The 121,896-nt window shown below is 40.3% G+C and overlaps 4 protein-coding genes and 1 long non-coding RNA gene across 11 annotated transcripts in view; 4 read left to right on the forward strand and 1 right to left on the reverse strand.

The window, feature by feature from the left end:
• Positions 1-54,446, forward strand: part of usp9 (ubiquitin specific peptidase 9) — a 185,580-nt gene extending 131,134 nt beyond the window's left edge. For 4 of the 6 annotated variants that reach the window (XM_078409184.1, XM_078409183.1, XM_078409182.1 and 1 more), the window contains 19 exons: positions 1,796-1,904; positions 2,099-2,245; positions 7,350-7,496; positions 9,786-9,993; positions 11,740-11,960; positions 13,005-13,192; positions 13,550-13,723; positions 18,671-18,812; positions 19,937-20,687; positions 30,376-30,499; positions 32,934-33,159; positions 37,541-37,670; positions 38,764-38,949; positions 46,352-46,572; positions 49,142-49,230; positions 49,355-49,511; positions 52,449-52,661; positions 52,930-53,025; positions 54,055-54,446. In XM_078409184.1, the coding sequence (XP_078265310.1) occupies positions 1,796-1,904; positions 2,099-2,245; positions 7,350-7,496; positions 9,786-9,993; positions 11,740-11,960; positions 13,005-13,192; positions 13,550-13,723; positions 18,671-18,812; positions 19,937-20,687; positions 30,376-30,499; positions 32,934-33,159; positions 37,541-37,670; positions 38,764-38,949; positions 46,352-46,572; positions 49,142-49,230; positions 49,355-49,511; positions 52,449-52,661; positions 52,930-53,025; positions 54,055-54,192 (3,667 nt within the window). In that variant the 3' untranslated portion in view covers positions 54,193-54,446. The remainder of the gene's footprint in view (positions 1-1,795; positions 1,905-2,098; positions 2,246-7,349; positions 7,497-9,785; positions 9,994-11,739; positions 11,961-13,004; positions 13,193-13,549; positions 13,724-18,670; positions 18,813-19,936; positions 20,688-30,375; positions 30,500-32,933; positions 33,160-37,540; positions 37,671-38,763; positions 38,950-46,351; positions 46,573-49,141; positions 49,231-49,354; positions 49,512-52,448; positions 52,662-52,929; positions 53,026-54,054) is intronic. The other 2 variants (XM_078409185.1, XM_078409187.1) reach the window with 1 other exon arrangement.
• Positions 54,447-58,201: 3,755 nt separating this feature from the next.
• On the reverse strand, positions 58,202-68,148 carry rpl8 (ribosomal protein L8). The gene is made up of 6 exons (XM_078409209.1): positions 68,027-68,148; positions 66,821-66,967; positions 66,323-66,464; positions 60,853-61,071; positions 60,489-60,604; positions 58,202-58,414 (listed from the first exon to the last, which is right to left on the reverse strand). Exons 2-6 carry the CDS (start codon positions 66,956-66,958, stop codon positions 58,256-58,258), a joined length of 774 nt encoding a protein of 257 aa, XP_078265335.1. The 5' UTR covers positions 66,959-66,967; positions 68,027-68,148; the 3' UTR covers positions 58,202-58,255.
• A 170-nt stretch (positions 68,149-68,318) lies between these two features.
• LOC144598787 (uncharacterized) lies at positions 68,319-73,359 on the forward strand. Its single transcript, XR_013547900.1, has 3 exons — positions 68,319-68,434; positions 70,559-70,690; positions 72,710-73,359. It is a non-coding gene; the product is annotated as an uncharacterized LOC144598787 (long non-coding RNA).
• An 8,682-nt stretch (positions 73,360-82,041) lies between these two features.
• Positions 82,042-115,937, forward strand: ddx3xa (DEAD-box helicase 3 X-linked a). Of its 2 annotated transcripts, none has more exons than XM_078409204.1 (17): positions 82,042-82,413; positions 87,511-87,541; positions 89,840-89,890; positions 100,427-100,550; positions 100,670-100,858; positions 103,118-103,217; positions 103,470-103,605; positions 103,920-104,011; positions 104,095-104,193; positions 105,413-105,573; positions 106,606-106,750; positions 108,593-108,737; positions 109,199-109,380; positions 109,557-109,674; positions 109,769-109,922; positions 110,293-110,423; positions 111,536-115,937. In XM_078409204.1, exons 1-17 carry the CDS (start codon positions 82,369-82,371, stop codon positions 111,610-111,612), a joined length of 1,980 nt encoding a protein of 659 aa, XP_078265330.1. In that variant the 5' UTR covers positions 82,042-82,368; the 3' UTR covers positions 111,613-115,937. The 2 variants fall into 2 exon arrangements, with proteins under 2 accessions (XP_078265330.1, XP_078265329.1); XM_078409203.1 differs by having other exon boundaries at positions 82,043-82,413; positions 87,511-87,571; positions 111,536-115,935.
• A 278-nt stretch (positions 115,938-116,215) lies between these two features.
• On the forward strand, positions 116,216-121,344 carry nyx (nyctalopin). The gene is made up of 3 exons (XM_078408693.1): positions 116,216-116,223; positions 118,452-118,486; positions 119,886-121,344. The coding sequence occupies exons 1-3, from the start codon at positions 116,216-116,218 to the stop codon at positions 121,265-121,267; spliced, it is 1,425 nt and encodes a 474-aa protein (XP_078264819.1). The 3' UTR covers positions 121,268-121,344.
• Positions 121,345-121,896: the final 552 nt, after the last annotated feature.

The raw sequence follows: 121,896 nt of genomic DNA on the forward strand, positions 1-121,896 counted from the left end.
TCTCATAGGGCTGCCAGGAGGCCTGCCATGACTGCCCTTCACCGTCAGGCCCGTTTGCGCTGGTGTCGGCAACACGTGCACTGGAACCTGAACATGTGGAAGAACGTTATGTTCAGCGATGAGTCCAGATTCTGCCTACGGCAGTTGGATCATAGGGTCAAAGTGTGGAGAAGACGCGGAGAACGCTATGCTGATTGCTGCACCGATAGAGTAACATCTTTTGGTGGAGGCAGTGTGATGATGTGGGGCGGCATCTCCCTCACTGGAAAAACGAGGCTTGTCATCATTGGAGGCAATCTCAATGCAGAGAGATATCGAGATGAGATTCTGCAACCAGTGGCAATCCCATATCTCCACAGTCTGGGACCGAAATCTATCCTCCAAGATGACAATGCTCGCCCCCACAGAGCAGGGTTTCTCAGAGACTACCTCCAGAATTTGGGAGTGGAGAGGATGGAATGGCCTGCCAGCAGTCCTGACCTCAACCCCATTGAACACTTGTGGGATCAGCTTGGGCGTGCTGTTCGTGCCAGAGTGACCAACACAACCGCGTTGGCTGACTTGCGACAAATGCTGGTTGAAGAATGGGATGGCATCCCACAACAGTGTGTGACCAGGCTGGTGACCAGCATGAGGAGGAGGTGCCAGGCTGTTGTGGCTGTGTATGGTTCTTCCACACACTACTGAGGCTCCTGTTTATTGAATGAATAAATTGTTAAATTGCCAATATGTCTTGTTTCTTCAGACTTCAATCATCCAATCCACCAAACAACACCGAATAAGAGTCAATGGCAGAATAAGCTGTTTGGCATTGGCAGAGAAGATTTGGCAGATTTTTCATGGGCGCAACCCACATACTCAGCTGTGCTGCTCATCCCACAAATGCATGTTCCTTGCAAATGTGGCACCATTTAAAAGGGAAATAAGCAGGCTTTCCAACGGTATAAGATTTATTGCCAAGAAGCATTGTTACAACAGAAATAATCTACCAAACGCAAATTTCCTTACTTTTTGTGCTATGTTTAGGTGCTGCTGCTTGCACTCACACAGACTGGAAATTTTCAATATCTTTACAACTAGTTTCCACCCTGCTGTCACACTCGCATGTTCCACTTCTTCCTCTTTCATTCCCTTTCTTGACATCTCTGTTTCAATCTTTGGGAATAGATTAGCAATGAACATCTTATAGGGCCCCAACCTCCATAGCTATCTTGACTATTCTGCTTCTTGAAAAGTCTCCACTTGGTCTTCCTGTTTCTCAAAAACCTTTGTCTCTGCTGTGAGGAAACAATATATATTGAAGTTATTGGCTTCCTTTTCCCTCAACATAAGGTTTCTCTCTATTATAGTTTAAAGGACTATTTCCCACATCTTTTATATTCCGCACATCTTTTCTCAAGCTCTCCTCACCATTTGAAGGAGAATGCGTTCCCCTTGTCCTCTCCTTCACCCCACCAATCTTTTTCATTCATTCATTCTCTGTTACTTACTCCACCTCTAATGAGGTTCCATCACAAGGCACACTCTCCTCCCCTGAGCACTACAATAGAGCATCTGTATCATCAAGCATTTTCCCATGAAATACCTGCCTTCCTCATTTAAAGGTTCCTTGTTTAATTTTCAATGCTGGACGCAGACCAAGGGACTGACCAACTTTCATGTGAACTAGAGTCATTTGCAAGAATAGTTTAAAATGTAAGGAAACTGAAAAAAATGGCAAAGCCTTAAATAATTTGTAAATATTCAAATGCTATAGCAATGCAAACTAAAAGCCAAATTCTTTCAATTTTTACAGAGCAGTTAGGCAGATGGCCCAAGAGCAGTTCTTTCTAATGGCTACCAGATGCTGTATGGGACATCGGCCGCTGCTATTCTTCATTACTCTGCTCTTCACAGTATTAGCAGTAAGCAACGTTTCAAAACTTTATAAAGCACTTTGATAACATTAAGTTTAATTTTGAAGTTTAAATTTAAGATGACAAATATGAATGGGGAATTATCAGTAAACATTGCATTGAAACTTGTCTAAATTTTACATTTTATTCAGCAGTAATGATATTAACAGCATTTAATTTTTTACTTGTTTTCCTGCTGCCAGAGTACTGCAAGAGAGAGAGCAAAACATTCAGCAGATTACTTCACACTTTTAAGGCATCTGCTTAACTACGCGTACAACAGTAACATTAACCTGCCTAACGCAGAAGTTCTGCTCAACAATGAAATTGACTGGCTCAAGAGGATTAGAGTGAGTAAAATTTGCTGTTTAGAAAAGTCAGATTTTAGAGAATGTAAAGTGAGGGTTGATGATATTTAGTCATTGGTCTGCAGGATGTTTAATTTTATAGAAATTTGTCCCCTGTTCTTGGTCATCCCCTATTGAGATGTGACCCATCATAGCCAGAATGTTAATTTCCTTCCTATTGTTAATTTCTGGTACTATTGGATAAATGATCAAATAATTACAATGCCACTGTTGGTCATTTAGGCTATGGTATCTGAACTGGTGACAGAATAAACAAGGCAACCTAATCCCACCTTCTAAACTTTTATTGGTCCTGCAGGTCACGGCTCATAAAAATATACATCCACTTATTAAATTCAATAAAGACTTCTACTTCTATCATAGTTTCAGCCACTGTGTTTTATATTCCCCTTCACTGTGAGTGAGAAACCTTCCCCTAGTATTGAATTCTAATACTTGTTTTTTCAAATCAATACCAATTAATTCTTGACCACTGTAAGAGAAATAGATCCATCCTGTTTGCTCTTTTGGGATATCTCATAATTTTGTACACCTGAATTACATTTTCCTCTGCTGCCTCTTTTGCAAAAAAAAACCCGCTCCAGCCTGTCTAATCTATCCACACAGCTACAATTTTCCAGTCCTTCCTGTATTCTCTTAAATCTACCCTGCGTTATCTTCAATGCAATGAAACCTTTCATCTAATGCGATATCTGCAACTTTGTTCCTCAAAATCTTTCATTGTCTTATTTATTTACATTCTCTTCCCGCATATCACCTCCCCAAATGTAATACCCCAAACTTCTCTGGATTGCCTTTTTCCCCCAACTGACCAAACTATGCCATCAGACTTGAACTTTCCTCCTCACTGTTAACCTTCTTGCCAATTGTCTTCTTGTGCGTAAGGTAACATGCTGCAGTGGTTCAGGAATGAACCGTACTTGGATTTTACTTCTCCATAGAATCCACAAAATTGCTTTGCTTATTGTAATTCAAGTTGGCAGAACAGAAGTGTGAAGTACTTTGCTTCTGGGATCAAAAGTTCAGTTACTCTTTCTATCATGGACATTGTATGTGTGTACTCCAGTGTATTGCATCACGTAATTATAATAACATTCTTTTCTTTATCTTGTTTCGGTGTAGTACAGCAAAGTTATTTTGTGAATCATAGGTAAAAATAGAAAAATACATTGCAAACAGCATAACACGGTCAGCATGCAATGCATCAAACTGTACCATGCTCAGTGAACACATCCATATTAGTCCAGCAGTTGCACGTACAACTGTACGACTCTCAACAACAGAGGTTAATTTCTGCAATTGTCCCACAAAGCAGAACAGTTTGTGGGTAGATACCAAAATCACAGGTGGTGAAATGCCTTATCCCAAAGATAAACACACATTGCTGGAGTAATTCAGTGGGTCAGGCAGCATCTCTGGAGAAAATGGACAGGTGACGTTTTGGGTCGAGACACCAATTCAGATTTTATTACATTTTGACTGCCCTTATCCCAAGACTGTCCTAAAGACTTTATAGTAGATTTATTGTTTAAAGCCTTTCTTAATTTCACCAATGATCTTAAATTTTTGGGAAAAGATGAAATGTAAATAAAATCTATTCAATAAAGATAGAATTAAAAATATGCCAGTTAAAAAAATAAATACAAAAAACACAAATTGAAAAAAATTGAAATAAGACATTTTGATGGTCAACAATTCCCTGGAAAATAAATGTGGTCATGAAAAATACATTAACCAGCTGAAAAGCCAAATATTAAGCATATCTGGTCTATCATCTTCAGTGGATAAACATACCCTACACTCAGTGGCAGAACATGAGGTCAGATGCACAAGCATCTGATATCCCAAGTGTTCCATACTACAATGCTGTAACGTGCATGCATGGAAGTAAACAATGTAGTGATACTAGCGGAATGTCGCTGATAGTTTGCTAATGGAAAAGATAAATAACTATGACATTGTCCATTATTTTCGTGCATAATAAAATATAAATGGAGTGATAGTATGGAGTTTATGGTGCAGACATTCAATACCAACAGAAAATTGTTACATTTGTATTTTTATTTCAATTTTCTGTTGGTCGTGAATGTCTTCAGGATTTTAGTGTTTGTCAGTACCAAGTCTTGAGTTTCACATAAATGTGATTAGCACTAGAGGCAGCATAATGTCAGTCTCTCAAGGCCAAGAGATTGCCAGTTTCACAAAGTATGAAATTCTTCTGGCAGTTTTGTCGTTGCTGATGCAGGCTTGATTCAACCATTTGAGCTGAAACTAACGTGGAAAGTGAGAGAAACTGGAAGCAGACTGTATCAATATTTGTGTTCAAAAAACATAACAGAGCAGATGATGAAAATCTGAAATAAAAACAATAGTGATGAAGAGATTCCACAGGTCAGGCAGAAATTCCTCTGTTCTTGTGTTATTGTGTTGCATGTTGTACTTGGAGAAGGGATTTCCTAAAATACTCTATCGCATGGTCTCATATAAAAAAGACGCTGAAAATGGAGTTAACATTTAAATCTGAGGTAAAATCATCAGCCTGTAGTATTTAATCCTACCAATTTACTCTGCACATGGTGTTTGTTCAGACCAATTTCACTTTGCAGCATCTGCAGTACTTTTGCCCTATTGGTAGTCTGATGTGTTTAGGTTTATTTCTGCCTTTGGTAACCACATTGTGTATCTAAATACTATCTCATGGAAAGGTGCATTGGAAATTATTACATATAACAAAATATGTATTGGTATATTGAAATATTGACTGTTGTGAAGATCAAGTTCTGTCTCCATAATTTCCTAAAAACGTTTATGACAACGTATCAACGTAAGGGCGGCACGGTGGCGCAGCAGTAGAGTTGCTGCCTGACAGCGAATGCAGCGCCGGAAACTCGGGTTCGATCCTGACTACGGGTGCTGTCTGTACGGAGTTTGCACGTTCTCCCCGTGACCTGCGTGGGTTTTCTGCGTGGGTTTTCTTCGGTTTCCTCCAACACTCCAAAGACGTACAGGTTTGTAGGTTAATTGGCTGCGCAAATGTAAAAATTGTCCCTAGTGGGTGGAGGATAGTGTTAATGTGCGGGGATCGCTGGGCGGCGCGGACCCGGTGGGCCGAAGGGCCTGTTTCTGCGCTGTATCTCTAAATCTAAATCTAAAAAATCTTATTCCAGTGACCAAAAGAGGGGGAAAGGGCTTAATTTATGCCTCTAATCCCATTTGAATTAAGTTCATGGTAGCAATCATAGTATTTGAAAACATTGGAACCAGAATGTTATAGATGTGCCTACTAGACAGAGATAGCTGGGGGCTTTTTCTGCCATCACATCTAGTTTTTCTGCAAATAAAAACCCAAATGCTAGGTTAGCTTTATTCTGTAAAATCCGTATGGCCTTTCTTTAACAGGGCCTGACCCAAAACATCACCTGTCCATTTTCCCCAGAGATGTTGCCTGGCCCGCTGATTTACTCCAGCATTTTGTGACTATCTCTGGCCTTTCTTTACTTGCCTTCCTTATCCTCAGACCCCAACTTCTCCTAAATCACTCTTCCTCACCACCAATTGTTTGTCTTGTCCTCTGCTTCTGTTATTGTTGGCTTTTTTCCGTTTGCTCTTTTCCCCGAATGCCATACCTCCCATACTGTTTTCTGTTGGTTTACTCCTTTCGCTACAGCATTGGGCTTTGGGAGTAATCGAATTGGCATCTGGGGAACTGACATGTCAGAGAATTTAATTTGAAATGCAGAGTGGGATTTTGATTCTTTGTCGATGGAGCTAAAAATGTGAGAGTTGCAAGAGAAGCCTGACATATTTCATGGCAAATAAAAAGTAACAACTGTTTTGTCATTGATGGAACAGGGAATGAAATAGAGAGTGAGGTCTGATTTAAGAACAGTCAAATGTTTGTTCCACATTTGAGAGTGTGTCGTGGATCAGTGAAATCTTGCTGAGCCTTCTCACCACAGTCGCCTGACCATTTTTGTCTCACTATTGCACAGGAATGCAGACTTGTTCTCTCACCTGTTCTTCTCCACCCCCAACAGTTTGCATTGCTGCAAATCCTCCGGACCTGTATGTAAAGTTTAAACGAGGTCCTTGGCAGAAACGATATATCAATCATGAACAGGAAAGGATTTTGCATCTATGTAATAGTTTTGGCATCTTCAGCACATGGCTAAGTTCTCTTAACTTCCGAATTACATTTGTGGTGTGGTTATTTGTCATCCATGTGAACATTGCTGAGCCCTATTAAAAATAGTAATTAGAATAATCCTTTTATTTGTCCCACAACGGGGAAATTTGCAGGGTTACAGCAGCAAAGTGGATAGCAAAAATAAATAAATATTCATTAAAAATAAAATAACGGTAATTATCTTTATTTACTGGTCTGCTGGGAGCAGTGCTGATTGTGCAGTCTGACGGCAGCAGGAAGGAAGGACCTTCGATATCTCTCCTTTACACACTTGGGGTGAAGAAGTCTGTCACTGAAGGAGCTGCTCAGTGCAGTGACAGTCACTGAAAAATGGTCAGATAATATATATAATTATTAGATTGTAAAGGAATGTCGAGCAAACATAAGGCAAACAGCACTCTTCAAATTGTGCTGAAAGATGCTTGTTCACTTCAAACAGATGATGTGTTGGGTAGGAAAATAACTGCAGATGCTGGTACAAATTGAAGGTATCACAAAATGTTGGAGTAACTCAGCAGGTCAGGCAGCATCTAGGAGAGAGGGAATGGGTGACGTTTCGGGACGAGACCCTTCTTCAGACGCAAGATGTGTTGAGTTATCGTCTCATGTAAAATGCTCTTGCAAGCAGTTGTCTCTTGGCAGTCTGTTGTTGTGGATCTTGTTGTTCAAAATAATGTTGCCAAAATATCATAGTTGGAAAAGATAAATGAATGTCAGAGCTTATCTATCTGCAGAAATTAAACTTTGCCATGAGACTGAATATAGTGTGCAGTCTTAACTTGGAAAATAATAGGCTTCAAATGCATCTCGTTGCATAGTAACAAGCGCGACTCTTAGAGACTTAATGATGCACATTTTTAATTTAATTTTCAAATATTTATCTTTTTATCTAAATATAAGGATGAGGTAAAGAGAACAAGTGAAACTGGTGTTGAAGAAACAATTCTGGAGGGTCATCTTGGAGTTACAAAGGAGCTATTGGCATTCCAAACACCTGAAAAGAAATTTCATATTGGTTCAGAAAAAGGAGGAGCCAATCTCATTAAGGTAAGTTCCAAACATATGACTTTGAATTTTGCGTATTGTATGATTTTGATTAGATCATTTGGATAGTGTCACAAAATAATGTCTTCTACACTAACTCTAGGTAGCACAGATTAGCTGGTTTAATATTAAGTTTTAATGTAGAGCATTTGTCAATATTGTACAATATATTGAGATCTCGACTTAATTTAATTTACATAAGCAGGAGTAGAGCTCCTTGCAAATGTAAAGAGTTGTTTAATATTTGATTAAGGAATAATATCCCTTAAATTGAGTGTTTGAAGTGTAAAAATTATATTGTTTCATGTACTCGGCTTTTGCACTGACCCTGACACTGCACTTGCGTTGTTAAAATTATTTATTTTAACAAAAATAAAATGTATTGAGGCCTAATCTTACAACTTCAAGGTAAGTCAGTCAAGACTGACCCCAACAAATTAGTGATATGTTTGTGCTCATTGGTAGAATATTGTATGAGCAACCCAACCAAGTAAAGAATAAAGCACTTCTTTTCAAATATACATTAATGTGCAACATTACAAAGAGAGCTTAAAAAAGATTCACACAATTCCCCAGTTTTTTTGGTCTCCATTCTGCCACTTCAGCTGAACTCCAAATTCAGCCCCAAAATGTCTCTGCATCAACTGTGAAGGTTTGATAACAACCAAGTGCGATAAATATATTCTAAATTTCATCTCCGAATGGGAATGATGTTTGGAGTGGAACCAGCAGGGACAGTGCAGAAAAGTGCCACAGGTGGGGAAGAAGGACATGGAGAAGATTTAATTGAGGCATCAGAAAAAGAATAAAGCAGATGACGAGGCTTCTTAAATTACTTACCCACTAGTTACTGGCCAGTTCTGAAGTATCATCGACCTGTGGCATGTACTCAGTTTTACTCCCTGACCTGATGACTATTTTTTAGCATTCTTTCACTTTTGATTTCCAGCAATTGCTTTTTTATTTTTCAAAGTTCCCGCATTCCTTTCCTTTTCTGTTCTTTGTTCATCTCCCTCTATTTACACCACCAGACAGATTATTTACAATTATTAAATTGTCACACTCTAAGCGATATACTGTCTTGTTTTTCGAGCCTCACTTCTAGCTTTCAATGCTATTGTCCATGATTGAACCATGGCCGTAATGAGATATTGTAAGAAAATGCCTACTACGACAAAAGCGTCACTCTTATTTGTCCCATATTCTGCTTTATATGTGCAATCAAATCTCCAAAGAAACTGACACTCCAATTTATTGCTTCTGTGGAAAATGTAGTCCCATACAGAAATGACTTTCACAAATGTTTCGCCATTGTGGAAGATGGTATTGCACAATTTGTAATGTTATGCTGCAGATCAGTATATTTACTACATAATAACTCTCTTCTCTTTTTGCGCCAGTTCAAACCTGCTGAGCTGAAATTTTTCAATTATTTTGCCAGTTGATTGGTTTTATTTAACTACTTTTGTAATAGGAACTTTTCCATGATCTTAGTCATTGCTTAGTGATATATATGATTAAATATTTATTATGGCACTTATGTTTAATTTATGTACCAATAATGTCAATATTTCACATTTGTGTGCAAGCCAAAATACAAACTGCAATTATAAATAAGTCAAACTATATTTAACTTTTTTTAAATTGGGAAATGGTAAAGGTACTATTTTCTGTGGAGTAAAATCCCCAGAGTAAAAGTGGAGTAAAATCAGTCATCTTATTTTTACTATCCATTATTGACAACTGGAAAGATGAAGGCAAACATTATGGACATCCTGCTGAGTGATTTAGTTCCATGTTGCTATCTCCTAACCCAGAATGCTTCTGAAGTTTATCTGTCAATGTAACCAAGGAAAAATTATGTGGGACCTTTGTAATCGTGGAGTGTGTGATGGTGAATGTCATAGCCAGGTAGTAATCCTGAGTATATAATAGTCCTAAAATTGCAAATTTTCCATTTACGAATAGCTGACATTTTCAAACTCTTTCTTCTGTGTAATGATTTAGGGGAGTTAATTGATTATTGTAATTGGACAGTGTAGATTTTACTGCAGCATTTTAAAAATTTGGACAGAAGTTTGCACACTTGTCATTTCAAAGCCTGATAGCATGTTAAAAAAATGTGAAGGACTTTGAAAATTTAACTTTTTTAAGGATTATATTATTCTCAACTTGCATTTAGATATACAGGACTATTTTCTGAAACCTAGTTAAATTAGATTGAATTTGAATCTTTGACAGTTACCTAAATTAACTGCAGTAACAGTCATGTTTTCCCGTTTTATTCTGCAGGAACTGATAGATGACTTCATCTTTCCAGCCTCTAATGTGTACTTACAATACAAGAAGAGTGGAGAGTTGCCATCTGAACAAGCAATTCCTGTCTGCAGTGCACCTGCGGCAATCAATGCTGGCTTTGAGTTGCTAGTAGCATTGGCTGTTGGTTGTGTGCAAAACCTCAAGCAAATAGTGGACACTATAACAGACATGTACTATGCAGGTATTTGAAAATTAATTGCTGGCTAATTCAAGGTGCCATTGGAAGAGCAAATAAACAAAAAAAATCTTAGATTCAACTGAAGATGGTCAAGTAAATTTATTTAGACACTAAACTACAGATACTGGTTTCCAAAAAAAGAAAAAGTGCTGGAGTATCTCAGCGGGTCAAGCAGCATCTCTGGAGGACACGGATAGGTGACGTTCCTTTGTCCGGATCTTTCAGACAGAAATAAATGTATTTCTTGATCTGTCAACTGTAGGTCATTTGCTATCAATTTTACCTCTAATTCAGGCATTGGATTCAAGACCACTCAAGAGATTTGAGCACAAGCATTCTATTGCAGTATTGAAGGAATATCACACTGTGAGACATCCTTTTAAGTTAGTGAGGCCAGGAAGGGGTGCAAAAATGACATAGCACCATGGAGTGATTGTGTTAATTCTATGATCGGGCAAATTTTTATCTCACAGAGTCGTCAATGCTAAAAAGAAGACCATTTGATCATTACCCTTTTCCTGTTTAAAGGGGCGTGGGCATAAGAGGCCTGCTACATTTTTGTTATATTGCAACAGTGGTGACATTTCAGACCTATTTCATTTGCTGACGCTGATATCAGTTCAAGCCAGTTTTGTGATCTTGATAATCCATGTGATAGTACATTTTCATTGAATTTTTTTGTAGTATACTAAGAACCAGCATAATGTTACAATTTGTGGTACTGGGGAAGCAGAGCTTTAACCACTTGCCCTGCAAGTCAAACAACCTGTTATTTCTCTCTGTTCTCAACTGATGAATATCCTTTTGTGTAAATTGGAACTTTAGCAAATATTTAGCCAGATCTGTGTTGCTGTATTGAAAGAGAAATAGCATGATGGTGGAGATGATAGTGGGTGGGGGTTTGGGGATGTGAGTATTGGAATGGACTGTGTTGGTTTATAACAGTGTTGAGAGAGATAAGAGATTAAGTGCTCTGAAGTATTTGGTGTTTGTTGCTATGGTAGAATGAGTCTTTGGGGGGAAAAAGTAAATATAAATATTTTAAATGTCTGAATATATTTCACAGTGGTTGGAACAAAAAATGTAGTTATCACAGCAATGCTATATAAACATTATTTCAATTGTTTTATTAATAGATCCACATGCATTAAATATTTCTTATAATATCAAAGCTGCAGCACATTGATTTGTGTTTCAATATAAATAAATGTAATGAACCACCATGGTTGCATTATCAGACAGAAACTTTGGTTTGGTTTACAATCAAATGGTAACCATTTTGCTTTATTACTGTTAGATTATTTTACTTGGGCTGTATTCACTTGGCAAACACTGGCTAAAAATGTTTTGATGCTTCCAATTCATCATGGAGTACCATTTCGAAATGATGATAATCTCTGCAAATTCGCCACACTGAAGCATGTAGAAGGAAATATTGCAGTACTTTTACTGTCATCAGCCCTTACTCAAGCCACTGATTTTAAAATTCCTTTTAGCATTTTAAAAAGAACTTTCAACAAAATCCACTGCCTTTTGTTTTCAATAAAAAGGACATACAAATTGCATGAAATATACTGCCAGTAAGGTAGAAGCATAAATGTAAGTTACCATCCAGTCTGGGTTATTATGGTCCAATTTTAATATTTTTCCCAAACTTTTAGTATGAAAAATCTATAACTGGACTATTAATGATGATGAGCCTTAGAATTGTTGAAATGCCTCTGACAATAATTACTTTTGTTTGTTTAGGTTGTGAAGCACTGACAGAGTGGGAGTACTTACCGCCAGTAGGACCACGTCCATCAAAAGGATTTGTAGGATTGAAGAATGCTGGTGCTACTTGTTATATGAATTCTGTTATTCAGCAGCTGTATATGATTCCAGCTATCAGAAATGGTATCCTTACTATCGAAGGCACAGGCAGTGATGTTGATGATGATGCATCTGGTGATGAAAAGCAAGACAATGAGGTGAATATTAAACAAAACTGGTTTTATATATAGAAATTAATTGCTTTGACCTATTGTTTGGTAGATTATGCCTCAGTATCCAAGCGATTATTGAATTTGGTATAAGTTATACAAATGCATTCAAATGTTTATTTGATTGTGATGAAATCTTATTAAAATATTGTTAGCCTTTTCAATTAAGTTAAAATTTGTTTCAGAAATCTAGTCTCAATAATACGATATATAGAAATTCAGTCATTCGTAGCCAACCACCATAATTATGCACTTATATCAATAATTGAACAAATGTTAATTAGACCAGATTTTACGGTCAATAATAAAAGCTGCTTCTGCTGAGGCAGCACAGGAATTTCAGGTGAAGGGTAAATGCATGGTTATCCATGTATATTTTGAAGCTGCTGCCCAGGTAGCTTAGCAAAAAAGGATTTTACTCTCTGCTTTACCACTGACAAAAATTGAAAGTTGTAAAGATTCTACATCTGCACAGTAATTAGGAATTAAACACAGGCTATTTGCAACCGGTATTGCATGGAAGAACCTGTAAATTGTTGATGTCTCATATAAGAATTAATTATATTGGTCATACACATCCTACATGTGGATAGTTTTGGGAGATTAAAGGCAAAACTTTAGATGGTTAGTCTCGATTTTTCACACAGTTTCTTTATCCAATCTATCATTACTTGCCTTTATTTCCTTGCATCTGATTTGACATTACATTAACCCATTCATCACACCCATTTTATTCCTTCTGCATGTCGATTTTTAATCATAAAATGACATAGATTCACGATCCTCTTTTTGTTGCCCTGTTTTCTTCATTGTTGAATGGTTGGTTCAATTTTTCAATAATGACCTTGAATTACATTTTGAAAGGAAAGATGCAGATACCATTTGTATGTCCTACTGTAGATATGTTTAATAATTCCAATTTTTTCTAACAAGTTTAACAATTTATATTTCTGTTATGAAGGTGCAACTGATTTACTTTGATAGTTCTGTTCATTTTATTCAAACCTTATTTGACATTGGATATTTTTACAGAGCAATGTTGATCCTCGAGATGATGTTTTCAGTTACCACCACCATTATGACAAACCAGTAATTGGAAAAACTGAAGATCGGAAGGAGTACAATATTGGAGTTCTGAGACATCTGCAAGTTATTTTTGGGCATTTGGCTGCCTCCAGGTTGCAGTACTATGTGCCTAGAGGTTTCTGGAAGCAATTCAGGTTTGTAGCAGAAAGATTTTGTGTGTACTAAAAAGTCAATAATGTGAAACATAATTCCTGAAAGGAAAGGGAGAAAGAGCTTGACAATTATTGACATGGTTAAAAAAAATGCAATTAACTTATTTGCGAAATGCATTAACATTGAACTGACTTGTTTCATCAAAGGAAATAGAATTAAATGTACACATTTTGTACAGAAATTATAAAGCAATTGTAAGTAGATTATGTAACTTGGACTGAGTACAGCGTTGCAACAACAGGAGCATACAATTTGAATCTAAAGCAAAACTTGATGGTGAGGAAATTATTACTGTGTAGTACAAAGCAAAATATAACTTTTTTTTTTTACAACCATAGGCTTTGGGGTGAGCCGGTCAATCTTCGAGAACAGCATGATGCTTTGGAGTTCTTCAATTCATTAGTGGATAGCCTGGATGAAGCTTTAAAAGCTCTGGGACATGCAACTATGCTCAGCAAAGTTCTTGGTGGTTCGTTTGCTGATCAGAAGATATGTCAAGGTTGTCCTCACAGGTAAATTTGATAAATATATGACTGAACATTGCTGTGGAACACTACTGAGTAGTGATGAAGATTGCAGCTGAAATAAATATCGTCTCTGGGACTTTTTATGTTATTGCATTGCTTCGTAATAGGTTTGTTCAAATTATTTGTTTTCTTTTGAGACGTATTAACATAATTAAATCTGAATTTTAATTTTAAATGTGTAATAGCGAGATTTTGGATCATTATGGCAGAGGAGGCTATTTGACCTAAGGAGCTAATTCTCTGCAGAAACAAACCAATCATTTCCACTCTGCCCTGGAGATCATTTTCCCCTTCATACCTAAAATAAGGTACTATCTAAATAAAAAATTATCCCACAAAAGTTCTGGCAGAAGTGAAAGTTCCAAATATGTGAAGCCATTGTTTTATAGGTGCTTAGAATTGTGTTGTCGAATTCCAAACACAAGTCTTCGTAAGAATTTTCTTATGGTTATTAATTTTATTGGTCCTGGGTGTCACCGGAATTATCAGCATTTGCCTATCCCTTAAGGAGACAACAGTAAGTCACATTCTTGAACATCACAAGGTACACCTTTTGTTTTGGGAGCTCCAGGATTTAGACCTAGCAATGAGTAACCAGCAATGTATTTCCAAATGAAGACAATGTGCAACATAGAGAGAATCCTGCAAGTGGCAGTGTACTGCACCTGCTGCCTTTTTCTTGGTGGTAGAGTTGTGAAGGTGTCATCAGAACGAGTACTTGCAGTAAACATTTTGAACTGTTCACAATGCAGCTGGTGGAGGGAATCTGTGTTGTAGGTAGTTAATGAGATGTCAGCAGGCTGCTTAGTCGCAATGATATGGAGTTTTCTGAGAATTATTAGAACTGCACTCATTCAGGCAAGTGGAGAGTTTTACATCAGGCTGTTGACTTGTGCGTTGAAGATGGTGGAATGGCTTACAGGTATCAAGAAGTTTATGTCACATGTCACAGAATACCTAGACTCTGACATACTTCTGTAACCGCAGTACTTGTGATTGGTCCCATTGAGTGTTTGGTCACGGGTGACCCAAGATATTGTAGCTGGAGAACTCTGATGTCAAGGGTTATGTTGCTTGATTGTTTCTTAATGAAAATGGTAATTGTCTGACACATTTGTGGCATGAATGTAACTTCCCATCTCAATCAAGGGATATGGGGAAAGAGCCAGAACAGGGGTACTGATTTTGGATGATCAACCATGTTCATATTGAATGGCGGTGCTGGCTCGACGGCCGACTGGCCTACTCCTGCAACTATTTTCTACGTTTCTAATCCATACCTCAAAATTGTCTTGGTCTTGCTGTATGCAAGCATGAACTGGTTCATTTTGCTGAGGACCTAACAGAATTGAATATTGCACAATAACAGCATGATGAAAGGAATTAATAGTCAATAGACAATAGGTGCAGGTGTAGGCCATTCGGCCCTTCGAGCCAGCACCGCCATTCAATGTGATCATGGCTGATCATTCTCAATCAGTACCCCGTTCCTGCCTTCTCCCCATACCCCCTGACTCCACTATCCTTAAGAGCTCTATCTAGCTCTCTCTTGAATGCATTCAGAGAATTGGCCTTCACTGCCTTCTGAGGCAGAGAATTCCACAGATTCACAACTCTCTGACTGAATTTTTTTTTCCTCATCTCGGTTCTAAATGACCTACCCCTTATTCTTAAACTGTGGCCCCTTGTTCTGGACTCCCCCAACATTGGGAACATGTTTCCTGCCTCTAACGTGTCCAACCCCTTAATAATCTTATACGTTTCGATAAGATCTCCTCTCATCCTTCTAAATTCCAGTGTATACAAGCCTAGTCGCTCCAGTCTTTCAACATATGACAGTCCCGCCATTCCGGGAATTAACCTAGTAAACCTACACAGCACGCCCTCAATAGCAAGAATTTCATTGATTAAGCTGTTCAAGTTGGTTGGCATAAGGATTATGCCTGGCGGAACTTTTAAAGACCATGTCCTGAGACTGGGGTGATTGACCTTTAGCATCCATCACCATTTTTCTGCAACTTATGATTCCAACCATTGGGATACTTTCTGCTTGAAGCCTTTTACTTCAGTTTTACCACATCCAATCAAATGTTACCTTGATGTCAAAATAGTCACTTTCACATGGCATTCAGCTCATTGATCCATATTTATATCAAAGTCCTGAAGAGATCTGGAGCTGAGTTGCACTCAATCTGAACCACTAGATAGCACTGTTAATGACACATTCCATTATGTTACTGATGATTAAGAACACCCTGTTTGATCAGTAATTAGCAATGGGGGATAAATCCTGAATTTTCTGAACAGTACATAATTGGGCAATTGTCCACATTGGTGGCTCGATGCTGATTTTGTCATTTTACTGGAACAGCTTGACTAGAAGCAGAGTTAGTTTTGTCGCTCAGGTCTAAATAAAGGGTCACTACCCAAAACGTCAACTGTCCATTGCCCTCCACAGATGCTGCCTCACTCACAGCAGTTCTTCCAGCTGATCTTTCTTTGCAAGAGGCGTACATGATCTGATCATAGTAAATCTCAAGAAAAATGCAGGTAGTAGCATGAACCCACAGCAGTTTTGATCTTTTAAAATAAAAAATATGTCTGCGCTTCGTCGACTGAGAAGGAACTTTGGAGAATCTTAAAATCTAACTGCCCTCACAAATTCATCTCCACATGAGGTCTCCTACAGGATGGCATGCAACTTATGATTCTAATCAAGGGTCAGCTATGCATCCAATTCTTGGAACAATGAAAGCTATCGTGTTGCTCCAATCTTTCTGAATGAAATATTGCATCTGGCAACGAAACCGGAATGGAATAAGTCAGTCTGAACTCCAAGAGGCAAGAGGAGCAGTTGTATATCCAATGGTGAGGAACTTGTCTCCCTATTTCCCCATTAAAGTTGGTGTGATTGAGAACCTCTCCAACATTTGAAGTTCTACAGCACTTGGAACAAAATGGCCTATTTGTTTGGCAGAGCATCCCCTGTGAGGCTGCCTTTTCCTCGCTGTACGGCTTTGGATGTGTGCCATCTTCCAATTGCTCTGCGGAAACATGCCAAACTACCTTCAAGAGCATCTTAACAAATATGCACTCTTAATTACCTACAAGAACATAGACAGCTTACGAATGGGAACACAACAAACCAGAAGTTCATGTCCAACAATCAGTTTATCAACAATGCTCATTTGTATTCGGGTCAAATCCTTGAAATTAGTCTCATAAACAAAGGGAATGTCACAGTCCTCATGTGGTCTGCAGCAATTCAAGTCCATATTTCCTCACCGCCATAGGGCAAGTTAAAGATAAGCAGCGAATGGTGTCCTTGCAAGTGATACCCAAGTGTTAGATATATATACATGTGCCTGAGGTATGGGTTTCATTTTGTATTTTGTCATAGAAACATAGAAAATAGTTGCAGGAGGAGGCCATTTGGCTCTTCAAGCCAGCACCACCATTCATTGTGATCGTGGCTGATCATCCACAATCAATAACCTGTGCATGCCTTCTCCCCATATCCCTTGGTTCCACCAACCCCTAGAGCTCTATCTAACTCTCTTTTAAATTCATCCGGTGAATTGGCCTCCACTGCCTTGTGTGGCAGAGAATTCCACAAATTCATAACTCTCTGGGTGAAAAGGTTTCTTCTCACCTCAGTTTTAAATGGCCTCCTCTTTATTCTTAGACTGTGGCCCCTGGTTCTGGATTCCCCCAACACTGGGAACATTTTTCCTGCATGTAACTTGTCCAGTCCTTTTATAATTTTATACATCTCGAAAAGATCCCCTCTCATCTTTCTAAACTCGAGTGAATACAAGCTCAGTCTTTCCAATCTTTCCTCATATGACAGTCCCGCCATCCCAGGGATTAACCTCGTGAATCTACGCTGCATTGCCTCAATAGCAAGGATGTCCTTCCTCAAATTAGGAGACCAAAATTGCACACAGTGCTCCATATGTGGTCTCACCAAGGCCCTATACAACTGCAGTAGGACCTCTGCTCCTACTCTCAAATCCTCTCGTTATGAAGGCCAACATGCCATTATCTTTCTTCACTGTCTGCTGTACCTACACACCAACTTTCAGTGACTGGTGTACAAGGACACCCAGGTCTCGTTGCACTTCCCCTTTACCTAATCTAACACCATTGAGATAATAATCTGCCTACTTGTTTTTGCCACCAAAGTAGATAACCTCACATTTATCTACATTATACTGCATCTGCCCACTCACTCAACCTGTCCAAGTCGCCCTGCATCCTCTTCGCAGTTCACACTGCCACCCAGCTTTGTGTCATCTGCAAACTTGCTAGTGTTACTTCTAATTCCATCATCCAAATCATTAATATATATTGTAAATAGTTGCTGCCCCAGCAACGAACCTTGCGGCACTCCACTTGCCACTGCCTGCCATTCTGAAAAGGTTCCCGTTTATTCCTACTCTTTGCTTCCTATCTGCCAACCAATTCTCTATTACCAATTCTCTAAACCAATACCATGTGCCCTAATTTTGCTCACCAATCTCCCGTGTGGGACTTTATCAAAGGCTTTCTGAAAGTCTAGATATACTACATCCACTGGCACTCCTTCATCCATTTTACTTGTCATATCCTCAAAAAATTCCCGAAGATTAGTCAAGCAGGATTTCCCCTTCATAAATCCATGCTGACTTGGACCAATCCTTTTACTGCTATCCAAATGCGCCATTATTACCTCTTTAATAATTGACTCCAGCATCTTCCCCACCACCGATGTCGGGCTAACTGGTCTATAATTCCCCGTTTTCTCTCTCGCTCCTTTCTTGAAAAGGAACATTTCAACATTTGTATCTGGAGTAGAGAAGTGCTTTGAGTGAATTCTTGAATGCTAGTTTTAAACATAGCATTATTTTTCTAATTGGTGGGTTCATCATATTGATTTTTTGTTTGTTTCAGGTATGAATGCGAGGAATCCTTCACAACACTGAACGTCGACATTCGAAATCATCAAAACCTTCTTGACTCACTTGAGCAGTATGTCAAAGGAGACTTACTGGAAGGTGCCAATGCATACCATTGTGAGAAATGTAATAAAAAGGTAATTGCAATTTTGTATCCAGATATTACTGGACTAGATTCTGCAGATTACCTACTGCCCACTGCATTTCTGCACAGCAACTGCGGATTTGAACATTTACCGTTCTAATATTTGGGTTTGACTTTGCACCAAACTTTCTGAATTGTGTTTTTTTTTTCCAAGACTTGAGGTATGAGCACTTAATGATATAACCCCATCTTAACATTTCATTTATTTGTTCACAAGATGTTGATTGGGGAAATTTTGGGGAATTATTGTTTTTTGAATTGCTCGTTGAGCAGAGGAGGCAGTTTAGCTGTATTTAGGTCTTGACCTGGAAATTGGTGAAATGCAAAGGATGGCAATTTTAACTTTCTAAAAGATATTTGTGAAGCAAATTAGTTTCATGATTGCTGTCTCAAAGATGCATTTATTTAGTATTTTTTAAATTCCACTTAGTAACGAGTTTAAATTTCCTCCTAGCCAAGGTGGGATCCTGCCTCAAATTTCTAAATCAGTGGTCCAAGACGAGTATATTTACACCCAAATTGTGAGCTACAAAGTCACGTTTCAACTATTAAATAAAACACTGTATTGGAGGAACTCAGCAGGACTCTAGTCTGAAGAAGGGTCATGACCTGAGGCAGCGTCTGTCCATTCGATCCACAGATGCTGCCTGACTGCGAAATTCCTCCATTGTTTTGTTTGTCAAGATTCCAGCATCTGCAGTTTATCGTGTCTGTCTTTTTAATGTAGTTGTACTCGGTTTCGGAAGTGGGAAGTTTACAAGCATAACTCTGCCCGTTGTTTTTGTTTCGAACAGTTACACTGAAAAATCTGGCTTGCATATTTTTGAAATATAAATCGCTTTGCTTTTACATAATATGCATTTCCAAAATGCCACTACTTGGCAAGCCGTTTGAGATAATGTAGTCTTACAAAATAATGTAAATGAGAGCTAATTTGTAGGACCCTACTAACTGCCATGAAATGCATCACCAGTTAACGGGGTGGTAGTGAGAGGATTAGATGATAATTTATCATAAATTATTTTATTTGGCATTGTCATGGGCATGAGTTCTCTGACATTTATGATTCATAGCAGAACTTAACATCATTATCCTATAATGTTTCCTGTTTTGCAGGTGGACACAGTGAAACGTTTGCTGATAAAGAAGTTGCCACCAGTTTTAGCAATTCAACTCAAGCGATTTGACTACGACTGGGAAAGGGAATGTGCAATAAAATTCAATGACTATTTTGAGTTTCCTCGAGAGTTGGACATGGAGCCCTACACAGTGGCTGGAGTTGCCAAATTGGAAGGGGATGACATCAACCCAGAAAATCAGTTGATTCAAAATGACCAGCCAGATAATGAACAACCTGGTAGCACCAAATATAGACTAGTTGGTGTGCTGGTGCACAGTGGTCAGGCCAGTGGTGGACATTACTATTCATATATTATTCAGCGAAATGGTGGCGATGGTGAAAAAAATAAGTGGTATAAGTTTGATGATGGTGATGTAACTGAGTGCAAAATGGATGACGATGAAGAGATGAAAAACCAATGTTTTGGTGGTGAATACATGGGCGAAGTGTTTGATCATATGATGAAACGTATGTCATACAGGCGACAAAAACGATGGTGGAATGCCTACATCCTTTTTTATGAACGAATGGACACCATAGATAAAGATAATGAATTAATTAAGTACATCTCTGAGCTTGAGATTAGCATTAAACCGCACCAGATAAAAATGCCAATTGTTATTGAACGAAGTGTCCGGAAACAAAACGTGCAATTTATGCACAACAGAATGCAGTATAGTTTGGAGTATTTCCAATTCATTAAGAAACTATTAACATGTAACAGTGTCTACCTGAATCCTCCACCTGGTGAGTATGAACTATCTTTTTTTGATAACAGTGCATTTCTAAAAATATAAAATATAGTTTAAGTGGTGCTACTGCCACAAAAGATATGTCATGTAAATATGAAAATAATGTTTCTGGTCCACTGAACTGTTTGAATTAAAAACTGAATGCTTTTATCAAGGAATTAGGAAAGTCCAATTTCCCTAGCAGCCGGAAAAAGGATTAAATATATAAAAACTGATAGCCTGAAGAATTAGAGGGAAATTTATTTCTTAATGTATGGTTAGGTTGTAGGAATATGCCACATTAAAGGGTTGCAGAAATGTTTACATTGAAAATAAATCATTTACCATAACATATAGGACTGTTGACTGAATGTTATGTTTGGGTTCGGTAACTAATTTGACAAAATGATTGCCCCTAGTTGTATTTTGTTTCTGCTATAGTATTTTAATTCTGTGACCAAGTCCTAGATTGTTCGTCTCTTTTTCGGTAGTAAAAACATTTTTTAAAGGGGAATTGAAACAAACATTTTATATTGGAAAACTCAGCTTTCAACAAGATATTCACTACTTCAGCTATGCAGGCACTTTGCATTTATTGTAATTTAAATAATTAATTTATTGCTCGACAGCTTTGACCCAGCCTTTTGCAACATTTACATTTTCTTTTGTTACCAAGATAATACATTTCAATTATTCCATTGTGTGTAAAGTTACTCTTTGGTAGAGCAGTATAGGTTTCACTATTTTGCTTTTTCAGAAGCTGGACCATGGACAAAACACTTTTACAGAGTAACCATTTGGTATAAATAGTAAACAGTCGTTCATTGAGTACATGAGATATTTTGTCTCTATGTGGATGTTTGAGCAAAGATCAGTCTTTCCATGTTATTAATGGCAGGTGTGGCTGCCATTACCAACATGGCTGCTGCCATAACTCCAGCTTTCCCCTTAGGTAGCGCAGCGGTAGAGTTGCTGCTTTACAGCGAATGCAGCGCCGGAGACTCAGGTTCGATCCTGACTACGGGTGCTGCACTGTAAGGAGTTTGTACGTTCTCCCCGTGACCTGCGTGGGTTTTCTCCGAAATCTTCGGTTTCCTCCCACACTCCAAAGACGTACAGGTATGTAGGTTAATTGGCTGGGTGAAATGTAAAAATTGTCCCTAGTGGGTGTAGGATAGTGTTAATGTGCGGGGACCGCTGGGCGGCACGGACTTGGTGGGCCGAAAAGGCCAGTTTCCGGCTGTATATATATGATATGATATGATATGATAGGTCTCCTGAGGTATTACTTAAGATGGCACTGCCTGAAAAGAAAGAGATGTTGCTCTTCCAGTGGAAAGGTCTCTTTGAAATCTCAAAATTGCCACCTCATCCTACTCCAGTCCATTAACCAAACAGTTTCCCCTTGGGATGCATATAAATGTTTTTGGAGCTCTGGTTAAGAAAACATACAGGACTTGTGTATTGACTGATTCATGGAATACAAAAGCAAGTAGGTTTATGTTGGAAACGTGTAGGATGCTACGTAGGTCACAGGCACTGTACTGTCTAGTTATCAGATTGTAGGAGGGAGGGGGCAGAGGAGAGGCTGTTCCCACAGGTTTGAGTGCTATATTCTGGCCAGGGTTGGGGTGATTTACATGAGAACAAAGGAGACCAGGGGGGAAAGAAAGAAAACTACTGGAGGAATTCAGTAATAGAGCACAAAACCAGGGCTTCAGGCCATCTTGTTCCTGTCAACCAAGATGTCCTGTCTCAACTAATCCCTTTTGATGCATTTGGCCCAGATCCCTTCCTATTTATGTGCCTGTCTAAGTGTCATTTAGATGTATCTAACTCAACGTCTACCTCAACTACTTCCTCTTGCAGCTCGTTCCAAATACACAACAACCTCTTTGTGATAAAGTTGGTACTCCTATAAAAATGTTCCCTTATCACCTTAAATCTATACCCTTTAGTTCATAATTCCCAGAACTGCGAAAAATACAATTTTCACCCTATCGAAACAGCATTGATTTTATACACCTCTTTAAGATTACCCTTCAGTCCCCTATGCTGCAAGGAACAAAATCCTAGCCTGCCCAACCTCTCCCTATAACTCAGGCCCTCAAGTATGAAAACATCCATGTAAATCTGGTCTGCACTCTTTCCAGCTTAATGAAATCTTTCCTATAGCAGAGCGATCAAAATAACACAGTACTCAAAATGTGGCCTCACCACTGTCTTGTACAACTGTAACATAACATCCCCACTTATTTACTCAAAAGCCACCTTCACCACCCTATTTACCTGTGACTGTGTACTTGTATTCCTAGATCCCTCTGCTCACCGCACATCAGGGTCACAGTCATTATAAACAACAATACTCCTCAGGACCCTTCTGTTCATTGTGCTCAATGGATCAAGCTGCATGTGTGAAATGTGAAACAATGTTTTGGGTCGGAACCCTTCTTCAGACTGATGGAGTAGATCGCTAATGCATTTCACTCAGCCTTTTTGATTTTTTACGTGTGTTATGGAATAACTATTTATTTGGGTCTCACTCAACATTCAATAATACTGACAGTTGTCAATGGCTCAATGCAAGCAGGAAGTGCGGGAAATTTACAAACATTTAACAATATTAATTGTGATTTATTGTCTCTGAGAAACACAGGCTTAATTTTGGTAGCAGGCAGAGATTAATCTTATCCAACTTTCCAGGGTTGGTACTGTTGGCACAACAATACCAACTTCTGTAAAGGTATGTTCATGTCTCTGCGAGGCCTGCATTTAAAGCCCATTCCTATTGGCCTGGAAAAAGTTATCTATTTCCTTAAACCATTACAGGTGTTGTGAAGGTATTCCATGTTGCTGTTAGATAAGGACTTCCAAGACGTTGACCAAGTGATCCTCATGTTAGGTTCTTGAGACTTGCAGAACAAAGTGCTGATAGTGGCATTCCCATATACCTACTATTATTATAGGTGTTGGAAGTTGTAGATTTGTATTTTGCTGTTGAAGAAATATTCGATAATTGCTGCAGGGCGAACTTGTAAAATAGTTATTGTTTGTTGAGGGGTGGACAGTGTAAATGTTTGGCAGGGAGATAAAATATTCATCAACATGATCATCTTGTGCACGCTATTCCAAGCAAGCTGAGAGCATTCTATCACATTCCCAGCAAGCCTCAAGGACAGAGAAAATAACACCACTCAGCAGTTTAGGCAGCATTTGTAGAAAGAGAGCATTTAAACTTAAACCTTTATGATGACTGAGAAATAGAGAAAACAGGTTATTTTGAAGTTATAGAGAGAAGGAAGGTTGGGATGCAAAACAATATCCTCGATGGAACGAGGAATAACCTGCTTATAAATTGTTGATGAATCCAACTGATAAACTAATGAAAACAATCAGAAAGGGTGGCACGGTGGCGTAGCGGTAGAGCTACTGCCTTAAAGTGCCAGAGACCCGGTTCGATCCTGACTATGGGTGCGTGTTTGTATGGAGTTTGTACGTTTTCCCCGTGACCTGTGTTGGTTTCCTCTGAGATCTTCGGTTTCCTCCCACAATCCAAAGACATACAGGTTTGTAGGTTAATTGGCTTGGTGTAAATGTAGAAATTGTCCCTAGTGTGTGTAGAGTAGTGTTAATGTGCGGGGATTGCTGGTAGGTGCAGACTCAGTGGGCCAAAGGGCCTGTTTCTCTAAACTAAACTAAACATAGAAACATAGAAAATAGGTGCAGGAGGAGGCCACCGGGCCCTTCGAGCCAGCACTGCCATTTATTGTGATCATGGCCAACAAAGGGAACATTTTTCCTGCATCTAGCTTGTCCAGTCCTTTTATAACTTTATATGTCTCTATAAGATCCCTTCTCATCCTTCTAAACTGCTGTGAATACAAGCCTAGTCTTTTCAATCTTTCCTCATATGACAGTCCCGCCATCCCAGGGATCAATCTCGTGAACCTACGCTGCACTGCCTCAATTACAAGGATGTCCTTCCTCAAAGGAGACCAAAACTGTACACAATACTCCAGATGTGGTTTTACCAGGGCCCTATACAACTGCAGAAGAACCTCTTTACTCCTATACTGAAATTCTCTCATTATGAAGGTCAACATGCCATTAGCTTTCTTCACTGCCTGCTGTACCTGCACGCCAACTTTCAGTGACTGGTGTACAAGGACACCCAGGTCTCGCTGCACTTCCCCCTAACCTGACACCATTGAGATAATAATCTGCCTCCTTGTTTTTGCCGCCAAAGTGGATAACCTCACATTTATATACATTATACTGCATCTGCCCACTCACTAAACCTGTCCAGGTCACCCTGCAACCTCCTAACATCCTCTTCGCAGTTCACACTGCCACCCAGCTTGTGTCATCTGCAAACTTACAATACAATATATCTTTATTGTCATTGTACAGGGGTACAACGAGATTGGGAATGCGCCTCCCATACGATGCAATAAATTAATTAGCTAGTCAGTATTAATTTAAACAACCCAATGAAACAAATTAGAACAGTTTTAAAACAGAATAAAGTGCAAATAGATGTGCCGGTTCACTGTGCGATGTGACCATCCAGCTCAGCAGGACCGGTTCATAGCAGCTATGGCCCTGGGGATGAAGCTGTTCCTGAGTCTGGAGGTGCAGGCGTAGAAGGCCTTCTATCGTCTGCCCGATGGTAGAAGTTCGAACAGATTGTTGCAGGGGTGTGAAGAGTCTTTGTGGATGCTGGTGGCTTTTTTGAGGCATCGTGTGTTGGAGATGCCCTCCAAGGCTGGTAGCTGTGTTCCGTTAGTCCTCTGAGCTCTATGGACTACCCGCTGAAGAGCTTTCCTCTCTGCCTCCGTGCAGTTGAGATACCACACAGGGATGCTATGTGTTAGGATGCTCTCTATGGTGCAGCGGTAGAAGGTCGGCAGCAGCTGTTGGGGTAGACCAGACTTTTTCAGTGTTCTTAGGTAGAACAGTCGTTGCTGTGCCTTCTTGACCAACGCAGCAGTGTTAGTGGACCATGTTAGGTCCTCCGAAATGTGAGTGCCCAGAAACTTGAAGCTGGACACTCTCTCCACACGGTCCCCGTTGATAAAGATCGGGGCGTATTCCCCGTTGTGTGACCTACGGAAGTTGATGATCAGCTCCTTGGTCTTGGTGGTATTTAGGGACAGGTTGTTATCAGAGCACCAGTCCGCCAGGTTCTGCACCGTTTCCGCCTTCCGCAGAGACCGTTTCCTCCACAATCCCTGGTTAACTCATCCCTTCCCACTCAAACCACCCCATCCCCAGGTACCTTCCCCTGCAACCGCAGGAAATGCAACACCTGTCCCTTTACCTCACCCCTCGACTCTGTCCAGGGACCCCAACAGTCTTTTCAGGTTAGGCAGAGTTTCACTTGCACCTCCACCAACCTAATCTACCGTATCCGTTGTTCAAGATGTGGACTCTTGTACATCAGCGAGACCAAATGTAGACTGGGCAATCATTTTGCTGAACACTTTCGTTCACTCTGCTTGAACCTACCTGTTCTCCCGGTTGCTGAACACTCTAATTCTCCTTCCCATTCCCACACAGACCTTTCTATCCTAGGCCTCCTACATTGTCAGAGTGAGGCTAAATGCAAATTGGAGGAACAGCATCTCATATTTCGCTTGGGCAGCTTACAGCCCAGTGGTATGAATTTTGATTTTTCTAACTTCAAGTAACCGCGGCATTCCCCCTCTCCATCCCTTCCCCACCCAAGTCGCACCAGCTTCTCGTTTTCACCCAACAAACAGCTAACAATGGCGTGTTTCCTTTATCATCATTACTTTTTTGCATTTCTTTCATTCATTGTTGTATATTTTTCTACGTCATCTTCTATATCTCTCGTTTCCCTTTCCCGTGACTTTTAGTCTGAAGAAGGGTCTCGACCCGAAACGTCACCCATTCCTTCTCTCCAGGGATGCTGCCTGTCCTGCTGAGTTACTCCAGCTTCTTGTGTCTAACTTCACTTATCATCCGTAGACACAAAATGCTGGAGTAACTCAGCGGGTCAGGCATCTCGGGAGAAAAGGAATGGGTGAAGTTTCGGGTCGAGACCCTTCTTCAGACTGAAAGTCACGGGAAAGGGAAACAAGAGATATAGACTATGATGTAGAGAGATATAGAACAATGAATGAAAGATATGCATAAAAGTAATGATGATAAAGGAAACAAGCCATCGTTAGCTGTTGGTCTGGACCCGAAACGTCACCCATTCCTTCTCTCCCGATATGCTGCCTGAGTTACTCCAGCATTTTGTGTCTACCTTCGATTTAACCCAGCATCTGCAGTTTTTTTCCTTTCCACTTATCATCCTTCTTACTTATCAGATTCTACAATGTGTCGCCCTTTGTCATGTACATGTCACTTCCAGCCTTTGTCTCTACCTCCCCCTCCTTCCCCCAGCTGACTCCATTTGCCCATCATTTCCCTCTTCACCTGGATCCACCTATCACTTGCCAGTTTCGTCCTCACCCCCTTCACCTCCATAGTGGCCATCTCCCATCTACACAGTCCCGATGAAGGTCCGGGCCCTAAACATTGACCTCCCTCTACCTCCATATATTCTGCATTATCTCACTGAGATCCTCCAATAGTTTGCGTTTCTTTGTTCCTGTGTTGAGTATGATGTCGTGCATTTGGGTTTGCAAAAGGCATACTCAGGTGCCAGACATAGGATGGTGTACCAATTGTTGGGTACGATCTGGGAACAGCATAAGACAATAGGGTCATTTTCGTGGGTGGTAATCAACAATTGGTGCTCAGACCAGAGCTGTTTACAACCTGAATTCATGAAAGGACTACATGAAATTGGCTGATGATACAAAGCTAGGTGAAAAATTAAACTCTAAAGAGCACACAGCTGAGAGATATTGCAACTTGAAAAAAACAAGGAGGTAGTGAATGGGCTATAGTGTGGAAAAATGTTAAGTTAGTCATTGCAAAATGAAGAATTTGCCTATAAAATAGTTACATGTTGAAATCCCCAAACTTTTGGGATTTTTAAAAAGCCAGTATTACTAAAATGATGGAAATATCCTGCTGGTTAGTTGCATTTGTGGATTAAGAAAACAATTTGTTACCTGAGTAAAGTTAGATTTTTACTAATGTTTTAAGATATGGAGTAACTGGAGGGAAGCAACAGCAAAAGCAATGTCTCTGATGGGATGAAAGGCTGGAAAGATACAATGACAAATGAAATGATGGAGTGAGGAGAAATGGGTGGTTGTGGGACAAGTGGTGAATCAAAAAGTGGTCTGGAACAGGCACAAACAGCTGCTGTTGAATCATAGCAAAGCTGTTGAACTTGGTGCAGAGTTCTGAAGGATGTAATGTGCTTGATATTTTTGTTAAGCTTCTTTGAGCGATATTGGAACAAGTCTTAGAGGGGCTCATAATACATGCAACAAGAATATTTGGGTCAAACTTAAGAATGGATATGTTCTACAAAGCACTTGGCTTTCTTCGGCAGAGATAAATGTAAGCAGTTAATACAGTATATAAATTGAAATGAGAGTCCACCCTGCTGGATGTTGTTTCGAGGCACAGGTCGACAAAAGTGAGTAAAAGAACAGCTGTTGCATCTCCTGTCATTGCAAGTGTCTGTCATCATGGCAAGAGAAGGACATATTGACAGCAAATCTTGAAAGGAAATATGTAATTTTGTCACAGACTGGAGGTACAGAATTATTGGAATATGTTCCATTGAACTTGAACCTTGGTGGGCTGCCAGATGATGGTAAGCAGATTCTGGGAGGGATTGATGGAAAAGAGTGAATGCATGAAAATTGTATTCAACCATCCTGCCATCTAAAACTGAAAATAATTTTTATTTGAGAGAGGTAGGCATATTGGGATGGAATGGGGTAGCATTGTGAGAAAAGATAGTAATTTAGGCCAAGAAACTGGGAGAAAGGAGAGGAGAATTTGCAAGGAACAGAATGGGAGACTGGTTGGTGAAGGAAATGGACTTTGCCTGTGGCTTCTTGGTAATTACTACAATTGGACTTGACCTTTTCCATGACCATTTTTTCCCATCAGCAGATATTTCACCTGGAGTGAAATAAAATGAATGCATTGTAATGTTTTGTCAATTACTAATTTTCTTTGTCAAATATTTATGGGCGACTTTTTAGACTTGTGTGTACACATTTCTCATGTGTAAATTAATATTTCTGTTATTTTATCGCACAAATGGAGGCCACTCAACTCATTGTGTCCTTGCTGACCAAATATTGATTAAATAATTTTTGTTTCCAAATTACTGGGCTATTCCGCCTTGAGGAACTTTTCTAAAGATTTCTGCCTCCACCACCTTTTTAGACATGTTTCCTGACTACGTTATTCACTGTAAGATGAATAAGGTTTTCCTGGCCCAGTCCCTCAAATATTTGGACCACTTACTTCAACCTGTGCTCTCTGGGCATTTAACTTTCTACTGAGAGAAAAGAGGATTTGTCTTGCCTCGTTGAATAGATTTTTTAAAATTTCCTTGTTCCATTTTGATCCAAAGGAAAAAAAACCCCAGACTAGCTGGTTTCTCATAATCATAATCTTCCAGCCCTAAAAACTAAATTTCCGCTTCACCTCCCTTGTAATTTGATTGTTACTGTAGTCTAGAGAACAGAACTAAATACAGCATGGTGAATATTTAATAGTTTTAGAAGTCCAAATGCTCTTATTTTCTGTGCTGCAGCCAATAAAGGCCAAGTATATGACCTGCAGCCTCAAGCATTTTATAGATTTACCAATATGCGCTTCAAGATCCTCGTGTTCCTTTACATTTTCTGATATGCTTTTATTTATTGTGTATTTGCCAGTTTTCTTGATATAAACAAGAATTTCCATGATATTGTGAACCGAGAATATACTACTTAACAATCAACCACATAGCAAATTTTGGAATCATTGACATCATTATTTGTGGTCCCTACTTTTGAATCTGTATAATTCATAAAAACCAAAAATAATTGATTTGTTAAGCCCAGTTAAAACACATTGCATTTTTTTTCTAGTCGGTGGACGTCCCATCGATGGTTGGATCCTTGCTTTCTCTCTATAAACCCATTCTTAATCCAACTTGCCACTCCCCTTGAATCCAATGAGTTAGTAATTTCTTTGTCCATCTGCTCTGTGAACTATCAAATACCTTGCTGAAATGATTTCTACTACATCAAATGCACATTTAAATGTAGGGCAAGGAGCACTCGTTGCATGAGACCTTTGGAAATACAAGTTTTAAAGTCAATTGTTCCTTCCAAGCATGCACCATCTTTCCTCCTAATATTATTACTGAAAGAAATTTGCATTTTAGTGAATCAATAGAACTGTTTTCTATCTACTCTACAGTCTGTTCCATATCTGTAACTTAATCATGCTCCATGTTTTTCTAAAAGCCACTGAATTTTAAAAACTTGTTGAATTTTGTCGGAACTCATTTTTCAGATCTATTATATTGCTCATCCTTACCTGTGAAAGTGAGATTTTAAATTTGCATACTTTACCTGCATAAATTATGGATGTCAAGGATAGATACAATGATGTGGCGTGATGAAACGCCATAGTGTTCATCTCCTGACTTTGAAATTGTTGCAATAACTTGTGTACATTTTCATTTGTGTTTGCGTTCAAATGAGAAAACCCAGTAATGTTTCTTTCAGTAAGCAATTGACTCTCAAGAAATCTGATTTATGCAGGACAAGATCATCTATTATCAGAAGCTGAAGAATTGGCCATGATAAGCATTCAACTTGCTGCAAGATTCTTGTTTAATACTGGGTTTCACACAAAGAAAATAGTCCGAGGTCCAGCAAGTGAATGGTGAGTGAGTTATTTGTAATGTTTGTTTTTTCCAAGCAATTGTCTACTTTTGTTTAACTTAAATCAAGGACTGAAGACGTGTGTTGACGTCTGCTGCTCATTGAAGAATTTCAAAAGGAAATAAAAATGAGAATTTATAAATTTCCATCATCAGCATTTAGCTTCGAAATCAAAATGTATATCAGCATCCATTACCAATGTAAAACTTAAAACTTGGCTGATTTTGCATTTGTCTAATGGAATGCTTTGGAGGGTTGATACAGGTAGACGTTTGAGATAGTTCCCATGAGATTCGTTATCTATAAATTTATTTTCACATTTTAAACTGCATAAGGTTAAATTTTTAAATCACTGCAATATTAGCAGATTGGATGATCTAATATTACCACTGTTATTAAACTTCATTTTTGTCCTGCATTGGGTGAGGTTAGTTTTTAAACACTGAATCAAAGCATTTGATCTATGAAATACATTTTGATACAACCTGAAATGTAACTCATTGGCTAATAATTAAAGAAAAATAATTGGTGCTTTGTACAAGGTGGTCTTAGCAAGAGGGATTTCTTTACTCAATGTCACATCCCAACCCATTTGAGGATGTGACAAGTAAAATGGATGAAGGGGAGCCAGTGGATGTAGTGTATCTAGACTTTCAGAAAACCTTTGATAAGGTCCCACACGGGAGATTGGTGAGCAAAATTAGAGCACATGGTATTGGGGGTAGGGTGTTGACATGGATAGATAATTGGTTGGCAGACAGGAAGCAAAGAGTAGGAGTAAACGGGTCCTTTTCAGAATGGCAGGCAGTGGCGAGTGGAGTGCCGCAAGGCTCGGTGTTGGGGCCGCAACTGTTTACCATATATATTAATGATTTGGACAAAGGAATTAGAAGTAACACTAGCAAGTTTGCAGATGACACAAAGCTGGGTGGCAGTGTGAACTGTAAAGAGGATGTTAGGAGGTTGCAGGGTGACCTGGACAAGTTGAGTGAGTGGCAGATGAATGGCAGATGCAGTATAATATTGATAAATGTGAGGTTATCCACTTTGGCGGCAAAAACAAGGAGGCAGATTATTATCTCGATGGTGTCAGGTTAGGTAAGAGGGAAGTGCAGCGAGACCTGGGTGTCCTTGTACACCAGTCACTGAAAGTTGGTGTGCAGGTACAGCAGGCAGTGAAGAAAGCTAATGGCATGTTGGCCTTCATAACGAGAGGATTTCAGTATAGGAGTAAAGAGGTTCTTCTGCAGTTGTATAGGGCCCTGGTACAACCACATCTGGAATATTGTGTACAGTATTGGTCTCCTAATTTGAGGAAGGACATCCTTGTAATTGAGGCAGTGCAGCGTAGGTTCACGAGATTGATCCCTGGGATGGCGGGACTGCCATATGAGGAAAGGTTGAAAAGACTAGGCTTGTATTCACTGGAGTTTAGAAGGTTGAGAGGGGATCTTATGGAGACATATAAAATTATAAAAGGACTGAACAAGCTAGATGCATAAAAAATGTTCCCAATGTTGGGGGAGTCCAGAACCAGGGGCCACAGTCTTAGAATAAAGGGGAGGCCATTTAAAACTGAGGTGAGAAAGAACTTTTTCACCCAGAGAGTTGTGAATTTGTGGAATTCTCTGCCACAGAGGGCAGTGGAGGCCAAATCACTGGATGAATTTAAGAGAGAGTTAGATAGAGCTCTGGAGACTAGTGGAATCAAGGGATATGGGGAGAGGTTGGGCACAGGTTACAGATTGTGGATGATCAGCCATGATCACATTGAATGGCGGTGCTGGCTCAAAGGGCCGAATGGCCTCCTCATGCACCTATTTTGTATGTTTCTAACCCATGATCCACCACACACACAACCTGGAAAAATGTGGTTTACCCAGGCTCTTACTTCGCTGCAAAAGGCTTTATACATATCACACAAGGCACAGGAAATCTACAATAAGGCTTTTGGAGATTGTAGAATTGTATTGCTGCAATCATTCTTACATGTTTCTAGACAGAAAATAAAATAACTCAACTCATTTTTTAATTGCTTTTCTCTTACCAGTTCTTAAATTTGATCACGTTTTATTTTACCAATTGTCTGTTAATCATCTGCCTCAGGATAGACTTGCTGACTGTTGCATCAATATTGTAATCTTGTTTCTTGGCTATGTCCATAGATGTTATTTTTATCTCGTACTATTTTTGAGCAGCACGAAGTCCTCTCAAAGCCAAATCTTCTGCACAGATTTGAACGCAGAGAGCAATTCTAATGCCCCAAGTGAATAAATTAATTTGTTATTCAGAATAGGGATTAGATCAGATCACTAAGTGTATAATGCTGAATAATACAGTTATCTACCAAGCAGAATAGTTTTATCATTTTAACTATTTTAAGCTATGGCCATTATTATACACTTGAGAACTGGCCTCTTCTTTTCCCCTCACAGGTATGATGCATTGTGTATCCTGCTCCGTCATAGCAAGAATGTGCGCTGTTGGTTTGCACATAATGTTCTTTTTGCCTATCCAAATCGCTTCTCAGAGTACCTTTTGGAGTGCCCTAGCACTGAAGTAAGAAGTGCGTTTGCTAAGCTCGTAGTATTTCTTGCACATTTTTCATTACAAGATGGACCATGCCCATCACCATTTACATCCCCTGGACCTTCCACTCAGGTAAGATAATTCATCAGCTGGGAAAATATAGTTCAGATTTGTGATGGAACATAATTTTTTCTTCCAGTTGTTTGTTCTGTGAATAATAATTGCTGACTTGTACCCATATAATTCGCCCTTTCTTTCAGGGTTCTGACATTTGCAAATTTTCTTTTTACTTTGTGTAGAAATTTTCTCTTTGCTAAGTTCTTAATTACTAAGGCAGACTGACTTCCTACATTTTTCTGTCAAACTGCACATGTAAATTTATTTTCTACACCAGAGAATGAGGGAAACATGCTTAGGAAGCTCGAATGTTTAACGGAGTAACATTTAGACAATTTAAGTAGATGAGCATCAAAACTGACGTTACTTCAACTTGTTTGTGAAGATGCTAAATGCATTGGTTAACTTTCATGGCCAATTTTTACTGGGTGTAGTCATTGGTTTGAGTGGCGAGGGTTCAACTAGTGTACCACAATTAAGTTCTGGATTTTTGTACTCAAAGCCAGGATGTATTTTGTGGCAGTTCCTCACTACATTTCACTATTGAACTGATAATGATGGATGGTAGATCTGACCCTAAGATTATCCAATGTTCTCTCGACTCTGGATCGGTTCCTGGGGACTGGAGGGTAGCCAATGTAACCCCACTTTTTAAGAAAGGAAGGACAGAGAAAGCGGTGAATTATAGACCAGTTAGCCTTACATTGGTAGTGGGGAAGATGCTTGAGTCGATTGTTAAAGATGTTATAGCAGCATATTTCGAAAGCAGTGACAGGATCGGTTAAAGTCAGCATGGATTTATGAAGGGGAAATCATGCTTGACTAATCTTCTGGAATTTTTTGAGGATCTAACAACTAGAATGGATAAGGAAGAGCCAGGGGATGTGGTGTATCTGGACTTTCAAAAAGCCTTTGACAAGAGATTAGTGTGCAAAATTAGAACACATGGTTATGAGGGTAGGGTATTGACATGCATAAAGAACTGGTTGGCAGACAGGAAGCAAAGAGTAGGAATTAACGGGTTCTTTTCAGAATGGCAGGCAGTGACTAGTGGAGTGCCGCAAGGCTCGGTGCTGGGACCCCAGTTATTTACAATATATATTAACCATTTAGACAAGGGAATTAAATTTGACATCTCCAAGTTTGTGGATGTCACAAAGCTGGGTGGCAGTGTGAGCTGCAATGAGGATTCTATGAGGCTGCAGGGTGACTTGTTTAGGTTGGGTGGGTGGGCAGATGCATGGCAAATGCAGTATAATGTGGATAAATGTGAGGTTATCCACTTTGGTGGCAAGAACAGGAAGGCAGATTATTATGTGAATGGTGTCAGATTAGGAAAAGGGGAGGTGCAATGAGACTTGGGTGTGCATGTACTGCAGATACAGCAGGCATTGAAGAATGCTCATGGCAAGTTGGCCTTCATTGCGAGAGGATTTGAGTTTAGGAGCAAGGAGGTCCTACTGCAGTTGTACAGGGCACTGGTGAGACCACCTGGAGTATTGTGTGCAATTTTGGTCTCCTAATTTGAGGAAGGACATTTTTGCTTTTAGGGGTGTGCTGCTTAGGTTCACCAGGTTAATTCCCGGGATGACGGGACTGACATATGATGAAAGAATGGGTCGACTGGGCTTGTATTCGCTGGAATTTAGAAGGATGAGAGGTGATCTTCTCGAAACATATAAAATTCTTAAAGGATTGGACAGGCTAGATGCAGGAAAAATGTTCCCGATGTTGGGGGGAGTCCAGAACCAGGGATCACAGTTTAAGAATAAGGGGTAGGCTATTTAGGACTGAGATGAGGAAAAAGTTCTTCACCCAGAGAGTTGTGAATCTGTGGAATTCACAGAAGGCAGTGGAGGCCAATTCACTGGATGTTTTCAAAAGAGAGTTAGATTTAGTTCTTAGGGCTAAAGGAATGAAGGGATATGGGGAAAAAGCAGGAACGGGGTACTGATTTTAGATGATCAGCCATGATCATATTGAATGGCGGTGCTGGCTCGAAGGGCCGAATGGCCTACTCTTGCACCTATTTTTCTATGTTTTCTATATTTCTATTCGAATGATTGCATTAGGCATTCCAAGCCTGCATTAGGAAGCATATGGGGAAGCGTTATTTTCAATAAGCTTTAAATAGTTTAATGCTTTTAATTATTTACTGCTTTTACATATTTAGCCATCTTCATTTAAAATATATATATTTATTGACTGCTATGGCAGGAGGCAAAGCTCTGTCCCCAGCCTTGTTATCTGTCTAAGCCCATTGAGACATACTACATTCAGTGGGGGCGGAGGGATTGGTGACCTTAATACCATACCATGTGAGGCCAAGTCAGTACCCGACCCTGCCACCTGACTTGGGAGTACATGCAGAGTGCCAGAAGATCAGCCCTCTCCATCTGGCCTTGGTAAGCATGGGGACCACAAAACAGCGATTCTAAAGGATTGTCTGGGTCCAGCATGATAAAATCCAATAATTCTTGTGTGTACTGTTGCTTGTTTAGATATTAAACCAGGATTTATTCTCTCCAAAGCAAGGGTGTTATCAGTGCAGAAAATGAAAGTGTGGAGTACATTCGACATGATTTTGCATATTAGTTTTGTTTGATTTCCTGTGCTCTAAACAGAAGGCAACATTCCATTTACTTTCCAAAGTTAATTGCTACACCTGCATGCAAACTTCCTGCTTTTCATCTGCAGGGGCACACATTTTGTCTTTTGTTTACATTTCACAAAACTGTTTTTCTATTTCACCAAGTTAATTAATTTCTCCACGTGATAGTTCATGACTTATTTTTAACCCATGACTAACTCCGTCTATAGACTCTCTATTTGTTTCCCTCTCCTTTTTTAATTGTAAACAGGTTTGGCTGCGATGATTTTGTCCTTCCATCCAAATCATTTGCATGGGTTGGAATTGAGCCTTAGGTCAATCCCTGTGAAAATTCATTAGTTTCAGCTGCTTCACTGTGCAAAGGGAGCCAGGACAGACTTGATAGGGCAAGTTGTTTATGACCGAGTGAAAACACTAAAAAAATATAATTATCTATCGGAAAATAAAATTTCATGAATAAAGGCAGTGATGAAACTCTAAAATATTGCTGTGAGGTGCACTTATAATTTAATTATCAACCAAAACTTCCCCGCTTCACACTTCATCGATCCCACTTCCAATCCAAAATTAAAACATGGACTTTCAGTGGTGTTCAAAGATGTTCACACAAGTGGCTTTGGGAAATATTTAATAGAATAATAAACTTTACTCGAATTAGAAGTACCAAAAGAAGCAAAACTAGTTTTTTCATTTAGTTTATTGGCACGTGTACCAAAGTAGAGTGAAAAGCTTTTGTTGCCTGCTAACCAGTCAGCGACTTGGCCTTAATCTCTTTGAGTGCGCTCTGTCATTCACATAAATTCACATTGCCATAAATGCACTTTCCCACCCAAACCCCATATTGTGTCTAAAATATATACAACAACTGAGCATCCCTGGAAAATCTGAGGTAGGAAATTTTGGAGATTCATAACCTGCATTATTACGGTTATTGTTCATCCTAGTTCTGAATTTCCAACCAACAATGAGATTTTGATCCCTAGTTCTACACTGTACAATTAAAAGAAATATCTAGCGATCAAACCCTCCATGAATGTTTTGTTTTAATGATCTATCTTGTTCTTGTCTCCAGAAAGTATAGGGCAACCTTTCTTAATTTCTTCTCACAGAATACTCTCTTTTTCCTCACTGGACACATTTCCAGAAATTCCACCAAATCCCTTTGTAGTCTCAACAAGATGAACTTAGTATTGTTTTTCATCCATCCACACTCCCCAAACCTTGGCAGCATATTAATTTGCTTAATGTTTGATATATATGTATGCATCTCATGAATAAATCCACCACTTTGTATACAAATTATATTTATTAATTGTTTTTCATTAATAAAGTATTGTCCTGGATTTTCTTTTATCAAACTACATCACCTCTCACAACAATTTTCCTTGTGGCTCTTGAGGGGGAAAGTTTTAACAATGTGTTGTGTCAGTGCTTCTCTCTGAAAATGCCCTTGGGAACTTGGAGCTGCCAAACTCAATGTCCTACAGATGGGAGCCACTGTTACTCCTTTCTCTCTGAAAGATTGGAACTATTTCAAGCCATATCCTTCTGTTTGATTTTTAAAATTTCATTAATATGCTCCTTTAATGAAAAGTTTTGCCATGGAGAAAATGAAAGAGTGTATAAATTATTATTTTTTTAAAAGTGTGCTACAAAACTGATCTATTAAATAATTTCCTTCAGTCCATTGAGCCGGATGGAAAAAAGTGTGTATTACCAGGCTGTATTTGTATATTATTGGAATGTATTATTAAATGTCTTAACCATTGTTTAATTATTTAACAGGCTTTTGATAATTTAAGTCTCAGTGATCACCTTCTCAGAGCTGTTCTGAATCTACTGCGACGAGAAGTATCTGAGCATGGGAGGCACTTAACACAGTACTTCAACCTCTTTGTTATGTATGCAAATCTGGGTAAGAGTGTAACAGAAACTGTTATTGTGCTTCATTTTTACTGCCTTATTGCCAATTTGTATAATTTTCCTTTTAAGAAATAATTTGATTTCTGTTCAGATCCTTCGGGGAGGGGGGAGAGAGAGAAATCAAGTATTTTAACTGTTTAATTTTCATGCTTATTGCAAATTAGCTCTATTCACACATGCCATTGTATAAAAATGAACCCAGATTAAAAATTAAAATCAGCTCTTGGTATCACTTTTTTTATTCGTGTATTCCATCTTGACTTTATGATCAAAACCTGTGCTCTTAAAATTGTTTGAACTATTTTGGGTTATTCTATTTTTGATGAGGCATGCTGTTAGTAATTGGCAGATCAGCTTCTGTTCAATGACAAAATACGATGATTTTTTTGTTTATAGTGGAAAGCACAGGAAGCAATTTTGGAGAGGGAAGCAGATTTAGTTGCTAGTCAATGATCTTTCATCAGAATGAATGAAAGTTTTGATACAAGTTTATTCAGATGAGATTGCCTGAAGAACAAAGATGTCTTTTCACTAAATATAAATGCTACAAAAATATTTAAATGGTAGGGAGTAAGGTTCTAAAAAAGACGTATCAGTGGTGCAGAAATAGGAAAGGAAAAGGCCCAAATGAAGCCAACTAAAAATGATATATATTATTATAAAAGTGTGTGATAGGTTGGATGGACTTCAGTAAAAAACATCTGAAAGAAATGTGATATAATCCATTGTAAAGCACCACACATCTTGTAAGGAATTATTTGATTTGGGAATCTGCCTTGGGGAAAGTATCATCAAAAAATATCTATGGTATTAAAAATTTGCATCTGCATTATTTACCTAATCGTTTAGTTTGAATTATTTGTTAAAACACTCTGGTGTGCCTAATTTATGGAACACTCAACTACCCAAACAAAAGATTAACACATTTCCAGTTTTCAGAAGTTTCAAATTGAACGTTAATTATCTTCATTTGATTTTTAGCTAAATAGTTCAAAGGAATCTTTGGAAATATTGTTGCCAGTGACAAGTATCTTCATTGCTAGTTGTAATTCATTCCATTGTTTTGGAAATTTTGTTTTTACCAGGTGTGGCAGAAAAGACACAGTTACTGAAACTAAATGTGCCTGCAACGTTTATGCTGGTAGCTCTGGATGAAGGCCCAGGACCACCTATCAAATACCAGTATGCTGAACTAGGAAAACTTTATGCTGTGGTATCACAGTTAGTCCGTTGCTGTGATGTATCATCACGCATGCAGTCCTCAATTAATGGTAAGAACAATGACCAGAAGTATGTCTTTGGAACCAGAAGTTTATTAGTTAAGGGGAGCAATATTTGTGACTTTTGTTCTGGGAAATTAAATGACAAAATGCCCATCCCATGTCTTGCAGAGTTGATGCTTGCATATGTTTAGTTTGTTTTATACATTAACGATTCCCTTATTGACAAAAAATGTACTGATCTCAGTGTTTGATATTTGAGATGATAGTTTTAAATATTCACAATTCTCTAATCCTCTGAAGGGAAATAAATCTCTGCATGACAAATCTAAATAGCTGATTGCCTGTCCTTAGATGACATGCCTCCCCCACCCCCCCAAGTTCATGTTTTCATATGTTCAACAAAATGTTGCTCAGTTAACTATTTTCCAGATATCAGATGCGTTTCCTTAATATTTTAAGTACTATGCCATATATCTTGAAAATAACATGATGGGCCAGGCTGAAATCTTTCTGATGCAGGAACAGGTGGTGGTTAACCTTGCCTTAATAGACAATATGTGCAGAAGCAGGCCATTCGGCCTTTCAAGCCAGCACCGCCATTCACTGTGATCATGGCTGATTATCCACAATCAGTACCCCGTTCCTGCCTTCTCCCCATATTCCTTGAATATGGAATATCTAACTCTCTCTTGAAAGCATCCAGAGAATCGGCCTCCACTGCCTTCTGAGGCAGGGAATTCCACAGTTCACAACTCTGGGGAAAAGGTTTTTCCTCATCTCCGTTCTAAATGGCCTATCCCTTATTCTTAAACTGTGGCCCCTGGTTCTGCATTCCCCCAACATCGGAAACATGTTTCCTGCCTCAAGCGTGTCCAATCCCTTAATAATCTTATATGTTTCAATAAGATTCCCTCTCATCCTTCTAAATTCCAGTGTATACAAGCCCAGTCGCTCCATTCTTTCAACATATGACAGTCCAGCCATCCCGGGAATTAACTCGTGAACCTACGCTGCACTCCCTCAATAGCAAGAATGTCCTTCCTCAAATTTGGAGACCAAAACTGTACACAATACTCCAGGTGTGGTCTCACCTGGGCCCTGTACAACTGTAGAAGAACCTCGTTGCTCCTACACTCAACTCGTCTTGTTATGAAGGCCAATATGCCATTAGCTTTCTTCACTGCCTGCTGTACCTGCAAGCTTACTTTCAGTGACTGCCTCACAGGCATGTGAATTTTCTGCGTTTCCGCGTTTTTCACTTTGCCAAAATCGCGTTTACCAACGGATAAATCGGATCAGAAAAAAAAGAGAAAATAAACGATGTTTTGACTTGTAATGAACACTAGGGTTCCGCTAGAGATCGCCAGGGGTTCCGCGAGAAATCCCCCGCTCCCTGGAAGTCTCCCCGAAAAAGTGGCACCTAGGCTGAACAGGGCAGCCAATCTCGACCTCATCGGGATTTCCACGGCCGATCGATGGGTTGAATTTGCAACCTGCGACTGGGCCTCTGGAACTCCAGCCCAGCTGGAGCCAGCAAATCAGTCCCCATAGCTGACTTCCTTGGCCGGCTGGATAAACCAGCAAAGCTCTGGAACCAAGAGTGCCAGAAAATCAGTGGTGGAACTGTAATGAGTAAATATTACATTTAAGTGCATGATTATATAACTAAATTAATTAAGAAGGGGTTAAAATATAAAACATAGCAGAAAAGCCAATTACCACCTTTTTGGGCTGATTATCAATTAATGTGCAAATTTACTTAAATGTTATTGGTATACAGTGACATATTCACATTATTTTGTAATGTCTGTTTTTACTTTGCAATACACTAAAAGAGGCTTGAAACTGGTAATTTTGTGTGTAAATTTTCCAAAAATTCCAATGTTTTGACTCCCGCTGTACGCTCGGTTCTTTTCCTCTTTTTTACCTCACTCACATGCCTGCTGATGTACAAGAATACCCAAATCTCGTTGTACTTCCCCTTTTCCTAACTGGACACCATTCAGATAATGCCTTCCTGTTCTTGCCACCACAGTGGATAATCATTTATCTACATTAAACTGCATCTGCCCACTCACCCAAGCTGTCCAAGTCACCCTGTATCCTCATAGCAACCTCCTCACAGTTCACACTGCCACCCAGCTTTGTGTCATCTAAAAATTTGCAAATGTTGCTTTTAATCCCTTCATCTAAATCATTGAAGTATATTGTAAATAGCTGCGTAGGAAAATAACTGCAGATGCTGGTACAAATCGACGGTATCACAAAATGCTGGAGTAACTCAGCAGGTCAGGCAGCATCTAGGAGAGAGGGAATGGGTGACGTTTCGGGTCGAGATCCTTCTTCAGACTGATGGACATAGCTATCCTCCAATCCACAGGAACTGATCCTGAATCTGGAACATTGGAAAATGATCACCAATGCGTCCACGATTTCTAGAGCCACCATCAGGCCCTGGGGACTTATCAGCCCATCAATCCCATCAGTCTATCTAACACCATTTCCTGCTTAATGTGAATTTCCTTCAGTTCCTCCGTCACCCTAGGTCCTCTAGCCACTAGTACGTCTGGGAGCTTGTTTGTGTCTTCCTTAGTGAAGACAGATCCAAAGTACCTGTTCAACTCATCTGCCATTTTCTTGTTCCCCATAATAAATTCACCTGTTTCTGTCTTTAAGGGACCCACATTTGTCTTAAGTTTTCTTCACATACCTAAAGAAGCTTTTACTGGCTTCCTTTATATTCTTGGCTAGTTTACCTTCGTACCTCATCTTTTCGCCCCATATTGCCTTTCTAGTTATCTTCTGTTGCTCTTTAAAAGTTTCCCAATCCTCTGGCTTCCCGCTCATCTTTGCTATGTTATACTTCTCTTTTATTTTTATACTGTCCTAGACTTCCCTTGTCAGCCACGGGTGCCTCTTTAGAATCTTTCTTCCTCTTTGGAATGAACTGATCCTGCACCTTCTGCATTATTCCCAGAAATACCTGTCATTGTTGTTCCACTGTCATCCCTGCTAGGGTCTCTTTCCAGTCAACTTTGGCCAGCTCCTCCCTCATGCCTCCATAGTCCCCTTTGCTCAACTGTAATACTGACACTTCCAATTTTCCCTTCTCCCTCTCAAATTGTAGATTAAAACTTATCATATTATGGTCACTACCTCTTAATGGCTCTTTTACCTTGCGTTCCCTTATCAAATCCGGTTCATTACACAACACTAAATCCAGAATTACCTTCTCCCTGGTAGGCTCCAGTACAAGCTGCTCTAATAATCCATCTCGGAGGCACTCCACAAACTCACTTTCTTGGGGTCCAGTACTGACCTGATTTCCCCAGTTTACCTGCATGTTGAAATCTCCCATAACCACCGTAGCATTACCTTTTTCGACATGCCAATTTTTTATTTTATTTTTATTTAAAAAAATTTAAAGCACATGTACAAATAATAATAAACGACAAACTGGTTATAGAATTCTTACATAGCTTCAATATTTAATTTTTTTAAGAAAAAATAAAGATGAAAAGAGACAGAAAAAAAAGACTATAAACTAATAGAGAGAAAGCAAAGAAAAAAGTGAATTACAAATATAAAGATTATGGGGATAGATCCGGGAGTTAATGAGTATCTTTGTACATCCGACCCTAAACTCAAGTTTTAACTTTAGTTTTAAGTTTTAGTTTTGTGACAAACCCATTTACTTTTTAAAAAATTCAATAAATGGAGACCATATTTTAAAAAATATATCTGGTTTGTCAATTAAGGCAAACCTTATTTTTTCCAAATGCAAGGTCTCGGTCATTTCCGTAATCCACAATTTAATTGTGGGGGTTACTGTTTTTCCCCAAAATTTAAGTATTAATTTTTTCGCAGTTATTAAACTATAGTCAAGAAAGCGTCTCTGACTTAGCGTAAAGTTTGTAATGTGTTCTGATAATCCTAACACCGGTCACAATTTTAACCCTTGATTCAACTTGCACCCGATATCCAGGCTACGGTTTGGGGGCCTGTAGATAACTCCCATTAGGGTCTTTTTACCCTTACAATTCCTCAGTTCTATCCAAACTGACTACATCTCCTGATTCAATGTCACCTCTCGCAAGGGACTGAATTTAATTCCTTACCAACCGAACTACCCCACCCCCTCTGCCCACCTCTGTGTGTCTTTTTGATAGGACGTATACCCCTGAATTTTCAGGTCCTCTTGTAGCCATGTCTCTGTAATTCCCACGACATCAAACTTGCCAATCTCTAACTGAGCCTCAAGCTCATCCACTTTATTTTTTATACTTTGCGCATTCATGTATAACACTTTAACTTCGGTATTCACCTCCCCTCTCACAATTGCCCCTGACCGTACTCTTTTATCCCTTCTCGAACTTTCCTTCCCATTAATTCGTAACTTTTCCTGTACTCACTTCCCCTTTAACTCCATCTTTATACTCCCAATTTGTCAACCCTCCCCCCGCGCTATTTAGTTTAAACCTACACGTGTAGCACTAGCAAACCTGCCTGCCGGAATGTTGGTCCCCCTCCAGTTAAGGTGTAACCCGTCTGTTTTGTACAGGTCACCCCTACCCTAGAAGAGATCCCAGTGGTCTATAAATCTAAACCCCTGCTCCCTGCACCTGCCCCCCAACCACACAGTCAGATCCCCTATCTCCCCGTTCCTGCCCTCACCAGCACGAGGTACAGGAGGCAATCAAGAGATAACCACCCTAGTAGTCCTGCGTTTCAGTCTTCTTCCGAACTCTTTAAACTCACGTTGCAGAATAGACAATAGACAATAGACAATAGGTGCAGGAGTAGGCCATTCAGCCCTTCGAGCCAGCACCGCCATTCAATGCGATCATGGCTGATCACTCTCAATCAGTACCCCGTTCCTGCCTTCTCCCCATACCCCCTCACTCCGCTATCCTTAAGAGCTCTATCCAGCTCTCTCTTGAAAGCATCCAACGAACTGGCCTCCACTGCCTTCTGAGGCAGAGAATTCCACACCTTCACCACTCTCTGACTGAAAAAGTTCTTCCTCATCTCCGTTCTAAATGGCCTACCCCTTATTCTTAAACTGTGGCCCCTTGTTCTGGACTCCCCCAACATTGGGAACATGTTTCCTGCCTCTAATGTGTCCAATCCCCTAATTATCTTATATGTTTCAATAAGATCCCCCCTCATCCTTCTAAATTCCAGTGTATACAAGCCCAATCGCTCCAGCCTTTCAACATACGACAGTCCCGCCATTCCGGGAATTAACCTAGTGAACCTACGCTGCACGCCCTCCATAGCAAGAATATCCTTCCTCAAATTTGGAGACCAAAACTGCACACAGTACTCCAGGTGCGGTCTCACCAGGGCCCGGTACAACTGTAGAAGGACCTCTTTGCTCCTATACTCAACTCCTCTTGTTACGAAGGCCAACATTCCATTGGCTTTCTTCACTGCCTGCTGTACCTGCATGCTTCCTTTCATTGACTGATGCACTAGGACACCCAGATCTCGTTGAACTCCCCCTCCTCCTAACTTGACACCATTCAGATAATAATCTGCCTTTCTATTCTTACTTCCAAAGTGAATAACCTCACACTTATCTACATTAAACTGCATCTGCCATGTATCCGCCCACTCACACAACCTGTCCAAGTCACCCTGCAGCCTTATTGCATCTTCCTCACAATTCACACTACCCCCCAGCTTAGTATCATCTGCAAATTTGCTAATGGTACTTTTAATCCCTTCGTCTAAGTCATTAATGTATATCGTAAATAGCTGGGGTCCCAGCACCGAACCTTGCGGTACCCCACTGGTCACTGCCTGCCATTCGGAAAGGGACCCATTTATCCCCACTCTTTGCTTTCTGTCTGTCAACCAATTTTCTATCCATGTCAGTACCCTACCCCCAATACCATGTGCCCTAATTTTGCCCACTAATCTCCTATGTGGGACCTTGTCGAAGGCTTTCTGAAATTCGAGGTACACCACATCCACTGACTCTCCCCTGTCAATTTTCCTAGTTACATCCTCAAAAAATTCCAGTAGATTTGTCAAGCATGATTTCCCCTTCGTAAATCCATGCTGACTCGGAATGATCCTGTTACCGCTATCCAAATGCTCAGCAATTTCGTCTTTTATAATTGACTCCAGCATCTTCCCCACCACTGATGTCAGACTAACTGGTCTATAATTACCCGTTTTCTCTCTCCCTCCTTTCTTAAAAAGTGGGATAACATTTGCTATCCTCCAATCCACAGGAACTGATCCTGAATCTATAGAACATTGAAAAATGATCTCCAATGCTTCCACTATTTCTAGAGCCACCTCCTTAAGTACCCTGGGATGCAGACCATCAGGCCCTGGGGATTTATCAGCCTTCAGTCCCATCAGTCTTCCCAAAACCATTTCCTGACGTCGTTTGTGCCCACATGCACAACTACATCTGGCTGCTCACCTTCCCTCTCGAGGATGTTCTGAAGTCGGTCCGAGACATCATGAACCCTGGCACCACGGAGGCAACAGACTACCATCTAGCCTGCCGCCACAGAATCTCCTGTCCGCACCTCGGACAATAGAGTCACCCACCACTATGGCTCTCCTGACTTTCGTCTCGCCCGTCGAGTCTCATTGCTAGGATTGGAGCCACCGACCTGTCCACCTCTCGGACTGGAAGTGCCGTCTGCCCCGACAGCTCCCAAGAGGGTGTACCTGTTTTCATTAGGTGCAGCCACCGGAGTCTCCTGCACTCCACGTTTACGCCTCTTTCTCACAGTCACCCACCTTCGCTCCTCCGGTACCCTTGGCGTGACAACCTCACTGAAGGTCTTGTCCAGGAAACTTTTGTTTTCCCGGATGGCCCTGGGGTCATCCAGCTGCTTCTCCAGTTCCCCAACACGTTCATTCAGGAGCTGCATCTGGACACAATTTCTGCATGTATAGTTTCCAGAAACACCAGTGGTGTCCCTGACTTCCTACATCCTGCAGGAAACACACTACCAATTTGCCTGCCATTTCTTCAGTGGACAAATTTCGATCAAGTGTAGACTCCTCACCAAAGACTCTTCACCCAAAGACTCACACTTTACTCACCAAGGCAAGACTCTCGAGCCAAAGACTCACACTTTACTCACCAAGGCACTTGATCCCAACAAGGCTGCTCCCCAACAGGTCGCTCCCCTTAGAACAAGCCCTAATTTTATTTGCTGTTCAAGGTTTTAACTTCTGCAGCCAGTCCCGCGCACTCGCTCCTTCACCTGCCGCTCCTCTGCCGACCTTGAAGGTATCTTTTAATATGTTCGTCTGTCCCAGCACTCGGCTTCAGAGGGAGAGTGGAGTATTTAAAGTGAACTTGAACTGCTTTTGAGGAAGAAAATGTAATACTTCCTAAGATGGAAATTGAACAATTTTTAGCTAAGTTGCACATTTTTGAATTCGGACAAGTAATTAAACTTTTATTTTCTTTTAGGAAATCCACCCCTGTCAAATCCTTATGGTGATCCTAATTTGTCCCAACCTATAATGCCAATCCAGCAGAGTGTGGCAGATATCCTGTTTGTACGAACTAGCTATGTGAAAAAGATTATTGAAGACTGCAGCAATTCTGAAGAGACCATCAAACTGCTTCGCTTTTGTTGCTGGGAGAATCCACAGTTTTCTTCCACTGTATTGAGTGAACTTCTCTGGCAGGTCAGAAAATATCTTTTTGGGGGTTGGGAAGGGTTGATATTGAGGATTACATTAAAAGAAAAATCAGTAACAACATGATTTGCACAATGCTACAGTTGTTGAACATGTGAAATAAAAAACAGAAAATGGTAAAACAATAAATCTTAACACAGGCAGCATCAGTTGCGGGAAAAGCAAATCTCAGTGATTCAGGGCTGGAACTAAATAGGAAATTGTTCATTTTGGACAAGCAGATTTGTTCAGGGCAGAAAATTGCAGAGATTCATCAGCTTTGGATAGAAGTCATTTTTTTTCATTTGAGTCTTAAATATACCACCATAACCTAATCTTGAGATTATTAATTATGGTTCTTGATTTCCCCAATTTAGATGATTCCATTATCCAAGAATCAATTTCATGAACCATCCTGCACTGCTTCCAAGGCAGGAATATCCTTAAATGCAACAAATTTCAGGGGTAGTCCCAAAAAAGCCCATACAGGCTTTACTGTCTCCTTTCTCTATTCATTTATTTATTTACTTATTTATCTATTTATTCATTTCCCTATGTTCTCAAAATCTCTGTAAAGCGTCTTTGAGTATATGAAAAGCGCTATATAAATAAAATGCATTATTATTATTATTATTATTATTACTGTAACCTTTTTGAAGTTCAGGCCAACATTCCGTTTAACTTTGTAAATATATTTTCTGTCATTAATTTTGTTTCTTTTACAATGACTCACAGTCTCCCAAAACATTCTATTTTAAATGCATTCTCTTTTTCCAAAGAGGACAATCTTGTATGTTTTTCAGTTTATACTCTGCCATCTTTTTGTCCACTTGTTTCACCTGCCTTCTAATGTTTCTATTTTCCCTTGCAGTATCACAGCTTACTTTCCCACCTATCAATCAGTTGCAAACTTGCATACATTCTGTCCTTTCAACAGTTATAAATATAGATGAGTAGATGAGGCCCCAACTCAACCATTAAGTATAATTAAGACTGACATTTTTCAAAGTTGAGGGAATCGATAGACTTGGAGACTGGATAGTAATGACAGATTATGCAGCTTCATCTCACTAAATGACGCTTATTGAATGATATTGGCAGTTTGAGGGCAGTATAGTCTCTTCCAATGTGTTCTTCCTATTGAAGACCTCAGGGGTGTGCAAAATGGGGAAACAGTGAGATGGAAAGCCCATGCGGTTTGGAATTCCGAGAAGTTGAGAAAGCATGTATCTCTCAATTATTTTAAACGTGACGAAGGTGTGGAGTTTTTGCAGCTGAAGCATTCAAAAGTATGGCAAACATCAAGAGACAAATGCGTGTTTCGTAATGTTTCTCACTTTGTGAGAAGAGAAATAAAAATATGGCGTAGAACATAATGTATTTATAACTGTTTCTCTCTATTGAAGGACTAAAAGCAGTGTTGGCGATCAGGCCTATTTCATTTGGTGTTTTTCAATCCAGAAAGTTAAATTGGTCATTACACAAAAAGAGGCTCTATTCAGCCAAGGTCATAAGATGTCCTATTTTTTGCTGCATTGTTTGATTTATGCAGTGTCTGATTGCTGAATGCAAGAAACTTGGATTGTTTCTAGAGCAACCACTGTTCAAAATACCTAAGGAAGACTTAAAATTTAGCAATCCATCATATACTGATTCTTGGCAATGACACAGTGACCCACCACCTTTATTTAACAGTAGAGGCCAACATTAGACATGGGATGAATAAGACATGTGCTAAAGGAGCAGCAAATATTGTCAACTTTTATTTTTAATCATTCAATGTGCGTCATAAAGATTTGAATATGATATTACCTTGTTGATTGGGTCAGCGGTAACAGCCGATAGATACCCTCCTTTTATGTCAGGCATTCTCTCTAATGTGCAGGCACATGAGTCAGGAAAGGTTTTGGAAAGTAGGGATGTCAGGGAAAGGGACCGGATTCAGGATTGTGATTGAAGTTGATGTAGAAAGGTGTAGAAAGGGATAATAAGGACAAATGCAGTAATTTAGTGAAGGGGGAGTAAAGGCCGAGGGATTACATTAAGCAGCTGCCCATGGTTACTGAGGGTCCCCGCAAAGCAACCCATCGGAAAATGCCTTCCAGATGAAAGGTGTGCAGCGCTGCACTCGGGCATATGTTCACATGCCCACTGACAGGAGAGAGCGTGGCAAAGTACAGACTTAGCTGTGACTGCCATCCAGTCGAGATGATGCCATTACATCCAATACGTATTGCCCCACAGTATTGAGTAACTAAAAATAAAAATTGACAAAATTTGGTATTTCTTTGGTATTTTGATAATTCTCCCGCCCCCCCCACTACATCACATCTGCAAGATAATTTTTTTCCCTTATATTTAGATAGTGATTTCGTAATTCTGTAAGGGGCAAAGTTTCCGTAGCCTGAAAAGCCATAATACGCTGTCCGCCTATATTCTGAGACCTAGTCTGTAAAGGTTCTTGAGCCATTCTGGCAGGGAACTTGAGTGAATTGTTCCCTTCTCTGAAATTTGTTTTTGATATTGAATAATGTTGCACTTTATTATGAACCATTTGATATTTATTTTTAATTCCTAGGTGGCATATTCTTACACCTATGAACTTAGGCCCTACTTAGATCTTCTTTTACAAATCTTGCTTATAGAAGACTCATGGCAAACCCACAGGTGAGTTTCTCTATAAGTATACACAAACTTATGTGAACCCCACACGATTAGATAACCTCAAATATCTTGAGTCTACTCTCATACAGAAAATTGAATTGTGATTTTTGTTTTGTTTCCCTGGCAGGATTCATAATGCCCTAAAGGGAATTCCTGATGATAGAGATGGACTTTTTGACACCATCCAGCGATCTAAAAACCATTATCAGAAGAGAGCATATCAGTGTATTAAATGCATGGTTGCCCTCTTCAGCTCCTGTCCTGTAGCCTACCAGATTCTCCAGGTATATCTCTTGTCGAAGTTGCAACCATACGAACTATCTTTATAATGTTGCCCAATCTTTCTAAACCAGTTTTGTTCTTACTAACAATGTTTCTTACATTTTATTATATTCTTTGGTCATTGGAAAAATCCTGATAGTAGTACATTATTTCAATGGTACAGATAATGATTAAACCTGATTTTCTAATTCTTAACGCTAATTGCCCCTTTGTAATCTCAAGAGTACCTTCTGGGTTTAATGATGTGCTAACTGTATGCTAACTAAATGGAACACATTTCTTTTGCAGACCAAATGTCTTGTTTTCAGACCACATTACCAGACAATGACCCGTCAGATGCCACAAAGTTCATTATTGAACCCTCACCATAAATAATAATAACTGGCTAGTGTTATTTTCACTTAAATTTGCTGATGATACAAAATTAAGTGGGCGAATAGTTATGAAGTTGATGTAGAGACTGCAAAGGGGTATCAACAGATAATGTGAGTGGGCAATGGGATGAGAGGGGAAATAGACAATAGACAATAGGTGCACGAGTAGGCCATTCGGCACTTCGAGCCACCATTCAATGTGATCATGGCTGATCATTCTCAATCAGTACCCTGTTCCTGCCATCTCCCCATAACCCCTGAGTCTGCTATCCTTAAGAGCTCTATCTAGCTCTCTCTTGAATGCATTCAGAGAATTGGCCTCCACTGCCTTCTGAGGCAGAGAATTCCGCAGATTTACAACTCTCTGACTGAAAAAGTTTTTCCTCATCTCCGTTCTAAATGGCCTCCCCCTTATTCTTAAACTGTGGCCCCTGGTTCTGGACTCCCACAACATTGGGAACATGTTTCCTGCCTCTAACGTGTCCAACTCCTTAATAATCTTATATGTTTCGATAAGATCCCCTCTCATCCTTCTAATTCCAATGTATACAAGCCTAATCGCTCCAGTCTTTCAACATATGACAGTCCCGCCATTCCGGGAATCAACCTAGTAAACCTACGCTGCATGCCCTCAATAGTAAGAATATCTTTCCTCAAATTTGGAGACCAAAACTGCACACAGTACTCCAGGTGCGGTCTCACTAGGGCCCAGTACAACTGCAGAAGGACCTCTTTGCTCCTATACTCAACTCCTCTTGTTATGAAGGCCAACATTCCATTGGCTTTCTTCACTGCCTGCTGTACCTGCATGCTTCCTTTCAGTGACTGATGCACTAGGACACCCAGACCTTTATGTACGTCCCCTTTTCCTAATTTGACACCATTCAGATAATAATCTGCCTTCCTATTCTTACCACCAAAGGGGATAACCTCACACTTATCCACATTAAACTGCATCTGCCATGCATCCGCCCACTCACACAACCTGTCCAAGTCACCTGCAACCTCATAGCATCTTCCGCACAGTTCACACTACCACCCAGCTTTGTATCATCTGCAAATGTGCTAATAGTACTTTTAATCCCTTCATCCAAGTCATTAATGTATATTGTAAATAGCTGCGGTCCAAGCACCGAGCCTTGCGGTACCCCACTAGTCACTGCCTGCCATTCTGAAAGGGACCCATTTATCCCCACTCTTTGCTTTCTGTCTGTCAACCAATTTTCTATCTGTGTCAGTACCCTACCTCCAATACCATGTGCTCTAATTGCGCCCACTAATCTCCTATGTGGGACCTTGTCGAAGGCTTTCTGCAAGTCGAGGTACACCACATCCACCGGCTCTCCCGTCAATTTTCCTTGTTACATCCTCAAAAAATTCCAAAAGATTAGTCAAACATGATTTCCCCTTCGTAAATCCATGCTGACTCGGAACGATCCTGTTACTGCTATCCAAATGCTCCACAATTTCGTCTTTTTATAATTGACTCCAGCATCTTCCCCACCACTGATGTCAGACTAACTGGTCTACAATTTCCCGTTTTCTTAAAAAGTGGGATAACATTAGCTACCCTCCAATCCACAGGAACTGATCCTGAATCTATAGAACATCGGAAAATGATCACCAATGCATCCACAATTTCTAGAGCCACCTCCTTAAGTACCCTGGGATGCAGACCATCAGGCCCTGGGGATTTATCAGCCTTCAGTCCCATCAGTCTACCCAACACCATTTCCTGTCTAATGTGGATTTCCTTCAGTTCCGTCACACTAGGATCTCTGGCCACTAGAACATCTGAGAGATTGTTTGTATCTTCCTTAGTGAAGACAGATCCAAAGTACCGGTTCAACTCGTCTGCCATTTCCTTGTTCCCTGTAATAAATTCCCCTGCTTCTGTCTTCAAGGGACCCACATTTGCCTTGACTATTTTTTTCCTCTTCACATACCTAAAAAAGCTTTTACTATCCTCCTTTATATTATTGGCTAGCTTACCCTCGTACCTCATCTTTTCTCCCCGTATTGCCTTTTTAGTTATCTTCTGTTTGCCTTTTTAGTTATCTTCTAGGGCAAGTTTTCAATCCAATAAGAAAAGATAAGCTAAATGTTTAGAACACAATGGAGTAACTAATCGGATCAGGCAGCATCTCTGGAGGACATGGAAAGGTGACATTTCGGGGTGGGATCCTTCTGGTCCATCCATATCCTCCAGGGAACGCTGCCTGATCCGCTGGGTTGCACCAACACTGTGTTCCACTCCATATTCCAGCATTTTTGGTTCCTTGTGTCACCTGCAAGTTAAATGTATAAATTATAAGAATCTTGTCGGTTATGTGGGATAGAATCATCCATCTTCATGAATGTGGACCAGATTCAAGAGACTGTTTAGTCTACTGTTTCTTACTCGCTGTCAAGGAAGACTCACATATTTCATCACATTCAAAAGTGAAAATTAGAGTTGTGATTTCAATGGAAATCAATGCTTATTAAGTCCTTTGGAAGTGTGGGTAATATTAAAATGAAGGAAAAACAGCTTTTATAGTCCATTTTATTGAAATGCTTCTGCAGAGTAATGGGGACTTGAAACGAAAGTGGACCTGGGCAGTGGAGTGGCTCGGTGATGAGCTGGAGCGGAGGCCGTATGCTGCAAATCCTCAGTATACCTACAACAATTGGTCACCGCCTGTACAAAGTAATGAAACTTCAAATGGTTACTTCCTCGAGAGATCACACAGTGCCAGGATGACTCTTGCAAAAGCATGTGAACTGTGCCCTGAAGAGGTAAGGCTTTAAATGTTTTCTTGGTGCTTTACTTTCAGTATGTAAAAGTAGACCTGCTTTGCAGCTTGCCCGTTATCCATCAGCGTAGAGTTTGTCCATTCTTTTCTTTCATATCCCCGCTAGCTTATTCTTCACCATACCATTTATTGATTCTTTTACAACATGCTAATGTTCTTCTCACCCTCTTCATTTATTTTTGTGCTATGCCTCCTTGTATATTATACCAAGTTTACTTCCTATTTCCAAAGTCAATTTGTTGATGTTGTAGGAACCAGATGATCAAGATGCACCAGATGATCATGATTCATCCCCGCCAGAAGATGCTCCTTTATACCCGCATTCTCCAAACTCCCAGTATCAACAGGTAAATGTTCCACTTTTGGCAGCTTGGATTTATTTTACTGACTGAACTTCTCAAGATAAAATTTACGTTATTGAACTTCTGGTGTTTGCAGTCTGTGAGTATGTTGAATAAAGAAAGACACCGCCTGAATTGCCACATAAGACAATGATGTGTTTATATAGCACCTTCTAAAGTGCTGTAAGATTTTAGTCAGAGAAATACATCTGAGAAAAAGGTCCTTTAGCCATCCACGTTTCTGCTGACTACAGCATGGTCACAGCCTGTACAAAATAATAAAACCTCAGATGGTTACTTAAACGAACACAATGTTTCTATTCTAGTGCTAATCCCCCCATGTTATTCCCACTCCCATCCCCACACATGTCCATCACTACCTACCCCCCACCCCAAGACTGTACCATCTATACATTTCGGACAATTTGAAGTGGTCACTTAACATACCTACCCACACAAGCTAAGGATGTGGGAGGATACCCCATTTCCTTTTGTCACTCCCTGTAGATAACACTGGAGGTCAAGATTGAAGTTGAGTCTCTGGGTATTTGAGGTTCCCTAATGCTAATTATGGAGGCAAAGCATCCAAGTAAAACCATCTTAAAAATGTTGCACTCCTTTGGTAAAGCAAATAGTTTCAGCCCGGGCAGTGTTCCAATCACAAACTCTGGGATCCAAGATCCATTCCTCTCCAAATAGTTCTTTTTATAATTCTATTGATTGTAGAGTTGTTTCCATAGGATAAAGTCGATTGCGTACCTTGCATGCCAAGTATTTATTTATTCCTGTTCCTGAGTGGTTCCTTTGTTTCTTTATTCCTATCTTTCACTTTCTTTTAGTTAAACGATTAAAGAAAACTGCTGTTCTATTTGCCTTTGCAAACTTCAACAAAGACTAAATTTTTCACAGTTCAGTTATATCCTGTAGCATTACTGCACTTTTCTGATATATTCTGTATTTCATAATAGCTTGCGTAGAATTTTGCACCTTCCTTAATATAACTCTGCTTCTAAAACAATTCATTGTTTCCATTAGCAGAATAACCATGTGCATGGTCAGCCATACACGGGTCCAGTGGCACATCATATGAACAACCCTCAGCGAACTGGTCAGCGAGCACAAGAAAATTGGGAAGGCAGTGAAGACATTCCTGCATCACAGACAAAAGATTAAAATAGATAATTCTCCAATGTACCTGATAAAGACACTGGCTCAAGCACATGCCCAGGCCTTACAGATCACTTCTCTGGGTCCGTCTTCACCAGTGAAACAAATACCTTTTTAAAAATATATACTGTCCGACCTGGAGTGGGAAGAGTCTATTCACTGTCTGCCCTGCAGAGCAGTTGCTGTTGACATATAACCTGCCTGCAGTGGAAAAGTGTATAGTGTTTTGTAATAAATGGCCTGATGCTAATGTATAAATGGCAAGTTGTATATAGTATATTAATGTTTGACTGTTAAATCCTCAGCAATGCAGATTTGCTTGAGGAGTGTTGCAGACCTACAAAACACACAAATCTAATCTTTGCTTTATCAGCTGTGGTCAGCTTTGAGGGTAATCTGCCTAATGGCAGTGTGGATCAGATTATTTTCAAAATACATGACCATGTCAACCAGACAGAAAAAAAACATGTTAACTCATGCCACCGGAGTTGCTTTTACTTTGGGTTATTTGATGGTGACTTTTTAACATTTGGTTGATGTGGGACAATGTTGATGTATTGTTGCTCTGGAACTCTTTCATTGCCCTTTTTTTCATTCTGGTCTTAGTTAAATCATTTTAAAGCTCTAGTTATGCTGTAACATTTAGCATGGCTTCACATCAGATTAGTGTAGCCAATGAAAGATGATCCTAATGACAGCAGTTTTTTAATCCCTGAGCAAAAAAAATTGCTCTGCTCAGAGCTTTTTTTCTTTTCTGTTACACCTTGATGGTTCAATTGGAGAAAAATGTGAGTATAAGTGGCTTTCAATTGCACATATATTCAGATCTAATATTTGGCAGTCTATGGGGTGGGATAAAGGTTTATTAGTTTTGAATTATAGGAATTTAAAGGAAAAAAATATATGCAACAGTTGCTATGCCAGGATGCCTGGAGCATAATAGACAGTACATGGTGTGCTTGTTTTATTTCCTTGGTAGAGCTTACTTAGATTAATTTCTAAACTTCCCTCCTGTACTGCAACCCATTGAAGTAGAATTAAATCAAGATGTACGCGACTGCCACTGTGGGGATATCTCACTAATTTGCTGCAGTCACAATTCTACTTGAAAGATGGAAATTGTCTTAGCTCCTTGCCCATCCTGTCAGCCTAATTCAGATATAAGCAGGGTTGTAATTTTAAGAAAAACTGCTGGTTAGTCATGATTCTTGCAGGATTCTCACTCAATTCCAAAAGTAGCCTTTTGTTTATGGATTTTGAGGAAATAATCAGTAAATACTGTATTTAAGAAAAAAAATTGGTAACTTGAATGTGTATTTTTTTGGAATTTGTCTCAAACCAAATACCCCTGCGAAACAGACTCAACCCATCCTATTATATTTAAATATTTTGCAGTTTTATTTTATAGAAATTATTTTGCTGAATTCAAAAAAGAACATGAATTAAAAGGAACATTTTGTCCTGTGTTCTTATTTAAAAAAAAACTAAAAAAATTGACTGTGCAGAGTTCCATGCCAAGTGTGGCTGGCTATGGTTTTGGCCATGACCTGACATTGAATTCTGAAACTAGTCACACTGTGACCTTCCACTTGGTATTTTTTTGTGCACAGAGGTATACTTACAACTAAACTCCCCCTAGCAACAATAAAGAAATTGAATTATTGACACGGTGAACATTTCGTCTGTCATTTCATTTGTTAATAAGTTCTATTTCTCACGTTGCAAACCTGAACAAATGCAGTGAGTTGTGCATGATTTTGCAAGGATGATGCCCACAGCTTTAGAAATATGAGCTATTCAACATTAATAAAATTGTTTCTAAAATTACCAAGCAAACCAAGACAAAATGCAGAGCTTTAGTAGTTGAATACAGCAAAGATGGGTGCAATCTGGTTGCCATATTTTAAAAAAATGAAAGTACCAGTGATGTGTAGGAAGGAGGCCAATTCACTGGATGATTCACTGGATGTTTTCAAGTTAGATTTAGTTCTTAGGGCTAAAGGAATCAAGGGATATGGGGTACTAATTTTAGATGATCAGCCATGATCATATTGAATGGCGGTGCTGGCTCGAAGGGCTGAATGGCCTACTGCACCTATTTTTCTATGTTCAATTTTGCTAACTGCAGATGCTGGGTTATACTGATGAGATACAAAGTGGTGGAGTAACTCAATGAGTCAGGCAACATCTCTAGAGAAAAAGGATGGGTGAGGTTTAGGGTCTGAAGAAGTGTTGACCTGAAACTTCACCTAGCCTTTCCCTCCAGAGATGCAGCCAGACCCACTGAATTACTTCATCACTTTATGTCTGTCGGTGTCTGAGGTATCGGTGACAGTTAATTTACAACAATGATGTCTGATATCGATGGACTTATATTTATGCATGAACAAACTAGGTTTATTTTTCATCAAGGCTTTCAAACTTGTGGAAACACTAAACAGATGAGGAGTTTCCATTTGTGGGGAAGGGCACAAATTAGAGGCTGTCAATATGTAGTCAACAAGAAGTACACGTAGAAATTTTGAAGTAAGCTTTTTACCCAGAGATTGATGAGAAATGTGTAAGTTGCTACCACAGGGAGTGATTGAGTTGATTTGAGGATACATTTAAAATGTATTAAATGGAGACTGCACAAGTATATGAGAAAGCTAAAGAATCTTATACTAATAGATTTATATCAGAAAATGCAGGTGGAGAGTTGAGTGGATCGTAAATACTAACGTCACTGGGCTGAATAATCCATTTCAATGCCCAAGACACTATAATATTGTAGGAGGATCTGTACAATTAATGAAATACCTGAAATGTTTACTTCCCCATCGGAATGCAAGTATTTACAATTCCATTTAATTATGTGAATTTTTTTTCTCTTCTATCTCTTGATATAGTGCTTCCAATAGGTGCCATATTTTCTGTGAGTGTCCTTTGTATAGCTGTTTTTGGTAGCAATATGTCTGAGCCTGGCACTATTTTCATTTCACAATGAATAACTTTAGCATCAAGTGATTCTAATAATAATATTTTGATTTTATCCGATCTCCTTTATTGATATTCCAAAGACTTTGTTATGCAAGCTGACTGAGGCCAAAAATCAAATCAACTTTGCCTTTAAATCTTTGTGGTCCATTGTCAACTATACTCTATGATAATTGCAATCACTGAACACCACTGAATTAACTGAATCAAAGATGGTTATTTTCCCAGAGATTTCTGGGAAGAAAAGCTTTTGTGCAGCTGCAGTGCCCAGTGGTGAACATTCACTTTGGGTACCATCAACAACAGTACTGGAAGGCACAGAATATCTGTAGAATGTGAGTTTAAAGGTAAGGGAACTTGGCAAGTTTACCTTTCTGCTTGTTCAATTTTCATATATAAAGTTCTATAACTTAATTCTTATATTCTTTGTCCTGGTTAATGAAAGAAACCTAATCATTAACCATCTAATCAACTTGTGCTGCCACCTTAAGGCATCCTTGTTCAGTTAGATCCCTGTTTCTCAATACTACCTAGCCCTACTTTTGATTATGTATGTCCTAACCAGTCCTCCCTAAATGTATCCATCTAACATTGCTCTGCCCATTTAACCGATTTATCAGTTACATTCTAGTCTAGTGGAAAACTTGAATATTGATTCAGTTGCCTTTTCAGGCAAATCAAAACCAAACAGATAAGTCTTTAAAAAAAACAATGCCTTGGAAGTTGCTTGTGACCATGGTTTGAAGATTTGAAATAAACCTAAATTAACTATTACACATTGGGTTGCGAAAGGTAATAATCTAAAAGCACCTCAATGTGGAGTGAAATGATCAACTGAATTATTGAAGCATTTTAATGTGTGCAATGGGAGATCCCGTGCTTATTTATCTCTACCGTAATGATGGCACTATCAAATTTTGCACTACCTACTTTTTCCCAATATTGGAACAACTAAAATTTAGTTTGCTGCACTTGATTCCTTTAAATTGGATGTACATATTCTTGTTTGGACATTAACAGGAATTTAACACAAACAAAATGGATTTTAAGAACTTTTTATTGGAACAAACGGGGACATAATTACACCAAGAAATTAATTTTCTTTCTCTTGGACAGTTTTGGTACCCCGCAGTCTACCAGTACGACGAGCTGCAATAAGACCAACTTTACGACCAGCTGGAGCATCTCTCCTGATAGTTGATGGCTTCCCAATGTGCTGGTGGTTACCACCACCGAAGGGATGTTCTACAGGCTGTGAAAGAAATAAAATCAGATTATAAAAATCTCTGCATTATTTCTGTCAATTAATGTGTCTGGTTTAATTATTGCTAGAATGCTATAGCAGAGACACATTCTCAGTTTTGCATTTTTACTTGCTTGGTCACCTAGAATACCGATATTTCATTCATTTCTTATCTAGTATGTTCGACACAATGCAAACTTATCTCTGCTTCTAACCACATGCAGATCAGTGACAACGTTTTCTCCCTGCATTAATTTAAGGTGAACTCTACTACACAGAGCAAAATTGAGTGTGCCTATTAGGCATGAACTACACAGACACTAAGAATTTCAAAACTTCAAATTTTGAATTCTTCCTACTCATTAAATCCAGAAATGAAATTCAAAAATAACAGTCCAAAATAATCGAAAACTAAAGTTTACATTTGTATATAAATAAGCTTTTATTTACATGGGTGTAACCAAGTAAAAGTTTAAACTGCATGTTGTTTGGCCAAGGAGTGAGGTAGTAAAGGCAGGAACTAGAAAGTTCAGTGCATATTTGATAGAATGCATAGCCACCAATGATGGGTCAAAGACATCATGTTGCACGATGAAGGGATTAAATGTAACATTAGCAAATTTGGACACAAAGCTGGGTGGCAGTGTGAACTGCGAAGAGGATGCAGGATGACTTGGACACGTTGTGTGAGTGTGCAAATGCATGGCAGATGCAGTTAAATGTGAGGTTATCCACTTTGGTGGAAAGAACAGGAAGGCGGATTATTATCTGAATGGTGTCAAGTTAGGAAATGTGGAAGTACAAAGAGATCTTGGTGTCTTTGTTCATTAGTCACTTAAAGTTAGTATGCAGGTACAGCAGCCAGTGAAGAAAGCTAATGGCATGTTGGCCATTATGACAAGAGGAGTTGAGTATAGGAACAAAGAGGTCCTTCTGCAGGGCCCTAGTGAGACTACACCTGGAGTACTGTGTGCAGTTTTGGTCTCCAAATTTGAGGAAGGATATTCTTGCTATTGCGGGCGGGCGTGCAGCATAGGTTCACTAGGAAAATTCACGGAATGGCGGGACTGTCGGAAGTTGAAAGACTGGAGCGACTAGGCTTGTATACGCTGGAATTTAGGATGAGAGGGATCTTATTGAAACATAAGATTATTACGGGATTGGACACATTAGAGGCAGGAAACATGTTTCCAATGTTGGGGGAGTCCAGAACTAGGGGCCACAGTTTAAGAATAATGGGTGGGCCATTTAGAACGGAGATGAGGGAAAACATTTTTAGTCAAGAGTTGTAAATCTCTGGAATTCTCTGCCTCAGAAGGCAGTGGAGGCCAATTCCCCGGATGCTTTCAAGAGAGAGCTAGATAGAGCTCTTAAAGATAGCGGAGTCGGGAGAAGGCAGGAAAGGGGTACTGATTGTGAATGATCAGCCATGATCATATTGAATGGCAGTGCTGGCTTGAAGGGCCGAATGGCCTACTCCTATTGTCTATTGCAAAAAGACAGCACTGACTTTTTTTGGACGTTGTGGTAAAGAGTTACACACATGAAAACAGATGTAAATGGTATCACTCAGCAATCAATGAATAAGAAACAGCAGGCAATTAACTATGTAGACTTCAGAAGCAACCATGCAGTGTTGAAACATTCAACGCTGAAGATTCTCTGCCTCTGACTGAAAGAAAATAAAACTTGGCTAGATAATAGAGGAAGAGCAGTTAGATGAATTGGTTGTTGACTTTATCAAAGGTTGCATAACATGTCAGTACTCTACTACTGCAGCCATAATCTGAATCACGTGACATTGTTTAAATCTATTTAATGTCAGGGAAAGAAACCTGGCTGGAGCAACTTCAATATTGAGTTGTATGAGAGCTGGGCATAAATCTGAAAGGGGTATGGAAAATCAGTGTTTGCCAAGACAAGTGTAGCAGTTTTTTAAAAAAGAGTAATGTCAAATGCTGTTAAAGAGGAAAGAATAACTTGGAAAGATGGACGAGACAATAGCTTAATCAGATTGAGACTGGGAGAGAAACAAATGAATTGATAAACATAACAACTGGTTAGTTATGCTATTTAAACCTACATTCATCGCCACACCACGGACACGTGGCCAGCAGTTTCTCTTGGCCTTGTATTTGTGATAAGCCCGACCAGCCTTCAAGATTGGCTTATCAATACGACCACCACCAGCAACAACACCTGCAATGGAAGTTAAAACTTTGTTCAGAAATACCCAGCTTGCGATAATACAAAGGTGTAAGAAATGTTATTACCAAAGGATTAAAAACCTAGTTAAAATTAGTAACTTATGTTACTCATTTTAATTATTACATGGTTTGAATAAGCAAAGATGAATTTATTCAAAGAATATAGAAATTACTGTAAATATTGACTATAAAACCAGATTTCATTTGCATAATTAAAAAAAAAATCTATTTAAATCTTACCAACAATAGCTCTATTAGCAGAAGAAATTGCTTTCTTAGAACCGGATGGCAACTTGACACGACTTTTCTTGGTCTCAGGATTGTGGGAGATGACTGTTGCGTAATTCCCAGAAGCACGGGCAAGTTTACCACGGTCACCTGGCTTCTCCTCCAAACAGCACACAATGGTACCTTCTGGCATGGTTCCCACAGGAAGGACATTGCCAATGTTCAACTGAGCTGCAAGCAAGAGTTTCACCCAAGACTTAATCAACAGAGAAAATTTATGACTTCAAACATAGTTACATAGCTTAGTTACAATTCTAATATGCTAAATTAACATCCAAGCAGCAATTAAAAGTAAGACAACTCCCACTGCCCCACCACCTTGAGCCAAGATTTTTCTTCTCTGATGCAAGGTTCTTATACCATCTCACTTCACTGCTGAACAGAAGCCAGTACAATGAAAAGTATGTATTTTTTGTTAATCAGCCAGATATAGGAAATTACAGGAGTTAATGTTCAAGGTTAACTCAGTAAGTAAGTTTATTTGTCATTCCACTCCTTACAGACCATGCAACGAATGGGCCATAGTGCAATACAAATGCAAAACATAGACGGGATGACAGTGCAGTACAATACAATTAGACAGTGCAATTCCCTATTCACACACGACTGTGTTCCTGAATTCGACACCAACACCATTGTCAAGTTTGCAGACGACACAACGGTGATCGGGCTGATCACCAACGGTGATGAAACAAACTACAGAGCGTGCAGAACCTGGCGGACTGGTGCTCTGATAACAACCTATCCCTAAATACCACCAAGACCAAGGAGCTGATCATCAACTTCCGTAGGTCACACAACGGGGAATAAGCCCCGATCTTTATCAAAGGGGACAGTGTGGAGAGAGTGTCCAGCTTCAAGTTTCTGGGCACTCACATTTCGGAGGACCTAACATAGAAACAGAAAATAGGTGCAGGAGTAGGCCATTCGGCCCTTCGAGCCAGCACCACCATTCAATATGATCATGGCTGATCATCAAGCTCAGTAACCTGTACCTCTCCATACCCCCTGATCCATTTAGCCACAAGGGCCACATCTAACTCCCTCTTAAATATAGCCAATGAACTGGCCTCAACTACCTTCTGTGGCAGAGAATTCCACAGACTCACCACTCTCTGTGAAGAAATGTTTTCTCATCTCGGTCCTAAAAGACTTCCCCCTTATCCTTAAGCTGTGACCCCTGGTTCTGGACTTCCCCAACATTGGGAACAATCTCCCCGCATCTAGCCTCTCCAACCCCTTAAGAATTTTATATGTTTCTATAAGATCCCCCCTCAGTCTTCTAAATTCCAGCGAGTATAAGCCTAGTCTATCCAGTCTTTCTTCATATGAAAGTCCTGCCATCCCAGGGATCAATCTGGTGAACCTTCTCTGTACTCCCTCTAAGGCTAGAATGTCTTTCCTCAGATTAGGAGACCAAAACTGTACATAATACTCCAGGTGCGGTCTCACCAAGGCCCTGTACAACTGCAGCAGAACCTCCCTGCTCCTATACTCAAATCCTCTTGCTATGAATGCCAACATACCATTCGCTTTCTTCACTGCCTGCTGCACCTGCACGCTTGCTTTCAATGACTGGTGCACCATGACACCCAGGTCATGTTGCATCTCCCCTTTTCCTAATTGGCCACCATTCAGGTAATACTCTGCTTTCCTGTTCTTGCTGCCAAAGTGGATAACCTCACATTTATCCACATTATATTGCATCTGCCATTCATTTGCCTAATCTATCCAAAGTCACTCTGCAGCCTCCTAGCATCCTCCTCGCACCTAACACTGCCACCCAGCTTCGTGTCATCCGCAAACTTAGAGACGTTGCATTCAATTCCCTCGTCCAAATCATTAATATATATTGTAAATAACTGGGGTCCCAGCACTGAGCCTTGCGGTACCCCACTAGTCACTGCTTGCCATTCCGAAAAGGACCCGTTTATTCCTACTCTTTGCTTCCTGTCCGCCAACCAATTCTCTATCCACCTCAACACTGAATCCCCAATACCGTGTGCTTTAAGTTTGTACACCAATCCTCTATGTGGGACCTTATCAAAGGCCTTCTGAAAGTCCAGATATAACACATCGACTGGTTCTCCCTTATCCACTCTACTAGTTACATCCTCGAAAAATTCTATAAGATTCGTCAGACATGATTTGCCTTTCATAAATCCATGCTGACTTTGTCCGATGATTTCACCACTTTCCAAATGTGATGCTATCACATCTTTAATAACTGACTCTAGCATTTTCCCCACTACCAATGTTAGGCTAACTGGTCTATAATTCCCCGTTTTCTCTCTCCCTCCCTTTTTAAAAAGTGGGGTTACATTAACTACCCTCCAATCCTCAGGAACTACTCCAGAATCTAAAGAGTTTTGAAAAATTATCACTAACGCATCCACTATTTCTGGGGCTAATTCCTTAAGCACTCTGGGATACAGCCTATCTGGCCCTGGGGATTTATCTGCCTTTAATCCATTTAATTTACCTAACACCACTTCCCAACTAACCTGGATTTCCCTCAGTTCCTCCATCTCATTAGACCCCCGGTCCCTTGCTATTTCCGGCAGATTATTTATGTCTTCCTTAGTGAAAACAGAACCAAAGTAGTTGTTCAATTGGTCTGCCATCTCCTTGTTCCCTATGATCAATTCACCTGTTTCTGACTGCAAGGGACCTACATTTGTCTTAACTAGCCTTTTTCTCTTCACATATCTATAAAAGCTTTTGCAGTCAGTTTTTATGTTCCCTGCCAGTTTTCTCTCATAATCTATTTTCCCTTTCCTAATTAAGCCCATTGTCGTCCTCTGCTGGACTCCTCTGCTGAATTTCTACCAGTCCTCTGATATGCTACTTTTTCTGGCTAATTTATATGCTTCATCTTTTGTTTGAATACTATCCTTGATTTCCCTTGTTAGCCACGGATGCACTACCTTTCCTGGTTTGTTCTTTTGCCAAACTGGGATGAACAATTGTTGTAGTTCATCCATGCGATCTTTAAATGCCTTCCATTGCATGTCCACCGTCAACCCTTTAAGTATCAAATGCCAGTCTATCTTGGATAATTCATACCCTCAGTTACACAATTACACATGGTCCAATAACACTGCTGCGCTGGTCAAGAAGGCACAGCAACGACTGTTCTACCCAAGAACACTGAAAAAGTCAGGTCTACCCCAACAGCTGCTGACGACCTTCTACCGCTGCACCATAGAGAGCATCCTAACACATGGCATCCCTGTGTGGTACCGCAGCTGCACGGAGGCAGAGAGGAAAACTCTTCGGCAGGTAGTCCATAGAGCTCAGAGGACCATCGGAACACAGCTACCAGCCTTGGAGAGCATCTACAACACACGATGCCTCAGAAAAGCCACCAGCATCCACAAAGACTCTTCACACCCCTGCAACAGTCTGTTTGAACTTCTACCATCGGGCAGACAATACAAGGCCTTCTACGCCCGCACCTCCAGACTCAGGAACAGCTTCATCCCCAGGGCCATAGCTGCTATGAACCGGTCCTACTGAGCCGGATGGTCACATCGCAGTGAACTGGCACAGATCTACTTGCACTTTATTCTGTTTTAAAACTGTTCTAATTTGTTTCATTGGGTTGTTTAAATGAATACTGACTAGCTAATTAATTTTGCATCGTATGGGAGGCGCATTCCTAATCTCATTATACCCCTATACAATGACAATAAAGATGTATTGTATTGTAATACAATACATATAGACAGGGGATTAAAGCATGTAAACAGTAAAGCATTTAATCTAGAGTTTAAAGCATGTAAACGGTGAATTTAAAACCATCAATGAGAGCAGGTAAATTATTGATTGCACATTAAATAAGATTATAAAGTGCAGAGTGCTAGGTGAGGTGCTAACCCCCCCCCCCGAGTCTTCCTCAGTCTTCTTCTGGAAGGCAGCGGGTCAAATAGGCTTTGGAAGGGGTGAGAGGAGTCCCTCATGATGTTGCAGGCTTTACTTTTGCACCTTCCTCTGTAAATGTCACTGATGGCAGGGAATCTGGTCCCAGTGATGTGCTGGGCTGCCTTCACAACATGCAGCAGGGCCTTCCTGTCTGCAGCTGAACAAGTCCCATGCCAGACAGTGATGCAGGTCAGAATGGACTCGATGGTGCATCTGTAGAACCTGGAGATAATGGATGTACCCAGACCAACTCTCTTTAGCCTCCTTAGGAAGTACAGGCATTGTTGAGCCTTCTTCTCTAAGGAGAGGTTGTCTATGATGTGCACTCCCAGGAACTTGAAACTGTGCACTGTCTCCACAGTCCTGCCGTCGACCTGCAAGGGGGAGTGGACAATCATCTCCTTCGTCTTGTCCACATTCAGAGAGGTTGTTGTCTCTGCACCAGAGATCAAGCTGCCTCACCTCGTCCCAATAGGCGTCCCTCAGGAAATATATTACAGGATTGGGGAGCAAGAAGTTTAAAGTAGGCAATATTGGCTATGGTTGATGAGCAATGTGAGTCAAATGTGATTTCAGGAATAAGGAGTATAACAGGCCAAACAATGTAATCATTACTTAGGTAAAAAGGAAACCCTGTAGGAACCATGCAGATCTTTGCAACAAAGGGCCAGTAATTACAAAGCAGTCTAAAGAACTTTTGCCAGGGAAGAACTTCAAGGCAGTTACTGGTAGCAGCAAAGAGTGCAAGACGGTTGAGACAGAGCTTCATGACTGGGTTGGAGTTTAACTCAATCCAGAATGGAGATATACAAAGGCTGATCTTGCTGATGACGCACAGCAACATCATTGAGAGTGAAGGTTTCAAAGATGCAGGAACTACATGCCATGTTAATTACAGTTGAGATTATCCAAGACATCATAAAATAGCATTGGTGGAGGATAATTGTGGAAAGTGATGTGTTCAGTTTCCACTACACAATTTTAAAAAGAGATCAAGACCGAAATAATTGGATAAGTTCAAATCTTTCAAAACTTTGTTAATAAAATTATTTTATCCAAAATTTTATTCAATACTGCTTCTCGATTCCAGGCAGTCCCCAGGTTATAGCAAGATTCCCATGCACTGTCCCTAACCGGAACACCGAACAGTTAGCAAGTCAGAAATGCAGCACAAATCGAGTACTGCAGGGTAGAAGATGTATGCAGCCCCGCAGCAATGAGAAATCCATGTCACCAGTCTCCCAAACACTTGTGCACATGTACTGGCTGTACACAAGTCTGATATTCATAAGCTGAGGGGGATCTTTGCATCAATTACAAGGAACTACATGAATTCTACTTTCAGAACTCCAATACAATTCAGACACAATTACTTTAAAATTAAAATGACGTCAAACTAATTAACATACAGTGATGGATAATGTTATAACTGGATTAAAATGATTTAAAATTTTTAAAGCACAACGATGAAGGGACAATTGTTTTTGTTCACACTTACCCTTCTTGCCACAATAGATAAACTGACCAGTATGAATACCTTCAGCGGCAATGAACAGTTCAGTCCTTCTTTTGAATCTGTACGGATCACGAAATACTACCTTTGCTAGAGGAGCACCGCGACCAGGGTCGTGGATTATATCCTTGAAAACAAAATAAAAATCTAAGACATAGGTGCAGAATTAGGGCATTTGGCCTGTCAAGTCTGGCTGGTCTCTTTCCCTCTCAACCCCATTCTCCTGTTTTCTCCCTGAAACCTTTGACACCCTTTCTAATCAAGAACCTATCAATCTCCGCTTTAAAAATACCCAATGACTTGGCCTCCACTGCCATTTGTAGCAATGAATTGCATAGATTCACTTCCCTTATTATGTTTTAATTTAACTTGCCAAGAACTTGTTCATTTAAGGCAAGATACAATTGATACTTGCTCAACTCATTAGACAAGACTTAACCATAAAATAAAAATTCAAATAGAGTTTTCCTTTTCAGTACATACCTTGACGATACCCTTGATGTAACCATGGCGTTCAGCAAAGTCCACTGCTCTCAACTTTGCAGGACCTTTTCTATGTTTCACATGGGCTTTGAAGACGGACCCTGCACCCTTTCTCTGTCCTCTGATTACACGTCCCATTCTGCGTTACTGTAAGTACAAATAATCCATTCAAAACATTTGCGTGATTACACAAGTAAAAATAGGCAGGCATACAAAACATTAGGTACATTGACATTCTACTTCCATTGTAAAACGAAAGTGGCATTTCCCACTTACATATTTTTGCCAAGACTGAAAGGTTGACAAAAGGAACTACAGATGCTGTGATATTGAACCAAACACAAAGTGCCAGAGGAACTCGGGATCCTGCAGCAGCATTTGTGGAGGAAATGATCAGATGTTTCAGTTCCGGACCTTTCTTTGATTAATAGTGGGGAGAAATCAGCAAAAGAGGTGGATGCAGACCAAAGCCAGGCAAGTGATAGATGGATACAGGTGAGAGGGGGGGGGGGTCGTCATTGTACCTGGACCTCACCAGACATGTTCCAAGGACAACTGGCTAAATCAGTCTTTAGAAAGATCCCGACCAGAAACTGCACCCATTCCTTCTCTCCAGAGATGTTGCCTGTTCCGCTGAGCTACTCCAGCATTTTGTGTCTATCTTTGGTTTAAACCAGCATCTACAGTTCCTTCCTACACGTCTGCCCAACCCCTCCACAGATGCTGCTTAACCCGCTGCGTCCCTCCAAGACTGAAACGTCGTTGTTTATATAACATAGGGGGTGCTTTTTTTTTTTTTTTACGAACACAACCAGGACCAACTTAATAGGCACAACTTCACACATCAGCTGTTCAAAGGAAATCAAGGACAGACATAACGTCTCGCATTCCCCCCGCCTGGTCCTGGTCGTCAATACTCAGACGTGCACCTTTTCCCCAGCAGGGGTACATTTAACCTCCGGCTGCTACAAGCGCTGGGAAACGGTGATCAGCGTTGGCCTAGGCCTCCATGTTGGTTACAGCGGAGGCCGGGCGAAGCGCATTTTAAACGGACCTAAGTTCGGGTATTTAATAAACGGAAATCACAGCAGTAACATCTGAATAGCGATGATTTATATTATAAATGAATATTAGCGCGATGGCCGGTGCAGCTGCAGATTAGTAGTGGATTCTCGGACCCCCCCCCCCCCCCCGCCAACAGCCTACCTGCAGCAGCACCCGGAGCAAAAAGGACGCCGTCACCGCCGTGCGGCCACTACTCCCGGAAGCAGTGTTCCTTTACAAATAATACTCTTTTTTCCCCAAAATAATCCCACAACATATGAAAAACAGTTCGTTCATGATTCTCTTTCTCAAAAAAAAAACTAAACGCGTACTTCAAGAAACATTGGAAGTCGGAGACGTCCGCTCCCTGTTGCATGATGGGAGTTGTAGTTCCAATGTGGGTGTCTGTCGATACAAGAAAAAGACACAAGGTGCTGCGGTGTCTAACTCAGCGGGTCAGTTTTCGGTGCTGGCTGCTTCCAGCTGACAATCGACAATACGCTGTCTAATTGGAGACATATAGACGATGGAATCTTGAACAAAACACAAAGTGCTGGAGGAACTCAACGGGTAAGGCAGCAACTGGGGAGGGAATAAACATGTTACGCTTTGGTCTGAAGGGTCTCGACCCGAAACGTCACCCATTCCTTCTCTCCAGAGATGCTGCCTGCCGGCTGAGTTACTCCAACTTTTTGTGTCTATCTTCGGTTTAAACCAGCATCTGCAGCTCCTTGTTACACATTTAAACTGATCTGTTTTTCACGGAATCGCAAGATACCACTAGTCAATATTCAGTGTCTCACCCTGTTCTTGTCCCACATAACTGAATTTTCACACTTTGACCCCTTTTCTCCCTCTGCCCAGTTACAAATGTGATAATGCTGATACTCTCTGCTACTTTGATTGTTTCCAGTATTTCCACCAGGAATGGTTATTCCCTTCTCCATTATACCCCATGCCAAGGCCTGAAAGTCGACATTTTTCTTATACAGAAGCTCATTAAACATTAAACAACTTATTTAATGCCACTCATTTCCTTTCAATCGAAGGTATAACTGGGAAATTGCATTATTTGTTCACTTTGTGCAACAACCCTGGTTTCAATCCTTCACATGTTACACCCTCACCCATATTTTCTAATACACTGTTGACTATTGGCATTGTTTCCTTCTTTCGGGCAAAACTCAAAACGTTCTACAAATGCCTGACCTCTCTGGCCCTGTCTGATTCTTTCCTACCCTTTTCTGACATCTCTATCTCCATTTCAGGGGCTATGTTAGTGATCAATATCCATTACCAATTTTGTAAATTATCACAGCACCTCCTTCCCCCTGCTTGCTTTGAAAACACCATTCCATTTGTTCATCTGTTCTGGTGACAACACCTCTATACTTGTGCTTCCAAGGTGTCTTCCGGAACCTTGGTTAAAGTTCTCAACCGTGTGTGTACCATTTCAACATCTGCACTCACCACTCTCCACCCATCCAGTGCATAGATTGAGTTTCCTCAGTGCTCATCATTCACCAGCCTCTATGTTTAATGGATCATCTATAGTACCTTCAACAGGATGCCTCCACATTTTCCCCTTCCCTTCCAATATTCTGAATGGAAACATTCCTTCCATTACCCCCTAGGGGAGAGGGCTGTCTGACTCAACTGCATTTAATTTAATGCAAGGAGCCTCATGGGTAAATCAGATTGTCTTCAAGAATGGATCAGCACTTAAAATTATGAATTTTGAAACGTAATTAAGGGAAGGGCAGGACTGCAGCTTAACATTCCTCCACATAGAGGTTTCAGACATGACAGAAGGGAATGGCAAAGAGGAAGAGATGCCACAATAATTTAAGGTGAAACTAATGGGAGTACTTAAAGGTATCAAGTCATAGTCACAGAGCAGGAGCACAGAAATAGGCTCCATTGCCCAACTTATCCATGCCGACCGAGTTGTCTAATCGAGCTAGTTCCACATGCCTACACCTGGCCCACATCTAGAAACCTTTCCCAGGGTTGACCATATTAAACATTATGACTTAGTTTTATTTACCACTATTAAAATATAAATGCATTATGTTTGTCAGCAGCCACCACCAATAGTAATACCTTGTATATTTTAAGGAATCTTTCTCAGTAAAGTCTATTTTTCAAATAAAACATGCTTGCCGTGGCAATCCTGAATTAGAAATAAGAAGACCATGACAGGCCATACCTAGGCAGTGAATGGGTTCCATTTTTACATATATCCGTATGTTGATTTTGTCCATAAGTCATAAAAAACACAAAAACTGCTCAATATATTGTAACCATACCTTCACAATACTGTAAAGAATGCATCAAAACCATATAAGACCCATAAGAATGAACCATTACTAAAAATGGTGAGTGAAATCTAGATCTGCCGTTCAAGGAACAAACGTTTTTAAGTATGCAGAACTTTTAAATTTAATATCATGGGAGCTCGCTCACATATATATATATAAATCAGGTATGCGTAACCTGGGGATGGCCTGCACTAAAGATTCTGAGGTGCTATAAAAGAAATGTCAAAGTTCAGGACATAAATCCCTTGTGGCAAGGCTCAGGAAACACATAGATGATTTTCTGCATGTCTTGTGGTTTAAATAACATTACCATGTGTTTGCAGAAATATAAGTGGCAAATGTCAAAGGGTTTTGGTATTCTGATTTTCAACAGTGCAGCTCTGTACACTACAACAGGAACATCTTGCAGCTCCCATTCAGTGGCCTCACTGAAGAGTTTATGGTGGCACGGACAAGAAAAGCCCTACAGTCCAGGGACCAGAAGCTGTCATCGGCTGACATCGAGGTGAGAACAGGGAGGAAATGGAGGGCAGAGAAAGCAGTGGAGGTGGCAGAGTCACGCCTAAGACAAAAGGCATTGGTGGGAGTCATGGCAACTGACAGAGCGGGCTTGGGATACTTCCCTAAGACCCAGGTTGGTAAGGCCCAGGGCAAGAAGAGACACCATCTAATCCAGGAAGAGGTCCGAGCAGGTGTGGAGGAACAGCGTGTGAGGAGGACGGTGGGGCTCAGGCAGCAGGGAGCGTGGACAAGGTGGGAGAGCGTACCGCAGCGCAGGATTACCTGGTCAAACATCATGCAGGCAGACTTTCAGCGCGTCCGGTTCCTTGTCCAAGCTGTCTACGATGCCCTACCAAGCCCAGCAAACCTCCACGTCTGGGGCAAGAGCGTGATACCTTCCTGCCCACTTTGCACTGGAAGGGGATCATTAGAACATCTCCTCAGCAGCTGCCCAAAGTCCCTTGGGGAAGGTCGCTATCGGTGGCGCCATGACCAGGTGCTCAAGGTGGTTGCTGAGAGCATTGCCACTGCCATCAGTAGCAGCAAACAGCACCATGCCCCAAAGAAACCAATCACTTTTGTCAAAGCTGGAGAGAAGCCTCGACCACAACCAAAAACAAGGGCGGGCCTCCTCTACACGGCCACTGACTGGCAGCTGCACGTCGATCTGGACAAACAGCTGAAATTTCTGTAGCACATCACTCTGGCCAGACATGATCATCACCTCCAAAGTGACAAAACAGCTGATCATTCTGGAGCTGACAGTGCCCTGGGAAGAGCATATTCAAGAAGCAAATGAGAGGAAACGTGCAAAGTACCAGGAACTGATGGAGATGTGCCGGGACGGAGGCTGGAAGACATGCTATGAACCCATAGAGGTGGGCTGTAGAGACTTTGCAGGACACTCACTCTGCAATGTCCCCAACCAATTGGGCATTACGGGGCTGACAAAAAAGAGGGCCATTCAATCCGCAAGCGAAGCCGCAGAGAAAGCCACTAGGTGGCTTTGGATTAAGAGGGCTGATCCGTGGGCGGTTGCTGCTGGGACGCAAGTCGGGGGTGATCAACCCCGGCTGGGTCGCCTGGGCGAGGGTGTCTGATGTTGTGAGACCCGAAACACCCGATGACCTCAAGTCACATCACTGAGGATGCATCCCAGTGCATCCAGAAGATGTATCTTGCGCACATGGTATTCTGATTTTAGATCTATCCAATGAGGCAACAGGAGGCAGCACTTAAGGAGGCAGCACAGAGATAAAAAATTAAAAAGCAATTCCAAATGATGATCCAAAATGTCCATTGCATCTTCCATATTTCTGGTCACGTCTCTTTTCCAAAATCAGGTCAAATTTATTTTATGCTCACCTTGTACCCCACTAGCTCCCATACTTTCAAACAGAAGACAGAATGAAAGAACTCAGCAGGTCTAGCAATATTTGTGCAGACAAAATATATATGTCAATGTTTCATGTCAAGACCCTGCATCGGGACTGAGAGGGAAGAGGAAAGATTGCTAGTGTATAATAGAAAGAGGGGTGGGAGAGAAGCAGATAGTTGTAAGGTGGAATCAGATGAGTTGAGTGGGTATAAAATATAAACTGTTACACTAGCGGGTCAAGCAACCACAGTGGACGCAAGGGGTGATTGATGTTTCATGACAAGACCTTGCTTCAGTACTGTCGTGGGAATGATGGGCAATTGGAACCAGCTGGAGGAAGTGAAGTGGTTGAGAAAGGAGAACGAAGGGGGGGAGAAACATAAGTGGACAAATGAATGTGTGAGGGGCAACAACACCAAGGGCATGAGTTATTTTAAATTCTAAAATTTAATGTTCAGCCCATTGAGTTAAGAGCTAACCAATTGGAATATGAGATGTTATTATTCCAGTATGCATTTGGCCTCTCGGCAGCGATAGACAGCCGTTGATGCAGGATGTCAACATGCAATGTCAATGTATATCTTTTGCCTCCACAGATGCTGCTTGTCACGCCAAGTGCTTCCATCGCTTTTTTTTTTGTTCCAGATTCCAGCATCTACAACCTCTTCAGTCTATTGCCTTCTTCTCTCTACAATGGAACTTCCACGGGTCATTATTCTTCCTCTGTAGTTTCTGCTCTTGGATAACATCCTTACCAAGATTATCACAGTCATGTGTGCTCCTCAACACATGCTGCTAATATATTGTCCCAGATGGTTTCCAGTTGCAGTTTCAGGTCTTCTAATTCAGTCCCAGCCAGGATCTCAGGTATGTTCGATACATTCTCCACTTCTTCCAATAGTTTTCCCTATGTTCCACTGCACTGCTATATATTGTTACTGTCTGATCCTTTCCATCTGTCTCCCACAGCTTTGTCTCTTGTTGCTTTCAAATTTGCCATTGTCCGCAGTTCTTTCTTGTCCTCTGCCGATTCCCCTGTGGCAGGCAAAAGTTCTTTGTGCTCCTGTCGGCTACTCAGGATTGTAAACATGCCAATGGCCTTCTCCTTTGCTAGTGATACCAAAGGGAAATCGGAAGAATAACATCCCTTATTCCACTTTGGTAGCTTGCAACCAAATGGTATAAATATTACATTTTCCAATTTCAGGTAATCCACATCTCTGGTGTCCTTCCTTTATGCACATTCACCTGACAACCTAATTTTCTTCTCCTTTAATTTATCTTTTCCTTTTCCTCTTCCCCTCCCTTTCTATCTGCTTCTATCTGCCCAACATTTGCCCACCCTCGCTTATCTGGTTTCAGCTACCATCCTTTGTCCAACCCCTCCATTGTGTTGCTATATACCAATAATCTTTCTTCTTACCTCAGTCCCCAAACGTCAATGTGCACATTTTGTTCCCACAGATGCTCCTTGCTGAGTTCTTCCAGTGTTCCATTTTTCCTTTGAGATTCCAACATCTGTTGTCTCTTTTGTCTCCCTAATTCCCAATACTTCTAGTATACTCCAGAGAACACATCTTCTGTTGCACTTTCACTCCCTTGTAGCATTTCTGCCCTCTGATTAATTCTTCCATCACAATTAGCCACACCTTTTAAAACAATTGCAGAAGATGGAATACATGCTTTGTGTTAACCAGTATTAAGTAACATAGATCTGAACTGTACGATGTAAATTCTATGAACAGTAAATGCTTGGCATATTTTAGTATAGTGCCACATACCAGGGAAACTCCTGCAACTAAATTAGTGATTGTGCCTTCAAAACCAGAGTGGTCAAATTAGAGATTAGCTGTACTGGGGTACAGTAGTCTACCGGAGTACAAGACTGCCACCGTACCATGGGTATAGAACATTGGTTACATTCTATTGTACAGAATGTACAGTGCTGAGGATATAGGTTTGTCATCAACGCTGGGCTATGGTACTATAGAAGTCTGCTCACTGATGCATTATTATTTTGGCAGTTTTATTCTGAACCACTAGTGCCCTCAGGACAATTCAGTGGTGCATAAATGGGAAATGGCCATCTGTAATATCCACTCTTGTCCAATAGACAGCTTGGTTATGGCCCTCAACTTTGCTTAATTGGAGCATTTAAGTATAGAGGGATCTTGGAATGCAAGTCCATCACTCCCTGAAAGCAGCAACACAAGTGAATAGAATGATAAAGAAGGCATACAACATGCTTGCCTCTATTGGTCAGGGCATTATGTATAAAGGTTGGAAGTCATGTTGCACCTGTATAAAACTGGTTATGCCACATTTGTAGTATTGTGTGCAGTTCCTGTTGTCACACTATAAGGAAGGTCTGGAGGATTTGATGAGGGTGCAGAATCACTAGGATGTTATAAGAAACTATATGGAAAGGATGGACAAACTAGGATGGCTTTCATTGTATCATCGGAGACTGATGGGTGATTTGATAAAAGTATATAAAATTATGAGCGATAGTCTTTTTTTTCAGGGTGGAAATGTCAAATAATAGGCCTATGTTTAAGGTGAGGGGAAAATTTGAAGGAGAATTACGAGTTATTTTTTTAAATAGTCAGGTAGGTGCCTGGAACACACAGCCAAGGGAGTGATAGTAGATAAGACAGCAATGTTTAAGATCCATTTCAACAGACAAATGAATAGGCAGGGAATAGAGGGATATGCAGGTAGATGGGATTAGTCAGAATGACATCTGATATGATGGGCTAAAGACCTGTTCAATGTTCTAATATGCGCTTTTACCTCATCCCTTTCCTCTATTTAGGCCCCATGTTGTAGATTTTTAAAAAAAACCTGTACATGATTCAATTTATTGTACCATCTATCCTGCTCAAAATGCAGTTTCATCTTAACTATGGTGTGTTAACTAAGGACACCAATCAGAAATGGCACCATATCTTTGTGAAATGGTTCAGTTCAATCTGCAAGTGAGACTCCAGTCTTTCCTTCAGTTTTAGGAAATCCTGAACAAAAGCAACTCCTGCTTTAGTTGACCTTTGAACTTTTTTTCAGCTTACCACTGTTCCAACAAAGCTTAGCATAAATTTGAGGAACAAATCTGAGAAGGAAGAGAAAAAAACACAGCAAAAATACTTAAAACAAATTTCTAACTTTCAAATGCACAAAATGTCAAACTGGACAAAATACACAAAACAGAAACCAGTTGGTCTTTAAAGTTAAAATTGCCATCTCTGAGGGGCTGTATTTCTTTTTGAGACATACCCATAACCTTCTTTGCCAGAAATTGCCTGATAGTTGGTATAAAGATATCAAATGAGGAGGATGTAAAGTTTTTTAAAGAGAGACTTAAAGGGCTATCAACAATAGTAAATAGCAACAAGAAAGTGCCATTAAGAAAAAGCACGGTTAGACACAAAATGCTGGAGTAACTCAGCAGAACAGGCAGCAACTCTGGAGAGAAGGAATGGGTGCCCATTCCTTCCCACCAGAGATGCTGCCTGTCTTGCTGAATTACTCCAGGATTCTGTGTTTATCTTCGATTTAAACCAACATCTGCAGTTCCTTCCTACACATTAAAAAAAGCACATTGGGGAGTAGGTACAGTTACAAGGTTGTTCTCGAGGATTTTCCACTTCTTGCCAAGAGACCACTATAAAAGCCTTGTAAGCCAAATAGGCCAATGGCTCAATTTAAAAAATTTAAATCCCCATTTATAGCAAGAAACAAAATAAAACCCCCCATGTGAAAGACAAATTGGGTAAGACATTTGTAGATCGGTCACTGAATTCACAATCAGTCCATGTCAGCTTTTAGCATATGCCGTTCCTGCAAGAAGTTATCTTGCACATGCGCGGTATCCGTGGGAATCATCTTGTTCGTGAGCTGCGGCTTGGACTGTAACCTTGCATCCTCATGCTCAATAAACTTAGCTTGAAGTTAATAACTTGTTGTTATTCTTGCAACTTCATACATGGTGTCAGAAGTGGGATACTCTGGGCTGCTGGTAACATGAGTAAAGTCCCACTGTGTAGCAAAGTCTTTAAAGCGTTGGCTTGTGAACTGTCTGCCATTGTCTGATATAAGGGTGTGTGGTGCTCCGTGAACCGAGAAGTGTCTCTTGAGTTTTAAAATGACAGCTGCTGAAGTAGCATCACGAAGCAGGTCGATCTCAAACCAGCTGGACTATGAGTCCACTAGCACCGTGTTGCTGGCCGTGCCATTCGAAAATGTCTGTTGCTACTGTCGACCATGGCAGGTCTGGAACTGGATGCAGCAGAAGTGGTTCTTTCTGCTGGTGTGACTTTGTGCTGTTACACACAGAGCATGACTGTACTTCATTGTTGATGTCATCTGCCATTGTAGGCCAGAAAACTATGGTTCTTGCTCTCATCTTGGAAAGGAAATTAAGGGTGAACAGCATGTGGCAGCATGCGTTGTTTGCAGGGCCGTCCATGGCCGACGATAGTGCTGAGTGTCTGCAGGGCTGTGTCATCTGCCATTGTAGGCCAGAAAACCGTTGTTCGTCCTGAACATCGCATTCCTGTGGCTATGAAGGACAGAGTCAAAGTGGAGCTAGACAGAATGCAGGAGTTGGGTGTCATCACTACGGTGTCTGAGCCAACCGATTGAGTGTCATCCATGGTTGTCACCAACTAGAAGAACAATCGGGGATCAGAATATGCATCAATCCAAGAGACCTGAACATGGCTTTGAAAAGGCCAATCACCCTATGCGCATGGTGGAAGAAGTGGCTGTCAAATGCAACGGTGCTTTCTGTCTTGGATGCCAAGAACTCCTTTTGGCAGATTCCACTTGACCACGCGTTTTCGATGCTAACCACTTTTGGTACTTCTTTTGGTCGCTACAGGTTTTTGAGGATGCCATTCGGGCTCACCTCTGCCAGTGAGGTGTTCCAGCGCTCCATGGAGCAGATTTTCGCTGGATATCCCTGTGCGATCATTGTTGACGACATACTCATTGGAGGCAAGAACGTAGAAGAACACGACGCTAATTGAGAAAAGTACTCAACCGTGCCAGAGAGGTAAACTTGAGGCTCAATCCACTCAAATGCAAGTTCTGGCTGAACCAGGTCAGCTATGTTGGACACGTTTTCACAAGTGAAGGCCTCAAAGCGGATCCTTCCAAAATAACAGCAATCAGCGAAATTCCAGTGCCAACAGATGTCCCCGCTCCGCAAAGGTTTCTGGGGATGGTTAATTACTTTGGGAAATTCTTTCCGAACAAGAGTCAGCTGAGCAGCAAAATGCTTTTGAGGCACCAAAGTGGCATATACCTTGCCCACCTGTTCTGCCATACTATAGTGTCTAGTATTTAGTATGTAGAACCTCCTACCTTGTATGCCTATTTTAGCAGTAACTGCATTTTGTATACGGCTTGATATATTTACCACTTCGCATGATATTTAGTTTAATAGGGAACATGAGCTAAGGAAAGGGGGTGTAGATCAGACACAGAATCCACAATCAGTCCATGTCAGGTTTTGCCGTTCCTGCAAGAAGTTATCTTGCACATGCACGGTATCTGCAGGAGTCATCTTGTTCGTGAGCTGTGGCTTGGATTGTAACCTTGCATCCTCGTGCTCAATAAGCTTACCTGGAAGTTAATAACGTTGTTATGCTTGCATCTTCATACAACATTCAAAGTCTGTTGGCATTGATAATGAATTACTGCAGTTATTTGAAGTTATTACATATGTTTCCCTTCTGATTCATTAATGTCATTAACATTTGATCCAAGCAAATGAAAAATCAGAATATTGATTTAGGAAATAGCAATATTGTTTTTATTTTGCAGATGGCAACTCAAGACAAATTGCACAGGGACTGGATGCAGTGTGGCTTTGTCAGGTTGTTATCTGCGTTCAACTTATGAGGACCAAATGTATAACCTTTGCTTATATTCTCTTGAGAATAAGAGATTTCAAGAGTTAATTAACATGTATAAAATGTTGAAAAGTTTCACAGAGCGCTTGATTTAGATTGATGAGTCACAATTCAGTGGCATCAGGGCCTGTTGCTGCCCGCAGTGTCCAGCTGCTTGAATCACCTGGATCAGATTTGGAGGGCTGAACAAGCTGGCACACCACAGCAAAGAGGCATCCAGCAAGGCATAGGAAGATTTTAGGAGCAAGTAGGCCTCAGAGCTTTAATTAGGTTCAAAGTTGAAGGAAATTTTTTAATGTTCATGATACTCACATTAAAACATAGAAATAATTAAAAGCATTACCGTAAAAGAGGTAATGAATGTCAACTTCTCTATGTCGGCGGGACCAAACGCAGGCTCGGCAATCGTTTCGCTCAACACCTTCGCTCAGTCCGCCTTAACCAACCTGGTCTCCCAGTGGATGAGCACTTCAACTACCCCTCCCACTCCCAGTCTGACCTTTCTGTCATGGGCGTCCTCCAGTGCCATAATGAGGCCCACCGGAAATTGGAGGAACAGCACCTCATATTTCGCTTGGGCAGCTTACAGCCCAGCGGTATGAACATTGACGTCTCCAACTTTAGATAGTTCCTCTCTTCCCCTCCCCCTTCCCAGTTCTCCCATTGTCTTCCTGTCTCCACCTATATCCTTCCTTTGTCCCGCCCCCCTGACCTGACATCAGTCTGAAGAAGGGTCTCGACCCGAAACGTCACCCATTCCCTCGCTCCTAGATGTTGCCTGACCTGCTGAGTTTCTCCAGCATTTTGTGATACCTAATGAATAAATAACCTACCTTGCCCTTTTCCTTCTAATCAAAAGATAAAATTCCCCAAGACTTTGGTCTTGTATTTTGTCTAAAATCACAGAGAAAGATCCTGCTGTGTAATCCAAATGATTCCCAGCCCAATCAGACTTCAGAATCCAACACAGTGTGGAGTGACTTTAAAAAATTTTTTTTGGGGGGGATCAGTGTCACTGCCAATGTGAGGATCCCTGAATGCCTTTATGTTCTCCCTGTGAAGATACACCCTCGTGCAGTTCAGTAGGAAGTTTCAGGACTTAGATCCAATGATCAGAAGAACCGCCAATATATTTTCCACGTTGGAATGGTGTGCAGCTTGGAGGTGGTATTCCCAAGCACCTACTACACTCATTCTTTTATGTGGTAGCCGTTGCTGGTTTGGAAAGTGTTATAGGAGTGGACTGGGTGCATAACTCCAGTGTACACAGATGGTGGAAAGAGTGAATATTTAGATGAATTGATGGTGTGCCAATCACGCAGGCAGTTTTGACCTGGCTGTTGGTAAACTTTGTGTAACATGTTGACACTACGTTCATCCAGGTAAGTGTATCACGCCTTCCAGAAGCAATCATCCTTTCTTTTGTCCTTAAGATGGAAGGAAGTCATTCATGAAGTAGCTGAAGTTAAATTGGGCTGAGGGTACTGCCCTGAGGAACTCCTGGGTCTTGGATTATTGATGTCGAGCAACGACAACCATTTTCTTTTGTGCAAGCCACTGGAGCTTTCCCCTTTGATGCTCATTGATCTCAGTTCTACCAGGATACCTTGACATCACGCTCAGTCCAAAGGCTGCTTTTGTATTAAGGGAAGTCACTCTCACCTCATCTCTCCAATTTAGTTTATTAGTACAATGCTTTGTACCAAATAGCTACATTTGAGAGGTGGTCCTGATTAAACCCATACTGGGCATTGATACATAGGTGTGCAAATGCCACCTGACAGCACCTTGGACACTGTCCTGTGGAACATCTGGACATTGGGTTATTGACAACTTCCATTACTTAGAGTATTGGGAATTGACTGGGTTAGTAATCAACTGGATTTGATGTGTTCTACCCCAGTTCCTGTGCATTGCACATCCATTGGAGGTGTACTTACCGGATGACGGTTCTTTGCAGCAGTGTGGACAGTATGGGCAATTGAATAATTAATTGAACATAAGTGTAGGTCTTTTAGTCCACTGCGGCTGTTCCACCATTTAATATGATCATGGCTAGTCAGATATTGATCTCAGTTCTACATTCCTGTCCATTCTCCATAATGCTTAACTTCTCTGTTAACCAAAATGCTGTCCTTTAGCTTTGAGTATATTCAAATTATTCTGCTCCCACCAAACAGAAAATGAAATTATGTTATGATCCCTTTTCCCCAGAGGATGTTTCCTGTGATATCATTAATTATTCCTGTTATACAGAATGTGACCAGATCTCAAATACCTTGCCCATAGCATATAGTTCCAAGAAATTATTCCAGTCTCCATGAATTCATAGTAAGTGCCACCTTTGTCAATCTAATGTATTCAATTTATCTTGTAAAGGTATCCCTGATAATGCAGAATAGAACTCAATCATGGGCCTGGGATTCCACCAATTATGAGGATGTTATTTTCTCAAGGACATTTTGAGATCATTCTTGAAGCCTTTTCTGTCTTTTTGGAAATCTTTTTGCAAGCATGGGGTTCACAGTAGAGTGTTTGGTTCCAGTCACTGTCAAGAGGTATGTAGATGGTTTGGCTTTCCCATCAGAGCTGGCTGAAATCAATCAGAGCCTGGGAACCTGGGAGTGTTGGGCTGGGAGAAAATTATGAAATTGGTTCGCTTATCCTGCTGCTGCCTTTGGAGGATTTTGCAAATATAGAAATGTTGGTATTTCTGCAGTGCTATGGGGTATCTGGTGCAAGTAGGCCAAGTGTACTAGAGGCAGAGCACCACTACTGATTAGTAGTGCATGGGCTTTGTGTAAGGTTCAGATATCTAGATTATTGAACAGGCTTTTCCTCAGATGGTAAATCTATGCTGGTACACTGAATGTGATCTCTCATATCCTAAGATACAGAAAATTATTCACAATTTCTTGGGTCTTATTGTGAACCATTTGTTGTTGCTCAGTTGGAACATGTTGGTAGATGATCTTTAGCTTGCAAAGGTGTAGGGTCAGTCCTGTTCCCTTTATGCTTCAAGGAATGAGTTGTTAACACCTTGAACTCAGCCTCTCAATGTGCATTTCCGTGAGCATTGTCTGCAAGCTGCCTCTTTATAACCAAGGTTGGAGTGATTTGGTTCTGAAGTGGAGGTAATGGAGATTGAACTTAATTCTCCACCCCACTCCCACATTGATCCCTCTCTTTTTGTGTGAAAAACAAAGTGCTGGAGGAACTCAGCAGGTTAGGCAGCATCTGTATGGAGAGATGAACATACTATGTTTTGGGCCAGACCCTTCTTCAAAAATCAGTCTGAAGAATGGTCCCAACCCGAGACGTCGTATGTCCATTTGCCTGCATATATTCTGCTTGCCCTGCTGATTTCCTCCTATCCTTTGCTTTTTGCTCAAGATTCCAGCATCCGCAGTCTCATGTTTTTGCCTTTGAACATTACCCCGTCAATATATGCTCACTGAACTGTACAATTAATTAAACTATTTCAGATAATAGATCTTTCTAGTTTGTAGTGAAACAATTTTTTTTAGCATAGCATAGATTTTTCCAGCTCAAGTTCTCTCCAATTCGTTTTTTGGGGGGGGGGGGGGGGGAGAATGAGGATTGTGTGTTCTTCAGCATAAGATTCTGCCAAAGAGAGAGGATCCTGCCACAGGTGGGATCCTGTCACAGAAGAGAGATCCTGCCATGGCAGAGGGGATCCTGCCACCGAAAGGGGGATCCTGCCAGAGGGGATCCTCCCACAAAAAGGGGGGGGGTCCTGCCACAGCAGAAGGATCCTGCTGTAGGGAGCGATACTGCCACAGGGAGGGGATATTGTTACAGAGTGAATTATAATCACAGATTACTGAGTTCCTGGGGAAGAAGACTCTCACCGGTCGCAATGCTGAGGTGTTTGAGAGCAGGTACCTCATTGACACTCCACCGTCTCCATGCAGCGTGAGACAGCACTCTCGCGAGACGGCGTCCGTTGCTTGTCTTGGAGCCGCAGCGCGCTCGAGGGAAGCCGCAGCACCCGATAGGCCGAGAGCCGCGTCACGTGGCCGGACCGGCTTCCCGGCGGCCTTTGCGTCGCGTGGTGATAACGAGAGACGAAGGGACGAGAGGCAGAGTGTGGCAGCGACGGCGGGGGCAGCGGACACAGTGAAACGTTCCCGGAACAGCGCGCTCGGCCTTGTATTTTCCTTCGATATTTCGCTCTCGTGTATAAATATACTCTTAATTTCTGCGTCGGTGGAGCACAGAAAACGAGAAGCGAACAGGAAATCCTCAGAGGAATTTTTTTTACCCCAATTACCCTTTTTGTTACCTGTCCCGAAGGGGGAGAGAGGGAAAAATATAAAATAACATCGTTTTTTTTCCTGGTCAGAATTTCCCCACTTTTTTTCCGTTATGAGTCATGTGGCCATCGGAAATGTACTGGATCTAGATCAGCAGGTGAGTCAGCGGCAACTTGACTTGATGCCTCTTTCCGCGGCGGCGTGATGTTGAATGATTTATGTGCGTTTCGTTGAGGGAGGGGGCAGCGAGTGGATTCCTTCCCACTTTTATCTTTTTCTCCCTCCCTCCCCTCCATGGCCGGTTGCGGGAAGTCCGCCGACAATGGAGACTTTTGTGTGTCTCGGAGCCGCCCCGCGACGGGGAGGAGTTCGTTTTTAATGTATTAAAGTGTTAAAAAAAAACAAAATGGGACACTTGTCCCTTTCCGCTTCTTAACTTTGAGGTCCTTTCTGATTTCTCTCTCTCCCTCTTCCCCCCCCCCCCCCCCCCTCTTGGAGTTACGAAATGCGGTGGAAAAATAGTCGGGCCTTTGTCTCCTTCGGCCGCGGAGATGGGGATTGTTTGTTTTTTTTCGGAAACCCGTCACTGCTTTTACTTTTAAATCCAATTGAATTTTAACATCGGTGGAGTATCACTTCAGGGTTTTGACCAAGATTTCGGAAAGCGAAGGGGTAGGAATTGACTGGTTTCCATTGTATACTTTGGGAAATAACATTAACTCCTGTAATGGCGGCCTTTGTGGTGAGCTGCCAACTATTCCCTCCACCGGCGACAGTAGCAGATTAAATATTTCCACGTGAGCACTTGTTTTAAAACCCGTCATTTAAAGCTCGACGCATCCCATTGCATTCCCTGAAAACCACCTCCATTCCCAAATCTACACAAACTTGATATTTTCAAGATGGATAAGGAAAAGGGTGAACTCAGGTTGATCAAACAATTCCATGAAATTACCAATTTCAAAACCAACTTTAACTTACCATCGCTTTCTTTTTTCGAAATATTGAATTGCATTTTTCAGGTTTTACTTCTGTTTTCATTTTTTTCCCCGTTGTGGTTATTTGACACGATTACATAACTTTATCGTATTACTCTCACCAGAAAGCCTGGCCTCCTTTGAATTTTTTTTCTTGAGCTGATCATAGTGGCCTGGTGCTATAACTTGGTTTGATCGTTTCAAATTTAATAAATGCACCGATTAGACCTTTGAATAACCAGTTATATTTACGACTTTAAAAAAAAATCGTTCTATTGTTAAACATTTAAATTCAAAGGAACGGCATATTTCAAACCAATTTTAGATGAATCGATTACTGTTTTCCTGTTTACTGGAAGTCCGTGCGCTAGGAAACTGCGCCATCATTGTGTCTGGCGCAGCATGTTATTAGCTGAAGCATGAGCCCTCAATCCCTGCGGCCGAATCAAGGACCACCTCCCCTCCCCCCAAAGTTCGGTTCCAGATAGGGTTGCAGAGCTATTTTCAATGTTGAGAAGGTAGTGTTTAAAAAAAATACAATAGATGAAATGAATCGCTTGAAAGGAGGTGGAGTCTAAGTAAAACATTAAAATGAAGTAGGGTGTGATTAATTTCTGACGAAATCGTAGTGTATACGTCCCGAAGACTGACGGGCGTGGAAGGACCGTCACAAAGGTTTAAGTTTCCTGTAAACGTAACGAACGTGCGATGCCATTTTTTTCGTGACGCTTTGCGGTAATTTTCATGGAACCAGAGCCCCACGATGTAGGAAACATGGCTTAGCGACCCTTTGCATTGAGTGCATTTGTACGTCATTGATGAAATGTCCTCATCGCCAAATTCTATCCTGCAGGATTCTGCAATTTGTTATGCTGCTGGGTGGTACATTAGTCGTGGGCTGGTTTTGTTGCAGTTGGTCGTCGGCTTTCCAGGCTCTCCTGCAGCTAAACGGAATGAGAGATCAATGCCCTCTTCATGACATCCGAAAGCTTTTTAACAATTTTCAAATTTCAACCATGAACCCAGAAAGTGAGCGTTTTACTTTAAGGTTTTGTATCCCTTTGAAAATGTCCTATTGAATTTCGCAACAAAAAAGACTCCAATTGTCAAAATTATTTCCATTGAGTTTGGATTTGTGATCATGACACCCAAAATTGTCTTAAGGGCACTTGGTTGAAATCCCTCAAATGGAGTTCATTGTTGTACAGGACAAGAAACTTGAATGCTTGGTAATTGGCACAATACCATTTTAAACAGTAAAAAATACATTTAGGACAATAGCATGGAAATCAGAAATCACTACATTGCTTATTCTGGAGCCAATTTAAGCAATTCGTTTTTTGTTCACCTGTGAGGAAAAATCTATTTCCAGAAACTCCTGGTGACTGTTTTGGCAGCTTTTTACATGTCAGTCAAAAGTTGTTTACAAATGAGCTGAGTGAAGGATGCTTTAAAGAAACAAGATATGGGTAAAATTAGAATGCCATGGGAGGACTGGGATCAAAGTAACATGTGGGGGAGTTCCTAGCCAAATTGCTCACTGACTATTAAAGAATTTGGATCAAACAATCTTTAACCCTGGATCTTCATCCTTTGTGAAGAATTTAGATCAAACAATCTTCAACCCTGGAGCTTCATCCTTTGTGAAGAATTTAGATCAAACAATCTTCAACCCTGGATCTTCATCCTTTGTTTCCCCTTTACTCAATCCTGTCAGTTAAGTGTTCAGGGGAATCTCATTTTAAACATCACCATAAGCGAAAAGTATGCTTATTTGTGGCACGGACGTTGAATAAACACTTCACCACAAAGGATGGCTTATTGCACTCAAGAGTTTCATTTGTAAATTGGAAGTGCAAAATCTAGTCCCTCAGCGTAAAAAAAAAAAAACCCCCCTGAGTGGTTGGGGAAATAACCGTGTAGTTATTATGAGGGTGAGCAATGCTCAACTTATACCAGAAGACATGGTTTGTTTCCATACTGTGCTGCTAAACAAATGACCAGTTAAACTATGAATTAAGAAGCTATTGTCCCGAATCTAGAACAATTTAATCTAGAGAACAATCTTTTTATTTGGTTTATGTATTTTGAATTAAAAAAAATATTGTTTGATGCCTGGCATGTTGAAGGGGTAATGCGCCTCTACTTAAGGGGGAAAATCTGAGCATGTGAAAAAGATACTGGTAACTGGATGTGTAGTAAATAACTTGTTAGTTTTTTCCAGTTGTAGATTAAACACTTTATCTAAATCTTCACATTAACCCACACATGCTTAATGGAATTTTAAGTGTGATGACAGGAATGCACATAACTGCTAAACTAAGTAGAGCATAACATTTGAATACACACGCAGTGATCTTGGTTTTATTATTGTCTATTTTGAGTGCAAATTACTTGTGAAGGAATTCCAAATCAATATAGTCGAGCTGGGGAATGGCCATTTATTATGAATATTTATATAATTAATTGAGTCTATTAGTACTCGGTTATACAAGGATGAGGTTTAAAGTTAGACAAACATACTGCATGAAGATAAATTGGATGTGTGCAAGTATGCTTAATCTGAAGACAAATAACAAAGTTGAGGTCTGTGTGAAAAGGAAATGCAGATGCTAGCTTACACTGAAGATAGACACAAAATGCTAGAGTAACTCAGTGGGACAGCCAGTATCTCTGGCGAGAAGGAGTGGGTGACATTTTGCGTTGAAATTATTCTCTGACATCTTCAATGTATTTAGGTATTTCCAGACATCTGGTTAATGCAAAGCAGGATAGTGGGTGTGGTGAGGATATTTTCTCTAGTGGGAGAGTTTAGGGACAGATCATAGCCTCAGAATAAAAGGATGTTCCTTTAGGAAGATGAGGAATTTCTGTAGCTGGTGAATCTGGAATTCATTGCCACAGAAGGCTGTAGAGGCCAAGTGAATGGGTAATTTTAAAGTGGAGATAAATAGATTATTAATTAATATGGGTGTCAGCGGTTATGGGGGGACGGCAGGAGAATGGAGTTGAGGGAAAATAAATCAGCCATGATTGAATGGTGGAGTAGACTTGATAGGCCGAATGACCTAATTCTGCTCTTATCACTTATGATCATGAATTTTGATACAAGTTTTGGATTGGGTGTGGCAGGTGAAGAAATGACTAGGGTGTGCTTGGGAGTTGTGATAGAACAAATCTTCTCAACTAGAGCAGGCTGAAGAGTAGTTGAATATAAATGGCTATGTTACTGAGATGAATAATTGTAGGCCAGAGCAATTGTTAGTCTTTCATTTGCTAGTTTGCCCGAATGAGAATGCTCGTGGCTACATGGATGTAGATGGACAAATGTGAAAAGTAATGTTAGTTTTTCCTGAAGGTCACACAGCAAAGTAAGAGCATGTGGCTTGGATTACAGAAACACTGCAAGAAGTTACTTGAGAGCAATTAAGGAAAAGAGTTGTGAATACTTCATCCTTCCCAAGGAATTGCACCGTGCTTTTTAAATCATGGGAATGAGTGAAACGTTTGTGTTCATTGCCTTGCCTTGAAGTTGGTGTAAATGCTGCTTAAAATGGCAGACAGTGATTTGTTTTATCTATTCAATGATAAATTTGGAAAACAAAAACATCTTGTATTGAGATTTTTAAAGGGGGCCCCCTGGAGGCTCTTTGCAAGCATTGCACTGGTTTACAGATGTTGATTAGAGAATTTCAGTTGAGCATTTTACAATTTTAGTTCTGAGAGAAAACCTGGAAACACTCTTTGACATATCAGGTCTACATGGACCATCGATCACTCATTACCACTAGTTCTGTTTTCCTACACCATTGGGCGCTAATAATTAATGCAGAGCAGCTCTTCCTAACTAAATATAAGAGGAAGCATTTGGCCGATAGAATCTTTGCTGACTTTTGGGGAGAAGCCGTATCAATTCCATGGGTCCCTGCAATTTTTAAATGAAATACTTGCCTTTAATTGCTAAACACTACTGGTGGAACTTTGGCAGAGACCCTTACAGATACTTGGAAATTGTCCAAACTGCATGGATCCAGATTCCTGCGGCAGCTTCACTAAATGGTGTGCCACCATGCTGCCCTTTCAGGAGCTCAGTCTTGTATATCTCGTATAACTATAAATTCCAATTCCTGTAGTCTTGTGCTGTATAATTGATGCGGACTTTAATTTCCCACTCAGCACATTAGCCAGAATATTACAGCAATTTAAATCGTGGATGATAATGTAAGTTGTTGGCATTTCTACTGTAAGCCTTTTAATATGCATTTTATTTATTTCAGCTTGCTGGCCTAGACTTGACATCGTCTTCAGGTGATGCTCAAAGTGCTGGAGGGGCTGGTAGTAAGTAGCAGCTATTTTGCCACAGCAGTGATCTAGAGATCAGGACTGCATTACATTTCTATTATGCCAGTGTGCCAAAATGGTTGCACTTAATTTGTCTTTGGAATTTTCTTGGGTATTTTGGATTCTGAACTGATTTATCCAAAGGCAGAGGGTTGTTGTGGAAGGGTGTTCTGGCTGGATATCAAAGGAATAGAGCTAAAGGAATAGAGCTAATAATAGTGTAATGAAAAGTATATGGTAACTTATTCTGCAATAATATAATGCATTGTGCCTATCGTAACATTAAAGACAGATGGTGGTGATATGGGTTCAGTAAAATGATCCATTAGTTGCAATCTTGTGTAAACCTTTTCATTGGGGAGGGGCACTAAGGGGTTAGTGAACTTCAGGCACATTTTTTTCCCTTCTGCTGGCTTTTCAAAAATGTTTTTAATAGCTGCAAGTATTTTTCACAATAACAGTTAAGGCTCTGTTACCTTGTTCAGTCTTTGCACAAATGTTAGAAGCAAGTGCTGATTAACGTCGTCTATCGTCTAATTACTGAGGCTTTTTTTCCAAGGCTGTTAATTCTTTCAATTTCTAAAATAATGTGGTTCTTTAGTTCCTCATCCAAAAAATATGGTGCATAATCCACAGTGGCTTTAGTATTTTGGATAATGAACTGAATCCAAAGGCAGTGGGTTGTGGTGGAAGGGTGTTCTGGCTGGACATCTGGACCATTGTATTCATCCAGGATCAGTGCTAGGACTTATTGGACAAAAATGTAGAGTTTGGAAGTCTTTGTTAGGCTACTTTTGGGCTATATTCAGTTCTGGGTGCCTAATGCAGGTATAGCAGCATGCTGCGTGGATGAGGGGGTATTGACTATAATGGGAGTTTGGGCACAGTTGGACTGTTTTCTGTGGTGTGTTTAAGGCTCAGGGGAGTCCTGGTAGAAGTTTATAAAATTGAATGGCATAGATAGAACCTTTTTAAGAAGTTGAGTTTGCTATGTGGGCTTAAAGGCCTGTTCCTGTGCTGTTTTATGGATAGTGCAGCTGTCTTTGCACATCAGGATCATAACCATTATTTTTGTAAATTTGGCGCTACATTTGCAAATCCAAGACATGTTCTACTTAGCTTAATTTAATATGACCCACCAGGTTCTGGGTGGAAAGCATGTTTAAAGTTGTTGGGTTCGTCCAAAAATATTCATTATTATTGGGCAAGGAATCGAGGGGCTAGGCTGCAGCAAATTAGATTTCTGATGTAGCCTGCAAACGTTAGTGTCCTTTTTTTCCTTGGTGTCATTGGTGTTCATTTTTAAGCAATCAAAGGTGTGTCTTTGGGTTCTAGCAAGGTATGATAATGGGTTAGTGGTTAACTACAGTAATTAGAAGTAACCTGGAGACATGAACAAAATCCTGACAATGGTGGTTGTGGAATTGTTAAAATGTGGCTTTTAAAAGCTATATGGAGTAATGCTGACCATGGAAGTAGTCATTTTAAAAGACTAGTTGAGGTTCTTCAGGGACATTTGTTTCAATAACCAGTTGGCATCAAACCTATATTTGCATTCAGGCAACTAGAAATCCTATTTAAAATAGGACCCTGCACATGCTTGACATTAACCACTGCCAGCAAACCTCCAACTGCTACCTTGACATTGAAAAGCATTATCACTACAGATTCCCCCAATTGATTGCACGGCCCAGTTTGAATAGTGGAAGGGATGTTCCAGCTAATTTGATTGCACCTGTCGCAGCAGAAGCAAAGTCAGCAGAGCCTATGACCTCATCCACTGTGATTTCTTGCAATGTAGTTGTGGTATACATTGTCAACAAAATGCTCTGTACTTCCCTGGCTATCAGTTGTAATCTCCTTCCCAAAACATGACCCCTGCCATAATGGAGAGGAGCATCAACTTGTCCCAGGTTGCACAGTTCACTGAATAGGGAAAAGCCATTCTCTGGGTTTGAATCCTAAACTTGAGTAAGCATTTACAACATTCTCGTGGATTTCCTTAAACCACTAAAGCATATGCAACATCTAGAATGCATACAGCATGAAACTTTGTTTTAACTTAACTTATGTTTAAATTAACTTTCTCTTGTCTCCAAATCTATCACAGTACTGTTCTGTTAGAGGTAGAATTTTAAACCTCTGGTCAAGAGTATATCTCATGTTGGGAATTGCTTAAATAGATTTTTAAAATAAATTAAGATTAATGACTTTTGTTCATGTTGAATATTTTCAATGTTGTATCTACCTCTTCCCCATCTTTAGAAGGTCGTTACATTCCTCCACATCTAAGAAATAAAGAAGCATCCAAAAATGGTAAGTCATATCATTCATGGAACTGATGAGTGACCCGAGGACATTCTCTATTTTTGGAGATGACCAGGAAACTATGGGGAGGAGAATATTATGCACTGCTGGGAATTGACATGGTACCTAAACTGTCTCAGGTCATTAACATTTTGCATATAACATGTAAAGCTTGTGCGTGTAGATAAATCATTGCTTTACATGTCATCTTTTGTGCTCAATGCTCTGATTCAACTTAAACTCCATTATCTTTATATTCCACTAAATCTGTAAATATTCAGTAATGCTTGTAGCTGTATCTTTGACTAATTCAACATTAAGATGCCTGTTTTGGCAATGTTTTCCATGTGAATTATCCAAAAGCCAACATAAATTTGTGTGGATATAAGCACTCTAGTTTCTCAAATGCTATACAGGCACTCCCCAATGTGTAAACTTGTACTTGGGTAAACAATGCACAATTGCTCGTCCTGTTTTCTGAATGACATGTGTTATTGCAACAGGTGAGTGTTCCCATTTGCTTCAGTTATAAGTGTCACCCAGGCTTGGTTGTGACACTGGGAAATGGAGCAAGGCTGTGGAGAGCAACACCTAGGCAACTCACTGATGTCCTGCACAAAGTGCAGGCCTTTCTTCACCAGCTGCCGCACCGTCCGGTTAATAGCACTTTGTTCATTGGCAAGCTTGGCCATCATAGGTGTTCTCACCAGGTGCCATTTCCCTCTGTGGCCATTGCTTTGTCTACCCTGAAGACTTCAGTGATTCTGGAGGGGGAGCAGCGGTGTGGACAAAGCAATGGCTAACAGGAAGAAGTGAAAGCTAGTGAGAGGAGAGGGAGCCCCACGGTGACTGAACACATCCTGGCAGTGGCCTGAGTGCGGTCAGCCAGTTGATATAAAGTGAGCTGGACGGTGGCTGCCGGTGGAGGAGAGCTCGCTGGTGCTGACCAACAGCATTGGCACCTGACTTTAAATTGTAACAACGCAATGCTATTGTAACTCAGCAGGTCAGGCAGCATCTCTAGAGAATATGGATGGGTGATGTTTCGGTTCCAGACCCCTTAGTCGTTTTGTGTATTAACCAGCATCTTTAGTTCTTTATTTCTACCTAGTTTTAAGGAGGTTCCAATTTGCATTCAATCTGATTGTGTAAGGGTTTATTGAATGAGTCTGTATGAAAATTGAAGATTTATTGTCTAGTTTAAAAAAAAAAGTGTTTGGGTGGTTTGCGTACTTGCAGGTTATTGGTCTATTTACGCAGCAGTGCAAGACTGCTGGAACACTGCTGTTGTGGATAGAATTGAGAAGAATATTTCATCATGCCCACTAATCTAGAAGTGATTTCAGTTTCTTTGAGTGTTGGGGTATCAACCAAGGTACAAGTATTTTTATACCTGGTATTGCGTAATGGAATTAGATTTCATAGTCTGATCTCCTGGGGAAAGTGTGGCAATAACACTTATGGGTCCAGTTTGAGAGTGAAGCTTGAATCTTGTAACTTTTTTGTTTGAGGCTACTGCAATGATATCGAGCTCGGGTAAATCTAAGGTATGCTCCTGTAAGGAATTGCATGAAGGATGTGCCAACTGTGGCTAATTACCTTATTAAAGTAATTACAAGAAAAGGCATAAGGTAAGCCCTGTTCATGTAATGGATTTTTGTCCCCTCAGAATTCACAAATCACTACCGAAAAATTGAGATAGATTCCCTCTTATGGAATTTATAGTAACATTGATTGCAGAAATTTGTCAATTTTATTTAGGCATGCTAAATGTAGGATAATAAATGTTAAAGTCATTTGCCTCTGTCCAAGTCGTCAACTAATGCAGTCTTGCCACAGTCATTCTTTGCAAGGCCTTTTCTCTGATGCATTGTTTTGTGATGAGCTGCAGGTGCCATGGACAGACATTATCCCCAAGGCTCCTGCTTCATCTTTCTCCCAAGAATCAGGAAATGCCTTGCGGTGAAGACTGGCAATGCTGCTAAATTCTAAATTATTTTGGATTGATGACCATGGTAGAAGACCCAACATATTTTAATGACCTGCAGGGCATTATAACTAGAACAACTTTTGGAAGAAAATTGTTTGCATTAAATGATGGCAGAGTTTGGGCTAGGTGGCCTACTTTTTTCAGCTGGTCAGGCAGCATTTGTGGGTCATCACAGGTACTATTTTGGGTTGAAGGCCCATTGAATTGAGTTGTTCTGCACCTTTTCCTTCACTTCAAGGAAGTAGTAGGTAGACTAATAGGGTTGAAGGTTGACCAGATCTGTTGACATGATGGTTTACATCAGGTTTTAATGGTTGGAGAATGTGATTGTAATCCTCAAATTCTCTGGATGGTTCCAGAGGATTTGCAAACTATCACCCTTGGTTCCAGAGCCTTGCCATATTAGCTGTTTTGCAGGACCAAGAGGTAATGTCTGGGGGAGAGATGATGGGATGGTGATTTCAGATTACAAAATGGCAGATTCAAATCTAGCTCTTGGTTTAGTTTATGGTCACTTGTTTCAAAGTCCAGTGGAAAGCATTTTTGTTGCATGCTAACCAGTCACAATACACGATTACAATTGAGCCGTTCAGTGTACAGATGCATGATAATGGGAATAACGCTTAGTGAAAGGTAATTTCATTAAGATAGTCCAAGGGTTTCCAATGAGGTAGATGGTAGCTTAGGACCACTTGCTGTTAATAGGATGGTTCAGTTGCCTGGTAACAACTGGGAAGAAACTATCACCGAATGCAGTGTGATAAAATGCTTCTACTCAACTTATCTGTAGGAATTGGTGAGTTGTTTTGGGCATGCTGAACTTCCCAAGCCTTCTAAAAGAGGTGTTGGTGTACTTTGCCATTGCTTTGATATGGCTAGTCCAGGGTAAGTTGTTGATGTTAACTCAACTTGAACGACTTCAATGGGGATAATGGCAGAATAGGTTTGAATTCTACTTTTTGAAATGCTGTGGATTTGTAATGATTAGAGGGTCTGTATGTGCAATTTAAGATACTTGTTAAGTGAGCATAAGTAGATTCTCTTGGATTTGGGTAACAGGTGTTAAATGTTCCTGGGAAGTGCCCCTTTTGACTCTTGTACTTTTTGAAATAGTTGCTTTCCTCTGGCCTTTAAATAATCGTCTGAACGTCAGTCCTATAATCAATTGTTTTCACTGCAGTTTGGAGCCAATTCAGAAGTACTTTTAAAAAGCATTGTTGGGCAGGCATTTCAATAAGTATATCAAGACGGTTCCCTTCTATAACTTGTTGCAAAGATCTAAAATCGTAAACCATTTGAGCTTGTCTTATTTCTAACTAAAGATGTTCCATTTTTAGGAAAACCTGTTTGTCCTCAGATTTTAAACAGTTAAATGTAATTGTTCCTGGATTTAGTTAGTTCCTCATTACTAGAGTATCCCTTCTACCATCCATCCCCAACCCTCCTGTCTAGCAAGCATGCAGACAAACTTAGTGGTAAAAGGCAGATGTTTGAATTATCTTAAGTATAGAAGTACTTGAGCTAGGAGTTGTGCTCATTCCCCACAATATTGTACTTTGAACAAATTACTGTCAAGAATGCACTTTGGGTTTTGTCAGTTGACTGGGTGTAGTGTTTAATCATAAAGAACATCAATTTTATGGACTGGGTTTAATCACTCTTGGGGGTGAATTTGTCTGTTAAAACTTTTTTAAACCAAGTTAGTTTCCATCTCGAATTTTGATAGTTGCCATTTCTTTTCCAGCTTATAATCCACTTGGATCAAATCACTCTCATTTCCCAATGTTGAGGATTTGTAAGTGTACTATGCATTTGTGTGCATAAAGCATGGTGGCCTCATAGTCTTTTGTAGAGATTGTTTAACAAATTTGTTTTTAGTAACAAATTTAATTTGGAGAATTTCCCTCTTCCACTGGATGCTAACAAGCAAAATGTTAAAATCATTAATTTAGAGTGCACTAAATTCTAAACAAAAAAGCTTTTATGGTGTCTTAATTGTAATGCTTCCAATCCTGCCCCCCCCAGTTTAAGTTTAAAGCCAACTGTAGTTTAATGCCTTCCTGAGTGAAAGCTGTTCCATGCTGGTGGGATATTGAGAGATGCTTGTAGGTGGCCTGTCACTACTGCCAACAGTTTTTTGTTGGTATATTACAAACAATGGCTTGTCCAGTTGCTGTCTTTCCAAAGAAACCCCTAGCAGGTGGCCATTAGAACTGAAGTTATCTGGCTGGACCATTGTGCAACATTTAGTGTATCACTGCATGGCAGCAGAACCATATACTAACAATGCATGTGCTACTGAATTTGGGGATATAATTTGTTTAGTTATCTGTGCTATGATTAACAAGTTGTAACATAAATAGGTGAGCATAATATGGAAAATACCTGGTGCAGCATCTTGTGAAGAAAGTTAGTTGCTTATTCTTGCAGAGAATAATTTTTTTAGAGCTGCAGGTTTTGCCAGTGGATTCATGCAGTTCTGGTGGAGGGGACGAAATTGCATGTTGGTTGCCAAATAATAGTTTTTGACCTGCAGTTGCCAGTGATTGTAATTCCAGCTTGGTGAATTTGACTTGCATTTCTCAGATTTGTGACTACAACACTAGCTTTGGTGTTCTCAACCTGCCTGAAGAAACTGGTTAGTTATCCCAAAATTTATCACTGACCTTGTATGACCCTATCATTCCTAAGTTCATGTTTGTTGTGTGAAGTACAATTCTTAAGTTACTTTGTGAATTAGCTAATCATGCAACTGTTTTACACTAGTTTGGGAACATTCTTGTCACTTTGAACTAACCTAATCCAATGCTTTTTAGGTATCTGCTGTTGTTCAACTGACATCTTGGTTGACATAAGCATATGAGCAGTATGTCAGTTCTGACTGCATTGGGCATTGGCATCTCGGCTTTAACAGCTTTGTACCTTATCTGCTAATGATGGCTTCATGAAATTAGACTTGGTCCTTTTAAAATGGTATATGCTATCAATTTGTACACCTCCCTGTCTTCAGATGTGGCATCCTCTATTTGCACTTCACAAGGAGTGCTTGATTAGTTTTAAACGTAGTAATTTTGGTTGTCTGACCTCCATCTGGGGGAGGAACAATGTTCCATAGAATGGAATTTTAACTGTTGACATCTTTAAAATTTGGTCTCTTCAGTATTTCTATGTTATCTAGAAGTGGTGTAACCTGTAGCACTTTTTGCCATGATCTGATCGAATGCTGAATACAAATTGGAATATCAAGTTATTCTATCCCAGCAAAGTACACTTGTGCATGATCCATTTTATGACCTGTTACTTTAATCAGTAGTCTTGCATCCCTGTGCTCCTCTACATTTAGTTTTAATTGTGGTTACATTCTTGCCAGATTACATCATTGTGCACCTGTGATTTAACTTTTCTATTAGGTATACCCGTAATCAAATTTGTTGCAGACCTCTGGATGATTGATTCCACCTTGGCTCAAATTTTGTCTTCTAGCTTTTTCCTAATTATGCAAACCATAAGCACTTGGCTGCATTTCTCTCATCTGCCACTTTAAATTGTTAACCCTAACCATCCAGTCTGCTGCACAAGTCAATTTTGAGCCATGTGCTTTTTAGCCATGTATATTTTTGGGCAGAGCAGTTTATGCAATATCATGCCTTGACCACAACATCCTTTATTTCCTGATCATTCATTACATCTTCTATTTTCTCTTGTGGCTTTGGCCTGCTTGAAACTACTGGGATTGTTCTATTACTGCAAGAATGTCTCCGATTTAAAAAATAAAAAAAAATACATTCTGGAACTGTCCTTGGATGAAGAGATTAAAAGTACCATTAGCAAATTTGCACATGATACAAAGCTGGGTGGCAGTGTGAACTGAGGAAGATGCTATGAGGTTGCAGGGTGATTTGGACAGGTTGTGTGAGTGGGCGGATGCATGGCAGATGAAGTTTAATGTGGATAAGTGTGAGGTTATCCACTTTGGTGGCAAGAATAGGAAGGCAGATTATTATCTGAATGGTGTCAAGTTAGGAAAAGGGGACGTACAACGAGATCTGGGTGTCCTAGTGCATCAGTCACTGAAAGGAAGCATGCAGGTACAACTAATGTGTCCAATCCCTTAATAATCTTACACGTTTCGATAAGATCTCCTCCCATCCGTCTAAATTCCAGTGTATACAAGCCCAGTCGCTCCAGTCTTTCAACATATGACACTCCCGCCATTCCGGGAATTAACCTAGTAAATCTACGCTGCACGCCCTCAATAGCAAGAATATCCGTCCTCAAATTTGGAGACCAAAACTGCACACAGTACTCCAGGTGCGGTCTCACTAGGGCCCTGTACAACTGCAGAAGGACCTCTTTGCTCCTATACTCAACTCCTCTTGTTATGAAGGCCAACATTCCATTGGCTTTCTTCACTGCCTGCTGTACCTGCATGCTTCCTTTCAGTGACTGATGCACTAGGACACCCAGATCTTGTTGTATGTCCCCTTTTCCTAACTTGACACCATTCAGATAATACTCTGCCTTCCTATTCTTGCCACCAAAGTGGATAACCTCACACTTATCCACATTAAACTTCATCTGCCATGCATCCGCCCACTCACGCAACCTGTCCAAGTCACCCTGCAACCTCATAGCATCTTCCTCACAGTTCACACTACCACCCAGCTTTGTATCATCTGCAAATTTGCTAATGGTACTTTTAATCCCTTCATCCAAGTCATTAATGTATATTGTAAATAGATGCGGTCCCCAATTCTCTAAATGCATTCAAGAGAGAGCTAGAGCTCTTAAGGATAGTGGAGTCAGGGGGTATGGGGAGGGCAGGAACGGGGTACTGATTGAGAATGATCAGCCATGATCACATTGAATGGTGGTGCTAGCTCGAAGGGCTGAATGGCCTACTCCTGCACCTATTGTCTATTGTCCTGCCTGCTATAACCTTCTATTTTTGATGTCAACGTTAACCTAGATATTCAGTTTGGTGTGAAACAAAGGTTTTTGTTTATCCAACAAACTTGCTTGTACCCATTTTCCCCGTGCCTAGTTGCAGTTACCTATTTGGCTTTAAGGTAGTTTTAAGTCTGTCAGTACACATTTGACATGGTCAGAGTTGTACAGTATGGAAAGGGGCCCTTCTGCCCTACTTGTGCATGCTGACCAAGGTGCCCCATCTGCTCTAGTTCAAATGCCTCAAGTACCTCTTCTGGCAGCTCATTCCATATCCCCACCACCATTGGTATCTGTTTAGATGTGCAGTTTTCCATAATTCAATTGGTGTAGACTTTGTTTTCTATTTTCTACAGGGTTGAACTAGCATGATCCACTGCTTTCTCTAGTTCAGTAATCAAGAGCCTGTTTCACTGCAGTACAGAGTATAATGTTGATATTGAGACCTTAGGTTGGGTTGTGGAAGGAATTCTGGCAAATAATTGTTTCTGGTCCTAGATTTTGATAGTCCATGCTGAAGTGAATTGAAAAATATTTACAGGGCTGTGGGGAAAAGTTGGAATTTTATTTTGTTATATTTATTATTTTATATCAATGAAGCAATCTTATTTTATTATATCCATGAAGTGAGATTTGAGGAAGGGTGCTTTGTGCTGCATGGTTTTGAATCTGGAGCCTGCTTTGGGGACCAGCTTACTGCTGCAGGTAAATGGAAGGAAAGCCACTATTACCTGGACCAAACATCCCCAGGCAGAATAATTTTAATCACCGCACTTAGCTATGACCATGTATGGGCTGATCAATATATCACCAAGGAGTGCCATACGATGGCTGCCTCGCCAACAGTCTGTCATCTTTTTCCATCTTTGTTTTCAGTTTATTGTAAAATGTTTTTGCTTATCTTTAGTTTTGTATTATGGTGGGGGGGTGGGGGAAGAGAGACTTTAATCCCTTTCCTCGATGGAGATGCGACTTTTTCCGTGTAGTCTCCATCTGCACTGTGGACGTAACTCCATGAGCTGGCGATCTCTTTGCCAGTGATCGACCTCGGAGCTCCACCCGCGTGGGAGCCTGCGGACTTTAACAACATGGAGCTCGTGGTCCCTGACTTGGATGGAATGGATGTGGTGAGGACTAGAGGTCAGTCTCAGAATTAAAGGATGTTCCATTAGGAAGGAGATTAGGGGGAATTTATTTAACCAGTGTGGCGAATCTGTGGAATTCTTTGTCACAGAACGCTATGGAGGCCAAGACTGGATATTTCTACGGCAGAGATAAATAGATTCTTGATTAGTGCGTGTGTCGGTTTATGGCGAGAAGGGAAAATGGGGGTACGGGGAAGAGATATATCAGCCATGATTGAATGGCCAGCCAGTCTGTGAGGGGAAGGAAATTGAATGCCAAGTGCTTAGATGTGTAGTGGATGATGACCCTTGTCTACTGGCATGTCTTTCCATTTACTCAGAACAACCAGTAGGATACTGATGATGATGATGAATGAACATTGTTCAATATACCATATATATCCATTGGTGGAAGTAAGTTGAAATTTGTACAGAATTGAGTGGTATTGTCAACACATTTTGATGTAGACTGTTCAAATATTTGTAGTTTGTGTTGGGTGCCATGCAATCTCAAATTGGTTAAACTTTTTGATATTGCTGATAGATCTTTCTTTCCCCTCACGTAAACTAAGATTCATCAAAAGTGGGATTCTGGATGTGGAGGAAATGGCTCAATGAATGGGTACCATGTTGGAAGACACCGTAGGGTAAATGGTTATGACTGATCGCAGTAGGTTCAACAGAGGATCCATTTAAAATGACACAGGTGGCAGACCAGGTTATTGAAATTGAACAATTAATCCTTGTGCCCAGTGAAGTGCTTGCTCAGGTGTGCAATACTAGCCTGTTTGCAGTATTATCCTGATTGTAGCTGATCAAGCTTACACCAAGGAAAGTTTAAAGTAACATTGGAAAGAGGATTAAGGCTGATGTTAAGGCCACAATTTGAGAAAGCAGGTCTCATGAGTATAAGTGTAAGAAGGAACTTCAGATGCTGGTTTAAACTGAAGATAGACACAAAAAGCTGGAGTAACTCAGCGGGACAGACAGCATCTCTGGAGGGAAAGTATGGGCAACGTTTCGTGTCGAGACCCATCTGACTCTGACGAAGGGTCTCAACCCGCAACGTCACCCATTCCGTCTCTCCAGAGATGCTGTCTGTCCTGCTGAGTTACTCTAGCTTTTTGTGTATCTGATGGGTTTAAGAATGAGGATATTTAGGAAGCAAAAGTCTGTTAAATCTTGCCTTTGACAGAGTGTGCACTTGAATAAATTGAATGTGGGAATGTCAAATAGTTGAAGTAAATGCTTTCTGCTTTCTAAAAGTATGACATTGATACAGTTATATGTGCCCAAATGATTCTCATACAAAGAGGAATGACTGGTGACTATTTTCTATCCAGGTGCCTAGGTTTCTTTATTTTTGGTTATAATTCAAACTTGTTATATTTCTTTTGAAAAAGTGCCAATTGGTCTTATTTATCATCAGATGATCCTCTTATCACCTTGCAAGTCTAAAGTGATTTGTACTTGTAGCTGCAGTTTAATTTATTGCCTTGGTTTATAATGGTGCAGGTATGAAAATTGCATTGTAGGCAGAGGAGGGGAAAAAATCCTGGTAGTGTCAAACTGGAACAAGTGTAACCATGTGGTTAAAAATGAATGCAACAATTTTTAATCTTGTAGGCAACTTAATATCAACTTTGTAGATTGGAATCTACCCCAAAATTCTTCACTCTAAAACTGAAAGACCTAAAAGGTGGTGTGCCCTCGCTGCTCATGCCTGCTGTATAAAAGGTAGAATACTTGGTAAAAGAAGACTAGGGTGAGATGAAGAATTTCAGAGAAGGCTGAATGCTTGGATGCAGTGGATGCTTGGCTGTAAAATTAGCACTTTTTTTATTATTTAATTGCAAGCATTTTTATCATTCCCTGAAAATTTCTCCTTTTGGAGAATCTCGGGTAGTTTTGCTTAAAACTTTAAGGATTTACAAATGACTTCAACAGATTTAAATACTTCCCTCAATACCTCTACAGAAACTTAATGTTGAAGAGAATAAAATGCACCACATAAAAAACAATCATTTGTAATTTATTAGGCCCACAGACCGCATGAAAAGTTAAATGTGTACAATGGCTACTTCCTGTCTAAAAGACTATCTTTCAAATTGTGGTTGGGACTTGCACTTTAAAGGGAGTAAATTTTAATGGACACTGAAGTAGTTCTCTTGGAGTTGATCAGTAAGGGGAGAGGAAGGTTTTCAAATTGGTTGTATTTGTATATTAACAATTTATACTGTTATACTTGGATATTCAATGAGCAGCTAATCACTTGGGGACATTCAATTTTTCTTATTGGTTTTGGTCACATTGACTTTGGTTTTGACTGCTTTGTGGCGAATCTACAAATGATGTCCCGATCCATTTCAGATTACCCAAAATAAATTATAACTGAAGCACCACTTAACATGCTCACCCATTTGCAACTCCCATGTGTGCATGTTTCATGTCTTAAATTTGCAGGGCATAATTCTTTTATCACAGGTTTTGGCTGTGACAAAAATGATGGAGGATGGAGTAACAAGGATGTCAGGGATCCATACAGCAGTTTTGGATCTCGGGCTGACAGGGGAAAATCAAGTTTCTTCAATGATCGTGGCAGAGGAAGGTGAGCTAAATTTGTTGTACTGTCTAAATCAATTGCAATAGTTTGTTTTCCTTCATTTACATTCATTCACAAATTGTGCAAAGGACAAGTCTATAGTTTTCTTTCTATATTCCTATCAGGTATGATGACCGTGGCAGGGGAAATGATGGTGCTTATGACAACTTTGGAAGCCGCAATGACCGTGGTGGATATGGCAGAACGGATCGTGGCTCTGGCTCTCGTGAAGGTGGAAATAGCCGCTGGGTTGAAGACAAACGAGATGAAGATGACTGGTCAAAACAGTTGCCATCAAACGAACGCATGGAACAGTAAGTGTTGAATTAATGGATGGCAAGCAGTAGATTTTCAAATGATCTACATTTCGTTCAACTCATTTCAAAACCAGCTTTCCTGATGACTCCAGGTAGGCACAAAGCTGGAGTAACTCAGTGGGTCAGACAGAATCTGGAGAAAAGGAATAGGTGAGGTTTCGGGTCGAGACCAGAGTCCAGGGAAAGAGAAACGAGAGATGAAGACTGATGGAGAGAGAGAGAGAGATATATAGGACATACTAGACCAAGTGGACCCATTGGGCCCAAACCTCTCCTGCATTGGTGCAGCACCCTCACCGCCCCCCCTCCCTCCCATAAAATTAAAAAATTTAAGCTTTAAAATGTGAATAACGTTAAAAATACAACACCGATTTCAATGAAACTTCCATTAGCACCAAAGGGACGACGGTGAGTACGGTGGGCCTAACATTGTTGTGGTATCGTGTACCGTTTCGGCTGTAATTCAGGAACTAGCTAACAAACGAGTTTTAGTATATAAACATAGCACAAAAAGTAAGGAAATTTGTGTTTGGTAGATTATTTCTTTGTTGTAACAATGCTTCTTGGCAATAAATCTTATACCGTTGGAAAGCCTGTTTATTTCCCTTTTAAATGGTGCCACATTTGTAAGGAACATGCATTTGTGGGATGAGCAGCAGAGCTGAGTACATGGGTTGCGCCCATGAAAATAAGAAGCATTGTTACAACAAAGAAATAATCTACCAAACACACATTTCCTTACTTTTTGTGCTATGTTTAGATAGATGAATGAAAGATGTGGAAAAAATTAACGATGATAAAGGAGGCAGGCCATTGTTAGCTGTGTGCTATGTGGAAAACGAGTACAGACAATGAGACTCGCCAAGACGACGTTGAAGTTTATGATCGGGGTGGGAGGGGATGCAAGGGTTACTTGAAGTCAGAAATCTATATTCTTAGCACTGGGTTGTAAGCCGCCCAAGCGAAAGATGAGATGCTGTTTCTCCAAATTTGCGTTTGGCTTCACTCTGACGATGGAAGAGGAGGCTTAGGGCAAAGGTCAGGGGAGTTGAACAACGGTTACGGTAGATGAGATTGGGGAGGTGCAAGCAAACCTCTGCCTAACTTGAAAGGATGGTAGGGCTCCCTGGTTAGTTGGAGGAGGTATAGGGGCAGGTGGTGCTCCATCTCCTGTGGTTGCTGGGGAAGGTACATGGGTACGGAGTGGTTTGGGTGGGAAGAGATGAGTTAACCAGGGAGTTGCGGAGGGCAGAAATAGGTGCAGAAGGATAGTTGTGACTAGTGGTGGGATCTGGTTGGAGGTGGCAAAAATGTCAGGATTATGTGGATATGTGCCTGCTGATGGGGTGAAAGCTAAGGACTAGGGGGACTCTCCCTGTTGCGACTCAGGGAGGTGGAGCAAGACTCCCCAAGTCTAAGTATAGTTCAACCTTTGAGACAATTGTAAAAAGTTTGCATTCAAATAACATTTTTGCTGTTTTTCAATTTATCTTTAATGTGTTATATGGTGTCTTGGATGAACTCGTTTATTATACAGACACTCTTCTATAATTTTCAAGTAAATTCTGTTCCTCTGGGCTTTGGTCCAAGTTTTCCCATAATTGATAACTCTTGTACTCTCTTGCATAGGGGGTTAGTGCTAGTATTTAATTGTTCCAGGATTCCAAAATTGTGGAATGCATGATACTTGCCAGTAAAGATTTTGCTCATAATCTAACCCTAGGAGTCTGTGCAGCCAGAATAATACCCTGGTAAACTAGATTTGCTTTTCATAAGAAATTGATATTTAGATTATTAGTTGATTGATGTTTAGAGTATTAGCCTTCATGTACTCCCTGGGCCTAGGCAAAAGCAAATTCGGATTCAGATGAGGGAATTTAAAACATTTTGTGGGTGAAGGGCAAGAAGCTGTTGGAGAATTGAACAATGCACTACTTGGTGTTTCCATGTGTATTCGCCTTAATCTTGAGTTTCTGTTTTCTGGCTGCTTAGTTTCTACGTTTGAATTTTAGATGGGACCATTAATTTAATTGAAGCTATGCTGAGTCATCACTCCAAGCATACCTAATCAAAAACTGCAGCAGAATATTTTTAATTTCCTTTAGTTCTACTTGATAACTTTTTGCAGGAGGTCAAAGAATGGGAAGAGCCGTTAATATCTAATGTGATTCTAGTTGAAGTATCCTGAAAGGTCTTGCATTTAATGGAGGAAAGCAGTGATTTTCAGTTTTAGTAGATGGTTTGGTTTTCTTCTAGGGAATTGTTTTCAGCAAGCAACACGGGGATTAACTTTGAGAAGTACGATGACATTCCAGTTGAGGCAACTGGTGCGAACTCTCCAATTCATATTGATACAGTGAGTATATTATTCCATTACATCCTGTTGTTGCAGAACTAAATTAGATGTTGGTCCTCAGTTTTTAATTCATGATACAAATGTGAAGCCTAGACTCTGCATGGTGACTGTCAATACCAGGTATGTTGTATACCATTCTTGTGTTTCAACTTCCAAGAGTTGCCAATAAATAAATGGGTGTGAGAACTAACTTGGTGCTTAATAAATGGGTGTGAGAAACTAACTTGGTGCTTAAACCTGTATTCTTTTCAGTTTCAGGATCTAAACATGGGAGAAATTATAATGTCTAACATTGAACTAAGTCGTTATGATCGTCCAACTCCTGTACAGAAGCATGCAATTCCCATCATTATATCAAGGAGGGACCTGATGGCATGTGCCCAGACAGGTTTGTCATATTTTGGAAGTTGATGTAATGTGCCACTGCAGCTTTGCAGATGGAGGTGGGTTGGTGGAGGTGAATGCACAAATGCTACTTTTTCAGTTCAGTCAGCAATAAGATAAAGCTCAAGAACAATACCTAATTAATTGCACCCGTTAGACTGGAGTACATACAATACATTATCTTTCTACCACTCAATTCCCTTGTTTATTCCCAAATTTCATGCTATAATTTTATTACTTATGATTTGCATGTCTTGTCACTGTCCCAAATATCTGGATTGACTAGTGAGCTTATGTTTTGTCTATACATCTTTGCAGGTTCTGGAAAAACTGCAGCATTTTTGCTTCCCATTCTTAGTCAAATATATGCAGAAGGTCCAGGTGAAGCCTTAAAGTCTGCAAAAGCACAGGTAAAAAGGTTCATGGCTGCTCCCATTCATCTATACTGTCTTTTTGTCTGGCAACAGCATTAATGCATTCATCTGTTCAACAGGATTCATCAAAATATGGTCGACGTAAGCAGTACCCAATTGCTTTGGTTTTAGCACCAACTAGAGAACTTGCAGTGCAGATATACGATGAATCCAGAAAGGTAAAGTTTTATAGACAATACGTGCAGGAGTAGGCCATTCGGCCCTTTGAGCCAGCACCACCACTCAATGTGATTATGGCTGATCATTCTCAATCAGTTCCTGCCTTCTCCCCATACCCCCTGACTCCGCTATCCTTAAGAGCTCTATCTAGCTCTCTCTTGAATGCATTCAGAGAATTGGCCACCACTGCCTTCTGAGGCAGAGAGTTCCACAGATTTACAACTCTGACTGAAAAAGTTTTTCCTCATCTCCGTTCTAAATGGCCTACCCCTTATTCTTAAACCGTGGCCCCTGGTTCTGGACTCCCCCAACATTGGGAACATGTTTCCTGCCTCTAACATGTCCAACCCCTTAATAAACATGTTTCGATAAGATCCCCTTCATCCTTCTAAATTCCAGTGTATACTGGAATTTAAAATTTGTTATGACTCTATTAGTCATAGTGTTGAACAGTGCAGCAATGGAACAGGCTCCTTAAGACCACAATGACTCGTCATAAAAACAAATTGAACTACTTTCTTCCTGCACTTGATCCGCATCACTCCATTCCCTGCATATCCATGTTCCTATCTAAAAGCCTTTTAAATGCCACCATATCTGCTACCGATGGCAGTGCATTCCAGTGACTATGGGGGAAAAACTGGCCCTGCACATCTCAAATATTGTCCATCACCTTAACGCTTTGCCCTCAGTTTATAAAGGTTCTGTTAACCCTATCTATGCCTCAATTTTATTTGCATCTATCATGTCTCCTCGGCTGTTACCACTCCAGAGAAATCAAACTGGAAACCAGTCCTTTGGCTGGCTCCTCTCATTTGCTGTATTGACTGGTAGCCTTCCAAACCTTTCCCATTCTTATCCAACTATCTTTAAAGTTTTAATTGTACCTGTTTTGATATCTAAATCTGGTAGCTCATTTGGATACAGACTATCCTCATGTTTCCCCTATAGCCTGAATCCTATATCCTGGGAGAAAAAGTGTGACGGTTCACTTTTACCATGACCTTTGTTTTCTTGCATAATCCTCTAAGATCACACCCTCCGCTGTCTACACCCAAGGAAAATATTCTACCATATCTGACATCTGTATAAATTGAACACATAAGCCGAAGTAACATCCTGGTGAATCTCTTGCATTCTTTCCAAGTTAAAGACATAATTGACATCCATGTCATTGGAAGCTGATTTACATTTTAAACTTGATATTTTTATTTGCAGTTTGCGTATCGTTCTAAGGTTCGCCCGTCTGTAGTCTATGGAGGTGCTGACATTGGGCAACAAATTCGAGATTTGGAGCGTGGATGTCATCTTCTTGTAGCAACTCCTGGTCGTTTAGTTGATATGATTGAAAGGGGGAAAGTTGGACTGGACTATTGCAAGTATGTGAGACTCCTTTAAAAAGGCACCATTGGAAACCATTTATGCACCTTGATAGATAAATTCTCCACAATGCAGTCAAAGAATACAGATTCAACCTGGATTTCTCGGGTTGTGGGCAACAGGGCTAGTGATTTGTTTGTCAGTTCTACACTTGACACGTCAATTTGTGACGCTTTGCTCTATTTTTGGGAAATATTCAAACCCTATCTTAGTTGCATTAACATGCAGTTTAAATCTGTTTAGTGTTTGCCATCTCCATGCCTTGGTATACTTTCTAGGAATCTCATGCACAGACATTTTTGGTTCTTGGATTGTAATTTCTGAAATGAGCTAGCTCGGTTAAATGTACTGGAATCTTTCCTTCCGGGATTTAACCTCTAAATCACTTTCCTGTGTAATTTCAGCATTTTGGCATTCTGTCATTTTTGAGGCAATTAAATGATATTGCTGAAACTTGATTGTTTTGGAATGCATATTAGGTGTTGAGAAATCATCTTGATCTAAGTTTACAAAGGAAGTGAGAATAGACGGAGCTTGTTCAGCTAAGTAATAACATTACCAGGAAACTAAATAAGTAATAGTTTTCTAGTTGTTGGAACGTGAATTAATCAGAGGCTGCATGGAATTGATGATAACTTCTAAACTAAATTGCTGTAGTGCTCGTTTATTTTGTATGCTAATGAAGATCCTGTTTAGATTTAAAATGGGAGTGAGTGGGAATTGCCTTGCACAGTTGATTTAGTTTTAGGTACACTACTTATTCTCTCATGACATACAAAAATCTTGGGTATCTTCATACATAATCACTGAATTATAAGCATTTTCTTTTAGTCCTGAGCTCTAAATACTTCTAAAAGGTCATAGTTGTTGGTGTTTCTATTTAAACCAAACATGAAATTGCACAGCTGTAAATGTTTGTGCTATGTAAAATAGCTAATCCCATGGTCCCTCAGGCCATACTTGGATATTGGAAAATGGGATGACAAGAATTTGGTTCTTGACATTAAAATGTTGAATGTCTGTTTTATTAGGTATTTGGTGCTGGATGAGGCTGACAGGATGCTTGACATGGGCTTTGAACCCCAAATCCGCCGCATTGTTGAACAAGATGCGATGCCACCAAAGGATGTGCGGCAAACTCTTATGTTTAGTGCAACATTTCCAAAGGAGATACAGGTTTGATACTTAAAGTCATACTGGTTATTTGGGAAAATAAAGTTGCATGAGCTTTCCTCATTGTTAAAAGGTGGTGGTCTTATCAGCTATGTGACCTTGCCATACTTTCAGCAGAGATTAGTTTGTTTAGGGAATAGACAATAGGTGCAGGAGTAGGCCATTTGGCCCTTCGAGCCAGCACCGCCATTCAATGTGATCATGGCTGATCATTCTCAATCAGTACCCCGTTCCTGCCTTCTCCCCATACCCCCTGACTCCGCTATCCTTAAGAGCTCTATCTAGCTCTCTCTTGAATGCATTCAGAGAATTGGCCACCACTGCCTTCTGAGGCAGAGAATTCCACAGATTCACAACTCTTGACTGAAAAAGTTTTTCCTCATCTCTGTTCTAAATGGCCTACCCCTTATTCTTAAACTATGGCCCCTTGTTCTGGACTCCCCCAACATTGGGAACATGTTTCCTGCCTCTAACGTGTCCAACCCCTTAATAATCTTATACGTTTCGATAAGATCTCCTCTCATCCTTCTAAATTCCAGTGTATACAAGCCTAGTCGCTCCAGTCTTTCAACATATGATAGTCCCGCCATTCTGGGAATTAACCTAGTAAACCTACCTTGCCGCCCTCAATAGCAAGAATATCCTTCCTCAAATTTGGAGACCGAAACTGCACACAGTACTCCAGGTGCGGTCTCACTAGGGCCCTGTACAACTGCAGAAGGACCTCTTTGCTCCTATACTCAACTCCTCTTGTTATGAAGGCCAACATTCCATTGGCTTTCTTCACTGCCTGCTGAACCTGCATGCTCCTTTCAGTGACTGATGCACTAGGACACCCAGATCTCGTTGTACGTCCTAACTTGACACCATTCAGATAATACCCTGCCTTCCTATTCTTACCACCAAAGTGGATAACCTCACATCCTAAAGGGCATCCTAAAATTAATTTGGCACTGATTTCAAGGCAGTGATAGTGGAAATCTCCATGAGCTGCAGGTTTGTGAGCTGTGGATTACCTGCACTTTGGTTAAATTCTGGTAGTCTGATAGTTGTGTCCCAGCTGGATAACAGATGTCTCTCGTGAAGAGCTGTAGAGAAAATACATATTCCTAAATTTGTTTATTGAAATCTTAATTGTATTTATTCTTTACACTTGGGTTTCAGCATATCACTTGATAATGAAGCAGCAGTTAGTAAAAATCAAGCTAGAGGGAATAAAGCCAAAGATTTCATCATGTTTTATTTTAATGTCATTGTAACTAACATATTTTAAAAAAATTTGGAGACAGTTTATTTGCTTCTGATCTTAAATGCTGGCATGGACTAGTTTGAACTGCCTATTTCTGAATGCAATAGTTCTATGTTCAAAACTTCAGTGTTTTCAAAGGACATTGAAGCAACAATAGTATTGAAATGTCCCCGGTAATGCGAATTAGTTAAAATCCCAAGATGGTACTCCAAGGCTGTAGATTTCATTTCAATGGGATATCTTCCCTGAGAATAACAAACTATTTACTCTTGACACTAAACCTGATACCTGCTTGATTTTCTGATTTGGGGGTGTTTAATGCTTCCTCTAGCCAAAATTCAAGTGGCAGCCAATGCAGGAAACTTGAAACAGACCTGTTATTAGTTGTAGATGGCCAAAACTAATTTAATTTCCCTATTGAACAGTGGTTAACAGCAAATGTTAGTTGTCTTCAAATTTTAGTTAAATTAATGCAATCTTGCTCTATGAAATGGTACTTGGTGCTTTAGTTTACCCATTGAGAATGGTATGGGAAATGTTTCATTCTTAAAACAATGATCAAGTGCTTGACTACCCCTCCTTAAATTCATCCTCAGATACTTGCTCGTGACTTTCTAGATGAGTATATATTTCTGGCAGTTGGTCGTGTGGGATCCACTTCTGAAAACATTACTCAAAAAGTAGTGTGGGTGGAGGAACAAGACAAACGTTCCTTCCTGCTGGACCTCTTGAATGCTACAGGTAAATATGAGATTGAAAGCTATTGGTAAATTACTTTGACTCTTCTCATTTGAAAAATTTCCTTTCTCTCTTCTGCAAGATGGACAGAGGTATTCTGCAAGCAACGTATTAAGTGTCTCTGCTGTTGTCCAACATGTTGATGTGCAATTAAAATGGTGGCCCCTTGTAAATGTTCAACAGAGAGGCCTCAAATCAATTTGTTGTAATTAGTGGTTTGTCTTAGGTCACCAATGGATTTTTCCTTTATGAAATTTGTGGAATTACTTCTGTTGCCAATTTGGGCTAATTTCCTCAATCACCCATTGTAAACATGTTTTGCAAATACAACTGGTTGTCCATAAGAAGTAGTTTTCATCAATGCAACATACCACTTTCCCTGTTGAATTACTTTGGAATTTCTGTCTGGTGATATTTTGGGATTAGGCTTGCCTTCCAACCATTTGCTTTTTATCCTCTTCTAGGAAAGGACTCTCTAACACTGGTTTTTGTGGAGACTAAGAAAGGTGCAGATTCATTGGAGGATTTCCTTTACCGTGAGGGTTATGCTTGTACCAGCATCCATGGTGATCGTTCTCAGAGGGATAGAGAGGAAGCTCTGCATCAGTTCCGCTCTGGAAAATGTCCCATCTTGGTTGCCACTGCGGTAATTGCAAAAGCTCATTTGTGCTTAAAATTAGCCAATAAAGTTAGCATGGAATTGTTGACAAGTTGTCCTTTTAAGAATATTATACACTCCATTTCCCTACATTAATGAAAATTAATATTTTGTCAGTCATCTTTATTCCTGTTATCTCCATTGACTTCAATTTGTATTGGTAGGTTGCAGCCCGTGGACTTGACATTTCTAATGTCAAGCATGTTATCAATTTTGACCTGCCTAGTGACATTGAGGAGTATGTGCATCGCATTGGGCGTACTGGTCGTGTTGGTAATCTTGGTATGTATGGAATTTTTTTTTAAACTAGCACTTGTGCACTGCTTTATTTGGTATGCAAATATTTTGGGAATATTGATCAAATGTGCTTTCATAGGTCTTGCCACCTCATTTTTTAATGAGAAAAACAGTAATATTACCAAAGACCTTCTGGACCTGCTTGTGGAAGCCAAGCAAGAAGTACCAGCCTGGCTAGAGACCTTGTCATACGAGCATCAGCACAAAACTACTGGTCGTGGTCGATCCAAGAGGTAAAATGGCAAAATTGAATATGGTTTCTCTCTAATTTCACACCCTTTCAGGTACAATATTGGGTTACATTATGTGACTGCTTCATCTTTAAAATGAAGTATATGCAAAATGTGACAATCCCCAGCTATTAGGTTCTACTCTGGTTAATATGTAGTTATAAAGATCGGTTGACTAAGTTTGAGATTAAAAACTTGGGTGAATAAATTACATCTATTGGTCAGCGCATGCTATAAAAAATGAATTTCCATCCCATTTTGAAATGCTATCACTTTATATTTTTAATATTGCACCACTCATTGTAGTCCTTGTGACCACTTATTCAAAAGTAATATGATTTCTTGACCACGCGTGTTCTTTTCTGCATTTCAGTCGGTTTGGAGCTGGATTTGGTGCCAGAGATTACAGACAAACCAGCAGTGGCTTCAATTCTCGTGGAAGTCGTAGTACTAGCCATGGAGCCACGAGAGGAGGAGGAGGAGGAGGAGGAGGAGGAGGAGGAGGCAAGTTGTCTATGGTTTTCCTGAAATTCATTTTTTGTGTGTATTTTTGGTGCACTACTGGAGAAAGGGGGTCTTGCTACCATGTCAACAGTGGTGTTGCTTTGTGTGAATGTTAAACATAATTAGTAAAAAGGAAATGTAAAAGTATTGAGATTGCATACCAAATTGTTTCTGCAACCTTTAATCCTGTTGGCAATGTTTAGAATTGGCTTACAAGTTGAATTAACTGTTGGCAGGTAGCTAAGTTGTTGGGTAAAGACAATCTACCTTATTTAGGTCGGGGTGTGTTTATTGCTGGCAATAATATTTATTGCTGATTGGATTTGATGTGATTTAAATTAATCCACTTTGGTGCATCTGGAGTAATCAGTCTACACAGTGGCTCATATCCTTCATAGCATTGTGGGACAGCTTTTATTTTCCAGTTCTAATCACTCGGGCAAGCTTTAAATTTCAATTAATTCCCCCAATTGTTACAGAATAGAACCGCATAGAACAGGCTGCAACAACCGTGATGCCTTTCTAAACTAATCCCATCTGTGCACATGGTCCATCTTTCCCAATTGCCTGTTTGTTTTTCTTATTCTACTGCTTGTGCCTCATCATGCAGCTCAGTCTTGGTACCTACTATTAAAAAAAATCTTGCTGTTCCTTGTCCCTTGCCATAAACCTGTACATTCTACTACTTTTCCACCATCTGAGGAGAGTGATTAGATTAACTAAACTATTGATGCATCAATTTTGTGTATTTCCATCAAACTGCTATGGTGGGCTTAATGTGTCTGGAACTCTGGTTATTAGTTACAAGTGAATGCCAATCTCATTCTTGACTCACTTTTACAGTTCCACAGGGAAAATCCTGTGGTACTGTTTATCCTTGAACAAGATGCTATTAATAGGCCTGGTTAATAAAGCTTAATTTGCAATCATACCTGGTTCATGTCAAGCAGTAATCTCTGAATAGCAGGAGTTATGTTCCCCCCCCCCCCCCCCCCCCATATTGATTTAGTACCAAGGCTGTAACTGATACTGTGCAGAGGCTGGTTGTCTTCTATACTGGTAGCTTTTGCAGAGAAGTTTCAACTCACTAACTAACCATATTTGTTTTCCAGGTGGTTATGGAAACTATTACAATGCTGATGGATATGGTGGAGCTTACAACTCCCAGGTGGATTGGTGGGGAAACTGAAATATTCCAGTGGATGTCACCTTGCCAAACAAGCTAAATGGAAACCACATGTAACTGAGCCAGACTATACCTTGTGTAGCTTCAAGAACTCGCAGTACATTACCAGCTGTGATTCTCTGGATATTTTTTAAGGGAGCTCAAATGCAAAAAGACAGCAGTAACAGAAGAACAAGAAACCTAGACGATGGAGAAAATGTGGCCGTAAACAGCACTAAATATTGGCTATAGATGTTAAACTGTGCTGCATTTATAGTTTATCTCTGTAACTGAGGATCATTTGTATGTTAATGTACTGTGCCTTTATAGAGGAACTTTTATTTTTAATGTCCTACTGGTTCATTGGGCCTGAGTTCTCGCAATCATTCTCTAGCACAATCTGAGAGAGACTTGGGCAAAACAAACCTTGGCAGAAGCAGGGCGAAATGGCTTTACCAGGAGTCATTTACCCAGTTGCACTTAACATTGTTACAAGGCTGAAAATAAAGCAGTGACCTCCATTACGGCCTTGACATGCGTGACCTGTAAAGACAACTTGGGGCATTTGCAGCATTCTGATCCCTACTGTGGGGAAACGATGTTGCTCACTCTATCCTGGATAGATATCTGTTGGGGACATGGTAGCTTTACAAGCCATTCCAACAATGTGTACAGTCAAGTTTCAATGCACTGCAGTTTCCGATTAAGCAAATGCAAAAGTTAAAACTTGACATAAAATAACTTGACAACATTAAAGGCAGCTAGTTAACTAATTCAGGCTTGCCTGGAGTGGGCAGAAAGTAGCTAGGAATGTATTTTTTTAAGGGATTTTGAAAACTTGAAGTTTCTAGATATGGATGAAAATCCCATCCATTGGAAATCTTAAATGCCTGCCATATCTAAAAGGAAATTTGAAATTTCAGAATGGCTAAATGGACCACAGCACCGAGTGACTCTACAGACGTACTCGGCTGATTTTGGTCTGATACGCATGCTAGTGTTGTTTTTTGGTCAAGGGGAACGAACAGAAAGATCTCTGCAGCAGGCTTCTTTACTGAATTACATTTGTGTATACTCGAGCTGCGTTACAAAGTTCAGAAAAGCCGCATTTAACTGTTTACTGTAGATTCTGTAAAGTTGCTCCACTAGGGTCTGAGGTTTGATGCTTGGAGATCACAGAGAATGGAAATGTACACATTACTGCACAAGGTGCCAACGCTGGTAATTGATCGCATATCCACTATAGCATAGTGGCGTGGGTTTCCTTTTGCACTGTCCATTACATGGACAAATAGTCAGTTTAATCCGCTAAATCTGGCCAAAGATTAGTTTTCCCACCTGTTTAAATGTTGAGCTGTCCAATGCAGTCAGGTGAGTTGACTTGTAACTGCCAAGAAGGGATAGATTTTCTTAGCTTATTTTTTCCCAGGTGGCCAGACTGCCAGTATAAAAACTACTGGAAAATTTGGGTGGTGGAGATCAAACTGAAGAGTAGCAAAAGAACTTATCAAGTGCAATACATCTATTGTGTTGTGCCTTCTTGTACTGAAATTCTCATCAATGGAAAGTAGATGCACTGACAGTATTGAGCTAATCTCTTGTGATGAATGGTGCTATACAGGTAGATTTAGGCCCTTATACATTGTGCCCATCAGGTTTTATATAAGAGATCTAAATACCTTTAACAAATTTATTTTAATGCACATTCAGAGAATATTTTATATACCGATGTCTTGTCTTGCATGCATTTTCTTGAACCTCCAAGTCTTTGCAGTGATTGTCAAACGCAGCTTAATTAAAATGGGAAGGGGTGGGAGAGAGGCTAGATACCAAACCAGGACTATTTTGGGACCATGGGGGTCTAACAGTTGGGAATTAACTATTTGCACACAACAGATCTAGGTATTTTTGCTGCTAGTTTTGTGTAATATTTATTCATTTGACAAATATTTAATTTTTTTGTGTTTGTTTTTGTAAGCCTAAAAGTGATTCTTTGAAAGTTCAAAGAAAACCCGAAAAAGTAACTTGACCAAAAGACAGTCCAAAAACACTGGCACTTGAATGTTGAATGTCAACGTATGCGTGAATATATATACATATATTTCGGGGTAGTGTGAGCTCTTATTGTTAAGGTCATATTGGACCCAGAGTCAGAAACTGAACCACAACCTACTGTCGGCCTTGTGATTGCCGCTAATTCCCATTGTCCTATCAAATTCATTCATGTGGGTAATTTGATCAAATCTGAAATAAAATATGCCAAGGTTTGGACAGAGTTTCTTAAAATTCTAGAGGAAAAATGTTTAGAAAACGGCAAAATGTTATGGTACTCCAATTTGTTTTGTTTAGTGAATGTCTGGCAAAGAGCAAATTTAATACATGTGGTTTATCACTTTATTGTTGCATTTAGTTGCATTTGCATATTAAGTGACTTGGGTATTCAACTTGACACTTCTAAGCAAGTTGTAGTTTTTAGACCTAACATTCATAAATTGTAGAAATGCTCTCCATGCTCCAAGTTCCTACAACATAACTATTGCAGTGCATGAGTATCCAGTCTTGCTCAGTGCATTGAATACCTTTTAGTCACTGTAGATCTAGAATTTGCTTTCTATAATAGTTTAGATGCTATGCTCTTGCACAAAAAGACTCTGCTGTGCATTACTTGTATGATTTTATCAATAAAAAGTTTGAGCTGCATCAATTTAATGATTTATCTTGGTTGTTGTGAAGAAATTTGAGTGGGTTTTAAAGGGATTTGTTTTAACCCAAACTTTGAATTTTAACTTAAGGCATGAAAAGATTTTACAGCTGGTAATTTTTTCAACGAAACCCTATGATATTATAGATTATAGATTATTGAATACGTAATATTATGGCAAAGGTAGACACAAAGCTGGAGTAACTCAGTGGGAAAAGGCAGCATCTCTGGAGAGAAGGAATGGGTGACGTTTTGGATTGAGACCCAGCATCTGCAGTTCCTTCATACACAATATTATGGTGAGTTGATTTTCTTCCATGCTGCCTTTTCCCACTGAGTTACTCCAGCTTTGTGTCCATCTTCGCCATAATATTACATACTTGATAATCTATGAGTTAGTCCTACCCATATCCTGATTATTCTAACTTCTGTAAATACTAAGCAGATATGGTAGTATCTGTAAAGTGACACAGAGCTGAAGCATTACCTGTATTTCAGCATTTTGGCCTTGCCATTAGCGGTTTCAGTTTTTGTTTCTGCTGCATAACAAAATTGAAAAACTCGGAGGGTAAGACAACATCTGTGGAAGGAAATGGTCTAATGACACTAGGTCAGGACATCACATTCAAAGAGATCCAGCACTCTTTTGCTCTAGATTTAATCGTCTGCAGTATCATTTTCTGCAAGATGGTTCAATATTATTGCAAATTTATCTCTAGCTAAATTGGTTAAATTCTTCAGAGTTGCAGCTCAACTTTAAAGCCTGTTTGTGGTAGATTCTATTTATGCCAAGTTGTGCCTGCACATTTAAAAATATTTTGTGTTGGAAAACTACCTAAGCATGTCATTATCCATTTTGTCTATCCCTCTGAAATCTGTATATCTTTTAACTCCATTTCCATCTCTGTCTTTTAATCTCTGCCTTTCTACTTTTTCTGTCCAAATAAATGCTATATTTGCTTCCTCCAATCTGGGAACGAATTGAGAATCTACAGGATATTGGAAGATAACATGGGCATTTCTCTCCACGCCCACCTTTACAGCACTAGGATACAGATTATCAAATGCAGAGAAGTTATTGCTCATCCCATTAATTTTTCCAGTACTGTTCTTTGTTATATTAATGCTCTTAGTTTTAGAGATATAGCACGGAAACAGGCTCTTCGGCCCACCTGCAATCAGTACACTAGCACTATCCTACACGAGACAATTTACATTTTTTAACCGAAGCCAAGCTTGTGTGTGCTTGTGTCGAGTGTGGGAGGAAATCAGTGTGGAGAAAACTCATGCAGTTCACAGGGAGAAGGTACAAATTCAGTACAGACGGCACCTGTCGTCAGGACTGAACCTGGGTCTCTGATGCTGTAAGGCAGCAACTCTGCTGCTGCACCACTGTGCCATGATATGCACCACCATACCTTCAGAATGAGACCCAAAGTATTTGTTTACCATTTTTCTCTTTCCTTGATCTGAAAGTTAGTGTATGCCTTTAATGTTTATTGCTAGCCTTTTCCTGTCTTCTGCTTCCCCTTATTAATACCGTCTATTTTCAAGATGACTGCATTTTGTTTTGATGTTTTAAATCTTTTACTTTGACACAACGTCTATGCCTGTTCATCTTTTCCTATTTATCAATTGGATAGGTATTGTAAACTTTTTTCTTAAATCTACATTGCAGTAAAAGATGACAATAAATAAGTGTCTCCTCTAACACAGCCATAACTTATACCCTTGCACTTTGCTTCATTCAGATTCAAGATCCTGGTTTCATATCGAACACAATGTTTGCATAAAATTCTATAGTATGAGTTATTGTTCCCTCAAAGCCCCTCTGCACCCAGTAGTAGATTAAAATGGCTTATTCCCCCAATGATGGTCATCACATTTGTGAAAAATGGAATGCGAGTGAAGGGAGACTGCCCTTGAATGCCACGGTCAAGTATGTCGCGAGTGAACCATATCTCTGCAAAACGGTCTCAGACCTGCTGAGTTACTCCAGCTTCTGTATATCTTCAGTTTAAACCAGCATCTGCAGTTCCTTCCTACACTGTCTGCTTCTACGTGGAAGTTCTCCGACGAGATTTCTGCAACACTCCCTCTTGTTACACTTCACCCATTGGTTAGATAATTCAGAATGTTAATTTTTTAATGACCTGAGTACATCCTAAAAGCACTTCATAATCGGCAACTTTTGATCATATCCAAGTGTTAAATGCAACATGCAATCTGCATCATACTGTGTTCCAGAGCAGCAAGTCAGACTTTGGTTGAGGCAGGAATATTAGTCATGGCAGTAGCATGTCCTACTCTGACTAATGTCCCACTGAAAAGGAAGATCTTAATGTGATCCTTTTACCTTTAGAATTTAGAGGTGCAGTGAGGGAAGCAGGCTCTTTGGTCCACCGAGTCTGCACTGACCAGCGGTCACAAGCACTGCACACCAGGGGCAATTTTACAACTTACCAAAGCTGATTTAATATAAACCTGTACATCTTTGGAGTGTGGGAGGAAACGAGCGCCCTGAGAAAACCCATGCGGTCACAGGGAGAATGTACAAACAGCACCCGTAGTCAGGATTGAACGTGAATATTGCACTGTTAAGGCAGCGATTCCCGTTGCGCCACTGTGCCATCCTTACCTTAGTGACATTTCATTATGGTCAGCATCTCTTCAATGATGTGCCATACTTTCTTAAGCTGATTATACTGTATTGTCATATGCAGAACTACAGTGACATACAGATACAATTAAAATCTTGCTTGCAGCAGAATCACAAGCACATGCTTGGATAACACTCAAAACAGATTAAGCCAAGATTATGCCTAAATTACACACATTCTGCAAAACAGTGAAAAAGACTGCAATAAATGTGATCTTAGTGCAAAACGCACTGAGAAAATGCCCATGGTAGTGCAAGAAGTGCCCATAATGTTCTGTTGCCAAGGTGGGATTAGATTAAACCAAGGTTTAAAGACTTGAAGGTTGTAGAGAAGTAGCTGTCCCTGAATCTGACATTTCAGGCCTTTCCCTCCTTCCCCAATGGTACCACTCAGAATAGGCCATGGCCTGGATGGTTGGGATCTGTGATGATGTGCTGCCTTCTAAAGGCGGCATCTAAAATCTGCACAAAATTTTTGATACTTCAGATCCTGCAGTGGGATTTAAACTCGGCCTTGGAGATTGCAAAAGAGGAGCAAGGCTGCAAAAATCTCTGCTTTGATAATTCAGGTATTTATCTACATAATTGTTAAATGCTGTGAGAATCTCTGTCTCCACCACCCCTTCAAACAGTGTGTTTCAGATTCCAAACACCATCTGGTTAAAAATAAAATTCCTCAGATGCCCTACAAACTTTCTAGACCTGAAACCTCCAGATTTTATACACAAATACTATGGTAAAATATATTCCCCTCATAATTTTGAATACCTCAATCACATTTCCTCCATTTTTAGGAAAACAAACCTAATTATGTCTCCTATGAATGAAACACTCCATCCCAGGCAATATCCTGGTGAATTTCCATGGCTGTAGTGTAATCACAACCTTCCTAATATGAGGCTTTAATTAATCATGTATGGTATGATTTTTCCTGGATACCAGCAAATCAAAGTTTTTCTGCTGTATCTCGGTACACGTGACAATAATAAACCAATACCATATCCTTGCCAATGCCTGGGGTGACTGGCGTAGGCAGGGACAATCTGGATGTGAGCTTCCTTTTGCATGGTTACAGGCATTATCAGTTTGATCTGCAGGAAACGTTTTAACACAATCAAGGCTAATCCCTTCTCACACTACAGATTTGTCAATGCATTAAGCAAAGGCTTTTAGAAAAATTGCTGGATGCTTCCTATATTTTTCTTTGCTGGAAAAATCTATTGAGACGGGAATCGCCAGTCAGAAATCAACGAAAAACAGATTAAACTCAAGGTGGAAATCATCATATGTAAGTTGGTCAATAAACATAGTCTGTCTTGGTTTATGTTCATTATTCTTAATTCAAATGTGTTTGCTACAAATCTGAACCTTGCTGACAGGCTACTTGCCTTTCTTTTGAACTGAACATTTTTTGGACGATGTGATTTTGTATTTGTATCTTTTTCCAGATAGCTTTTAGTAAAGATCTCCGTGGCATATTTGTATCCTGTGATGCCACAGAAGAAAGAGCACCAAGATGTTTCTGACCATTTTAAACGGTAATTAACATTATAATCCATTTTAATTAATAAGCGGCCCCTACCTACATCATGATTTATGTAATCACCTAAGAAATTACTAACAATGATCGTGGATATGGATTCTACGCTATAGTCATTTATTTAATTAATCTTGACTATTGTACATTTTTTTGTTTCACCTGAAATTTTTGTCAGAATGTTCAATGAAGTATCCAATACTGCTTTACTCAGTAACCCATTTCTATTCTTGCTGCACCAATTGTTTTCTTTTTTCCCTTATTTTCTTTCCTACACTTTCTCTGTTTATTTTACACTTTTCATTCATAGGTAGTTACGTTCTAATGGCTTTCAACATTCCGTGTGTTTATTTGTAACACGGACCACCTGTGCCTGTTTCTGCGACCACACATTTCCATGCCACTTCAGTCCAATTGACTGAAAGATTAGGGGTCTAGTCATAGTCACTAGAGTTAATCACTACAAAATATTTTTAAAATTCATTCTGGAGTAGACACATTGCCCATTTCTAATTGCCCCTTGAATTGAGTGGTTGACTGCTTCAAAGCAAAGGGCAGATAGGAGTAAACCACAGGGCTGCGGATGTGCTGCACATTCGAACCATATTAGACAAAAACAGCAGACTTCAGTCAAGAAAAAGCATAAGTGAAACACATGGATTTATATGGCAACTTAGTAGTTTCATGTTCATCATGACTATTGTTACTGGATTTTTCTGAAAAGCTGGAATGTATGTAAATATCTAAACTCAAATTTCCCAATAGCTGGTAGATGTTGAACTTTTCTCTCTACATCATCAGTCTGGGTCTGGATAGCTATTTTAGTACTTCCATTACAACAGATACTTCATAAATTCATGTTGTAGGAGCAGAATTAGGTCATTCGGCCCATCAAGTCTACTCCATCATTCATGATTTATCTTTCCTTCCCAACCCCATTCTCCTACCTTCTCTCTAACCCAACACCCTTACTAATCAAGAATCCATCAATTTCCGCCTTAAAAATATCCATTGTTGGCCTCCACAGCCATCTGTGACAATGTATATCACAGATTCACCACCCTCTGACTAAAGAAATTCCTCCTCATCTCCTTTCTGACCTCAGAACTCACATGCAGGAACCACCTCCTGGTTATCTTTCTGTATGTCATGACAATTTGGTTTAGTTATGGGTCTGTTGACCACATCGCTAGCTTTTGAGCTGTAAATTATTGGCCAAAATTAATTAATTGACATGTTAATTTCATCAAAATGGAAAAACTGCTTTTAATAATGTATTAATTTCTCTCCATTAAATGTACCCTTCCCTTTTTTTATTTAAACTGAACTTAATTTTTTTCTGACATTTTACTTTTTTCTAACCAATCGACTTATTTGTATTTTGCTCTTTTATATCTCAGTACTTTTGCTTGCTTCCTTGCACGTATCTGCTCCCTGGGCTTGTGTCCGGTTATGTCCTCCCTCTTGCACCTGTACTCGAGAACGGAACTGTGCTGTTCTTTGCGACCGATCTGGATTATCGCAAGTCCTCAGGGAGTTCCCGTGTGAAGCCTCTGCTATCAACTTGGATAAAAACACTATCAAGTTTTTGTCAGAAAGGGCATTTGGTACTCTTCCAGCTCTGCGATCTTTATCACTTGACCACAATAACATCTCCTTCATCACCCCGGGTGCATTTAAAGGGCTGCCTAATCTCACTGAATTAAAACTGGCACACAATGAGTACATTAGGTACCTACACACCAGAACTTTTACTGGCCTGAAACGCCTACTTAAACTCGATTTGTCCGACTGCAATCTATTTAACATTCCGGACAGGATTTTTACAGCAGTCACTTCTTTACAAGAGTTGGCAATGTGGCAGAACAATTTCAGAAGAATACCTGGAGCAGTGAGGGGGATGGAGAGCATTACCCGAGTGTACTTGGAGCGAAACAGGATTGAGGCAGTGGCTTACAATTCTCTACTAGGACTGGTCAGTTTAAAATATCTAAACCTTCAGGATAACAAAATAGCCGTAATCCATGACAACGGATTTAAAGACTCACTGAAACTGGAGTATCTCTATCTTAATGACAATCTTCTGAACAATCTTCCAGAGTTTGCATTTAAAGAACTCAGGCTCTTGAAGATGCTAAACCTGGGAGGTAACTCTTTGGTGAATGTATCCAGTACATGGTTTAGTGAGCTTGTTGAGCTAGAAGTTCTCTATTTGGACAGAAATGAGATCACTTACATTGAAGAAGGGGCTTTTGAAAACCTGACCAGTTTGATCTCTCTGCATCTAAACAGCAATAACCTGACTACACTCTCCCTTTCAGTGTTTCAGCCAGTGTACTTTATAGGAAGACTCTATGTGTTCAGGAATCCGTGGGAGTGTAATTGCAAGCTGGAGTGGTTGAAGGAATGGATGGAAAGCTACAAACTGGTTCGGGATATCCCGTGTGCCTCTCCAGAATCTATAGCTGGCATGGACCTAAGTAAAGTCCTCTTCAGCAAATCCACAGAAGGTGTCTGCTTGGATCTAGCAGATCTGAATGTGACAGCTTACACGCGAACCACGCCAGACTGTCCCCAGTCTACCACAGAGAACAGATTCAGCAGTCTTATATCTAGATTTCTTTTTCCAAAAACGTCTAATGCTGAAAACACCATCAAAATCTTTAGGAATGTGTCAGACAGTGGAACTGATGTGGAAATGTCTGCAGCTGCCAATGTTGAGCGATGCCAAATCAACTCTCGCGTTCAAATCCTCGTGACAGTCATTATAATATTATTTTAGATTATATGACAGTATTTAAGTGTGCATTCTGCAGATTCTGTATTTACTGCAGTTCATGGAAGTCCAGAGGGACAAGGTTGGAGTCGGATGTAATTCATCCCAATGCTCTGTGTCCCTTAAAAAAACATTCTACATTGCTGGAGTTTGGGATTACAACAGAAGCTCAGAGTAGCCTTTGTTTAGATTGGGAACTTTTTCTGTGCAACTGGTTTCTTGGAATTATAAAGCTGCTCATACATCTGATCTTACCGTACAACATCCCAACTTCATTTTGTTTTAAATCTCAACAACTGATCACCATGGATTATCAGAACTGATTTTGCAGTTAACTCTAAATTTTGGTTGAATCGTGTTATTTATAAAAACCTTACTTTATAATAATAGACCAGAACCACCATTGATGTTGCAGGTACATATTTAGGTTTTCTATTTCATTCTATTAATGTGTATACCATGGTACGACATGCTTGTGAACACAGGATACATTGCGATTTGTTACGTGTTTTAACGGATATTTATTACATCCAACATTGTATGTTTTCTTGCATGCATTCATCTGCTCAAATCCAATACATTAATGCTTTCCTCAGTAAAAGGCACCAGATGTGGACTAAATGGTGGTCACAATA

This window comes from Rhinoraja longicauda, chromosome 12, assembly GCF_053455715.1.
Source record: "Rhinoraja longicauda isolate Sanriku21f chromosome 12, sRhiLon1.1, whole genome shotgun sequence".
Lineage (NCBI taxonomy): Eukaryota > Metazoa > Chordata > Chondrichthyes > Rajiformes > Arhynchobatidae > Rhinoraja > Rhinoraja longicauda.

What these genes read in the sequence shown, in the direction of transcription:
- ddx3xa (XM_078409203.1), top strand. Translation starts at nt 82,369, where the DNA reads ATGAGTCATGTGGCCATCGGAAATGTACTGGATCTAGATCAGCAG. An exon ending in CTCCAATTCATATTGATACA is followed by an intron (nt 103,218 to 103,469) that starts GTGAGTATATTA and finishes TATTCTTTTCAG; the next exon opens with TTTCAGGATCTAAACATGGG. An exon ending in CCATCTTGGTTGCCACTGCG is followed by an intron (nt 109,381 to 109,556) that starts GTAATTGCAAAA and finishes TTGTATTGGTAG; the next exon opens with GTTGCAGCCCGTGGACTTGA.
- rpl8 (XM_078409209.1), bottom strand. Translation starts at nt 66,958, where the DNA reads ATGGGACGTGTAATCAGAGGACAGAGAAAGGGTGCAGGGTCCGTCTTC. An exon ending in ACATCAAGGGTATCGTCAAG is followed by an intron (nt 66,465 to 66,820) that starts GTATGTACTGAA and finishes TTTGTTTTCAAG; the next exon opens with GATATAATCCACGACCCTGG. An exon ending in TCCGTGGTGTGGCGATGAAT is followed by an intron (nt 58,415 to 60,488) that starts GTAGGTTTAAAT and finishes TTTCTTTCACAG; the next exon opens with CCTGTAGAACATCCCTTCGG.
- nyx (XM_078408693.1), top strand. An exon ending in GTTTCTGACCATTTTAAACG is followed by an intron (nt 118,487 to 119,885) that starts GTAATTAACATT and finishes TTTATATCTCAG; the next exon opens with TACTTTTGCTTGCTTCCTTG.